This window comes from Zootoca vivipara, chromosome 10, assembly GCF_963506605.1.
Source record: "Zootoca vivipara chromosome 10, rZooViv1.1, whole genome shotgun sequence".
In the NCBI taxonomy this organism is placed as follows: domain Eukaryota; kingdom Metazoa; phylum Chordata; class Lepidosauria; order Squamata; family Lacertidae; genus Zootoca; species Zootoca vivipara.
Window position 1 is genome coordinate 26745208 of NC_083285.1, and position 144179 is coordinate 26889386.

The 144179-nt window shown below is 41.3% G+C and overlaps 2 protein-coding genes across 8 annotated transcripts in view; both read left to right on the top strand.

The window, feature by feature from the left end:
• Positions 1 to 17571, top strand: part of LEMD3 (LEM domain containing 3) — a 21575-nt gene extending 4004 nt beyond the window's left edge. Inside the window, exons 2-13 of the mRNA XM_035126597.2 lie at positions 3857 to 3891; positions 5461 to 5524; positions 7437 to 7504; positions 10725 to 10804; positions 11174 to 11322; positions 12009 to 12110; positions 12927 to 13029; positions 13192 to 13370; positions 13796 to 13877; positions 14487 to 14592; positions 14674 to 14752; positions 14949 to 17571. Coding sequence (XP_034982488.2) covers positions 3857 to 3891; positions 5461 to 5524; positions 7437 to 7504; positions 10725 to 10804; positions 11174 to 11322; positions 12009 to 12110; positions 12927 to 13029; positions 13192 to 13370; positions 13796 to 13877; positions 14487 to 14592; positions 14674 to 14752; positions 14949 to 15112 — 1211 coding nt within the window. The 3' untranslated portion in view covers positions 15113 to 17571. The remainder of the gene's footprint in view (positions 1 to 3856; positions 3892 to 5460; positions 5525 to 7436; positions 7505 to 10724; positions 10805 to 11173; positions 11323 to 12008; positions 12111 to 12926; positions 13030 to 13191; positions 13371 to 13795; positions 13878 to 14486; positions 14593 to 14673; positions 14753 to 14948) is intronic.
• Positions 17572 to 21770: 4199 nt separating this feature from the next.
• On the top strand, positions 21771 to 80578 carry MSRB3 (methionine sulfoxide reductase B3). Of its 7 annotated transcripts, none has more exons than XM_035126598.2 (7): positions 21771 to 22032; positions 35191 to 35334; positions 46727 to 46835; positions 49966 to 50043; positions 55114 to 55142; positions 72216 to 72313; positions 77484 to 80578. In XM_035126598.2, the coding sequence occupies exons 2-7, from the start codon at positions 35223 to 35225 to the stop codon at positions 77646 to 77648; spliced, it is 591 nt and encodes a 196-aa protein (XP_034982489.1). In that variant the 5' UTR covers positions 21771 to 22032; positions 35191 to 35222; the 3' UTR covers positions 77649 to 80578. The 7 variants fall into 7 exon arrangements, with proteins under 7 accessions (XP_034982489.1, XP_034982495.1, XP_034982492.1 ...); XM_035126601.2 differs by lacking the exon at positions 35191 to 35334 and adding an exon at positions 38094 to 38220 and having other exon boundaries at positions 21778 to 22032; XM_035126599.2 differs by lacking the exon at positions 21771 to 22032 and adding an exon at positions 22069 to 22254.
• Positions 80579 to 144179: the final 63601 nt, after the last annotated feature.

Here is a 144179-nt window from a genome sequence, read left to right on the forward strand (position 1 = left end):
CTTCCCATGAAGCAGCTTGGAGCCAAAGTATTCAAGGCTGCCCCAGTCCCATGACACTCCAAACCAAGGAGAGGAAGTTTAGACATGTTTCTAAGCATGTCTAATGGAAGCAAAATGTCCTTTAAAGTGTTGAAATGTGTATAATTCTAGCAAGGCTCAGGTGAGGAGAACAGACAAATGTGTCTTGTCACCAATTTCTAAATGTGTGTAATAACTGTAAGCTTAGGGTTTTTGGGGTATGTGTGTGAAATTGAATGGTTAGAGGTTTTGTGCAGTAGCTTCTGAACAAGTGGATCTTGAAAACTGAAATTTGTATCAAAACTGCATACTTTTTCAGGTGGGCAAGAATGTTTATTTTGTTCCTGAAACTAAGGTGCAACCAACAAAGGTGTGGAGGAGCTGTAGCTCCTGGGTACTGCACATGCTTTTGTACGCAGAATTTCCCAAGTTCAATCCTTGGTATCTCCAGGTGTGACTGGAAAGGCCATATCTGAAATCCTGGAGAGCTTAGTGGTAGTAACCGGGGACAGTGCTAAGCTGGATGGTATAGTGGTGAGACCCAGTCAACGCAGATTCTTGCCCTACAGCTCCCACAGTCCCTGACATTGCTGACAGGCACTAATAGGTATTGAAATCCAACAGCACCTGGAGGGTCACAGGTAGGCCACCCCACCTACTCTGCTGCATTTGCCTACAGAGTGTGGAAATATTGTTGTTGGTACGTAAAGTGGACTTACGCTGCATATAGCAACATGCTCCTCTGTAACACAGCAGCCCTGTGATTCTAAACAATAGCTATATTGAGGTACAACATACATGATCCTCCAAGCAACTTTCTGTTGCTTGATTTTAAAGGTTTATTAAAGGTAAAAGTTGTTGGAAGTGGTTAGAAACCTGACTGCCACTGCAGGCTTTCAAAATAGGGCTGGAATGTTCTTGAGCAGGAAGCTATGTGATGTAATCTTGTTTTCAGGGACTTGGTACAGGGGGGGAAAATGGCTGCCCCAGGCACAAACTTTTTCTTTTTAAAAGCCAACTACCTTGTTACTGCAAGTTGACTAACTTCTTCCCTCACTCACCTCAAAGTCAAATAAGCTTTGTTTCCCCCCAATTATTATTATTTTATTTCATAAAATTTATGCACTGCTTGATTGTAAAAAAACCACACCCTCAAAGTGGTTCACAAAAAAGTAAAACCAGTAGGATTATCAGTAAGAAGAATTAATAACAATTTAAGACTTTCAAAAAGTTAAGATAATAAAGCATATTAAAATTTGCATCAACTTTCTAAGTATCTGGGCAAGCAAATGTTTCCAGCAGGCACTGAAAAGAGTATAGTAAATGCACATGGCATTTGCCTGATATCCATAGGCAGGGAGTTTCAAAGTGTAGGTCAGGCATCCCCAAACTTCGGCCTTCCAGATGTTTTGGACTACAATTCCCATCTTCCCCGACCACTGGTTCTGTTAGCTAGGGATCATGGGAGTTGTAGGCCAAAACATCTGGAGGGCCGCAGTTTGGGGATGCCTGGTGTAGGTGCTACCACTATAAAAGATCAAGTTCTTACAAATGCAAAATGGGTATTATGTGCACCTGTAACAGTGCTGGTTCCGCTGTTTGAAGTGGGTGGGTGGGTGGGTGGGTGGATGTTTGTTTGTTTGTTTGTTTGTTTATAGCATTTATTTATTTATAGCATTTGTACCCCACTCTTCAGTCAAAAAGGCTCCCAGAGTAGCTGAAAAGAAATCAAAACAAGCCATTTCCTACCCGCAGGCTTCCACTCTAATAAAAGGAAGGCATACCCCTGAAAGCTCCCCTTGTCCCAGGCTGGGAAGAAAAATTCAACAACAGTGGTGGTGGTGGTGGTGGTGGTAGTAGGTATTTCTGTCCAACTCTACTTAAAAGCTGGGCAGGCTTTTCTACAACCTGGTCAGATAACAGTAGGACATACCAATAGTGCCTGAAATGAACCGATAGCTGCGCCTGGAATTGTGCCTGAAATGAACCGATAGCTGGTGAACTTAATAGGGGGGTGGGTGTCAAATACTCTCTCAGACTGGTTTCAGACCGTAACCTGGTTGTATGTAGCCAGTGTTAGAAACTCAGATATATAAGATAGATAGCAAATGGCTCCTTTAGCCAGGGTTACAGTCACCAAAATGGAATGTCTCATTGCCATTTTGGGGCCAGATGGCTCGAAAGTCGTATTTTTCAATATGACTTTTTGGTTCCTCAAATTCGTTCCAATTGTGCAGATAAAATTTTAAAGGATGTGTTGTTAGTGTGTGGAAACAGGCAGGATTTAAGGATTCCCAGGAATGTACCTCCAGATAGTGGAGACATTAGGCGCCATCCTGGCGCCCGGACATCTTTACCGGCTTGCAAGTGGCCAATAGCCAAGTGCAAAAAGCGCATGGCGAGTGGCGAATTTTGAATGCTGGTTGCAGCATTTTGCAGCAGCTGAATCTCATATAGACAATTTCTTCACCTGCTATATTATCCTCACAGCATCCTTATGCAGTAGGTTATGCTGAGACGTACAACTATCTCAGTGAATTTCATGGCTCATTGGGGATTCTAACCTAGGTCTCATTGGTCCTGGTCTGACACTGAAACCATTCCATGACATGCTTAAAATATCTTATGTGTACACCTAAACATAATGTTGGATAAGTTTTTCTGCTTTCTTCTCAAATGTAAATGCTTGACTTGATGAGCACTATCAGTGTAGTCAGCAAGAACCGTTCTATTTCTTTTGGCAATACTTAAGTCTTCAATTACTGTTTGAGGATACCAAACAAATTGGGCTGGCTGCTGAATTGTGCTTAGTAGAGCTCTGCTCATGCATTAGAAGGGGGATGGTGAGACCTTTTTTGCCAATTCCCCCTCTTCCTGCAGCCACCTGCGCCTCCTAAAAAAGCTCCTCTGACAGGTTGGGGAACCCTTTGAAGGTAGCATGATGGGTAGCATTGAGGAAGTAGGCATCTGTGAATATTGTCTTCTTGCCCTCTTCCTAGAATAGGAAGTCTCTGCTGAATCTCTGTGCCTTCCATAAGCAGAATAACTGTTTCCATTTGTGGAACAGCCACTCTGTATCCAACTAAAATCTAGTACAGGCGTTGGCAACGGTTTTCCGGCCGTGGGCCGGATCATTCCCACGTGGGCTAGACATGCACAGAAGCGATTTCCGGTGCTGCGCTGTGCATGTCTGGGGGACCGGAAATCGCTTCTGTGCATGGCTGGAAGCCAGAAATCGCTTCTGCGCATGCCCGGAAGCTGAAAACCGTGCCTGCGCAGAAGTGATTTTCAGTGTCTGGGCATGTGCAGACGTGGTTTCTGGCATCTGCGCGTGCACAGATGCCATTTCCAGCACCACTCGGCGAGTCGCCGCAGCGCACTGTGCCAGTTTAGCGCAGTGCATGGGGGGCTTGCTGAGCGGGCGGCTCGGTGACCGGGCGGCTCGTGGGCCGGATAAACGGCCTCCGTGGGCCAGATCTGGCTCATGGGCCGGAGGTTGCCAACCTCTGATCTAGTAAGTTGTTGATAGTCTGCTCAAATTCTGCATTTTACCTGTTTAGGAGCAAGTTTATGCTTTCAGCAGTGACATGCTGTTCTAGCCAAGCAAGTCAGCTGGACAACTTCCCCACTTCTAGGTGAAGTAACACTTTAAAACACAAAATATTATGAATAGCATGATATTGTGCTAGTGCTAGTTGTCACATTTTAATTACTTGATTCCTTTGTAATATGTATAATAATGTGAGCTGCATTTAACCTAGTGGTTTTAATTTTTACAATATTTAAGATATTGGTATTGAAATGGTATTAAGTAAATTTCTTTTTCCCCCTTTAATAGATAAAAATCTTCTCACTGGGATGGTTAATAGAAACGTGAGTATGTTCTTAGTATCTATGTTGAGGGCTTGTCTTTGAGCTGTATCATGTCCTGATAATTTTGATTAAATAGGTTGTCGACAATCTTAAATCTTGGATAATCTTAAAGCAATAGTTTTGTGTCTGCATGCTAGATATCCAATTTACTAAGAATTTGTGTCCTAAGTATTGTTGCTGACTCCGAGAAGTCCAGTTTGTAGGCCTCTTGATTATAAGGCTGTGTTTGAATGACTTGTACACAAACCCTAGAATGATACACTGTAGGAAAAAAAGTTGAATTAGGGGAAATCCTGTTTTGCTAGCTTAAGCACATTAGGTTCTGAAACCATTTACTCTGAAGGCCTTATCATTTCCAACCACTCACCTAGATGTGAGGGCACTCAGTTCCTTGTATTGCTTCGCTTTCAATATCCAGTAGCCTCACAATTTTTGCCAAGGTAGATCAGTCCCTATATGACAAACTACCATCCAAACGTAATACGGTATTTCACATAACTGCCCTCTTCTTTGAGCCAGTATTGGAATAGTGGCAGCTGAGAGAGAGTGACTCATGGGAAAGTAAATTGTCCGTTCCTTTTAATTAGAGCACTGTGCCTCTCCTAGCCCCTGGGTTTCCTTGCTGTTGAGTGGTGTTTCTGAGAATTTAGGATGGTATACTTTTAAGTCTGTGACACTAAGGATGTGAAAGCCCAGGAGGCAAAAACATATTTTTCTCCCATCTTTGAAGAGAACACACACTCCTGTGCAATAGTTTCTCTTTTGGAATGAGTGAAATTTTATTCATTTGGAATGTCTAGTGTGAAAATTTCTATGAAAGGCATTCTGAAGCTTTAGAAACTGATAATTTCTATGTATAACAATGTAGAAATATACAATGCTTGGATCAAAGATGCATTTCTGCTCCTAGGGCATGCTGCCATCTTCATGAAGAACATACATTGCTTTTGTTTCCTACAGCTTTCTTAGTTTGTGCATCTCAGAAGTAGGAAAAATAAGATAATGTCCTTAGATAGCACAGGATGCAACCATTTACAACTCTTTAGTATTTAGCATGCTTAGCATTTTGTAAACTTATATAAGATTGCTCTATGAATTTCATAAGTATGTCGTATTTAGCCTGCTTACCACTTTGCTTGTAGAAAATGAAGCCATGTGTCATATAGCAAAATGTTACATACTAAATAAGTTATACATGTATCATTTATATTGTTTGCATTTTCTATAATTTTGTATTTGTGTTATTGTATTTGTATTTATCTGCTTATTCTTGAGAGTCACCTTGGAAGGCTTTTTGGCTGAAAGGCAGCATATAAATAGTAACATAGAAACATAACACATTTTATATTAAAGCAGCTAAGTAAGTTTTGTTTGATAAGAATGTATCTATTCAATATATTTTCATTTTTTCAAAAATAGGGGGGGGGGACAATTTTGCCCCCACCACTTCAAAAAATTTTTTGGGGGGGGAAATTGTACATCTCTGTGTAGTGCTATCTAGGATATCTGCTATTTCCATTATTTCAGACTTTATTATAATACATCTTAACTGGCTTATTAAATTTCTAGGTAAATGAAACAATTCTTATGAACAGCCTATATAAACTACATGATAAACTGGCACAAATAGCAGGTGAGCATTTAAAGCCAATATTAAACTGTTGGATTTCAAAAGAATGCATGTGTAAAGATTTATAGCAATAAGCAGATTGTGAAGGTACTTTGTGATTGCAGGAATAATAATTATTTCATTCATATTGATATAATAATTATTGTATTGAATCGGTGCTTATATCACAGATAAATTGGTAAAATACCTTAGCTTGACTGTTGAAATATGCTTATAAAACAAGAGAGATTTTAAAACAAGTTCTTAAATATTGCATTAATCAGCAGGGTAACTAATTCCCTCAGAAAAAAGCATAGAAAAAGCTGTGTTCGCCCATTAGGGGAAAATGTAAAAGGTAAGTACAATTATTGGGAGCAGCTAAAACAATATGAAATAGTGAGCCAAGTTTCAGGTTGTCCAGAACTCTTCATCAGGCGGACATTAAAACAAAATTTGACGGGCCAGAGTGGAGTAAGTGAGGTTTGGGGAGCCAATAAAAGCAGGGAGTGGTGTACTTTTTGAAGTCTGCAGTTTATAGCAATCTTGAGCTGGAATACAGGAGTTCCCCAAGGTCCAAGACAGATTGCAGGTTACATTCATTACTGTTGGGGCTAAAAAGCAGAAATGGATGTTACCCTTGTTTTTGAAAATACAAAAATGAGCAGTTTTCCAGTTTTGTGTCGGCCTCTAACTGGATCACATGAGTGACTTACGAGGCAAAGAACAGAAAGGAGGAGGAGTCTTTACATTAGCAAAACTTGCGATTATTTGCATTAGTCCCCCATTCTCTTCAAATGGTAGAAGATTAGCTTTGAGAGACTACTTCAGTTAAATCAATCTTGCATTTGGTTTTGATTTTTCGTCAGAAATAAAGTTAGTAAATAAAAGTCAGCTTGTTGTTGTTGTTTAGTCGTTTAGTCGTGTCCGACTCTTCGTGACCCCACGGACCATAGCACGCCAGGCACTCCTGTCTTGCACTGCCTCCCGCAGTTTGGTCAAACTCATGTTCGACCAACTCATGTTCGAGAACAGTCAGCTTAGTGGTATTCAATTTCTTACCTGTCTCTCACCATGAGGTCCAGGGGAGAGCCTTTACAACAACTTAAAAATACAAGATTGAAAACATTTAAGAGAGTACCTTTGCAATATGCATATCAAAAGGAACAGTACGGAAAACCTATTTTAAGACAGAGAAATTTTAAAAGTGTATATACTGTAATGGTTAAAGTACACAATATCATTGAACTTAAAGATTATTAGACTTCATTCCATATCTGAATAGAATTTGACACTTAAGTTAGTCTTGAGAATAAGCTCTAGTGAAGAAAAACGACTCTGCTTCTGTGTATACATGTATAAGATTGTACTGTCAACTGTTAGTATAGTCATAGGTAAAGGTAAAGGGACCCCTGACCATTAGGTCCAGTCGTGACTGACTCTGGGGTTGCGGCGCTCATCTCGCGTTATTGGCCGAGGGAGCCAACGTACAGCTTCCAGGTCATGTGGCCAGCATGACTAAGCCGCTTCTGGCGAACCAGAGCAGCACACGGAAACACTGTTTACCTTCCCGCTGTAGCGGTACCTATTTATCTACTTGCACTTTGGCGTGCTTTCAAACTGCTAGGTTGGCAGGAGCTGGGATCGAACAACAGGCGCTCACCCGGTCGCCGGGATTCAAACCGCCGACCTTCTGATTGTGGCAAGCCCTAGGCTCTGTGGTTTAACCCACAGCGCCACCCCGCGTCCCAGTAAAGTCATAGAGAGATTTATATACTATTTATCTTATAGGATACTTTTCTATCAAAGCAATATCAAAAATAACTTGCAACATTTCCCCTTATGTATCCGAAGTTAGTATTAATATATCCAAAGTTTATATTATTTAGTCACACAACTGTGAGAAATACATAAAAATAAATACTTTTCATTGTACTAGGAGATCATGAATGTGGCAACTCTATCAAGAAAGGTCTTTCTCTCCAGGAGGCAGATACATATTTAAAAGTAAGTAAATGCTCATAATTTTAAATATTGGAATTAACTTGGTATAAATGTTACATTGACTTTGTGTTAGGTTATTCCTCTTAAAACTTATTTTTGTCAGCAAAACAGAAGCTTCATAGTCTATTAAGGTACACATAATTTTGAAAGAAGCAATGGTAGGTTTCTTAGCATGTGTGATGTAATAGCAAAAAAAATATTGAGTGGGAAAATGTAGGTTGTTTTCCCTTTTGTTTTGTTTTTTGTATGCAGATTGTATACAAACACTAAGTTAAAAAACTGTGCAGGGGTTACATATGTGTATGACCCCTGTTCCGCAGATTGTATACAAACACTAAGTTAAAAAACTGAAGAAGACCAAACCAAAACAGTATGATTACCTTCGATCACTGTCTTGCATGTCGTTATAGTTTATAAAGATAAAAACATATATTTTGCCTGTTGGAATTGGTTGACGTGTTGCCTCTTTTTTTGGTCGACGTGTTGCCTCTTTTTTGGTATTCTGGTAGGAAGCCTGCCTGGTCTGGGTATATTATTTTACTCAAGGTGTTTTTAAGCCTCCATGCCAGTAATTTTGCGAATAATTTATAGTCATTGTTCAGCAGGGATATTGGGCGATAGTTTTTGACATTGGTTAGATCTGAACCTTGCTTGGAAATCAGTGTGATAAAGGCCTCTTCCCATGATTTTGGTATTTGCCCATAACTTTGCAATACGACAAGTTTGTCCTGGGGCTTTTCCATTGTTTTATAACCTCTAAAAAAATTCCTTTGAAATTTCTCTTTCTAGCTGGTCTGCTTCATCTTTTGGAATCTCTTTCAATTTACTTTGGCATAAATAATTTTCTATCTTCTCCCTGTCTTCTGCAGGTGCCTTATATAGTTCATTGTAAAATTTTGTGAATGCCTCTTTTATCTCTTTCGGCTTATTTATTTTGGTTATAACGCTTTGACTTTGTTTTTTCTTTAATTGCCAAGCAAGCCATTTACCTGATTTATTTGCTGTTTCAAAGCTTGTTGTATTTCTGCTTTGGGGATGAAGTACTGTGGTTCAGCTGACGCCTCTAAATTTTTACTTAATATTGTATGCCACCAAGGAAGGAAGTGCACACTACTCAGTTGCCGCTGATTAGGCAAAAAACTTGAGCACCATACCCTGCTGTTGTGGGGAGAGAATTCTGAAGGTATGACACTCGAATACAGGTTTTACAGGCTACCGGAGAGTAGTCATGAGCAGAGAGTAGCAGGGAGCTCACAGATTTTAAATTTGGAGTAGGTATGTTGTGGGGAAGATTCTTCTGTCTTATTTCTTCATATACTCCTTGTTCCTTTTGCTCATCTGTGTGTACCTGTGTCATGAGGGAAGTCCTTTGGGAGTTTGCCAATCTTCTACAAAGGAGATTTTTTTGCAGTTGAGAAGCATGATAGTTTGACTTTCTCTAGCTCTAGACAATATGAAAGCTTTGAGCCTAATCTGATCCGCATGAACATGGCAATATTGCTAGTAGAAACATAAGTGTTGAATTTTGTTGCTCATACGTAAGTATGTGAATGTCATTTTCTGCAATTTGTTATATAAATATTTAGCTGAGAGGAAAGTTGATGTGCTAGAGACTGACAGCCATAGATATTCCCCCCTCCAGTTAATTAACTTCATAAAAACTGGTTCTGCCAGATTTTTTTGTCCAAATTCCTGCATAGCTACTTATTAACTAAATTCTTCTACTCTGAGTACAGGGATTTGCATTGTTGATTATCAGCTTATTTCAATAGCATAGCAACATCTCAGTCCTGGGTTACCTTATTAGACATTTACTAGCAACAAAAATAGTTCTAAGCTAAATTCTCTTTGGCCCTACAGTGGTGATACAATACATTTTTCCGTTGAAATATGCACTGTATCACTGTTGGTTGGTGTATAATATGCAGTCTGGGGCCATTTTAAGACCTGTGTGTTTTGAGGGAATACAGAAACAAGGAAGCTAAGGCCAGGGTGCTTGTGCCACCAACTCTGAAGATACCATCTTCAGATTTCCATTGAGCAATTCAAACACAGAGTGTGGCATTTCTATGTTCTAACATGTTTAAAAATGGATTCAATACTTTGAAGATTAAAAATGGGTAAATGCATTGTCATTCTAGTGCACTGCAATACTTTCGGTAGGATATACATGTAGATTTGCAAGCAGCACATCCCAGTGCAAATGACCTGATTGTGTTGAGAACTGGGGCAATTTTCCTGTTTCTCTCCCCAAGTAGTAGCAGATTGGAAGAGCATTGGTTGCAACCAGGGCCAAAAAAGTGTTCAAAGTATTTTGCAAAAAAACAGTATTTTGCAAAAACCAAACTTTTCAGAAATTAGCAGAGCACTAGTATTAATTTTAAAATGCATATATTTGTAAAAGATATCTGGAGGCTAACCTGTTACCAGTCTAGACATTTTATAGCTTTGTATCCTTGCACTACAATGTAAAATCATCTGTTTGCTGCATTTTATTCTGCTATTAGTTTTTCTGTTCCTCTTTGTGAAATACACATGGCTGCTGCGATTACCGTGTTTGTAATTACCGTGTTGATTCATTGATGTAGTTGATTTGGTAAAAAAGCCAGGAAATATGATTGCATTTTATTGCACAGCTATTATTAGCATTTAAATATTAATAAATGCTGAACACAGAATCAAAATAGGCAGAATGGCTTTTGATCCTATCAGTATGGCAAGGGAATGGAAGGGGCAGGGAGGAAGCACATTTAGAGTCAAAGTCTGGTCGCTTGACAAATGTCAAAAATTTGTTCAGAAGTGAAGAAGCCAGGCCATGTGAGGGCATGGCTGCATCTCAAGCTTCATCAGACAGTGGCCTGGTAAAATTGTCAGAGTGTATTGAATGCTGTTGCTTGGGGTTTGAAAGGGTGGTGCAAGCAAATACTTCGTTTAATTTTCCTGCATTTGATAGACAAGTTCCGACTATAAACCACAGAATTTAATATTGATAAACCAAGCTGAATAAAATGTGGTTGGCTTTGCATGTTCCAGATGTTGAGGAAGTAATTGATGGTTGAGGAAGAATTTATATATAAAAATGTGGTGGTGGTGTTGTTCCTTTTTATTATATTGAAATGCTTTGGATAATATTGTCACATTTTTGTAGCATTTATTTTGGAATTCCTCTTGCAACAACTCCTGCCATTGAACCTTTTGCTTTGTTTTCTTTGTTTCTCTTTAGAGTTTAGGTCCAGAATACGAAGGTGTATCTAATGAATCCCTGCAATGGATTCTAAAGAGTGGAGAAGATGTCGGCATAAAGTAAGTCATTTTATTTTGTAGTCTGCTTTCACACAGAAACTCAGTTCAGACAACCTTTTAAATAATGGTTGGGTATTATGAACAAACGCAGGATCCATACTGCTCCCTGCCTCCCCTCAAAAATTGGTGCACTTGCCCTCCAAAGCTGAATTAGAATTCTACTTCAATATGAGGTTTCTGATTGGCTGAGGGCGGGGATGAATGATAAGCATAGGTTGTTGATTTGGTTGTTGCAACAAAGTATACTTAGTATAAAACGATAAATGGAGGGGAAACCACAGAAGAAAGGGGGCAGGTGTGCATCTGTGACTCATTCATATCTAAGCCATAGCTGTCATAACATCAGTTGGAATATCTCTTTTTAAACAGGTTTGTTGACAACAGCTCTGATGAGGATTCTATAACCAATACAACTAATGTAAAATACCTGGTATCAACTAGGCCACAGATGTCTTTTACATGTCGTTTTCGCCGTGCATTTATTACTGTAACATGTAAATCGTTAATTCTGCTTCTGGGTGAGTTTTTCCCCTGTCAGTTTATTTTAATACTTGTATGTCTCTAGGGAAACTGCGAGAATGATGTTACCAGACAAGTGCTTAAGATTTTGTAATCTACTTCATGGTAGATTAGTCTATGAGAAAGAGGAGAAAATAGGCAACCACTTTCTAAAAAAATTGTGTAGGCAGGACATGTTGTTGGCAACATCAAAATTCTGTAGTGCAAGAAACAGTCTTTATCTTCTCTTCACTTACAATGAGATCTTAGAAAAGTCTGTCCCTTTCTCAAGATAGAAACACTGAAAACTCTACAGGCATTCTCACCTTGTATAAAAATGGTTACTCTTCCCATAGTTGAGTAAAAATTATTCATCAACATTTGGTATAAAGCAGAGGTGGGGAACCTCCGGATATTGCTGGATTGCAGCTTCCATTGTCCCTGGTCATTGACAATGCTGAGGATGATGGGAGTTCTAGTCCAACAACATCTGTAAGGTCATAGGTTATCTGCCCTGGGTAAAAATATTCTTCATAAAAGGTACTAAGGAGTAGATGGAAGTAGTAGATGGATGATGTTCCTCTTTAAATACCTTAAAATGTGTTTTTTTGTGTGTGTAAAATATGTCTCCTACATAAGGACAGCCAGTGATGATTTTTTAAAAATTTGGATTATTCGGCTAAGAAAATCTTTCTATTTGGCACAGGTATAGGAATAGCTTGGGGAGTCTTAAGGTATATGAAATACCGATGGTCTAAGGAAGAGGAAGAGACCAGACAGATGTATGATATGGTTGTAAAAATTATAGGTAAGTTTTAGCTAAATTTGGCAGTGGCTGGGCTCAAACACAATACTAAACTTGGGGTGTGGGTGTGTGAATGAATGTGAGCCGCAGACACGCTCTCATTCTCCTTTCTCTACTTCAACTGCAAGCAGATGAGAACCTCTTGCTTTCATTTTTGGTTAAATTCTACTTCTGAACCCTAAGCAGTGGTTAGCTTAACTATGGTGTGGGTAATAGAATCATAGAATTTGTAGAGTTGAAAGGGACCGTGAAAGTCATCTAGTCTAACCCCCTGTAATGCAGGAATCTCAACACCCAGTTCCCTGAAGCAGGCCAACTCCATTAAAAAGCATGGTTGAAGTTTGTTTTTTCATTATACCATAGTTAAGACTAACTACCATTTGTCTGGGTTCAGAAATCCTGGTAAAATGCTGTTAGTTAAAAATAGAAGTGAAAGCTTCTGGTTTTCTCTTTGAGATGGAGTAGAGGGAAGCAAGGAGCTGATGAACCCGAGGCTTGTGTTCATAATGCTAATCCATAGTCTAGCATTACAGGTGAACTAAGTCAGCATCTCGCCAAATGACCCTGTCAAGTGAATCTTCATCATTTTCAGTTTTGTGTACTGTATTGAGAAATCAAACGCTATTCAAGGATGGAAGATGGAGAATATTTCATACTGGAAGATCTTTGAATAGCTTATTATGCTGTCTTCTCATATATATCTTAAATGTAAGAGGGGCAGTATCTTGAAACATTTTTTCTTTAAATACTGTCATTTGTAAATGTGATTGATTCCAGTTCAGATTTTACAGTATTGTTAACTTGGTGCAATTATTTCAGATGTTTTAAGAAGCCACAATGAAGCATGCCAGGAAAACAAAGACTTGCAGCCATATATGCCTATTCCACATGTACGAGATTCCTTGATTCCACCTCAAAACAGGCATGTACAAGTTGCATTATAGTTAATTATAGTCAGTTTATACTGATGCATCTTCTGTTTTGCCTTCAGTGGAAGAAGTATACAGTAGTACTTACCACACTGATAAACAACTTTGCTTTCATAACTTTTGAAAACTTTTTTTGGGTTTGTTTTTAAATATAGGAAAAAAATGAAAAAAGTATGGAACAGATCTGTTGATTTCCTTGCTGCTAATGAATCTAGAGTTCGCACAGAAACACGAAGAATAGGTGGCGCTGACTTCCTGGTTTGGAGATGGATACAGCCATCTGCATCATGTGATAAAATATTAGTTATACCATCTAAAGTATGGCAAGGGCAAGGTATGTTACTGTTTATTTACACATCCCTTCAGTCTGCATTTACCCTAGCTGAGGTGTGTTACCATTTTAAACGAAGTTTAATACAACTTAATTGTAGTCAGAAAATTGTGCTTTAAACATAACTTTTTTATCATTGCTTCTTGCAACATCTATAGCTATGTATGTTCTTTCTAATACTAGCGTCTTGTACAGTTATAAAAAGTAAACTCTAACCCCTCCTTGGCTTTTGCAATCTGCTTGTCTCAGTGTGCTCTAAAAGTTAGTTTATCAGATTCCTACCATGAAAGCTAGCGGTTGACCCCACACATAATGCACACACATGTATGCTTTTATAACTTGTGTAATCTACAGGAAACTGATTAATATTTGAAATATGTGGACTAGAATCAAATCCTATTTGCTGATTGAACTTTTTTCCTTGGCAGCGTTCCATTTAGATAGAAGAAATTCACCGCCAAATAGTTTGACACCATGCCTAAAAATTCGCAATATGTTTGATCCTGTCATGTAAGTACTTTTTTTAATTCACTGCGAATAGAAAACATTGAGTTTATATTTTGTCCTGACACTACAGATGCAAAAGGAATACAAATTCATTATTACTGTCTCAGCTGGTATAATGACACTGGGCAGCTGGAGAGGCAGAGATAGGAATTAATTTCCTGAATACTGTTTTCATTTTTAACTTCATGTGATGACCCAAGCCACTAGGGCTTTCTCTCTGTTGAGAACCAGCCTTTTACTCTGACTCTTCAACTATTCATAGCCTTATATTTTTAATGCATACTGTATTCATTTCAGAGAAGTTCTGTTCCAAAGAAGTCATTACTTGTAGACCTATAGGCCATATTAGCACGGATTGCTAAACCAGGGGTGGGGAATATTTTGATCCTTGTTGGACAATAATTCCCATAGTCCCTAACCATTTAAGTGATGCTTGCTAGCGTTGGTGGGAACTGGACTCCAACAACATCTAAAGGGCCACAGGTTAACCATCTTGATCTAGAGAAGATATTTATTACTGTGTTTCCTAATAAGATTGTATTGTTATTTTTAAACAACAATCAAAATACTAATAATGATGTGCAAGTTTTGTTTTATGTGTGTGTATTTTAGGGAAATAGGTGACCATTGGCATTTGGCAATTCAAGAAGCGATCTTGGAAAAATGCAGTGATAATGAGGGAATTGTCCATATAGCAGTGGACAAAAATTCACGTGAGGTAAAAAACGATTTAAAGTAGATAGTTAGTATACTCAGTTTCTCGTTTTGATACAAATCAAAGCTTTATTTCTCTCCTCAGGGTTGTGTATATGTCAAGTGTTTATCTCCAGAATATGCTGGAAAGGCTTTTAAAGCATTACATGGATCTTGGTTTGATGGTAAGTTGTTCTGATTTACAGTTAATTTAGCAGGTTGGTAGTTGCCTACACATCGGTCTAAACAACAAGAGTGACTAGCTTCTAGATAAAAGTATTACATGTCAAAGTATTCATCTCAGTTATATGTGCAAATCAGTGTGTAGAATAGTGCTTTAAAAATTCAAAATCTTAATATTCTGAACTTTCTTTACTATAGGAAAACTGGTAACTGTAAAATATTTACGGCTAGATCGATATCATCATCGTTTTCCCCAGGCTGTTGCTTGCAATGCTCCATTGAAGCCATCAAATAAACGCATGAACTCAATGTCACATCTTCGTCTCCGAACAGGCACAACCAACTCTCAGGGAAACTCCTGAGACAGCTTACTGCTACCAGAACTGTTGACTTGCAGCAGGAAAAATTCCTGTCTGGTCCCGTCTTCCACTTTTAGTACTTTTTGTATGTAACATTTTCATTATTCAATGTTCCAGAGGTCTCATTTTTCAGGATTTCTGAGCAATGAGGCAGTAATACTGAACAATTGCTCTATCAAGTGTTTTGGAGCTCAAGCAAACAAACACATTAAGTTTTGCATGACAGATGTTGAATTTATTAAACATTCTCAGATGTGGCTGTATTTTTGCACCAACAAGTGTTTGATAACAGTCTAAAAGCATGGAGATGTACTGTATTTCCATAGTTCCTGTGAAATAATCTTGTGGGTATTTTGTAACACAACCACCTACAGTTTCTGATGGCAAGTAAGTAGAAGTGTTAGTTTCTGTCTGGTTTTTGGCTTCTGTTGCTGTAAAAGCTTCATCTGTGTCAGCCTAAGAATGAGAAAGGAATTAAGTCTTGGTAATTGCTGAGAGAAAACAAACTGAATACAGGTTTACTGGTTTTGTATATAAATGTAGATGCTGGTGGCGGAGGCAGCAAAAGTAATCTTGTTTTGTGAGGATGTCTGCATTAAAGCAGTGAATAAGCTTCCTATTTTATTCATAACCTAATGTTTTATATGTTTTGGCTGTACCATTACATAAAGGCCAAACACCTTGAAGTATTAGATACAAGTTAAATATCTTTTATAGGTTTTATATTAAAATATATGGTTATGATTTTTGTGTGAATGGTCTGATATTGTAACTGTGATAATGGATTCAAAATTATGTGAGCAATAAAGACACAATTGGCAGGTACTCAAACACTTTGTGAAAAGCTGTTATTTATTACAAAGAGAAGCTCTGACAAAATTGACCACTGGGGAATATACTTTCTTATATGGTTTTGCTACCTAGGCATGTGTAAAATTAAACAGATGCACATATTTTTGGAAACAAAAATCTTATTGTTAGAGCTTAGAAGTGCAGAACACTTACAGCAAGAATTTATGTTCAATATTAAATGTGTGCATTGTTTACACCTAAAACTACAAAAATGTTGACCTTTAGTTGAAAATATAAAATAATTGGATTCAGTAATTCCTGTTGAAGCAGCATAATTTGTCAATCCACCTGGATATTGCATAAGTGAAGAGATGGGAAACCAGCCAGTTTAAAATACATTTATTAAAGCCCAGTTTTTATTGTAGATATGGATCTGCAGCATGAACTTGCACAAATGCACGTTTTCTTATGGTTAAGTGAACATGATGCACACTTCTGTAACAGAAAATCCTATTGTGCCTTACCTTTGTGCTTTTTTGTGGGCAACATGTTTAATAATGGTGGACGGTTTCTTATCTTTGAAAAAAACTTGGTCTATGTCCTGGATGCTAATGAACAAGTATATGTAATATAATCAGCCATGCAAAATTCTACTCACCAAGAACAAGTACATATTTTTGACCAGCGAGTAGATTTTGTCAAGTCTGGTAAATTTTTCATGATTTACTATATACATATACAAATATGTACAATATATGTATATGTATTATATGTATATAATCAGATTTTGCTGTATTTGTGCATCATAGTGATTTATTGAGCTGAGTAACCATCTTGTGACCTGTTGCAAGTGTGAATGTAAAATTTAGTTGTGGCAGTTTAAAAGGTTGCCTTTTGATGCAGTCGCATCGTTCTTGCTTCTAAACTATTTGTAAACACACTGTACATTTATTATAGTAATCTGTACTATTATGCAGCTTATTTTACCTTTAAAATGTTGACCAATATTCCTCCCTGCAAGACAGATGGGAATGTGTATAATACCTTGGACATTTGAGAAATATCAGATGTTTGTAATTTGTAATTTGTCCTGTAAAAACACAAAAGCAAAACTAAACTAATTAAAGATTTATTAGGGCTTTTTACACACGTGTCAGTTTTTGTGACATTCTGGGGCTTATGGCAGCTCTTGTATACTGTGACATTCTGGGGCTTATGACAGCTCTTGTATACTTCTTTTTTTGGGGTGGAAGAAGGCATGGAAGAGGGTTCAATATAGACTGCAGCACAAAAAGCCACACTATACCACATTCCCTTAAACAGTGTTTTTCATGCTGCCAGTTTCTGCTAACAGTACTGAAAAATGGAGAGCCTTAGTTTGACACCAACTCCAGGCTAGATACCATTGGTACATAATATGGCTTGCTATCAGAATTCCATAAATATGTGTGCTTATAGAAGGTTGTGAGATAACTACTATATACAAAAATGCAATTGCAAGAGAACCTGTTTGGTTCCAGCCATTCATTTAAATTTTTTTTAATAATATTTTTTATTGAACATTTTTTCAACAAACATACACCAAACATACAAAATACAAAATACAAAAACACATCAAAAACATCAAAATACAAAATACAAAAATATAACAAAAAAAAAATATCATTTCTCATCCATTATAATACTCATTGTCTTCAGGCTTCCCCAATTCCCTACTATCTGGTTTTCATTTTTTTTAAACTTCTATAGCAGTTTCTAAATCATCTTCTTTCCCATCATGCAATCCCTTTAAAACTTCCAAGTTAATTCATCTTCATATCATTTACCCTAATTTCAAACTTTAAATCTTCTATTGTTTCCCTAATGCCTTAACCTCTTTACTTTCCTGGATTTTCAAACTCTAATTATCGAATACATTCCCTATATACATTTTAAATTTCTTCCAGTCCTTTGAAACTTTGTCATTTGTCTGGTCCCGGAGTCTTCCTGTCAATTCTGCTAATTCCATATAGTCCATCATTTTCATTTGCCATTCCTGCTTTGAAGGCAATTCTTCTTTTTTCCAATATTTTGCTAATAAAATCCTAGCGGCTGCGGTGGCATACATAAACAGATTAACATCATCCTTGGGGATTTCTTCCCCAATTATTCCAAGCAAAAAGGCTTCCGGTTTTTTCAAAAATGTGTTCTTAAACATCTTTTTCAATTCATTGTAAATCATTTCCCAGAAGCCTTTTATCTTAGGGCATGTCCACCACATATGGTAGAATGAGCCAACATCCTGTTTACATTTCCAACATTTATTGTCGCTTTTGTGGTACATTTTAGCTAGCTTGACCGGCGTCAGATACCATCTATACATCATTTTCATCAAATTTTCCTTCAACACCGTACAAGCCGTAAATTTCATACCTTTCTTCCACAATTTTTCCCACTCCGACATCATCACATTATGACCCAGATCCTTGGCCCATTCAATCATAACTGATTTTGTTTGCTCATCTTTCAAATGCCATTCTAACAACAAATTATACATTCTGGACAAATTCTTGTGATCTGTCTCTAATAACTCCGTCTCTAATTTCGATTTTTCTGATTGGAATCCTAATTTTTTGTCTAACTTGAATACCTCATTTATCTGCACATCCAGCCATTCATTTAAACCAGGCACCCCCAAACTGCAGCCCTCCAGATGTTTTGGCCTACCACTCCCATGATCCCTAGCTAACAGGCCCAGTGGTTGAGGAAGAAGGGAATTGTAGTCCAAAACATCTGGAGGGCCGAAGTTTGGGGATGCCTGATTTAAACCTTTGTATAGTGAGTGGAAAAGACAACTTTAGAAGATGCTCAACTCCTTGTTTACAAGAAGCAAAATGGAGAAAGTATAGGAACACCACAAAAGGCGTTCATTATTTTAAAGATTCTTCAATATTTTATAAAGACACCAAACTTCCTGCTTTTATCAGTTGCCTTTATGAAAACTCTGTTGGATGAACCTGGAAAGCATAGTACATGCCTACTGCCATTCAGAAACCTTGGTGTACTGCTGCTGGGAGTTTATGCTCCCAGTGTCTCTTGGTGGTGGTCTTTTCTTTTAAAAGCAGTGCTTTTTAATGTGAGCTTTTTCTAGCCTTATGATTCACTCTGCCAAATACACCAAAGCTGAACAGCAGTGAGCCCTTTGAATTCTAAAAGGATTTATGTGTCTTTGTGAAATCTTTTTAAAGTAGTACTTTATTTCTTCCACCAGGTTTTATGAGAGGGGAAACAATGCATTTGTTTATGCTGATGCTTTTGTTTTAAGTCATTTCAGCATCTGAGGGAGTAGACTCTCTAGTCTAGAAGCTCATGTCCCAGAAGGAAGCTGGAAGTTCCTATTTTAATAAGCTGCAGACTAATCCAGTTCTGCCCTTAAAAACCTTTTTATTGTGCCGCCTTGAAGCTTCCTTAGGAATTATCCTTCATAGTGGGTGGGGCTGTAGCTCTAAGGTGTAGGGCACATCCTTTTGTGTGCACAAGGTCCCGCATTCAACCCCCAACATCTCCAGGTAGTGCTGGCAGAGACCCACGTTTAAAACCCTGGAGAACTACTGCTAGTCAGTGTAGTAAATACTGACCAATAGTAAATACCGACCAACCTTAGACTTGGGTCCCCAGCTGTTGGACTGCAAGTCCCATCATGCCTGACCACAGGTCCTGCTGGCTATGGATGATGGGAGTTGTAGTCTTAATGGCTGGTGACCCACATTTGAGAAATACTGAATTCTGATCTTTTTGCTGCACCACTAAATAGCTGCCATGGATTTTGTAGGCTTCAAGCTTTTTTTAAAAAAAAAAAATTGCCAAAATTACTTACTTGGACCTAACAAGGCAAGAGGTCTGATGACTTCTTTCCACCCTGGGTATGGGTGGGATGCTTATCTGTACTACACTTTTACCATGTTCTGGTCTTTTTCTAAATAGCTCTATGAAGAACACTCAACTGTAATAAAAAGTATTTTCATATACGAGGGGCGATCATTAAAAATTTCCCCTGACGTACTTCCCATGGACTAAGACAAACTAAACTTGGCACGGTTATTAGTCCATCTCTACATAGCTACCAGGAAGAGTCACACACTTCTCCCATCGCTTTATGCAGCTGTGGAGACCCCGTCTGTAGAAGCCGGCAGGTTGCGTCAGAAGCCTCAACTTTGCCTCAGAAATCAGCATTTCATTGTCTGGAAAAAGCTTGCCCTTCAAAAAATAACTTCATGGTTGGAAAGAGTTGGAAGTTCGATGGTGTGGGGTCAGGAGAATAAGGGGGGTGAGGAAGTATTTCATAGGCACCGGACTGTGCTGAGCAACATGCGAGTTGTGAATCAGGGTGTTATCCTGCAGGAGGCAGACACCTTTGGTCAGCATACCACGCCTCTCGATTTTGATGGCCTTTCGTAATTTCTACAGCAGTGAAGCGTAGTATGTCCCGGTAATTGTGGTAACCTTTGCCAGGAAATCCATCATCACTACTCCACGCTGGTCCCAAAAGACAGCATGACCTTGCCCGCTGATGGTTGGACGCATGCCTTCTTTGGAGGTGATGAAGTAGGGTGCTTCCATTGTTTGGACTGGGATTTAGTCTCTGGGTCATAACGATGGACCCATGTTTCCTCCTGAGCAATTAGTCTGGCGAAGAAGTCGTCATGGTTTTCATGACACATGGCCAGAAGAGCCCATGAGCATGTGACTCGATCCTGCTTCTGGAAAGGTGTCAGCAGCTGGGGAACCCACTGTGCGGGCACCTTTCCCATGTGAAATGGTCATGGATGATTTTTTTCCTACAGAGACCACACTGATCTTGATGTCTGCAGCTAGTTGCCGAACAGTTATGTGGCGATCCTCCAAAATGGCGGCCTCCACTTGCTGGATGGTGCCTTCATCATTGACGGACTGTGGTCATCCAGGAATGGGAGCCGTTCCACCAAAGTCCAACCACACTTGAACTGACAATGCCCATGCTTGATTATGTCATACGATGGAGCATCCTCCCCATAAGTCCCTTTCATCTCATTGGACGTCTCCCGTGGTGTGCGCCCTTTCAAGTACAGGAACCTGATGGCTGCTCTGCTTCAACTGGTTCCATTATCAGATGTTATGCCACATTAGCACCCATAACAGAGAAACTGTTAGGGGTCAGAGCTACAAATTACCAAGTTACCCACGTGCAATTTCATCCTCCTATGATAACCGGAAGTGGGTCAGGGGAAATCTTTAATGAGCGACCCTCATATTAAAAAAAGTACTCTGACCTACCTACCTTATGCCTCATAGGAGATGCTGAAGAAAGGCAAATGGAAAGGTTAATGTAGCTAGCGCCTGAGTTTGCTTCCACCCCCACCTCCTTCCCAGTTCCTTCTCCTTTTGCATCGTGTCTTTTAGGCTGTGATCCTGATGAGGGGTGTGTGTGTGTGCGGATTGCTTTTTTTTACAGATTTCTCAGCAAGCCCGTCTTACTTGTTTTGGACTTGGAGAAGCTGGCTGGAGGAGAAAAAAAAAGCCAATCAAATAAAGCGCCCTGTTTGCAGCAGAGCTCTCAAAAGGCACACGGCCAAATTCCTGCTGGAAGCAGAGCGATAGGGACCCATCATCACCCGGGGACTTGATTCTGCTGGGCGTCAGGAGTTCGCCTCCCCGGGAGGGGGGGGCGGAGTGACGTTCACCCCGGGGTGCCTTCCTTTCTCTCTTTACAGAGAGTAAACCACAACGCAGTAAAACCACAGCCCCTGTTTATCCGTAAGGCAGGGGAGTTGCTCGGCTGACCCCCTCGGCCGGCTTCTCCACGGCTCGCACTCTCTATGCTCATATTTGGAGATGCCTGGGCAGCCGGTGCCCAGGAATTTCCCGTCATGCCTCTCCGAGAGGCGGCTGGGCCTGTCATTTCGCCGGGCCGTAGGCGGGCAGCGTAGCTGAGAGGGAGGGGGGAGACGGTGCCTTCAGCCCCGGCTACTGCTGCTGCTGCTGCTGCTTCTCCTCCTCCTCCTTGTTCTTCCCGCGTTTACTTTCCGCCTCTCCGCCCTCCATGCGCGCGGAGTTTCCCTCTCTGCTGCTGCTCAACTTGTCTTGCCTTGTGGCGGCCGCTGCGCTGGTGGCAGGTAAGGGAGACGCCGTCGCCCGTCATTGCTGCAGACCGGGCAGCCTGCCCTGCCTGCCTGCCTCCGTTAGGGTTTCTAGAGCTTTCCAACCCGGCCCCGCTTCCTCGCCCCACCCCACAGAACCTTAAAAGTCTAGGGAAAGGAGGCTGTTTCATCCCTTCCTGAAACTCAGGCGTGTCTACTCGGAAGTAAGACCCCGCTGAGTTCAGTGGCGGTCTCCAGGTAAGTGGGCACAGCAAGAAGCACTCCTAGCCTAGGAGTCCTAACTCACAAGGGCTGAGGTCCCTTCGCCTCCCTTCCCCCCATAAAATAATATTTGAGGTCCCCCCCCCAAAAGTTGATAGGCATTGTCATTCAAATGGTTCATGTGCACCGTGAATTGTTATCGATTTTGTGACGGACGGGGCTTACACCCCCCCCCCCAATATTTTGATCAAGTTGGCACCCCAACTCCTAGACTGCAGCCCACTTAACCTGGGAGCAAGTGCCGTAGAAACTAATGGAATTTTCCCTTGAGTTAAAACAACAACAATCAATGCACACAAATGTCTTCGGAGTGGACACTGTGCTTATCTAAAAGGAAAAGCCTTTACTTTTTGTCTCAGGGGGTTAAGAAGGTCATCTTAGTAATTGTGGCCATAAAACCAAGGGCTGGTAATGATTTCTGGGTTAAATATAGAGTAAGGATGTATGGAAAGGTTGCCCTGCTTGGAGGATCGTAGGAAGGCCCTTCTCACCTAGTATAATGTTTCCAATGGCGGGTAGCCACATCACAGCCTCTGGAAGCTCCCGACAGGAGCATGACGTACAACAAATCTGCATGTTGCCTATGTGCAGTTAGCCAACTTTAGCATCAGGATTTAAAGATCTTGTGGTGTGGTGTCCTCTTAAGATAGCGGCGTGTGTTGAACCAGCCCCAGCTGCATTTAGGGACCCTGCTCCTCATTCTGCTAAGTGGGACCCTGCACTTCTGTCGCAAAGTCCTGCCTGGACGGCAGCACTGCTTATGTGGCAACAAAGGCCAAAAGTGTACTATACTTTATTTGGTTTGCTTTTGGCACCTGCAGTAAGCTGGAGGGTAATGGGAGGGGGGAACCCTCACTCTCATAGTACAGGGTTGCCTCTAGATCCTCTTTGTAAGGATCCTGTACTGAAGGAATTTATATTTGTTTTCCCGTTTTGGGTGGGCAGGGGGATCATGTAATAATTCCCAAAGCAAATAGTGTTCTAAAGCGGAAGTTATTTAATGGTCCAAAGTGAGCTTATGACTCGTGAATAGAAATAAAGCTGTTGGCAATTTTCTGGACTCTTGAGAATGTATGTCCTAACTGGCCATGGAATGTTGGAATGCTAGATATAAATCACATCCTATTGTGGGCTTGGAAAATAGTTTACTCTTTGTTTTAATGCTGTGGAACCATGATGCACAGGTGAAATCATTTCAATCTCTGTACACAAAGTACAAAATAGATACAGAGGACCAGGAGGAGCTCCTTTTTTGAATTCATAAATGAGGCTTAATACTTTACACACAGAACTATGCACATATAAATGAATCCTTGCAACAACAACAACAAAAAAGCAGACAAGCAACCTTTCATTAGCTAATTACTTTAAAGGTTTTGGGATTTCACATTGTAAAACTTCCCTTTCTAGTTGCTGATATTGAATCCTCTCACAAAAAATAATAGCATGACCTAGAACAGAAAGAGGAAGACTAAGATACACAATATTTTAGAGTTAGCAAAGTTAACAGACAAACTGTGTGAAAAGGACAATAGTGGTTTTGAAAAAGAATGGGAACCCTTTACAATATATTTGCAGAAACAAAAAAAATGGACTCGTTGGCAGGATTTAAATAAACATTTACCATTTTATTTATAGAGAACAAGAAGTGTAACAATATGATAACATTATATACAAACAGCAGAAAGTATCATTTGATGTAATAAACCAGAAATGGAAGCTGAGGAAAGTCAAAAGGGAGAGGGAAAAATTGGAAAATGAATGTTTTGTAATGATATTGGATATTTGTTACAAGAAAAGAAAATCAATATTTTTTTTTAAAAAAGATACACAATATATTAACATTTAGGTCTTTCCCCAAAGTTTATTGTAAGATGGAAGCAATGATTTAAATTAGTGCTGTGAAAAAGTATTCTTGGAATAAGATCAGAAAGATGCTTTATTATACATTGAGAGACACTTTTTTGTTGTTCTTCTCCCAGAATCTTGGGCAGGCTTTCAAAGCTGCAAGGTAGTCCAACAGATATTGTTTCCTAGTGTCCTGCTACCACCTTTGCCTAGTCAGCTGGAATTTGGGGGAAGTACTCTGTTTTCTGAACAGTGTTGACAATTCAGGGATTCCCTCATGCCTATCAGCTAAGCCATGTCAAGGAATCCCAATTCCTTTGGATGATGTCACTGGAAATACGGTAGTTCCCTGCTTATGGAATGCCTCCCTGGTGAGATGCATCTGTCCTACTCATTATTAACTTTCAGGAGGAATTTTAAAACATTCCTGTTTATGCAGGCATTTGATTGCAGTAATATACTTGGCAACCTTGAAATTATTAGCTCTGACAATAAGTGACTTTCATTTTTAAAAATGTTTTTAATTTCTTAAAAGTTATAATTCCTATTCAGTTTTTGAATGCTGATTTATTATTTCTTACTCTTAAATACATCCCAGTGTTCCTTCAATGCACATTGGAATTAGTAGTAGCATACTGCTCACAGGATTACATAGATAGAATGATGTGTGCCTTCCCCATATTCTAGCTCAGGGTGGCCCAACTTTTCATCCCAAGTGGGCAGCAAGAGTGCTTTTACACAGAACCCGCAGGTTTCACACTTCCTTTTCATGCAGGGATGGGAGTGGGGAGCAAGGTCAAAGTTTGATGCCCCCCCCACCAGCCCTTGCGCTGCCTTTGCAAAGCCAGCTAAGCAAGGAGGTATGAAGCTCTGGCAGGATCCTTGAGCCCTTCTACCTCTTTCCCAAAGCTGGGGAAAGTGCTAACTAGGCTTTCAGAAGGAGGCAGGAGGACTCTAGGGCCCTAAATTCCTCCTTCCCAAAACCCAATGCCTTGCAATGCTTACCTTGCTTGGAGAAGTATACATCTGTAAGGTGACAGTTGCCTAGAATAAATTAGGAGAGGAATGAAGTTTTTGTATATCAGTAGAATATAAACAGGTGATGAATACAAACATGTAGTGTACCAATAGAGTATCAGGAACTTGGTAGCTCAGCCAACCCCAGTGGGATTACGGTACTTTCACCACCCAAGCAAAGAAAACGGGGGATGCACCTTTAGGGCCCATTGGCAGCAGCATCTCTACCTGCTCCACAACTGATGCCACATTTGACCTTAGGTGTGGGGCAGGTGAGCGTGGGTTTTGGGAAATGGCCTCTCAGACCAAACTGGGACCAGTGGCAACCTATGAAAACATAATTAAAGATTTGAAAAAGCTAGGTGAAGTAGACTCTATGCCATAAAAGCTTATGCCACAATTCACTAACAAATGAACGGTGCTGCACGACTTCTTGTTAATATTGTATGTCTCTCTTATCCATCTTAACTATTAGTTTCCCCAGGATACAATACCTGTCTGCTTTTATAAGAGGAAAAGGTTTGCACTGGGCTTTTTATTCTGAACTGACAAAAGACCTCAAATACTCTTATTGATATTTCCCTTGAGTTGAAGGTTAGAGAAATGGTGAATTGGAGTAGACAGCTTCAGTATCTGCTGTTTTAGTATTTGTTGTAGCATAGTCACACCTAAATATCAGAATGTAAATCCTTACAGCCAAAGAGTGCCACCAAATGCAGTGCTTAAATTTTTCGTTAGAAGTTAATGGTAGCCATTCATTTATGGAAAAAAACTCCTGCTCTGGTGCATTTGGGGGCACCAGTGGTGCAGGGACTGTCTATTTTAGGCATAGGCAAACTTGGCCCTCAAGATGTTTTGGGACTACAACTCCCATCATCCCTAGCTAACAGGACCAGTGGTTAGGGATGATGGGAGTTGTAGTCCCAAAACATCTTGAGGGCCGAGTTTGCCTATGCCTGGTCTATTTACTGCCCCTGGTTATCCAGGACTGTTCATATCAGCAACACCCTTTGATTCTGTTATAAACTGTTCATCTTCAATCTTTCAAATGTTGCTTTCCATCTTAATATCATGGTTATTTACAGTTATGTAAGTTTTATAAATTGGTTAAACTTAAAAATCAGGTTTAGCTGAATTAGGGGAAATGTTTGTGTGGGAGTGTTTAAATTGGCTTTATTCTAATCTTGTTTAAGATGGCAAGGAATCAGATTAAACTAAGCCAACTAAGGCGATTTTAAAGGAGAATAGGTGTCTCCACTAACTGGATTTTCACCTATTTAATTAAATAAGATTTCAAAAAGATTTTTGTTCAAACTAGACCAGAATCATTCCTTTAAACAGAGAATTGGCTCATGCATCAAGTGTTTAAAAGCAGAACAGCAGTACAGCAGAAAATAGATCTTGCCTGGCAATGTAGCAGCCTCCTCTGGCACGTACTGTACAGAGTTTACCAAGGCACTAGTTTAATCTACTGCATCCAAAAATGCTTAACTGAGCACCTGTGCCATCTGTAGCCCTCCACTGGATGGAAGACCCTGGAACATGGGCCCTGGAACTTTGACTATAACATCAGTTTTCAGGGATAAGAAGAGACTAATATAATTACCCCCATGAATGTATATCTTTTTTGTGCCCATTTCTGTGGATTGCCTTCTAATTATAGATCCATTCTCTGTTACAGAGGTGGTGATCCATTTTCAGTCTGAGGGCCATATTTCCTCATGGGCAGCCTTATGGGCAGCCACATACCAGTGGTGGGCAGGGCCCAGAGTCAACAAGTCTACTCTTCTACTGGATTCTACTCTTACTTTTGTCCAGTAGGCTATATTACAGCTACCTAAAAGTCAGACATTTCAACACCCTGACCCACCACCCTCAGCAACTCTCTTCATCCAAACAAGCAAGAAGTATTTTTATCACAGTTCAAGAACACATTCCAGCCAGGCGAAAACACCTGATGAGGGTGCAGAGCAGGACCAGTAATAGGAATCGCCTGGGGAGAATCTTCAGGAAATACAAAGGTCCATAGAGGGCCACATTTGTATCCCAGGCTGGTTATTCCCCATCTGAGCTCTATTACAACACCAGAATGTGCTCACTACACTTTCTTGGGCATCATCCTTGATCTTTGAAAATTTCCTACACTAAATCCTACTCTTGTCCAGGAGCCAAATGCCTTATCAACAGAATGCCTATGGATGCCTATGCATTGCCTGACCTCATTTCATGAGTCACCATAGCCCTGCTTGACCATCTAGTGCAGGCATCCCCAAACTGCGGCCCTCCAGATGTTTTGGCCTACAACTCCCATGATCCCTAGCTAACAGGACCAGTGGTCAGGGAAGATGGGAATTGTAGTCCAAAACATCTGGAGGGCCGAAGTTTGGGGATGCCTGGTCTAGTGTGTATTACCCTTTGCATACTACATATGACTCTGGCACCTATATTCATTTTCCATACTGTCTACTGGATGAGTTGGTCTTTTTATATATTCTGCCAAGAATATGGAATGCTCCCTTTTCCTATCTAACAGCAGCTATAAGCAGATGGGGTGTAGTTTCTGGGAAACACAAGGAAGTAAGTGTTCCACTGTTGTCTTATTACTTGCACATTGAGTCTAGGGGATTCCCCAGGATGGTTTTAGACTTGCCTTTTGCAAGAGCTTTAAATTGGTGTTTATTTTCCTTTATAGAGAACTACTGTGCTCATATTTTCTTGCAAGGAAAACGCAGCTATGCTAAATCCTCAGATCAATAGCTGTGCAAGTGTGCACTGTCATTCGGTTGTTCCACTGACATCAGCTGGACTTTTGTAATGAGTTATTACAAAGCAGAATTTACTTTTCTGTCCTTGTCATCAATATGGCCCTTTTAAAAACCCAGCAATTTCAAATAAAAGTGAGGAACTAGTAAGACACCCCCAACAATTCCAGTCCTGTACTAATATTATAAAAAAATATAATTACCATTTGAATCTGGCAGTTGTGTCAAGTGCTTGTATATCTATTTACTACAAGCACTCAAATAATAAAAAATTAGATGATAATAATGATAATGATAAATGATAGTATTTGATTAATGCCTATACATGAGTGAGGTGTTAGGAGGTTTGCATTCTCCCTGTCTGGAATGCATTAATAAAAATGACACTTCATGATATGTTGTGTTCTTTGGTGATTGGGCTGGGCTACAGAGCCCACAGAAAACTGAGAATTTGGGAATCAGTTTTGTGCTTCTATCATAAATGGAATGCCTGAATATTCATGGGAAGCAGGGAAAGGGTTTAAAAGAAGACTCAGTAATTCAATTTATGTTCCCAGTATTTTCTTCTTCTTCTTAAATGCACAGTTGTGCTGCTTTTTTCCTCCTCCTAACTTCAGACTTGGCTGGAGTTTAGTCATTATGTAGGACAACGGAGCCTATGAAATCAATAATTCAGCTTTAATAATAGCCCACAAAAACTTCCATGACATAAGGGGAAGAGTTTTTCTCTCTCATGGTCACAGGCTGAACTTTTGTGACACATAGTGAAAACCATTAGAAGGTAAAAACAAATGTTGTTTTTTATACAGTACTTGAGTTCAGTGAACAGTTTAAATCTCACTGTGGCATACATTTTTACTTTTAATATCTGATGAAAATGGTATTTTATACATTATTAAAGAAAATGAGAAAACCATGATTGCTACCAAAATGACTTTGGAGTTACTGGCTTAAGTGTGTAAACTGTGAGAGACCAAGTTCTTTATGTAATTTTCACTCTAGTTGTGGACTTTGCTAGGTGCCCTGAGGCAAACTGTTATCTCTTAGGCTCTGCAGTAAGAGGGTAATATTACTGACTACCTGTAAGGAAGGGTTGTTGTAAGGGTTATTAAGATCACATGTACATAAAGCACTCTGAATGAACTCCAAAGAGCTATATAAATGCTAAGTGTTAGCATCATCTAGATTTTTAATGCAGTAATTTAACATAGATGTGGCTGCTGCTTATGGTTCTGCACCTACAATTCTGATGGTTTAAAAATGTTTTCTTTGTGTGGGTATTTTATGGGCTATTGACTCCCAATATGTTGTATCAGCAATTTCATTGACATTAAGAATTTACTGCAGCTTTGAGTGACTGTCAGTTCTCTGCTGTGCTAATGGCTTGTTAAGAAAGACATCTAACAACTTAGAACTGAACACATGCCATTTCTATTCGAAGAAGCAATTATGTATGCTGACACAGCATATGCTATTGAAAGAGCCGTTCTTACATGTTGTTCCAGCTAACTGTGTATTTCATCTTCTACAGTAACTACTAAATGTTCAGGTGGACTTAACTGCATGTAATGTATAAGTAATGGGGGGGGGGAACCCTGCTTGGTGATATTTTGTCCCCCCCCCCCACATTTAATGCAGCCACCTACTTTAAAGCAAGTTCTTCAGGTTTAACCCTTCCATCAATTTGTTGACAAAATGTATGAATAAGGTATGACATGATAGGTTCAGCCAAAACTGACTTAGGAGGTGGAACCCTATTAACATAAAGGTCCGTAAGTGGGATTACTGCAAATTGAGTTCCCCCCATGTTTCTCCATTGCAGACATTCCATTACAGTCTCTCAGCATTCTGGCATATCCCCTAATACTGATTTGAGTCTTCCTCTCCTTGTGCTAATGTAGCCAAAACCATATAAGCTACATACAAGAGGGAAGTATCTGCAGACTCAGGGTATCCCAAAGTACTTACAAGTACTAAAAGCCTCCTGCTGAAACAAGCCTAAAGGACAGGGGTCAGCAAACTTTTTCAGCAGGGGGCCGGTCCACTGTCCCTCAGACCTTGTGGGGGGCCGGACGATATTTTGAAAAAAAATGAACGAATTCCTATGCCCCACAAATAACCCAGAGATGCATTTTAAATAAAAGGACACATTCTACTCGTGTAAAAACACCAGGCAGGCTCCACAAATAACCCAGAGATGCATTTTAAATAAAAGGACACATTCTACTCATGTAAAAACATGCTGATTCCTGGACTCTCCGCAGGCCGGATTTAGAAGGCGATTGGGCCACATCCGGCCCCCGGGCCTTAGTTTGGGAACCCCTACTAAAGGAGAACAACAAAGAAAGCAAGTATCAACAGGCTTGATACTTATACTAATTTCAAAAAAACAAGTTATATAGAGGTTATTGTGGCGCAATTACATTGTTGTTTCTGTTTTTAAATGAATTATTTTATTTTATATTTATTCTGGGCTTCCCTGAATAAGCTATGTTTGGTGTACCTAGTTTTCCCCCATTTAATAATCTCAGCAACCCTGCAGGGCAGGTTAGATAGAGTGTGTGTTACTGACCTTATCTAACCTAATGAATTTCATGGCTGAGTGAGGATTTGAACCTGGGTCTTCCTAGTTCGCCCCTTTACCTGTGTTAACCATACCAATCCTTCCTGCTCCTGGTCCTCAAATAAGGCTGACAATCTCACCTGCACCTTGCTTCCTTGCCAGGATCCCCCTTCTGCCCGTTGTCGCAAAATGTCCCTGTCTTGTTTGTTTGTTATTTATTGTTACGGTTCTCAACCAGCATACACATATATACATAAAACAATCCAAAATACAATCTAAAATATAAGCAATAAATATAAACTTCAACTATTATAAAAATTATTAGATAAAGGAAGGTATCACTACTTGGGAGGGTACAGCAAATGGTAGCACTGGATCATCTTTGGCTCTGTCCTGAAGTTTTATGGGCACTACTAACTAGGGACCCAGGTGGCGCTGTGGGTTAAACCACAGAGTCTAGGGCTTGCTGATCAGAAGGTCGGCGGTTCGAAGCCCTGCAGCGGGGTGAGCTCCCATTGCTCGGTCCCAGCTCCTGCCCACCTAGCAGTTCAAAAGCACATCAAAGTGCAAGTAGATAAATAGGGACCACTCAGGCGGGAAGGTAAATGGCGTTTCCATGCGCTGCTCTGGTTCGCCAGAAGCAGCTTTGTCATGTTGGCCACATGACCCGGAAGCTGTCTGCGGACAAACGCCGGCTCCCTCGGCCTATAGAGCGAGATGAGCGCCGCAACCCCAGAGTCGGACACGGCTGGACCTGATGGTCAGGGGCCCCTTTACCTTTACCTTTAACTTTAACTAGGTCAGCTCAGATTTTTATGGCTCTAGCACAGAACGTGGCTACCTTTGCTGTCACATTAGAGTTAGCATCTGAAAGAAGCCACTCTATATAGAAATTGTCCGAGTGCCCAGGAAGCTCAGCCAGCGTTGTGTGGATGAGCTCGCCTCACACCTCCTTGTAGTAGCTGCATCGCAGGAGTATGTGGCCAAACAAATAACAAACAATGTTCCTATCAATAACTCAACCAGTTTTGTTCCTCTGAAGAGTTGCTGCCTGCTCCCCATTGGTGGCCTAAGAGTCTGCTCCCACATGAGTCTGCCCACCTACTATGTCTTTTGTCTGAGACCATGCTCAGTGTTCCATTGCCATTGGAAAGCTGGTTAGTGCCACAGGGCTTTTTGGGGGGAAGCTCAGTTGGCCGCCTCTCATTGCTTTTCTGAAGTTCTGTTAATGCCTTTCCCCCTTACTGTTCTGAGCTATATGTTGCTTCTCCCTCTTTTTTCAAATGATTATATGGGTGGCGGTATGGTCTAAACCACTGAGCCTAGGGCTTGCCGATCGGAAGGTCGGCGGTTCAAATCCCCGCGACGGGATGAGCTCCCGTTGCTCGGTCCCAGCTCCTGCCCACCTAGCAGTTCGAAAGCATGTCAAAGTGCAAGTAGCTAAATAGGTGGGGAGGTAAATGGCGTTTCCATGCGCTGCTCTGGTTTCACCAGAAGCAGCTTAGTCATGCTGGCCACATGACCTGGAGAAACTGTCTGCGGACAAACGGCGGCTCCCTCGGCCAGTAAAGCGAGATGAGTGCCGCTACCCCAGAGTCATTTGTGACTGGACTTAACGATCAGGGGTCCTTCACCTTTTCTATGTGTTGATTTGATTAAATTATGTTTTTAACTTGTGATTGTGAGCTACCTTAGGGACTCCACGCGGAGCCCCATGTGGATAAATTATTTTATATTCCATGCACCTCCCTGTCAAATTGACTGTTTACTCAAGGGAAATTGTGAGAATAATAGGCGCTTTCATCACTGTAGACTTCACTTCTGCTATGCAGCTGCGATACACCAAGGCAAGATAGTGAGCCATCTGTCTTCTTTCACCTGCCACCCCATACTTTAGTCAATCAATGCCTGATTCTTGGGTTTTATGCAGGATCCACACTTTGATGCCTTAGTACAGGGGTGTCAAACTCAAATTCATCGGGGGCCGCATCAGCAGTTTGGTCACCCTCAAAGGGCCGGTTGTATCTGTGGGACTATGTGTCCACTCTTTATTATCACAAATTATTGTCACTGCATTCAATTATTACTGTTTTTTTGTAATAATGTAAGTAATAACTAGCTCTGAAAGCAGAAACATAGTCAGAATAATGGCAAGTAGATATTCAAATGTACAATTATTGTACAATTTATTGAAACATGATTTTTGGTAACTGCACTGGGTGGTGGAGGCTCGCTAGGGTTTCATGCAGGAGCTTTGCAGAGCTACTGGTACCTGGAGATGCTGGGGTCCTTCTGCATGCAGGACAGATGTTCTGCCAGTGAGCCACCACCCTTCACCAAAGGCACTGGCTGAGGTTGACTCACTGGAGCTGCTCTCCTGGTTCCAGGGTTTAAGGGCCAGAAGTATAAAGCAGCATCCTATGTTTATGAGGAGAGGGAGAGGGAGGGGAGGGGAGGGAGGGAGGAAGGAAGGAAGGAAGGAAGGAAAGAGGGAGTGGGAGGGAGAGAGAGAGGAAGGAAGGAAGGAAAGAGGGGAGAGAAAGAAGAGTAGGAAATAAGGAAGGGAATAAAGAAGGAAAGAAAAAGAAAGAAAGAGGGAGAGAAGATGGAAAGGGAGAAAGAAGGAAGGAAGTAGAGAGGGAAAGAAAGAATAAGAATGAGGGGGAGGAAGAAAGATGGGAAGGACGGAAGGAAGGAAGGAAGAAAGGAAGGAAGGAAGGAAGAAAAGAGGGAGTGGGAGGGAGAGAGGAAGGAAGGAAAGAGGGGAGAGAAAGAAGAGTAGGAAATAAGGAAGGGAATAAAGAAGGAAAGAAAAAGAAAGAGGGAGAGAAGACGGAAAGGGAGAAAGAAGGAAGGAAGTAGAGAGGGAAAGAAAGAATAAGAACGAGAGAGAGGAAGGAAGAAAGGGAAGGGGGGGTCGCCGCCTTGATTCAGTGCCAGAAAAGAGCGCGAAGGGACCCAGGGGCAAAAAGCATTTCCCGTGCAGCGTGAGGCAGCGGGTGTCCGTTTTAGCAGACGTGCGTAAAGCCTCAGAGTTGCACGTTCATGAGGCTGAGCCGCGGCAGGAGGAGGAGGAGGTGAGGCAGGAGGAGGAGGAGGCGGCTTGTCGGGTCGGTGCCCGGCAGCACCGTACGGAGAGTGCCGAGCCTCTGGGACGCAGCAGTGCTCTGTAGCACTTTGAATCCTCCTCCTCCTCCACGCGGCGCTGCTGGGTGCTTTGTCTGTGCTTCAGCAGCAGCAGCCGTTTCCAGGCGCCGAGCCGTGGCAGGAGGAGGAGGATTCAAAGTGCTACAGAGCACTGCTGCGTCGCAGAGGCTCAGGACTCTCCGTGCGGCGCTGCTGGGCGCTGACCCAGCAAGCTGCCTCCTCCTTCTCCTGCTGTGGCTCGGGGAGCGCTCCACGCAGCGCTGCTCCGGCCGCCTTTCTACCCCCCCAGGCCCCAGCTGTTTGTTGGCGCTTTGTCGGCGCGGTGCTTCAGCAGCAAGGTCCCGCTGGCTGGGGTGCTTGGCGGGCCACATGACGAGGTCTGGCGGGCCGGATTTGGCCCGCGGGCCTTGAGTTTGACACCCGTGCCTTAGTATCTGTGGATTTTTGTCAAGGGTATTTTAAACTTGTGGTATTACCCACTCCCCTGTTTGATGAAAGGTTGTTCCAAGTGTCTTGCAAAGCCTACTTTTTATTATTAAGATGGTTTGAGCATACTTATAACACCAATCCTGGCTCAACTGCCATTTAGTTCTAGGTCCAATTCAAAGTGCCTGTTTTGACACATAAAGCCTTAAACGGCTCAAGACAGTACCTCAAAAACTGACTCTCCCCATATGAACTGATCCCAACCTTGTGATCATCACCTGAGGCCCTTCTTTATATGCCTCCTTCTCGAGAGGTCTGAGGGTGGCAGCGTGAGAAAAGGCCTTTTCTGCGGTGGCTCCCTACTTGTGGAATGTTCTTCCCAGGGAGGCTTGCCTGGCGCCTTCATTCTGTATCTTTAGGCGCCATGCAAAAACTTTCATCTTCGCCTAGGCCTTTGGCTAATTAAACAATATATGGCATTTTAAGCTACATATGTGGGTGGAGTATTGTTTTTGTTTGTTACTATGTTATGTATTTTTGTGCTTTTATATTGCAAACTGCCCTGTGGTCCTCAGATGACGGGAGGTATAGAAATTCAATGAATGAATGAAATATGTTGTGAGATGCTTAAGCACACTCTTTTTCTAAGCATATTTGGGCCTCTCCCCCTTTACCTCTTATTAGCTGGATGACAGTAAGTGTCAGACTCCTGAGATGAGGCAATCCTTTCTGAATTTTCAGTGAAATACCAAATTGCATGTGTTCACTGTGTGTACTGTTATAGAGAACAGATGGACTTATTTAGTCTAGAGCGTTTAATTGCTTCTTGAGTGTGAGCCAACCTGCACTTTTCTTCCTAATTTATATTAATCTTTTTAACTTTCAAAAGTTCTATCATCTGGTTTAAGCAACAACACAAGCCATTCCTTTCGCTCACACTTTTTGCTGTGCTAACCACAAGGTGGTGCTCTGCTCCTTAGCTAGCACAGAGAACAGCATTAATCATAAATCACTAAGCGAAAGCATGCTAGAGGCCTCCCTACTCCTGGGGCACCCAGTTTTTTTTCTTTTTTTAATGGTAGAATACATCTTTGTTCTTTGCCTGACCTGAAGAGTGACATCACTGCCTTTCTTCCTGTTGCACTGTAGCTGCTTGACTCACAGTCTTTGACACAAGCCAGATGGCTGCAATTGGTAGGCGCACAGGCTGCCTGGTACTACAGTTGATGAAACAGAATAGGAAGACGTTTTATGATCAGCTGCGGGAGCACAATAAGACTCCAGCTTTGCTAGGTAATTACGTTTTCACTGCACACTTTTATTCCTCATGGTGAAGGTTGCTTGGGGGAAAAGATTACATTTTTTATTTGTGTGTTTGGAATGCATATACCTTTGATCTTTTATTAGTCAGTAGTCTGCTCCAGAGGAATGTTGGTTGGGTTTTTTTAAAAAAAGAAGAAGAAAGGAAACAAAAAGCAGTTCTGCAGTCACTCGTGAAAATGACATGTTTATTTATGTTTAATGGTTCTCTCAGGCGGTACTTACATTCTCACTCTTCCTCCCCACCTCTCCATTTAGGAACTCACAAATGTTTCTTTCCCATAGCTTTCTAAGTCAGCGTTCAGCCATGTTAATTCAAGCAGGGGTTTTATTGTTATTATTGCTGGAGGTACTTCAAACTGATTTAGTAATACATATATTGATGCTTCTTATGTAAAGGGACTGGAAGAAGCAACATGCAACTTCCCCTTTGCTTGACATAGGGGAAGTAGAAACAATCATCCTTCTTGTATACAGTCATACCTTGGGTTACAGCCGCTTCAGGTTGTATCTTTTCGGGTTGCGCTCTGCTCCGAACCCGGAAGTACCGGAACGGGTTACTTCTGGGTTTCGGCACATGCACATGCGCAGAAGTGCTAGATCGCACTTTGCGCATGTGCAGAAGCGCTGAATTGTGACCCGCGCATGCGCAGACGTGGGTTTTGCGAATGCTGTGGGTTGTGAACGTGCCTCCTGCACGGATCACGTTCGCAACCCGAGCATCCACTGTATGTTTAGGGTGGCTGCATATCCTACTTTAGAGGACAGCCCTCTGAAGAAGTGGTCAAAATCCAATTTTAAGGGACAGCAAGGGGCCTCTCAGTTAGTACATGGAGAGCAGACTGCAGGCACTCCAGGTCACCCGGTCACTGTAACAAGCTGTATTTCGTTTAAGCTAGGAGATGCCTCTAAATTTGCACCCTAGAAAATTTCACACGAATAACATATCCTCTTCTATCCACACCTTTGGTGAGGTGTAACTGGGTAACCTACATATATTTGCATGCCTTTTACATTGCATAACTAATGTGCACATGCACACAATGCAAATGGAAAGGATTGGATCCCAAGGTTTGTGTGAATAGAAGGCCGTTCATGCAGCAGATCTTTCCCGTCTCATCCAGACCCTGTGCTCCTTGAAAAGCATCTCTGGAGCATAGACTGTAGTGTGGGGTGGCAGCTACTGCTGTGGGGAAAGGGAATCAATGACAATTGGGAAGATTACATGTTGCATGAGTGTGGTTCTGCTTTCACAAGGTGCCTTCGCTTGCATAACTTTTAGATTCAATCTCATGTTTTTCAGAACTTTAAGAGAGAGCAAAGAAGCTATAACTATTACCCACCAGGGCCTTCCTCCTACTCTTTCGATGTTTGCACACAGGTTTCTAGGCTGTTGGTGTGCCCTGGTTTAGTGTACCCATGATGCCCACAAGCCAAATGAAAATGGTGTCAATTTCCATGTTGATCCTGTTTGGCCAAATTACACATCAGGGAATTAGCATGGCGGCCATAGATGGTATTTTACAAATACAGTGGTGCCTCGCTTAACAAACGCCCCGTAAGACAAAAATTTCGCTTAAAGAAAGGATTTTTCTAGCGGAGGTTGCCTCGCTAGACAAATTTGTTTTACGAAAAATTCGTCTGGCGAATCGCGGTTTCCCATAGGAGTGCATTGAAATTCAATTAATGCGTTCCTATGGGCATTTTTTTTTTAAAAAAAATATTTCAATGCATTCCTATGGGATTCGCTAGACAAATTTTTCGTTATAAGAATAGACCCGTGGAACGAATTAAATTCGTCTAGTGAGGCACCACTGTAAGGAATTGTCCAGGTTCTTGTACAAACATCTGCGAAACTCTGCAGCCCTTTCTACTGCTTCCTGCAACTTTAGTTTACCTTCAGATTACAGGCGGATGAAGTTGTCGTCACGATGCAAAATTAGTGCAGCTAATAAAATGTTTTATTATACAAAGTGTGCAATCTATTGCAAACGTCTGGATATTCAAATGAACGGGAATAGCAGAAGAGAATAGATGCAGCCTTGTACAATCTGTTTTATTGCAGCCTGTCAACTAGAAGTTTCTGATGGATCTTTTTGGTTCGCATTGCAGAAACTTAGGAAAAGATTCTGTTTATTTCATAGGGTAACTGCACTTTGCCAACTCTTGTAACAAATTTCCAGTCCCCTCAGATTAATTTTCCTCTCTGCATTCTCTTGCTCTTTGACCAAAGGCCTCAGTGCAGTGTTCATGGGGTTACGCCATTTAAATATGTTGACAGGGAAATTGTTAAAAGTACTCAACAGTTTCAAAGTGCCTATTATTTGTGTAACACTATCTGCCCCATTATTTTGAAGGGACCTGGAACATTCATGTAATCTCATAATAAGTGAAAAAAGAAAAGTTCTGTGTTTTACTTTCTGAATTTTTCATGAGATCATTTTCCAATCATCCATGAATTCCCATTTTTTGTTGTCTTGTATTTTAGCAAGGAGCATCATTGCCTGGTGCAGTCAGTGTGTTTGCTTATTATGTTATCAATCATGCTAATGTAATCAAGCATAAAAGCCTGATGGCAAGGAATTAGATAAAATTACTTATAAATGTGTATTTGGAATGTTAGTATTTTCCTTTCATTTTAAAAAAAACATAACCATCAGTTTTGCTGTGAATGTATCTAACATTTTTGATGTTTTAATTTTATTTTCATCTTTTTTTTCTCCCTTACTCAGCTCTTGCCCCTGTTCTTTGCCTCTGGTTGTGTTGGTGAGGATATTACAGTGATGTCTGCATTCAACCTACTGCATTTGGTGACAAAGAGCCAGCCAGTGGCCCTGCGAGCCTGTGGGCTTCCCTCAGGTTGAATGGGTGCTACTTGTTGTGGTCATTGCATATGGAGGTCCCTCTTAGTGACGTGGGTGCCTCTGCTACAGTAAATACTATGCCATGCTTTGCTAAACTGCTGGCTATCTAAAACGTCTGAAGCTGAAAGTATTTGTTTAAGAGACACCATGCTTTACAGCTATGTTGAAAAATTATCTGAGAAATGTTGAATGTCTTGGAGGCCCCTACATGACACAATTTCTTTAGATTTGACAACGTTTATCAGTTCTCAAAGAAAAAAAAAACCCCAATATACAGTACTGTAATCGTCCTGTAAATAATACATTAAATACTCCCCTAACCTAGCAATATTTAAGCAATACAGTGGTACCTTGGAAGCTGAACGGAATCCGTTCCGGAATTCAGTTCAACTTCCAAAATGTTTGGAAACCAAAGCACGGCTTCTGATTGGCTGCAGGAAGCTCCTGCAGCCAATCGGAAGCCCCATCGGACGTTCGGGTTCCAAAGAACATTCGCAAACCGGAGCACTCACTTCCGGGATTGCGGCATTTGGGAGCCAAAACGTCCGAGTACCAAGGCGTTCGGAATCCAAGGTACGACTGTATTTACAAATACTAGTTACAGGTAGGTAGCCGTGTTGGTCTGCTGTAGTCGAAACAAAATAAAAAGATTCCTTCCAGTAGCATCTTAGAGACCAACTAAGTTTGTCATTGGTATGAGCTTTCGTGTGCATGCACACTTCTCAGGATACACAAGAAGTGTGCATGCACACGAAAACTCATACCAATGACAAACTTAGTTGGTCTCTAAGGTGCAACTGGAAAGAATTTTTTATTTTGTATTTACAAATGTTATCCATCTGCAGAATAAGGAAGACAATTTTCTGTGATTGTCCCTCCCCACAGCAACCTCTTAATTCTACCCAACATCCACCCGGGCCCTGGGGGAATGAAGACCCTCCAGAGCAGATCTTGGGGAGGGGGAACCCAAAAACCGGACGTGAGAGTAGCGGCCCTTGCCCAAAGGTGTTTCCTGCCAATCATAGGGGAAGAGAATTGAAATTGACTCAGTAAGTGTCATAGTTTCCACCTCAAAACACTAGCACCTACATTCCAGTCTAGATGTACTTAAAAGGTAAAGGGACCCCTGACCATTAGGTCCAGTCATGTCCTACTCTGGGGTTGTGGTGCTCATCTCGCATTATTGGCCGAGGGAGCAGGCGTACAGCTTTCCAGGTCATATGGCCAGCATGACAAAGCCGCTTCTGGCGAACCAGAGCAGCACACGGAAATGCCATTTACCTTCCCGCTTGGAGCGGTACCTATTTATGTACTTGCACTTTGACATGCTTTCGAACTGCTAGGTTGGCAGGAGCTGGGACAGAGCAACAGGAGCTCACCCCGTCACGGGGATTCAAACCACCGACCTTCTGATCGGCAAGCCCTAGGCTCTGTGGTTTAACCCACAGCGCCACCCGCGTCCCATGGTGACATTAGTATACATTAATGAAGGAGAATGGAATTAGTAATACGGCGCATATAGTCATTGCCTTCTGTATTAGAAATGGTCAGATTTTTTTTGTTCACCTTTTTACAACAGATTTGCACTTTAAGATAGCTTATGAATATCTTCAGAGCAATCTGCTTCCCCTCTCACCCAATACTCTCCCTTCTTCCAAGCCTATCACAGTTTATGCCCTCTTATTGGTCTCTTCCTAATACTGCTATTCATCTGGAATACATCTTGTTTTTCCTTTGGAAATATTAGAAGTTATATGTTTATATAATTGAGGTGGTTTTTTTAATGCACAAAATTGGGCTTATTTAGAAACGACTTGGTTTTAAATTATTACTGTACATGTTCTGTAGAGATTTCATCCTAAAAGATAATTGCTCCAGATTGCCAGTAGATGGCACTAATTATGTATTCTTTCAAATATTTTAAATAGAATTACCCCCCTCCAAACAAGAAATCTTTCACATGCAGACTTAATCTTGTTTGAAAAGCAATTCTAATCTAGAAAATATATCAGTAGTGTTCTACTTGACAGTTGAATAATCTAACAATATTTGAGAATTCATTACACTTTTGTGTCCCATCCATAGCTGCCAAGTTTTCCCTTTTCTCACGAGGAAGCCTATTCAGCCTAAGGGAATTTCCCTTAAAAAAAGGGATAACTTGGCAGCTATGGTCCCATCCTTTTCTGTGGATATGCAGATAAATTTTGTTTTATAAAAACTTTAATGTAAATTTGTAAGGATAAAATCAAACCTTTCTTCATATGTATTTATACAAAACATTGAAATATATTTTCTGTAGCAGAGCACCATATTTATATAGGGGGAAACTGACTTTGCTTTGCTGTGAGTTTGCATTTTATAAGCTCATTCATCTCTTTTTCTCATTCACACTTTATGTTGCTTGCATCACCTTTTGCATGTAGTAGAAAGCTATTCTTCTTGCTCTTATAAGTCTAGAAAAGTAGAATTACATGTATCATTTTAGTTACATTAATTGTTAAGATGTCTGAAAGACATGGATGCTTCTTAACACTAAAGTTTTTAAATACTGTGCAGTGTTTAATTGCTAGAATATTTAAATACCATTTATAAAATATTTTCTAAGTTCACAGTGGAAATTACAATACAGGTATTGGGCATATCATGTTATTTTTTGTATGTTTTTAATGTTGAATTTTGTTTTGCTTTAATTGACTTTAATAATAATTATGCAGTTTTAATGTGAAAATGAACTCTTGCAAAGTCGTTAAGTTGCTTGTTGAGACTACTTTAATGATAATGGGAAATACAAAATTCAGCCACATCTGTCAAGCACTAAATATGTTTTGAGTATAATACCTATCAAAAAGGAAGATGCAAAACTGTTCAAATCTAGTGGGTGTTTTTTTTTAATACAAAAGTCCTTTAGCAGATAGATGTTTTAAAAAACCCTAGTAAGATGTATAGTGAACCTATTTGCCTCAACTTGAGTGTCACAGTTTTAAACACAGAGTTCAAATTGTTGTTTAATCTTAAACTAATTTCAGTCTTTTCCTTGCTGTGAGTTTGTTTACTGTGACCACAACCTGAGAGCTGAACTTGTTCCTGTCCTAGTTATTTAAAGTAGTTTCTTTTACACATTTTAAAGAGTTCTAGACAATTGTTCCATTAAAAACAACATCCAAACTAGGAGATGAAGGGCCCTTTACTGTTTGAGGTCATCAATGAGGTGTTTCAGAGATGCTAAAGTACAGTCTTATATCTTCTGATCTAAAAACCCCCCTTCAATTAGTCCTTCTTGAAGATGGGTCACTGAGTAAGCAATGGTCCAGTTCCAGGAACACATGGTTATATCTGTACCAGTTCAATATTTGGTCAGGAGAAAACATTAAAACTGTGCTTTTGACCTTGATTGTTTGTCTTCTGGTGTCTATGTTTGGGAGCTGGATATGGGTGAACCATCTGAAATTAACTCTTGACACTATAGAAGTTGTAATGTTCGGGAGGTGTTATAATATAGAGCATGTTGGCATTCACATCATTGTTCAGAGTGTCAGCAATGTACATCCTTTGGTCACTTAAAGGTAAAGGTACCCCTGACCATTAGGTCCAGTCGCAGACGACTCTGGGGTTTCGTGCTCATCTCGCTCTCTAGACCAAGGGAGCTGGCGTTTGTCCGCAGACAGCTTCCGGGTCATGACTAAGCCGCTTCTGGTGAACCAGAGCAGTGCACAGAAACACCGTTTACCTTCCCACTGGAGCAGTACCTATTTATCTACTTGCACTTGACGTGCTTTTGAACTGCTTGGTGGGCAGGAGCTGGGACCGAACAACAGGAGCTCACCCTGTTGCGGGGATTCGAACTGCCAACCTTCTGATCAGCAAGCCCTAGGCTCTGTGGTTTAGACCACAGCGCCACCTGCGGCTTGCAGTATTTGGTGTGCTCCTATATTGCTCTTCATTGAGCCCATATATTCAGGTTGCAGTGGGTAGGCATGTACGTTGTGGCCCTCTTTCAGAGATGACCTCATAGCCATCATGCATAGCTTCATAATCCTGACATGATCCACCAAAAGGCACTTTGTGTGGCGCTACCATTGGTAGTGGTTCAGAAGCTGTAGCTGGTGCAAAGCATTTGACCTATCTTACGTTATGTACTGTGACCAACAGCACTCCAGTGCCCGCACTGGCTTCCTGCTGCCTCCCAGACTCGATTTCAGGTGCTGTTGATTATTCCAACAGAACTAAATGATCTTGTCAAAACACACCCCACTGTTTTATTATATCACGACCTTTTTAATTTGAACAGTTCAGTTAAGTATGTACAAAGTCACGATTGACTTTGCAGAGAAGTGTTCTCAGGTGTGGACATTCTTTCCCAGGAACTTTGGCAAAACCCAAGTTTCTACACCTACTTGAAAGTCTAACCTAAATTCACGTGTCACTGTGTCTTTTTACTCTTCGCAGGTGGCGGGTCCTCAAATCGCAAGACCCCAACACAGCTTACAAAGAAGGAAACAGAGAGCAAAACACGATATAGCAATAAAGTGACATCAGATACTGTATATATAAATACAGAAAAATACATTAAAAAGTTTTAGAATGCCAGGGCTTCCCTAACGTTTCATTCTAGAGTAGACGTACTCAGGATTTGCTGGAATTTTATTTTTGCATTTGTTTGTATTTTTTTTAAAGTTGTAACTAGTTTTGAGTGATGGAGAGGTAGTGTATACATATTTGAAATAAGTGTGATTTAAAAACAAATAAACCCACTCTTTGAAGGCTAGCTGTTCCTCCTCAGTCCCCCCCCCCCAAAAAAAAGAAACACCCCACTGGAATATTGGTAAAAAAAATTAGTGAATACTAGAACAGTAAAAATCAATAGAAAAATAATGTGAAGGTTGTACTGTACTGAAATTAATAAAGAATCGATCTATAAAATGTAAGTATGGTAACAATAATAAATTCCTAAGATATTTTGTAATTAGTTACATTTTATAAAAACGATACAAATACCCTCTGAAATGATATAATGGATGAATGCAAAGATGAAGTGCAATCCTTCATATTTTAATTCTTATGAACAAATAAAAGAAGACCTTTTTTGTTCAGCCAGGGACTGGTAGCCAGGGACAAATTGAGATAAGACAAGAAGGGTTTGTAAAAAAAATATATTTGACTTTGGAGCTTTGTTCTACCATTGCTACCTATTATGAACCTCCAGAGATGGAAGTGGGCCACATAAAATAGTCTTTTTGTAGCCCTGGATTTAGATTGTAAGCTATGATAACTTAAATTAAAAAATTAAGAGATTTTATAGGGCAACGTTGCCTTGTCTGTGGGTTTTTAACGTTGATCCCCAAACAGGTCAAAAGAGTGTTGCATGCATGAGTAATGTAGGTTCTTATTTTGCTTTTAGGTAAACTTCTGAAAGACTTATTAGTGCAAGAAAACAGCAGAGCCTGTGAATGTAAACCTCCACCACTTGGCTTCTTAAAAAAATCAACATAATATTGTAAAGCACAAACCTCACTCACAGTTTGGGAACAATATTTATATTTAAGGTTGAGAAGCCAGGATGTAGGAAAATCTTGCTAATTTGTAAGGTGACCTTTAAGAGCACAAAATCCAAATAATTTGTCGCTTATGAAACAGGACATTCCTGCAAAATTTGGGTGAGTACTTACATAGTGAATCTTGTAGGACAAAGAAATCTGGAATAAAGTCTTTATCCTCCACCAAAATAAGATTTAAACCAACAATGCGGGTAACAACAGTGGTCTTTCAAAGCCTCCTGTTAAAATGAGGGCTCTGTAGCAGTTAATGAGAGAGCTCAAAGTAGAAAACTTGAGTTTTTAAAAGAATGGCTAGATCAAAAGTAATTTCTAATCTGTGAGATAAAAGTTTCTTTCTGGTACCTTGCAAGTTAATAACAAAGCTTGTAATGTCTACTATTTACTCCAATCAAATACTTTTAAATGTTCTTCTTTCTGCCTGCAAAGGGATAATCAGTAGTGACCAGAAGTGTGTAATTTCCATATATTTATGGAAATAGAATAAAGGGGAGGAAAAAAAGAAACATCTTTGCTTAAATTATTTGAAAGCATCTGTGCTTTAAGCTACTTTTTATGAACACTTTTTAGTAATGACTGAAGGTAAAAAAGCAGAAAACATCCAATGTTAGGAAATTGCAATCCAATACCATGTAATTTAAACCTGCCGTTTCTTCTCTTGTACTAAATGACATACAGATGGATAACTCTGGTCACTCTACTTTGAGAACACAATTGCTTTCTTTATGAGCATATATCTATTACTAACAAACTTTTGTCAAGACTGTTTATTTCTAATCAAGCATAACTCCTTCAGTAATTAGAAAAACTCATTTTGAAAAACATTAGTTTTTCAGACCCATGCTACCTGTAGACACTTCAAAAGTTTTGATTTTCCTAAAACACCTGTATGGCTTTTGAATATAATTCTAAATACATGTATTTGTAGCCTAACTTCAGTAGTATATGGCCAAAACCGAAAGTTTTTTATTGGTTATTTAATGCCTCCCCTCCCCACCTGCCCATCCAACAACTGGATCCTTTAAAATATATATTTTGTGGTGATTTTGCCTTGTCAAACAAGCCCATATTCATTCTGTTAAAAATAATTAAGTTAGATAATTAAATATATTTTGAAAATGTTGACATCTCTATGGTAGCTTTTGTTATGTGAATGGTGCCACAGACCCCCTAGGTGTGCTTCGTGGACCCCCAATTTGGAATCACTGGTCTAGTGCTATGTGAGCAAGCATGAATGAGCAATACATGTGCAAACCTTGGGCACATGTATTTCCCTGCCTTCTTCCAGGAGAATAATTTCAGAATCTTTCACTTCTGCCTTTCGTTTGTTGAAACCATGGCTTCAAGTTGGCTTGTGTCAGACAAACTATACTTAATATTAACCACAGTTTGTTGGCTCTGACAGAACAACAAAGTGAGGTGTAGCAAAAGTCAGAGATTCCAAGTTCCTCCTCCTAGTAAAGAAGTGCATAGGGGGAGGCAAAGGAATGCACAAGGGTTCATTCATGTTGTGCTAAACTGTGGTTTTGAGTAATGTCCAAACACAGCCAATGGCTCTTTCAAATTCTCCCAAATCCTTCCCTATCCTGCTGCTTTCGATAACCTGGTTTTTGTCATTGAACATAGATCGTTTTATTTTGCTTAATCATTTTAATGAGTCGGAATACTGTTAATAAATCACACCACTGCCACAAAATGTATAACCACTTCGAGGTTTTATTACAACCAAGGGGTGCATAAATCCTGTTAAATAAATAACAACATATTCTGTAAGTCAAGGGTCGCCAAGCTGGCATCCATGGCTTCAGGAGCACTCTTGAGGTCTTCCCCGGAATCTGCAGTGCCCCTGAGCTGACCCACTCTCTGCCCTCTTGGTGATGAATTGGTCACCTTTTTATCTTTTGAAAAGTACACAGAGTGGAAAGAGGAGGTGGTTCAAAGAGTGGTCCTTTTTCACTCTTTCAGCTTTATGTGCTTTTCAAGGTTCAGATTAATTTTACTGGATCTAATGGACTGACTAAAAGTCTTTTTCAAGCAGAATATTTTAATTTCCAGTACAATATACAGAACAAACAATAAAGTAGCAGCCATGCTACTCCATGTAGCAATAATTTCCAGATTAATACATTCATTCTAAGAGAGATTTCTTTATTTCTCTCAACAGTCGTAGGTAATACTTTCCAATGCCATTAATATTTTGGATGCTGCTAAGACTCAAGAGGAAGTAATCATTAGCAACCCCCAGAGAAAGTATTTTGAGCTTGCAACAGATTTTACCAAAATCAAATTGATGATGCAGGAAGGCTTATCTGTTTCTTATCAGATGCAGGTAATCCTTTAAAATATGATTCATTTAGATCTAAAATGCAAATTATGGTTTCCAACTGAAGTGCTGTCAGCTACTCTCTTTGATGCAAAGTAAAATTTTAAACAAAGAAACATTTGTTTTTAAATTAACATTAGCTAATCACAAAACCTTCAAGTTTCACTGAATTGTGTTTAAACATCATATGCCCATTACCTTTATATCTACAGTTTCTTGCAAATACAAAGGCTGTGCTCCTAAGCATATTTACTGGGAAGTTTCATTATGTTTAGGCTAAGGTTGTCGCCTTTCTGTGAATGATTGTGTGAATGTAGAAGCTTGCTGATGTGACCTTTCTGCATTCAGAAGGCTTTGGCTGTATCACATGATCACTGTTCGAATGGAGTCACACACACACACACACACACACACACACACCCTTTGTGAACAGCAGACTTTTTATTATTATTATTTTTAAAAAGTTGGATTTGAAGAAGCCACCAGCTGAGGCACTCTAATATATTAAAAGCTGATCTGGTCACTGGGAAAGTAAACGCAGAAGCTGTGTTTGGGCTAGAAGCCAAAGCAATGGTTCAGGATTTCAACTAAAAAGACCCCTTCTCCTGTATCCTCTCCTTTTGCAGGGTCACGTAGGGATAAAAAGAACTGTAAGGTGGTCTTCTCCCAGCAAGAACTGCGGAAGCGGCTGACACCTTTGCAATACCATGTTACTCAGGAGAAAGGGACTGAGAGGTAAGGTGGTGACCATGTGGTCAGTGAGAAATACAGGCCGCTTCTCCTTCAATCTGCTGCTGTTTTCTCCTCAGCTGACAGTTTCAAGAAATTTAGCACTTGTTTACTAACTTATACAAATTAACACCACCAAACCAGGCAGGGATTTGCAGCGGGGAGGGCAAGGTCACGGATATAAAATGAACGCTATTCTGTCCCTTAGCTTCTTCTTGGAGTCTGTTTTCAGTTTACTACAAAATGTGTGGAAGTAATGGCAGTTAAGAGAGTCTTTTGTTGTTGTTATTGTTGTTTTTGGGAGGAGACACCACAATAAGCAGAACCATAAGGGAAATAGCCCTGTGCCATTTAAAGGTGAAGTTTTGAAGGTGGTCACTATGTGTATAGACAGTTTGGCTGGGTCTCCGCGAGTGTAAGAAGGTAGCATATTTTCATTCCTTTCCTTTTCCACTTTCTGTATTGAAGCACATGTGGAGAAAGTATTTATTGGCTCATTTGTGGCTGGAATGTCAAATATTTTCAGTAACTGCCCTCACATGACTTTAGACCTTGAAAGCAAGCTCTAAATCCTGGAGAAGGGTGTGGGGGCGGGGAAACAAGAGAGCTAATTCCTAAGGCTCTTGCCGTGAATATAATTTATCTCAGCTGATTTCTAGAATGAGGAGGAGGCGGTGGTCACCTCGGTCAATGTCTAACCATTTTCTGCATGAAGGTTCGGTCCCCATTTGGCACAGCTGCATATTCCACTCTGGGTGGCTCTCAACAGAATACTAAAAATACGATAAAAGATCAAACATTAAAAACCTCCCTAAACAGGGCTGCTTTCAGCTGTCTTCTAAAAGTCAGATAGTTGTTTATTTCCTTGACATTTGGTGGGAGGGCGTTCCACAGGGTGGGTGCCACTACCGAGAAGGCCCTCTGCCTGGTTCCCTGTAACCTCACTTTTCGCAGTGAGGGAACCGCCAGAAGGCCCTCGGAGCTGGACCTAAGTGTCCAGGCTGAACGATGGAGGTGGAGACGCTCCTTCAGGTATACTGGGTCGAGGCCATTTAGGGCTTCAAAGGTCAGCACCAAAACTTTGAATTGTGCTCAGAAACGTAACGGGAGTCAATGTAGGTCTTTCAGGACTGGTGTTATATGCAATCTTTCATTCCATTCCCATTTCCAAAAAACCCTCCTTTGCCACATGTGGGGTCCTGTTTAATTTGCAACAGTCTTCCTGTCGGAGTCGCCTTTTTACTAGACTTTCTGAATGGGGATCACTGGCACTAGGTTGTCTGTACCCCCACAACAAACTGGTGATGGTGCTTTTCTCCACCTCAGGAGGGCTTCCAGGCAAGTCGTTTACTGTTGTGTAGAAGATTAGCAAAAATGATTTAGTGCGCACAAGCAACCAGGGTTTAGGTCATTTTTTAAAATCCTGTTTATAAAAAAATATATTGGACCCCCATAAAAAGGGTGAAAAGATAATAAAAACAAGCTGCAGAGCACATAGACTTTTTGTTGGAACAGCACAGCTGAATTGTATTAGATGAATGACCTCCTAGCCTTTAAGATTGTTAACTTAGAAAAATATTCCCTTAAAGCAGTAATATTCCTTTTCAAATGAAAATATAGAGCTCACACAGCTTGAAATCATGGGCCAGTTTTCTTCTCCTCCTTTTCTGTTTGATTCTCTTGGTAGTCCTGCCCAATCTTCCACAAAGATCTTGCACTACTGCATAGTTTAATGCGAAAGATCAAGACTATGATATGGAAATGTTGTTAAGATGTTTAGTATTGAGATTTATTTTAAAATTACCATAATGTTCAGGTGCAAAAAAAGAGAAAAGGGCTTGATCGAAAACATCTAGTTACTTGTAAGCAATTCTGTACTAGGACATCTGAACAATAGTTTCTTTTCATAAACAGGACACATTTATGTTGCTGTTCAGATTTTAATATGGACCTTTTTTTGTTTCTGAAGAAAGAACAATAATTTGCAAACCATGAAGTACCATTTACATTGGAATATACCGTATTGGCCTGAAATCCCCCCCCCCCCAATTCCGACAGTGAAAAATTAAAGTGCGGCTTACATTTGTAACCTTACAAAAATAGGCTTTTACAATATTGCTGCTGAAACAGACATATGGTAAAATGGAACGGGTGTGAGTGCCTGCAGAATTTTAAGGGAATTGCTTATATCAGGTATTGTCTTTTCTTTCTCCCTCTCCCCCCCATTAATTTTAAAGGTGTGGCTTATTTGCAGGTGCGGCTTATATTTGGGCCAATATGGTATAAGAGTCGAACATAACAATTTCATTGTTAATGCAATGAGAGTTCCCTGTTTGGGTGTCATAATTTTGTTTGATATGCCTTTTGTTGTAATGTTAATGAAATGAAGTTCTAACAAAAATTCTTTCAAAGTATTAACTCTATAATGCAACTGCAAGCTATCACTCTACTTTGGAACACATTTTTAAAATAAAAGCCTGACTAGCTTTTCAGATACCTTTTAATTGCATAACTTTCTAAAGAAATGCCTGAAGTAACTGATATTAAGAGTTTGAAGTCTTGTTTTTTTCTGTCATATTTTACTCCAACAAGACCTATTTATCCTAAATAGAACCCAATAAGGCAAACATCTATGCACAAAGTATTTTTTCCAATGTGTTCCCATTGAGATCCCAGGATGAATTTTGTGGGTAGATCTTAGAAATATTAAATAATCAATACTGTACAATTTTTTGAAAATATTTAATCATATTTTAATCACTTTTTAAAAAATTAAATTTTGTAACTTAAATTTAAAATTTAAAGTAAATCCATCTTGTGGCATATCATATTAAAGCCCATATTAAAGTTTGGAAGAGATTGGTGGTTTTAGTTCTGATGTTTCTCAATGCTGGGCTGAGCTTTTAAGGTTTTAGCGTAGTCCAACAAGGCCAAAATTGTCATTATTTTGAAATTTCAAACCCTCATAATTTGAAAAAGGGATGAAATTAAAAGCTAAAATTTTAGATTTAAACTTCGTTTTCATCGTTCAACAAGTGTACAAAATATTAAGAAAATAACATGACGTTTAAAAAGTTGGACAACTTGATATGGAATAATCTGTTTGCTAAAGTACTATGTTGCTGTTTTGTTCTAGTGCCTTTGAAGGAGAATACACACATCACAAAGCTCATGGAATATACAAATGTGTTGTTTGTGGAACTCCTTTGTTCAAGTGAGTAAATTAAACATAGTCACAAAATAATGGTGGCTCTGGTTTTTTGAGTGTTACATATGTACTATAGAGGTGGATGTTAAGGTACTGGTCTTGTAATTCATACTGATCTCACTATGGCTGATGGGAGTTGTAGTCCACAATGTGTGGAGGGCACCAGGCTGGGAAAAGCTGTTCTGAACAGAACCAGCATAACTGAACTCCTTGTTGATGGAGAATCTCAAGGGCTACATCAAAACTCAACTGTACCCCATGTAAGTAAGACTCACCTTAAATTCATAGTACTAGTTACAGGTAGGTAGCCATGTTGGTCTGACGCAGTCAAAACAAAATTAAGAAATCATTCCAGTAGCACCTTAGAGACCAGGGCAGTCTCGAGCAGGTCGGGCGCCCTGCGCTGAGGGGCAGAGATCGCTCCGGCGCCCTCGCAGCGCACAGCATGGCTTCCGCGCAGCTTGGCCATGCAGCGCCCCGCCTACCGGCCCGGCGCCCCACCCCACCGGGACTCTATCTAGAGCCGGCCCTGTTAGAGACCAACTAAGTTTGTCATAGGTATGAGCTTTCGTGTGCATGCTCATACCTATGACAAACTTCGTTGGTCTCTAAGGTGCTACTGGAAGGATTTTTTTATCTTAAATTCATACTGCATCAAGATTCACGCAGAGCAAATAAGCAGTGCACACATTGTAAAGGAAACAAAAATACTGGACTTTATGTGAGCATAGACTAAAGGACGCTATAAAAAGCATCAGTTCAGGGGTTTGCCGATTCCTTACCATCATAAACAAGAATTTAAACCGAAGATGTAAGTTCATAGTCTAGCATTCAGCACATTTCTCCACACAGAGTCAGGGTCATCATTATAACCTCTGCTATATTTGAAGAACCATCACATTTGTAAAATATGGGTAATAGAATTTGGCTTCCTTCTCATCCCCTGAAATCCATGTTTCTGAGAGTTGCTGTTAATTTTTTGTTCTTTGCACCATTGTAGTCTGTAACTATGTCATCATGACCTGTGAACCAGTTATTTTTGCCAGGAAAGGGAGAATGGTTCTTCAGCACTAAGATTAACAAACTTCACCTTTAATAGATCTGATTTATGCTGCTTCATTACCATGTGGCACGTAAGGTCAAGGAACACATGAATTTTGCTGTGCAGATGAAAGACCTGAGGTTTCTTGATACAAGTTTAAAATAGAATTCTACCCTTATCAGCAAGGAACCAGTGAAACTCAATCTCACTCTTCATTTAATTTGATCATTCCAGCAACTTGAAAAACTACAAGGTATTTAATTGTGACCACCACCACTTTTGTATAATGAAATGTAGCATAGTCTTAAAATTATTGCCCAGAGAAATCTAGCTTTACATTTGCAAAAATGCAACTGAGAGTCATTTCGCTTAGGAAATTTACCCACATCTGAACATCTAAAGTGGGGTGGGGACATTATCAAAGAAATTGTGAAGTAAATTCACCTCATTGGCTTTCACTGTAATCTTCCTACAGGTAGTTGTGTTGGGAGTCCCTGTTACAATTTTAAAAAATGCTTTGTTTCCTAATGAATTGTTTTATAGAAACTTACTGAAAGAGCCCTTTTCTTGCAGAAAGAGCCCTTTGCCTGTTTTGTAGCTGGTGGAATGGGGGAATTGCAGGACCTGAGGTGCAGAGTGGGCCATACCCCTGCCTGATATAGGAGGGGAAAGTTTGATTTTATAGTATAAACTGTTTTTTATCTTTTATCTTATACCATCGCAAACTGCTTAGAGACTATTGTAGCTGAATAGTACATAAATTGTTTAAACACACACATGCAAACATACAGAGTGGGAAGCCTGACTACTTAAACCATCCATGCCCTGAGGATCACACATTTAGGGGTTTCTTCTGCACCTCATTTGATGTGTCATTGTAGGGCTTGTTTTTCACCTTTTCCAGGGCAGTGGGCTGGAGTGGAGGCATGTGGTAGATGTCTAATTTAGCTAATTCTATTTTCGTTTTGTCACAACTTGGCCACTAGACTAGTGGTGAAGGAAGAGCCAGTTATAAGTAGGACAGAAGAAATGTAACAGGATTTGGTAAGGGAATTTAGCAAAGCTAGGACAGGGGTGGCAGTGTCTATTTAATACTTAACTGGTTTACAAAATAACAATTATATATGAAAAATTGTGGCACAGTGCAATGCAATATTAAACAGAACTGCAATGCAGTGCAGTAAAACAATAAGTTTAACTCCGTTCACCAATCCTGCCTACCTGTCAACCCCTCTTCCCTTTGTTGTTTAGTCGTGTCCGACTCTTTGTGACCCCATGGACCAGAGCACGCCAGGCACTCCTGTCTTGCACTGCCTCCCGCAGTTTGGTCAAACTCATGTTCGTAGCTTCAAGAACACTGTCCAACCATCTCGTCCTCTGTCGTCCCCTTCTCCTAGTGCCCTCCATCTTTCCCAACATCAGGGTCTTTTCCAAGGAGTCTTCTCTTCTCATGAGTTGGCCAAAGTATTGGAGCCTCAGCTTCAGGATCTGTCCTTCCAGTGAGCACTCAGGGCTGATTTCCTTCAGAATGGATAGGTTTGATCTTCTTGCAGTCCATGGGACTCTTACGAGTCTCCTCCAGCACCATAATTCAAAAGCATCAATTCTTCAGTGATCAATTCTTCCCTTTACATCTGACCAAACCCCTCTCCCTTCATCCTTCATCTATCCCCTCAAAGTTTCCCTATGCATTTGATAAGAGTGGGCAGAATCCAGTTGCCTTTTGTCTGCTCCCTACCACCTTGCCCACATGCTACCCCCTGTACAGGAGCTGCTTGCCATCAGGGGTAACAACTTGAACAAAATATTTTTTTTGGGGGGGGAGGTAAGCCCTGCCCCGGATAATCGATCACATGATGCGGTGCATGCACACCATTTGAATGGCAATGCCCATTAATTTTGGGGTCACTGGCCCCCTCAAATATTTTATGGAGGGCAAAGACCCCTCAGCCCCTAGGTGTTGGCTCCAATACCTGCCACCAACCACCTCTCCCCACTGGCAGCCACCGGCTTTCTTTTGTTTGAAGGGTAGAGGTATATACTAGCTTTCACAGCAGGATCAGCCCCTGAAACTCTGCCTATGGTATCTGCCTATAATGGCTCTATTAAGTTGTCAGTCCTCATGTTTCAAGCGTGACAGCACTAGGTAGGCATATTTGTTTAGGAAATATCTGATACACAAATGGGAAATGATGTAGCCTGATTTGAATCAAAATTGCCCTGCTTGTGGAAGAGCTTACAAAACGAATTCTGAGGGGCTTGTACAGGAAAATGTCCTGTGGATTGTGCCCAAAAAAAACAAAGGTTGGCAGTAAGATTGCTGTCAGAATTCTTTTTTTTTAAAAAAAATACACTATTTATACCCTCAGTGTAATGTGTGAAATTTATGGCCATATAGCAGGCTCACTGAGTTCTGTATACCCACTCCCCGTTCGTGGCCTTGAGCAGGCCATACACTCTTTACTGGAAGGGTGTTCACTTGTAGTGGCGATTAATGCTTCTTTTGATTCATGCTGCTGGTACACTGTTCAGTACTATTAGAATATATTTTTGGCTAAAAAATCTTTGCTTCTTTTCCCACCCTTTGAACATATTGAGGGTTTCTTAGTGGAACAAAGCAACCATTTTCCATATATATGTACTGCCCTTCCCCCCCCTTGGCTTTTCTGACTCTTTCCATCGCCATCTAACGACTTATTCCAGTTAACTTGAAGTTATGGGTCTAAAAAATTAAATTTATAGTGCTTTGCACTAATTTGTTTGGGTGGGGGATTTTTTTATGTTTAACACAGAACAGTTTGCAATTGTTGCTTTAGTTGTTAAAAGACCTGTATAACTCTCCAAAGCACACCAATGTCTTCTTGGGGATTCAAGGGATCTGAAATTTCCTACGTGGCTTGGGTGCACTTCCCTATATTCTTTAGGGCAGAGGCAGGAAATCTGTGGCCCCTCCAGGTTGTGGGTCTTCCATCAGCCCCAACCAGCACGGCTTGTGGTCAGGGATGTTGGGGGTTGTAGTTCAACAATGTCTGTAGGTCAATAGATTTTCCATCTCCGCCTTAATAAATAACAGGCTTTAGGAAGATTCCTACCAATCAGCTCTTGTAACTTGCTGTGGCAGGGTGTGTGTGCGCGCACATATGTGTATAAACACACACGCGCGCACACACACACACACACACACCACTGATGGTTAATTTGTGATATAATTCTGGCTAGAGTATGCCCACTAATTGGTTTGAGAGTTAGATCTAGACAATGCTTCTTATAGCTGTTTCTTCGGATAGGACTAGTCATAGGGTTAATTCTGCTTGACAGCACTTCAGCAGCATCTTGAAAGCAATTACCCAACTTGCGTTTTCCCACAGCTGAATTGAGAGCTTCAAAGGCTTCTGAGTTTAGAACTATCATTAAGCTATATCTGAAACATGATGTTCCCACAAAGGCTAATTTCCCCTCTCTTCCCCACTCCTCCCCCTCATTATTAAATCTACAGCCCACTGAGTTCTTTTATGGTATGCTAAACACATAAGATACCATGTAATAAACAGCCAAAATTGGTAGTATAGAATGGGCATGGTAATTGTATGTTTTGTGTGTACTAGTCTCTTGTTCTCTGAGATTTCCAGCCTTCTCTGTTCTTAAGGGAAACAACCATTTATTTGCTGAGGGGACAGATTAACATACACATTGATTAAAACCGTCTTATGATGCTTTCCAAAGAAACAAATCTGACAAGTGTGATGATAGAGGATAAATGACATGGTGTTTGTAATTCTGACAATGTATTTCTTCTATTTTTAACTTTATGGAGAGGGGTTGTGGGGCTTTTTTTTTTTGCTCCTTGTGTTCTGTGATTATTAATCACTAATGTAAAAATACACTGAGAATATGTTTAGGAACAAATGTGTTTACAGATGAGGTGCATTGTTATATAAGTTTGCTATTTGTACTTCGGTCATGGGTTTCTCATGACATGAACAGTTCTTTCTCATTAAAGGATTCCCCCCCCCCCTTCTCTTTCTCTATTTTAGATCAGAAACAAAGTTTGACTCCAATTCAGGTATGTTTAGGTTTACATTTTTATGTTGACTGTACACTGTTTTCATGTTGTTCCCCAAAGAGTAATTTATCAGTTCAAGTGCAGTCTTAACTTTAAACAGTCTGGAACAAGCCAATCTTTTGAATAATCTCAGGTTTCAGATTGCCTTAAACAGCGCTATTATTGTGAATGGCAGAGCTTTTATTCCTTTCATACCTTCAAGTCTATTTAATTTTACTCTTTTATGTTAAAATGATTGCAAGGAAACCATGTCAGTTCTGCATTAGGTTTTGAATGATATAGCAGGCTGAGAGAAGTGGACTTTGGGAATATTGACTGTTTTAAAAGGATATTTTTCTTCCTGGAGGACAAAGCTATTTCACGGGCATGAAGTCTGAGCAGCCAATACATCAGGAAACAGGTTATTTGTCACCAAATTTTCATGACATGTCCATGTATACTTGCATGCCAGACAAGGCTATAGATTTCTCTCTAGGTGGTTAATTTAAATGTCTGTTTCTTTTAGATATATAAGAAATATTGATGTCATAGGCTCTAAAAAGCAGAGCATTCCAAAAGTTAATTTAAATTGGGCAGGAGAAAGTATGCATTCTAGCAAACAGGCTGACTTTCTTAAATCGAGGTTGGTGTTGGAAGAATCTGAGTTGCATTTCCTTCAACACAGTTTAATGGTAAAATCTTCTTTCCTGCTGAGAAGTTGAAGTGGCTTCCCTATAATTAAAGCTCTCTGAATTCTTTGACAGAGGATTTCCATTTAGATTTTTCAGTGATTGTGTTTAGCCTTACTACCTACCGTATGAGAATTATGGGAAGGATCCCTAGATCTGTGGAGATCTGAATCTTCAGCCATCACAAGAACTCTGGAATTCTGGAATATGGCTGTAGACCAGGGACAGGCATAGGGAAACTCGGCCCTCCAGATGTTTTGGGACTACAACTCCCATCATCCCTGACCACTGGTCCTGTTAGCTAAGGATGATAGGAGTTGTAGTCCCAAAACATCTGGAGGGCCGAGTTTGCCTATGCCTGACCAGGGATGTGGAAGAAGTCATGGCCCTCTTCCAGGGATGTGGAAGAAGTCATGGCCCTCTTATTCAATAAGATATTGAATAAGCCAGAGAGAGAGACAGAGACAGAGAGACAGAGAGACAGAGAGACAGAGAGACAGAGAGAGAGAGAGAGAGAGAGAGATGCATATTATTGACCTCAGAATTGTGGGAATATCCTAGCAGGTTTTCTCAACTCCAGGATAGAATATGCCAATTTTGATGAATAAGTCTACTTGTTTTACTGTTTTCTTGGTCTGCTATTACAATTTCTAGCTCATTTAATTAAAGAGGTTCATTTCTTGAATACTGTTTCTGTTGCTCTGCTTCTGCACACTAGTGTAGAGCACACATTTTCTCCTTCCTTGGACAATTCCCTCTGTTGGAGAGGAAATGTATTTGGGGAAAAACATTTATAAGGCACAAATAGCTTGATAATTTCTGTGATATTTTTTGTGTCTGGTGAAAATAACATGAAGAATTACACAGATTTATTTCCTTGTAATAAAAGTGGAGTCTGGTATGCAGTTATGAAAGGACCAATTTATTAATTTCAACTACAAAATCTGGAAACCTCGTACAGGGCTGAAAGACTGAGGAAAACATTGTCTATGCAACATGGATTTGAACTGAACATTTAACTTCAAAGTGAAACAAAAATTTAAATTAATGTTTGATATTCATCATGTAAATGGCTATAACATCTGTACAGAAATGCACATTCTTCACTTTGATGGCCAGAAGTTTATTTACTTTAGTAACACTGTAATCTTTTGCTGAAAGAAATTATCCACTCATTGTAGATACTCCTGTGTAAGAAAGCAATTATATTATTTTCTATTTTGAAACTTAGTGTCATAGAATAAACTGATGAATAGAATAAAATGTTGCACTATACTTTTAACTTTAAAGAGGTAAGAAATTGGACTAATCGGCATTTCATAAATAGCTGATTGAAGGGAAAGAGATACTTCTATGGAAATACAGTGGTACCTCTAGTTACAAACTTAATTTGTTCCGGAGGTCCATTCTTAACCTGAAACTGTTCTTAACTAGAGGCGTGCTTTTGCTAATGGTGTACGCGCAGAAGCATGCCTTCGGGGAGCGAATGCCTTCATTTACGAACGCCTCCGTGGAACAGATTGTGTTCGTAACCTGAGGTTCCACTGTACACAGCTCTCCCAGATTTGGAGATACTGCAAGCTCATCTCTAATTTGTTTTTGTGGAATTTGTGAAAGGACCTCAGCAGCTATGGGGGAGTTGCAGTTAAGGAGATGCTGGTAATGTTCTTTCCAGTTCAATGCAATAGCTTCTTTATCTTTTAGAAGTGTAGTACTGTCTGTTGAGTGTAGGGGGCATATGCCATGATTTATTGGCCCATATATGGTCTTTGTGGCTTTAAAGAAACTCTGTGCATCATGAGTGTCGGCTAAGTACTGGATCTATTGAACTTTTTTTTTTTTTAATCCGCCAGGTGTTCTTTAGTTCTCTGGTTCTTCTTTGAACCTCAGTCTTAGCATTGGGATAGGTTTTTTTTCTTAGTGGTGCATTTTCTATCTCTTTGCCAGATCTGAAAGGCCTTCCTTTTCTTGTCAGTAATGCGTTCAATCTCACTATTGAATCTCATCAAATCAGTTCCGGTGTTTCTTGGTTTGGTAACCATTAGTTTGTTCACAGACTGCAATAATGGATGTTTATAGCTTGGTCCAGTGTTCCTCGATGTTATCAGGGAACTCCAAAAGCAGGTGGTCCTTACGAGTCATTTGGAGGCAATCCTGCTTAATAGGATTTGAAGGGCTCGAGTGTTCATTTTGCGCCTTGGTTTCCTCCCTTGAAGCCTGCGTTGAGGTATAATCTTGATAGCTATCGTGGAACGTACCGTATTAGTCGGTGATCTGTCCAGCAGTTGTTGGCAATCGTCATAGCTCTGGTAAGGAGCACATTATGGCAATCTTCAGCTCAATTACATAGTTTAAGAGGTGCCAGTGGTTTGAGCGAGGGTGCTTCCATAATATATGCAGAAGTATGCTCAAGTGGGTTCAGTGGGACTTACTGCAAAGTAAGTGTCCATAGGACTGCATTTTTGTTGTGGCATAAGTGCTTGTGAACTTGAGTCCACTTGGAATTAACCTACATATGGGTGCAAAGGCCAGGAACTATACAGCATAGAAAGAGGCTTGTGGTATTTCTGTGCAGAGTGTATTTTTATGCAAGATAAGAACAAAGTAACCCATTCACAACAGCAGTGCTTGGAACTGTTTCCATAATATTGTTGTGAATAGATCACTCTGTTCTTAACTTGTACATGTTTGGGCTCTACATAGAAATATGACTTATCTATAGTTATCCTTTGCATTTTTCTGTACCTGAAACCTTATGTCTGAATCCCAGACATGACTACTTAGCCCTATTGTGTCCAGCGAGGCTTACTCTCAGACACATTGATCACACTGGCTACAACCCTCCTGCTTCACAATGTGGGTGCTTTTTTATACTCTCTTGTGTGACTGCAAAATTAATTTCCATACCTTTTTATGAAAAAGCAGGATCTTGTTCTGAGATCTGAGAGCTCAGGGTGGAATATATGGATAAAATCAACAATATAATAGCCCAACCATCGCTTTATTGTTAGAACTAATAATGTCAGTTCTGGGATGCAGATGGGAATCTACCTTTAAACAAAAATGTGGCATGGATTGATAGGTTTCTTGAGATCCCCAGCCCTTTCATGTATTTTTAGATAATAGGGATATGTGGCATAAGGTGTGGAAATATGAATCTTCAAGGCCTGTTTTGATTCTCGCATCTGGACAGGCTTGCAAGGTGTTTTGAAGGCCTTCTGTGAGATCTTTGCCTTGCTGGTGTTTGGAAATCAGGCATTTCCCCTGAAACAGATTGTCTTGATGGCTTCTCACCCTCTCCCCTGCAGAGATGTGGACTGTGTGTTACCTCTTCAGTAGTTTTATAGAGGGAATCCTACTGAGTGCACCTGGCATTTATGGACAATTACATCAGGGGCATGTGCAAGCCTTTTGGTATGCTTGAGTTTTTCAAGGGATGGAAGCGCATCACTCCTTTTTCGTTTGTAGAGGAGCTTGTGCCTAAGAAATGAAACCCTTTCCCATAGTGGAAACAAGTGTGCAAAAGAACTGAAGCCCAAGAAGAGAACCTTGAAAGATGGGCACCAACTTTGTGAGCATGTGAACAAAGACAAAAGTTTAGAAGTTGGTTACATGTGGCTGGCATGGAGATGTTCAAGAGATGGTACTGGGGCCAGGCCACTTAGTTCCTTCTGAGCCCCCTGTAGGACAGAGTTCTCTTGGGTGAAGGCTTATAAAGAAGAAACTTGAACACTAACAAATCACAAGTTCCTTTGGAGCCCTTGCAAGTGGGTACAGAGTAAGTAAACTGAGGTTGTGAGCAAAATACAAAAATTGAGAACACCAAAAACTGAACTGAACATCAATTCTAATTGGAGATTCCTCTAAAAGTGTGTGTGAGAGACTGACTGCTGTTGTAATTGGGGGTGGGGATGGGGAGCACTGTTCTCTGGTGCTTCTTTTGCCTTTTAAGGATACCTATTTATCTTTATAGGTGGCGCTGTGGGTTAAACCACAGAGCCTAGGGCTTGCCGATCAGAAGGTCGGTAGTTTGAATCCCTGTGACGGGGTGAGCTCCTGTTGTTCGGTCCCTGCTCCTGCCAACCTAGCAGTTTGAAAGCACGTCAAAGTGCAAGTAGATAAATAGGTACCACTCCGGCGGGAAGGTAAATGGCGTTTCCGTATGCCGCTCTGGTTTGCCAGAAGTGGCTTAGTCATGCTGGCCACATGACCCAGAAGCTGTACGCTGGCTCCCTTGGCCAGTAACACGAGATGAGAGCCACAACCTCAGAGTCGTCCGCAACTGGACCTAATGGTCAGGAGTCCCTTTACCTTTTTATGATCCGCTTCCTTAGTTGTAAATAATGCAAACATTACAAAGGCACTAGAGCTCTGCAGCTGGACTTCTGGATTCTGCACACAGGTCTGATGCTGTCTCACCTTATATGTTGTTTCTTTATATTGGAAAACCTTATTTAATGAGTAAAGGAAGTGAAGATAATGGACGGTGATGGGTGAAATCTAAAGACCTTTTGGTAACTGTGATGTGTTTAACTGTGGTTTGAATTAAACAGTGTTCTTCCAGCTGCTGATATTCACAACATTTCTGACAGTTACTATACATCACACATTCTCATGTCTATTTAATCTAAACATTACTGTTTTAAGGAGAGTCCAAAACTAAACCACAGTGCCGGAAACAAAGTAACAGTCTAGCACCACCACCCTTAACACATTTATTTGCAAGCAATTCACACTGATTTCATTGGAACCCATTTCCAGGTAATTGAGCTCAGAATCTCAGCCTAATGTGATATGGACTATGCTCAGTATAACCTAGTTCTCATTCAGGTAGTAAACCTGTGCATGGGGTCTCCCACTTGAGGCAGCAGGTGGAGGCTCATATGGCCAAATGCTGCTGCATAAAAACTTAACTCGGTGGTCAGGAGCCCTTTGAGCCAGAAACCTTTGAGCTGAGAGACGTAGGGACAGCTCACTTGGAGCCAGATTCTCCTGGTGCAATGCCAAGGGTTTCATTTTCTCTAGTGCTTGCTTGCCCACATATGAAATGCACCAGGCAGGAGTTGAAAGAGGGGCTTTAAATCCTCTTCTAAAGCTCTTCAGTCTTCAGGAAGGGGGCAGAGCCTGGGACGGGGTGGTAGTCAGGCCCAGGAATAAGGATCCCTTGGAGCTAAGAACATGTTGGAACTAGTCATGTGCTCTGTGCGATCTGTCCAGAGTACTGAAGGACTCGCTGCAGATTTTCCTTTCCTTTCGGTTTAAGGATTATTAATCTTGACATGTAGACCCTGACTGGTTTTTTTTGGCCTGCTTTTCATTTCTCCTCCAGACGGTTCTGTTGGACTGCTTCCTGCCAACTCTTCCCAGTCTTGGCAGGCTTGGATCACTCCTTAACATCTAGCATTTTTTTGTTCTGAGAATCATGTAAACCCTCACCCTGGCTGCAGTCAGAAGTAGCCCAGCAGACATATAGGTTTACTACTTAAGTGAGAGCTAAACTTTACTAAGGAAAAGTCTGGAGACAGTTTTCTAAATGATGGTGTTTTAAATTATTCCAAGTGAATAAAGCTAGATGTGATTTTGAGGATCCATGTTTCTCAGCTCTTTAAATTTATTTTAAAAGTAGCCCTTGAAGCAACACCATGGACCAAGTGGTTTCCCCCCCTATTTTCCTGCTCTGAATTTGGCCCATTACATTGTGGAAAACAGTACAGGAGAAAATACTTTTTACTCTGCCCTTAAGCAGCATGGCTCTGCTGATCTGGAGGGGAGGACATGAACCAACAGATTCACATTACAAGGATGGGGATTCCTGCTAAACACTGGGAATAACTTTCTGATGGCAAGAGCCATTTGACAGTGGAGCAGCCTCCCTCAGAAGGTGGCAAACTCTCCTTTGTTGGAGGTTTTTAAGCAGAGGTTGTATGGCCATCTGTCAGGGATTCTTTGGCTGTGACCCTTGGTGTAAAATCCAACTCTACAGTTCTATAACTTTGGGGATCCCATGACAACTTACTAAAGAAAGTTTAAAAGACAAAAAAAATCTACTCATGGGTTTCTAGTGTCTCATACAGCTGGCCCTGAGTTTCTAATCTTGAGATCCACCATCAAATTAATTAAGATTCAGAAGAACATATGGAAACTCACAATTTAAATATCCAAAGTTTTGTGAGGGGATTAGAAAGCAAGCACATTCCTAGATGATATAGAAGCATATTTCTATCACATTTGTACACTACTTAAGTGTCCTTGTCTTTTTGTTTGTGAGCAGTATGGGATTAATTTTGTGTTGGCTTCAGAAGCCATACAGTAGCCAAAGAAAAGTCTATGATATGACACTTCTAACCTTTGAGTACATGGCTTCTGCTCTCCTGGATTTCTGAGCAAGCGTGCGAGTGCCAACTTCATCTTTAATTATTGCAAATAATTGCATCGTTCTGTTTATAGCACAGGCGCTATGCAGCAGCTACTGCATGGCACCCAGGTTATCTGATTCCACCATTTGTGTGATCTTTTTCTGTGCATGGATCAATGAGTAGTTTCTCAGGCAGTCTTGCCACTGTTTTAGGCTGTAATGTTAATCCCATTTACCTGGGAGTAAATCCCATTGAATTCAATTGGATTTACTTCTAAGCAGGCATGATTTGGATTCCACTGTTAGTTGTCACATTTTATTGGCAGTTGGAATATACAGTTATTATATTTTGTGTTGTAGCCCAGCCTGGGATCAAGAACAGATGAAGGGTGAGACAGAAAGGGAAGCAATGACAACAATAATTTATAATTAATTGGACCCAGGACATCTTCCCTATATTTCAGTTATCCTACCAGTTTTACCACCATCACAAATAAACTCCCTGAATCAAAAAGCTACCAAGGGTGGAAGTTTCCTTGTGAAAGAGATAAAAGCCAGTGAAAATTGGCTCAGATTGGTTTGATTTCCTGCTGTATTTCAGTTCTTGCTCCCTTGCACCAAATTCATCAACCTCCTTTCCTAGCGACAATAGCTCATTAGATTAGTTGAGTATTCATGGAGATTTTCATCTTCTGAGTCATACAACTCTTTTATTCCCTAAAGAATTTCTTGTGTAAGAAAGGAATTTCATGTCTTTGTAGTTTTAGCTGTTTTGCTGAAGCAGTTTCTGAAGTTTTCTTGTAATACCTGGGGAGCCAGGTCACAGATTTACTCCCGTTTCTCAAGAAAATTGATCCCTTTTGGTGCCTCTCCCATGGTGGTTTTATTCAGATATTTTCTTAATCTTTTTAACCTCTTCCTTTCAATAACATCTTCACTTGGCTGCTTAGCATGTTTCCCAGAAGCTAGATGCGCATATTTTAGTTTAATTATTTGAATGAACCAAAGTCATTTACTATTAGTATGTGGCTTCCAGGCTTGTCCCATCAGGTTTCCATCACTCACTTGTTATATAAGAGAAAGCTAAAGTTACAACTATATTGGCCCATTTAGCAATTGGTGAAGAATGCTTTTATGCCCATTATGCACACACTTTTTCTCTTTCATGACATTTTTCAGGGAGGGGGGGAGCAGATAAAATTCAGATAGGTCGGAATACCAGAATTTTAGTGTGTTTTTCTTTGCAAGGCTGAGTGATTTGAGGATGATACTTCTTGACATGTGAGTTCCGGAAATGTATGGAGTGATTGTAATGTGAGCAACACTGGCTTATGCAAGGAATTTTTCATGGATGTATATCTCCGGTTGTATGAGGTGGCTGCACTTAGCTGTTATTAGTTATCAGTTGTGTGATATATTTGAACATCCTTGAGTTTGAGATGATCATGCTACAGGTAACAATATTTCCAGATGTACTTTTAACCCTCTGTTGAAAGTGCCGATAGAAAAATGTACTGTATCAATCTGGTTTGGGCTCAAATATACCCCAAGAAAGCAAAAAAAAAAATTAAAATAACTGAGGGAAGATATTAAGCATGATACCATATGCAAGAATGATAGTATGCCTTTGCTGAAAAATGTCTTTTTCCAACAAAACAAAAGGTGGGGAAATCATTGGGTCAACTGTACAGTATCTCACCTACAAGAACAGAGTGTGATCCCATGGGTTATCAAAAACATATTATACCCTTAACATACATATAACATAACAGTTACATAACTATAACAGTGCAATAATCATGACTGGTAAATTACTTGTAAGAAAAATAACAAAGCTCACAGACCTTTTAACCAACCAGACTGTTCAAGTCACTTATACACAATTACCACACTTCACAACTGCATGAGTAGGAGATACAAAATGGGTTGCATGAAGCACATCATTGTGGCCATTTTCTGTCACAGAGATGGTATACTGACTGATGGTATACTGGTGAATGGGTTAACAGTTGTTTTATTCTGTTCAGAAACCTGAAGACCTCTAATACATAACCCAGTGCAAATGCTGGCAATCAGCTGATTGTCCAGGCTTGCAGAGCGCTATGTATCATTGTGATGTCAGGTGACTGACCGTTGTGTGGCCTGCCCACCTGTCAAACCTGACCTGTTTTAGAGATAAGGATCCCTCCCGCTGGCCAGCTAGACCCACTTTCACACCCCTGTTTTACACAGATCATTTTGTGCAAAGGAAAAGGCCTTTCCCCCTACTCCCATTCCAATACTTGGATGAAAGGCTGCTTTTTACTCTTAAAGAGCAGGCAGACTGTATTATCTCTGATCTTGAAATGTCTCTCCTACTGGGGTTTTTTATTTTTTTACAAGCAAAGGAATTTTATCTCCTGATCAAATTAGGAGATAAAGCTGTAGGTGCTGGCAGGCCACTTCCTGCAGCTTGCTGGGCCAGATCCAGCCGCCCCTGGCCTGAAACCTTCCACATTGTACATACCTGTATTCTCAGTAGATATTTGCAGGGCCCAGAGAACTTTAGGGAACAACTTCTCCCATATAAATCCTTCGTACAATAAGATCATTAGATGGGGCCCTAGTCAGAATTCATCAGAAGTTTGGGCCTGGTGTATACATACATGCAGCGAAATACAGTGGTTGATGCTGCAAGGTCGCGTTATTTCAGATGGCAGATAGAAGTTCACATTACTTTTTAGAGCTCCTCTATATTAAAGAACCCCCTCAAGTAGAAAGCTAGCATGGCAATCAAAATATTAGGCTAGAATATTTCTCCCTCGTAAGCTATTCTTCAATTGTAGGGAGTTTCCTATGTGGAACAACATCAAGAGGTGTATCTGCCGCCTTGGTACATGCCATTCTTCCACTGCAAATCTAGGCTTAGCCACAGGTAGTGGTAATAAGGATCAGAGTATCCTTGTGGTGGCTGCTTCATCTCTGAGCAATTCCCTCTGAAAAAAGAAAACAGTGAAAGCTGTGTTGTTTGGGGTGGCTTACTATATCAGGAGTACTGTATTTTGTGCATGCGGCTGCTACATGTTCTATTTGTTTTTAATTGATACTGCCTATCTTTTATGTGTATATGTGTGTGTATTTAAACAGCTGAAATTTAAGTTATTTTATACGGCTTTGATCATAGCTGTCAAGTTTTCCCTTTTCTCGTGAGGAAGCCTATTCAGCATAAGGGAATTTCCCTTAAAAAAGGAGAGAACTTGACAGCTATGGCTTTGATGGATCTGCTTTCAGAACGAAAGGCAGGTTAAATTTGTTGTTGTTTTTTAAAAAAAATCCATATGGAATTTTCATTCTTCTCTTTACACTTTTTTACAGATTCCTCTTTAAGTATCCTCTTACAAGAGACTAATGTTACTTGAATCAGCTACATACAAGCTGAAATGTTTGAATTTGGGAACAGTATTACATGCAAGTCCAGTGTTAATTTCTTATTTTTCATGGTTAATTTTTTTTTTAAAAAAATCAGCTGAACTAAAAGGGTAGTTAAAAACAACTTCAGTTGCAACAGATAATGTTCCATTTCTTGAAGCTGCAGTTTAGTGGTGCTCTATCTTTAAAAACCTACATTGGCCTGGATAAATTGATTTTCTTTCGCTATCAGCAGGTGGAGACAGGAACATGGACAATGAACATCAGTCTTTTTATAGCATGCTTGCTAGCTTTCATTTAAAAATGTAGGCAGTTGCCACCAGATGGAAGCAGCTCCATGCTAGCTATTTTGAGATTTTCTAAAGCTTCCAGATTATGCTACATAAATTGCTCCTTTACCTAAATTCTGCTAAGCCCTTCATGTGAATACAAGTTGTTTATTTGAACAGGTTCATCATGGGAATGGGTAACTAGCATTGTATGTGATAATTCACTTTTGGAATCCTTTCTCTGATGTGATACTGGGTCCATTAGTACATAACTCAGTAGAAACCCTCCTGTACATTTTAATTTCCTTCACTCCTTCAGGGTAAGAACAGAAAATTGGATAAAATTTTAAAAAGCTTCATGGTGTTTCATGTTTGACAATGGAAAAGTAACTGGGGGAAGAGATGTTCCTCCTTGCTTTGACTTCTAGAAGTAATCCAACTGCCTTAGAGAAAGTTATACAATCTTCTTGAATAGTTAGTACAGAAAATTTCTCAATTATTTTTTACACTATTATCATGTGAGGTGGGTTTTTCTTAGTTCCCTCATGATAGCCATCTTCCGTATAGCAAGTAGCTGAAAATGACTCATTTTCTTCATTTATAATTAATGTGGTTGACTTCCATAGTCAATCTTGACTACAGATGTCATCATCTACCAGGGCCGCGTCTAGGTGGAGTCCCGGTGGTGCGGGGTGGTAGGGCGCCGGGCCGGCAGGCGGGGCGCTGCGCGGCAAAGCCGCACGGAAGCCGTGTTACACACTGCGAGGGCGGGGGCGCCGGAGCGATCTCCGCACCTCAGCGCCAGGGCGCCCGACCTGCTCAAGACTGCCCTGTCATCTACTATTCTCCCTTGTTAATTTTTGGGAACCACATATTCTGAACTGTTAAGCAAAAACACTAGGGGTGCCATGTGACCGGAATTTCCTGGACATAGCCAGGATTTGGTCGTTTGAAACAGTGTCCAGGCTTAAATGTCTGGGAAAATCTAGACGTATGGCAACTTTCACCTTTTGAAATATGGCAACACTTAATTGTTAGTTAATTGTTATTAAGGGTGTTAGTGGTAGTGTGATTAGCAGGCAACATTGTCCATGGTATAGACACTCACTACTTTTGTTTCTTTATCATCTCTCATCACCGCACTGAAGAATTTGTTGGGGTAACTGTTCTTACTCAGTTTGCATGTTTCTGTCTCTGATGCTTAGAATTCAATTTGAGGTTGCAAAGCTGTGCACATGTGCTTGAAATAATTCCCATGGAACTCCCTGGGAATGCCTTCTGAATAAACACGTAATGGGCCACTTGGCCTAGGACCCAGCTAACACAGAGTACGTATACCTCATACTCAGCCCCTTCCCCCTAGCTACCACCAGACAAGGAGTCAAATATTTCCACAAGGCTTCCCCTTATCAATCAGTTTCCAAATATCACTCTGATTTCTGTAACTAGCAAGTTCTATAGCTTCTACGTGTTATATATTCCTGTTACATGAGGAATGCAAAAAGAAAAGTAGCTGCTTCTTTAAAATTCCACAGGGTTTCCTGGGACAAAAGGCATTGGAAATCATGGTCATCTCTGCTAAATTAGAGGACAGTTGGAGAGTAAAGAACAAAGCATTTGAGAAGCTACATTTTTTGAGTTAGATGGGTTTCAAGTGATGAATCCCATGTATTCTAAACGCTTTACCTTTGAATCAGTATGGGTAAGAAGTGCTTGACTTTGGCTACTGCATACACCTAGTGGCTGTGCAGTGTGATGGCAACATTCAAAAGAATATAAGGTTGCATTTATGTGAATGAGAAATTTACTTACAAAATTCGGTTTGTCATTGATTTAATTTAAATGATAGGATTTCATGTTTCACATGTGTTGCGTTGATAGGGTAGTGTAGACTAAGACTTAAATATCTGCAGAGAGTCCTATACAGTAGATGGTGTTTTAATATGGTCAATATTAACTATAGAAGCTGCTGCAGTTTTATAGCATCCTGGAGCTAGTGAGTAATTCGTAAACAAAAAACAAAAAAAAAACATGGGCAGCATGACAGGTTTTGTTTTGTTTTTCAGTTGAACTGTTTTTTGGGATAGTAACAAAAATATTATTCAGCACTGAATGTTTTTGGATTGAGGTTACCAGGTCACCAGTAAATTTTTAAAAACTATTTCATACATTTTTAAATGGCACTCAAAATTACAGCTTAGGGTTATACTTCTACATAGTGCCATTGGGATCCTTTGATATTTAAGATCTACAACTGACTTACATTTTAAGTTCTATTTTCAAAAATCTTCCCTGTGATTTAAAGTAACACAAGAGATCAAACAGAAGTGGATGAGGCGAAAATAATGCTTTCGCTGAAATGAAGCAGGTTCACCCTAAGCTGTAAAGTATGTAATTAATGGTAGAAACTTCACTGGCAAGATATTCCCTCCCAACAACATGATTAGTGCATTTGTATAATAAATAGAAGTTAATATATTGGGGTGAACATAATTTTACTGTCACCAATTCTGATACATTTTGAAGACTGGCAGATTCTGGTAGAGTTTATTAAATATATTATAATTGTGATAGTATTGTACATATTGATGTGTTTAATCTCTGAAAAGAATCAGAGTATATTTTCATTCTCCAAGGGTGTCTAAATTGCTCTTGTCAATCTCACTTTTCTGAGGAAACCACATGTAAAATCTTGCAGTTTTAAGTCCCTTTTAAAACAAGTGTTATCCTACTGAGAACTGAGGCAAAGAAATGAATCCTGACAAACTATTTTTGTTAGATCTCTTAGCACATTCATCAGAAAGGAAAGTGAAGAAAGAAATATAATCCCTACAGTTTTTATTTCCTTATTATTGAAACGAGAGAGAGAGAGAGAGAGAGAGAGAGAGAGAGAGAGAGAGAGAGAGAGAGAGAGAGAGAGAGAATGGGATTTCCTCATAAAGTTTGAGATTCAGAAATGTAGCTAAAATTTATGCAGGTTGTCCCCCCTCCCATAAGTACAATTCCCAATTTTGCCTCCTTGTGCTGCTTCCAATGTTGTCAATTCATCTCCAGACATAAACTACCTTCATGTTCTTAGTCTGAAACCTCTAAAGGCGATTACTTGGCAGCATATTTTCCAGTGGTAGCCATTGACAGTGCTGTTGCTGGAGAGATTAAGAACCTTGTTAGATCAGAGCAAAGGCGTGTCTAGCCCACCATCCTATTTCCTGCAGTGATCAACCAAATGCCTTTGAGGAGCCAGCAAAGAGGACAGGGACTGATGGATCACCTTTTTCTGTTTGATGCCAGACAGTTCCAACCCATTTTTTAATTTTTTTTTAAAGCTATTCAAAAAAGTCATGAACTTATGGTCTTTGAGGATCCCACGGAGGAGGCAACAGTTTGGTGCTCTCACTTGTGTTAGGTGATATTCACTTCATGACTTGTGCCACTTATCCAGCACGCTTCTTCAGCAAACCATGAGTCATCTCAGAGATGAGCAGGCAAGCAAGCCGTGGTTTGTTTCTCCCAAAGCTAATTTTGTTCTCTAGCTACTCTTGACTTGTGTTTTTGTAGCCTGACAAACAGTTGTGGCCAGGTGGTAAAACAAACCATTTTTAAGCAAGGCTGTTGGGTTTGGACATAATGCCAAACCATAGTTTAAAAAAGCTATGGTTCATAAGACAACCATATCATGGTTTGTTGCCATATGGATGGGGTAATATATATTTTCTTTATGCCTTTGCAGGGGACAAAAGTAAGAGGCTGCAAGTAAGGGGAATGAGTAACTGATTATCATTATCAGAACTGGAAAGAAACCCATCCATCTTCTAGTTTTTTTGAACAATATAACTTTCCCCATAAGACAGAGATTGCTCTAGTCTTTTCATTTCAGCCTTTGAAGTTTGCCTCTTGTTGTGTCATGAAGGATGTTCTCTCTGAGGATTCTTCATCACTGAACTAGCCTTCCTCCCCAAATGATAAAGGCATTCTTCTTCCAAAGTCCTGTTGTCAGTTTATAGCAATAAAGTACTGGTCCAAACCAGAAGCAATTATTACGGATACTTTATCCTCTTGGAAGATGTGAATGTTTGTGGAAGATTATGTTCTCTGGCTCCTTTCCATTGGCTTGGCAGGAATAGAGGAATCTCTAGAGTTTATGTTTCAAGATGTTTTGTGTTGTCCAGTCATTTTGGTCTGCATCTTCTTCAGAGAGCCTAGATGACCATGCTCTTCTTATTGTGATGTAATTGGTAGATACTCTTAGGCTATGATCGTGTTTTACGTAGCTGGGTAAGAATGAGGCACAATCTTTCCATTAGTTTCTACACATGGGCTATATTGACTCCCCAGTGAGATTTTCTGGTCTTAGAACACTCTGCATGGAAGTGGCTGGAAGATATGAAACTTAATTTAGTGTGTTTCTTCATTCAAGTTTTTTTTATGAGTCCTTTTAAAATACACTCTTCTTTCAGTTTTTCATCTTGTTTTAACTTGGTTTCAATTACATCTGAAACAGATTGTATTCAACCTATGTTGAGATCTTTTGATGATTTTTGCACCACCATTTTTCTTTAAAATATTTTTTTAAAATTAAGCACATCTTGCAAAATACTTGTCTCTGAAAGCCCCCCCCCCCGTCTTTTGTATGGCATAATTTCATGAAGTCATTAGCTGCATGCTTTCAGGAAATAGTGGAGACTGGATAAGAGATTTTGATTACTGTAACATTTTTCTAATGTAATATGATTGCAGGCTCTGCTGAGTGTGTGTGTGTGTGTGTGTGTGTGTGTGTGTGTGATAGAGAGAGAGAGAGATTGGATTATATCTTTCAAAAAAAGTCATCTCATTTGCCCAAGGCCTTCTACTTCCTCAATAGAACTTCTCTTCCCTCTCCTCTCCTTGTGTGCCCCCCGGCCCCTCAATCTTCAGAAAGGGAAACCCAGAATCGATTGAGGGAGCATGGGTGGAGGAGAGAGAAAAAAAGATCCATTGAGCAAGCAAAAGTCCTTGTGTGAATAGGACAACCTTGGTGGATACAACCCTAAAGGCTGATCCACACGTCCTCTTTCCCCCCTGCCTAGAAAGCACAGGTCCAAGTGGTTTTCCGCTTGTCCCGTGCTCTCTAGGCACAGGTCTGAGCAGTTTTCAGTTTTCAGTCCCCCCCACTGCTTTCCCCTGGAAAAGCTGCTCTTTAGCGCTGATTCAGAGCAAACGTCAATCTATGGAAAGCCCAATTGACATTTGCTCCAGTTCAGCGGTAAATAGTGTTTTTTCCCTGGGGGAAGTGGGAGGACAAGCAGAAGTCTGGCTGATCCCTCAGTCTTTGCTGCCTTGACAGCAATCAACTACTTTAGAAAACAAGGAAGATTGCTGACTTCCCACTCTGCTTGGAAGTACCAGTTGGAAACTGCACTAGATCAATTCTTCATCTGATTCATTGGACTTCGGATGAACTTTATATCCTGCGACTATTTGGAAATAGTAGGTCTTTGCTTAGTATAACTGTAATCTGCTCAAATTTAATTTGTCCTCCTCAGTGTTCTTATTGACCGTGAGTTGCTTTTATAGTAGGGATGGGGAAACAGTGGCCCTTCATGTCTTGTTGAACTCCAATTCCCATCAGGACCAGGCAACATGACCAATACCCAGGGATGATAAGAACTGCAATCCAACAACATCTGGAGGGCAGAAGGTCCCCAGTCCTGTTTCAAAGCATTAACCTTCGTGTGACACAATAGCAATAGGTAGAGGTGGCTGTAGAGATTCTCTGATACAAGAGCCAAGTGTTTCTTTCTGGGGTAATGCTGGTCTTACACATTTTCATACCAGAAAGAAAATGTCAGAATGGTACACCTTACTATCACCCACTGCTTTTAAAAGTGGAAGAGGTCTTTAAACAAACAAACCAAGGAAAATTATGCCCTTCTGGAATTTGCTTGCAACTTATTAATTTAGCTCCATGATAAAGGCACCTGTTAACTTCCTATTTCCGGTTTACGTTTTTCAAGAAATTAAAAAATTTCTTGAATTTGGGGAATGCTCTACTGCAGCCTTCCCCAACTTCCAGAAGTTTTGGACTATATTTCCCATTGTTCCATACTTTCCAGACTAATATTTGGAGAAAACTGTTCTATTGGACAGAGTGTATTAGTACACGGTTGTAGATTTGCACATTTTCAGGTTGCATAGGATTCTGTAGGCAAAAAAGAAGTGTGTATTTGCAACCTGGAAACTTGCTGCTTTACCTTGCCAGCCAACGGACATTATCATCTAGGGCTTGTTAGATCACTGACATTCCTATTTGCGATTGAAACTTTCAAAATCCTATCTGATGCAAAAATTATCACAGGTTGTTGCTGCTATTGTTCATCCTTTTGTTTTTTTTCAGGTTGGCCTTCATTCTATGATGTGATGGCTTCTGACAGAATTACATTCACTGATGACTACTCCTACGGGATGCACAGGGTTGAGACAAGCTGCAGTCAGGTCAGTTCAGAAACAAATAGGTCATTCTCATGTTAAAAGGTTGCCGAAACCGTAGTGTGTGTAGTTTCTTTACATCTGAAGTTCTGCAAAATTCTTAGTTGCCAAAAAGACTCATTAGGGTTGCATGATGAGCCACAGGCATGACAGCTGGTGGATAAAAACGAAAGTCAAAGTGCTAATGAGAATCTGTGTTGTTATCTAGGTTAAACATTATTTAACAGAGCATGTATAAATGACATCAGAGGGCTGTAGCCTACAGAAAAGGTCTTCCAGGAAGGCATCTCTTCAAAGTTCACCTCTGAACTCTGTTCTCTTAAGCCTAAATGCAGATAGTCTAGAGACGAACATTGAATTGACTCTATATCTGCAGATTCCATCACAGAGCATTTGCTGAGGATCACTAGTGACAATATTCAGGGTATCTTTCCGGCCACCTCTACGTCCCATCTGCCCACATAAGCAAGTGAATAATAATACCAGACACTTGTCAGTTTCCCATTATCTTTCTCATTCTGACTCCTTTCATTCTTTGTCATCAACAGCCTTCTGTGACCTTAATGGCTCAGTCCTAACTAACTTACCAGGGGAGAAGGGTTGTTGACCTGGCAGTTAGTGGAGGAAATGCTTGGCTAACCTGCAGCTAGTTTCTTCCACCGAGAATGCACCAACTTTAATCAGAACTTAAAGTCTGATCTCCTGCTTTTTTTGCTTTAGACCAACTGGGATCTGGAAGAAAACTAGTATAAATGAGCTCTCTGAATAAGCAAGGGGCCAACATATTGTGTGGCCACTTTCAATTACTCTTTCCAGGAGGGTTTTTTGGGAAGAACTTTCAATCTGCTGCAAAACAGTGTTCAGTAGGTTAGTGCCCAGCTATATCTAGATTGAAATGTTATCTGAGATCAAAGCCATAGCTGTACAGTATTTGTATTCAGTGGTATACTGCACTTAAACAGGTACACTTTTAATCATATTTGTATTAATGTCACCTTATAATTAGATGTTTGCCTGTTTCTGGGATTTGTATTTTCCTTTCACTGCAAACAAGGCCCGAGGCAGCTCACAATAATATCAAGTAGTAAATTATACTAAAACTTTAACAACAAAAAGCCCTTTAGTGATAGCATATATTTATTGAAGATCTCTGGAATTTCTGGTGTTGTTCTGAATTTGCTATTTTTATTTTATTCTCTGTTTCTGGTTTTATGCTGTGTTACGTTTTATGGGTCTGTTATATTATTTGCATATATGGCTTGCAGCTTTTATTGTAAGCCACCCAGAGAACTTTTTTTTAAATGGAGATGGGGGGCTTGAAATACAACAAATAAGTAAATAAATAAAATACAGTATTAAAACAACAACCAGTGAATAAAAGCAGCATACCAGTATACCAGTATATGTGGTTTGTGTCCTCCCCATAGTCATTACCACACCATACAATGCATCCATTATTTAGTCATTTATTCCCATCTCCGTGAGTCTAACAATATGAATCATACATCCAGCTGCAAAATGCTATTGTTTTATTACAAATCAGAATTGCATTGGGAGTTTACTTGGTTAAAGCGGAGAGCAAAATTCTTTTATTTTTTCCCCCCCTTTTAGGGGTGGGGAGCAGAATCCAGCAGGTGAAAAAATTAAGTACACTTCCCATAAACATTTTAACACCTGTTTTGCTCCTGTGTGAACATCTTCCTTTGGAATGCCATTGATTTAGGATACAAATAAGTGCTTTGGAAGAAAACTGCCTTCCTATAAAACAAAGGCATCCTAAATACTGTCTGTGAAACAGCTTTCATGGTTTTGTTAGAAATACATCACTGTGGAAATATGAGAAAAGTCAAATATTTGTGACAAGAAAATGTTAATTGCAGGTGCACTTAGGGAGTAATGTGAAATTGGTTGCACATTCTTCCTTCCTTTCCTATTCAAGGACTATTTCCCTTGGAGACCTCTGCAGCTATTACATTGTACCTGTAGAAGCCAATAACACTGTTTAATCACAAAAAAATGAGTTGCACATTGATGTGCTGTGACTAAATCACTGGCAACGGTCTGCACAGGTCTTTCTTTATCTCATAGTAATGGGATTATTGTGTGTATAGCCAGGAACTCTGAGATGTGAAATACGTTATCAGTTGGCAGACAGCTAATTTACATGTCCAGACTGGCATGTAGACAACATGGTTTGAGAACTGAATTCAGAATATGGCACAGATGTCATGTGCTTGTCTTACCAAACCAGGGTTCGGCTCATGTCTGGCAGCTTAGCAGTGGCGCAGTAAGTGTGGGGCCATTTGCACACTACACACTCATTGAGATGGTCACACAAATACATGCGCCGAATTCTCTGCAGTTCCAGATCCACTCAGCCCATGTCTACAGCATGCCACTAGGGCTGTATGAATTGAGCAGTGACACAGTTATCGCTCCTATCAGTCAGTCCAGTTTGCAACCTCTCTATTTTCCTGCTTATGGTAAAGGCTGATTTTTTTTTTGCAAACTCTCAGTATGGTAGTCAACTAAAGTTTACCCAGGGTAGACCTATTGAAATGACAGAACATGGCTAACTTAACTCCATTAATAGCAGTGGGTCTGCTCTGAGTAAAACTTAGTTGAATAGCACCCTGCAGCCCATTTTACATCAATTAACCGCCACCACGGTGCAGACCTAAAGTTGCAGCTGCATGGAGAGCTGTATGTATGAGCCCACTGCCCCACCCACACAGCTTCTCTTGAACATAGTGGTGCATTGGGGTCTGTGGTTTGTGTGTGTGTGTGTGTGTGTGTGTGTGTGTGTGTGTGTGTGTGTGTGTAGTGTAGTGTCCTGTGTTCCATGATCACCCCTGGGAAGCTGCATGATCTGGTCCTCCCTCCCTCCATGCAGCTGTGACTACAAGACCTCTCTTTGCATACGAGATTTTAGCAAGTATGAACTGAGCCTTCAGTGGAATTCCAGTGTGAAAACTCTTTTAGGTGTGGTCTGCAAATGCAATTGATATAAGATTGACCAATACTATGAGGCATTGCATTTCCGGGTTGATCAAGCTGATCAAGTTGAAGCTGGCTGATGCAAAGAGTTATTTGGAAAAACTTTTTTTTTTTTGAAGAGGGAAAACTAAATTGGTCTGGCATCCAATTGCTGCTTTACTTCTTTCACATCGGAGTGTCAGAAGAAAATTATGGTCATAAACCAGGGGTCACCAAACTTTTTCAGCAGGGGGCCGGTCCACTGTCCCTCAGACCTTGTGGGGGGCCAGACTATATTTTGAAAAAATATATGAATGAATTCCTATGCCCCACAAATAACCCAGAGATGCATTTTAAATAAAAGGACACATTCCACTCATGTAAAAACATGCTGATTCCCGGACCATCCGTGGGCCGGATTGAAAAGGCGATTGGGCCGCATCCAGCCCCCGGGCCTTAGTTTGGGGACCCCTGTCATAAACTTTCTGCAAGGAAATGTACGGGTAGTAGACTGAAACCACGCTTCATACATGTGTATATGCCTACCATTCCAGAAATTCCCTTCTGTTGTGATTCTTGCTTTGTTTCTTTATTCCTGATTGATCACTTGCTTGCCCTGGAATCATCCTGTGGTATCTTCAGTATTTTAAGTTTGCTTCACAGTGTCATGTTACTGGAGTTCAAAGGCCCTGGAGGGAAAATGACTCAGATAACAACACCTGGGAACTCTCTTCTAAGAATTTGCTTACAGATGTACAAGGTGTTCCCCCCAACATGAGTCACAGAAGCATTAACAAGTATTTGTAACCTGAAAGTTACATGTTTGATTAGCCAAATTCTTTTTGCCTAGCATGTGTACATAATTCTTTGGATTCTTCTTCCATGACCTGAGCTGATTTCAAAAGCTGTTCAAAAAGTTTTGCTACAAGGAAAAAATAAAGCCCGTGCAAACTTGCTCCTTTCTGGCCTTGTAGGCTCCTTCTTGCACCCACCTTAAATTCAGTTGCCAGTCTTTTTTTTTAAAAAAAATGTTTAAACAATTTTATTATGAAGAATTCAAATCATTAAACACATTTGCATGCATGCACGCGCACACGCGATCACCCACCCTTCAATATTATGTGAATTCAATTAAAATTAAACACATAATTCAGTATGGGTAGGTAGCCGTGTTGGTCTGAGTCGAAGCAAAATAAAAAAAAATTCCTTCAGTAGCACCTTAAAGTTTATATTTTGGTATGAGCTTTCGTGTGCATGCACACTTCTTCAGATACACTTTGGATTATCTGAAGAAGTGTGTATCTGAAGTGTGTATCTGAAGAAGTGTGCATGCACACGAAAGCTCATACCAAAATATAAACTTAGTTGGTCTTTAAGGTGCTACTGAAGGAATTTTTTTTTATAATTCAGTATGTTCAGTCTTAAACACCAATCATCAAAATCTTTCCACCTTTGATTTTTTAAAAAGATTATGGCCAATACTGATGCATTTACTTGAACAATGCAAAATGGGCAGACCACCTCAGTTTTGTCTGGATTGAGCTTCAGTTTGTTGGCTCTCATCCAATCAATTACTGAGGCAAAACAATGGTCCACCACATTGACTGCCTCACCTGCAGATGTAAAAGAGAAGCAGAGCAGTGTGTCATCAGCATATTGTGGACAATTTACTCCAAAACTCTGAATGACGCCACCCAGCAGTTTCATGTAGATGTTAACTTGATTGGCCTTATAAAGGTATTGCCATAATAAATATTTTGGATTTTCTTTTTCTTTTTAAAGACTGTTTAGTCAGAATATGTCGTTCAGGCCTCAACCTGCCTTTTGGCATGTTCAGGTTTTGATACCACAACTTAGCATCCGTACTTCACATGCTTTGGTGACTCTAAGCCTGCCTCATAAGCACATTCTCTTTTTAGATGTTGGCATCGAACTGTGCATGTCTGAAGTCCATTTGTAGAAACCAGACTTCTCTTGGATGACAGCTTGTATTTTCACATTACTAGCAACTGGGGGAAAAGGCAGTGGTTGACCCTCAAATACTTTACCCCCTGATTAAATTTAAACTTCAAAATGAAGCCCGTATCTGTGACTCTCAAAGAGAAGGCCGTATACTATTACAGGTTGTTCTTTTTAAAAGTGTTTTCATTATACTTATTGATACTTACTAATGAATACAAATTATGCTCTTCTATTTCAGTGTGGTGCTCACCTTGGACATATTTTTGACGATGGGCCTCGTCCATCTGGCAAACGATACTGCATAAATTCAGCTTCGTTGTCTTTTGAGTCTGCAGACAAGAACCATGCTGGAGAAGGAAGCATTAGCGCAACTTCTGCCCAACCAGACAAGACAGAGCTGTAGAAGGAAGATAGTTTCTCACAAAGCTTATTTTCCTAGATGACTCGTAAAGAATGTTATTCTAAATTGCCTTCTACCTTATATGTTAAAAAAAACCTTTTAGGGATATTCTGCACTATCAGTTTTTTGTGTGTATCAAAATGAGGCCTTGTGTGTGCCAATGTATTTTTGTTATATAATCACACTTAAATAATTGTCAGCTTACATGCAGTGGGGAACCTCATAACAAAAGGGTATTTAGCACTATAGGTTATTAATCTCCACTTAGTGCTTTGTTAAAATAGGTTTGAACAATATCCCTCCTTTTTTCTGAGGGAGCAGGCTGTAGTTCATTCATTGCAGAACTTTAGTCTATATATAGCAGTCTCCTAATATCCCGTTACTTCAATGATTTTGTTCTGATTTACATGACATGTGTACTCAACCATCTTTCCATTTGACACATTACCCAACCTCCATTATGGAAGTGTGTGTTAGTTATAGAATGGTGGGTCATATCCAGGCTGTCCTTTTGCTGAGATTAATACCAGATCCAACATCCCTACTTATAGTTAAGAAACTAGTGTTTCGCAATTGTCTACCCTCTCCACTCCCAGTGTTGGTGGGAGAGAATGAGTATGTTTGTGATGGGGCCAACTGGAGTGGATAGCAGGCCTTTGCCACTGAGTCTATTCCTTCAAGTTGCGATGAGTATTTAAATGAATGTGGATGGAAACCTGTTTGTTTTAACCAGTAGCAAGCAGCACTTTTACAGGCCTGGTCTATCAGCCAGAAGTGGGTGAAAGCGAATAGTAGGTCACTTGTTTTACTATGTCCCTAATGAGGGTCCTGCAAAAACAAAACATCAGCTAGCCAAAGAGGATTCACAGTGTAGCATGAACTAGTTGTTTTGTGGGTCGTGCCTTGGAGCATGCAGTAATGTTGCTAATTACTGCTCCACTTTCAGGTTTTGTCCTGGGAGAGTGAATACCTCATTGAAGAGGTACAAACTTCCCTACAATTCCCCCTTACAATGTTTGGACAAGCATTGGAAGGGATGCAGTTCCCTTTCTTTCAAGCAGTTTCAATGTGCAATTATAAGCACCAAGTGGCTGTGCCTTCTCATGTGCAAATTTACAGCAGCTTACTATTTTCCAGCTTGTATTGTATGTGTGCTCAGTCTTATTTTCTGAGCACATGCATGTACAGGAAATGCACAAGGTCGACAACCAAAACATTAAGAAATGCAGCAAGAAATCGACATGTCCATGAAGACTGAAGAGTTTTAAATGGAAACTTGTCCCAAGGCCTTTAGTGAGATCAGATTAGACATTTTTGAAGCCTTCTAAGGATATGACGATCTACTTTGTGCTGAAACTTCCTTTTTTACACTGCAAGAGAACTGTCTATAAGTAGTGTGTGTGTGTGTGTGTGTGTGTGTGTGTGTGTGTGTGTGTGTGTATATGGTTGAAGCAGAGAATTTTCTAAACTCGATACAAGTACTGTACTGTTTAAGATACAGTGGTGCCTCGCTAGACGAATTTAATTCGTTCCACGGGTTTTTTCTTATAATGAAAAATTCGTCTAGCGAATCCCATAGGAATGCATTGAATTTTTTTTTAATTTTTTTTTTGCCCATAGGAATGCATTAATTGAATTTCAATGCATTCCTATGGGAAACCGCGATTCGCTAGACGAATTTTTCGTAAAACGAATTCGTCTAGCGAGGCAAGCTCCGCTCGAAATAACCTTTCATTAAGCGGAAATTTCGTTAAGCAGGGCATTCGTTAAGCGAGGCACCACTGTAATTTTGTTGTAGAATATACAATTTCAATATCAATAGCAAACATACTACCTGACATATCTAACACCGAAGCCCTGTACAATAGGTTAAAATTACTACCTTTATAGCCTTATAGCTCAAAAGCGAGAAAAAAGCTCGTTTGCTACTATAATTGAACAATAGACAGATGTAGAACTTCAGAATGCAACCATATGCATAAGAGAACAATTACTCCTGTTATCATCACTGTTCATGTATGCAAGTATGTACTTTCCAGTTTGTGCAGTCCTTCCTTTATAATGGCAGAGAATTTTCTAGGCTTCATGTCATTCTTTTGCTTATTTCCCTCCCCCAAAGGGCTGTTCTTATTCCTTGCCTTTGTTGGAAGAGAAGTGAGTTTTCTCCTGTCACATTTTCTGCCATAAATCTCTAATATGCAACATTTGTAAAAATGTGGAACCTACATGCATTTTGCTTTTCAGATCTCTGCTGTAGTTAAGGGTTATCGAGTTTCAGCATATTTCTGTCTTGCATTAAAGAAATATATTACTAAAACTTCAATGAGCAATAATGCTAGCTGTCCATCGGTAGATTTATATTTGCAGGATATGGAATGCAATGAACTGAATCAATATGGCTAGGTGTATGTGATCTGTAAGAGTGGAACACTGTTAACAGAAGAAAGCCATTGTTCTTTCTCTGTATGGAACACTGGGCAACGTTTTTCACTGTTAATGCTAGTAGGGGATACAAGTATGACTGGTATTGCAAAACTCAAATGCAGGTCATCTTGTTAATGTCCTTGGCAGAGGATCTCAGAAGGAGAGCACAATAAATAAGCAGGGAGCCCATTGCTCAGACTTCATTCTTTGTATTGTATGGGTGTGTGCATCTACTGAACGCAAATTATATAAGAACAGAGAACTGTATTTTATAGTATCCAATCTATATTATATAGAGATTTGCAGAGCTTAATATATAAATATCAAAAGATACTTGGGGAAAAAAGAGAAAAATAAAAGTATTTTATTCATTTTGGGGGGAAACTGAACTTTTCCTCAGAATTATGGTTCACTTTTGAGATAATAGTGTTGGATTTTTCAACGAAGGGTATCTTTTAATATATTTCTTGTATGCTGGGTACATAATAAAGTTAATTTATATAAATAAATGCCTCTGTTTTTAATGGTTATGTTATTGTGCCTGCAGCTGCCTTGTGTCCCAGCCCCTCTCCTCACCTGTCAGAAGCGGTGACACATCAACATTTGAGCTCCAGCATCCTTTCTAAGATGAATAGGTGGAGCAAAGGGATAAAGCACACCCAAATTCCCTGCATGCGGTATGACCCTGGGAAAATATTTTCAAGGATTCAGATATGACTTAGGGGAGGGAGCATTGACAGAAGTACTCAGCCTCCACCTTAAAAAAAGACAGAAAGAAAGACAAAGGTCTTAGCTTTTCATGTACCTTATTGTGTTCTTTGGGTCTGTTTCATAAAGATAGCACATTGCTTACTAAAAGGAAGTCTTGCCAAATAAGTTCTAAACTACAGCTGAATAATTTGGCTGGAGATGTTTTTGTGTGGATTGGTGTCTAGGGAAACAGATTCGGAATGCCCTATTGTTTGCAGATAAGCTCAGTTTGATAAATCAGCGACACAAAAATTGGGTGAGAAGGGAGCTTTTGTGGTGGTCTCAACTCAGCTGTCATGTTGACATTCCCTGAGAACTGCTGGTGCATCCATTAAGTTGTTAGTTGTCAAATATTAGGAGGACTATCTAGGGGCATCAAGGGGAGGTGGGGGCAACCGATGATGGGAATGCCAAGAGGCGGTCTCGCTTTTGTATTGTGGTACAACTTCTTAGTAACAGTTCTTGCACAGGAGACCTTGGAGCATGCTTGCCTCTATTGACAAGAATCTTTATACAACCCTTTGTGCTGCGTAAAAGGTGTTTAAAAAGGACACAATTGCATTTTCCTATGATGAGAAACTCTGCAGCTATGCACAGCAGATAGAGTTGTATCCAACTATGTTATACCCAGAGTATACCCATTGAAATTCATAGACCTAGGTTAGTAATGTCCATTATTTTCAAAGGATCTGCTCCTAGTGGAACTACCATTGGATACAACTCAAAGAGGGGTATTCAACTATTGTGTCCTGTGTCAGCACACTGATTTCCATTTGCAAAATGGGATCCCCCTCTTCTTCTCCCCCCCCAACATGCCCTGCAATCTACCCAAATCTGCTCCACGGGGTTGGTGAAGCCCCTAGAACAAATGATAAGGGGATGGGAGGGGGATTTCCATTATACAAGGAGAAATCCTTGTACTGGCAGAATGAGAGACAGCACTATGATGGACGATTCCACCCATAGAGTATGTACTTGCTATATTTGTGGGAAGCAACCATGTAAATTTCTGAATGCACAATCCAATAATTCTGCCTGGGGATTTTAAAGGAGATGCATTTGAGGTTGATCAACAGCATGAAACCTTGGTTGTTACCTGACTAGTTTTCAGAAGCAACAAGCTTTTTTTTTAATCTTATAAAATAAAATCTCTTCTGCCTATTTTTCCAAAGAGGATACTTTTTATCATGGATTTTTTTTAAAAAAAACCAAAACGGGCCTTTGGATAATGCCCCTGTGCCGCCCCCCCCCCACTTCATTGGAATTGTAGAAGTGATAAAGTGGAGTTTATTGACTCATATTGTTACAAGCACGAAGGTCTACTATAAATTGCTCTCCCTAAAGAACACCCAGGTTCCTTTGTTCCTGCAAGAAAGATTAAAGCTTAAAAGCCCACTTTCAAAATAGCCTTGTTTACATTGCTCAGGTGAGGCTCTTTTGGCCATAAGGTCACAAGATGCCAGACCCTGTTTACATTTTAAAATGACGGCAGGCATGGCGGGCGTTGTCAGATCACTGCATCCAAACAAACAGGATGTCCTAAACCAAACAGTGACCTGGCCAAAGGGCAGTTTTGTCCATCCCAACTGATACTCTGGGCAAGATAGGGAGCAATTCCAACTACTGAATGACGTACATAGAATGTGAAAAATAATTGGTATTTTCAGCCCATGAGAGTGATGTGGAGCAACAGTGTGTATTTGCCTGTTGGGAGACATTTTACAACCATGGTCAATTACTGAAAGTTAGGTTGAGCATAAAAGGCTGGTGAGTTTCCCCTAGTGATAAAACGCCAGAAAGAAGTAATATATCATTGCACTATATGCCATAAAAATAGGAGTCACTATGGCTGCAATCCTACACATATATATCGGGGCCTAAGTCCTATTAACTCAATGTGGCTTGCTTCTAAGTAGAAATGCCCAGGATTGCACTTTATAAGATAATAACAACTTAGGCTGTTTCCCCTATTTGGTTTGCTTTTCTATGTAAAAAATATTTAGGACCTTTCCAGCGGATCAATTCAAACCACACCACAAGCTCAGTTGCTGATTCTTTTTGCTGTGGATCCAGATGTCTTCCTCCAGAAAGCACTCCTACCGGGGTGAGTGGGAAGAGGAGAACATTGATCCCCCCCCCAGTAGTACCTATTTTCAAGCATGCTAAACATGCAAATGGTGGAAGGCGTGACCATTGGGCAGGATGCGTGGCCAGCCAACAGAACAACATGGCCCGTCTCAGGAAAGGAGGGTGGTATTGCTCTCAGGCATAATCCCAATGTCCTTTGAATGCATATGGTGTGCTGTCTAACCCGCCCCCGTGTGATGGAACTTTATAGGAACTAGCTTTTATAGTCATTTAACATATGCTTGTTCCAGAGAACACCACTGTTCCTTATTATCTTTTGTGATGGATACATACTGGTTGCTAAACTCCCAGCATCACCACCCTTTTTGTGGTAAGATGCAGCTGTACCTCTTGCCTGTAGGGAATCTAGGCATTGCTTTTTTAAAAAGCTTGTGGTTGGGTTTTATGTTTCCTTTATTCTTTAGGTCAGGTCGTTTGTTTCCAGGAGAAATGTATCGCAGTCTGGATGAGTAAAGTTGACCAGCTTTCCATGTGGGAAAGGTTGCCCATTTCTCAGTGTGTGCTTGTTTGCAGCAATCAGGCAGCTCGCACCTGGTTTTCAGCTTTTTCTGTGGTTGCTATTGCTCTGCAACTAGTTTCATTGAAGAACCAGTATGGAACATTGCTCTCCCAGTGAGAGAGGGAGAACAGGACCCATACTGGGGTCAGAATCTAAGGGGAATAAAAGTGGTCAAAAGTGGTAACTCTGGTGGTTGGCATTGTGTAGCAGTTAGAGAATTGGGGGGGCAGCAGGGGGGGGAGAAAGAAGTGTGGCTGTTAGGTTGTGACAGAGTGGGAGTGGGGTGAGAAGTAATAATGGATATTATTTTCTGACTGGCTAAGGATGGACCGAAACTGGATTGCTTTATGGAACTTGCTGAACCGTCTGGGAGATTCCGAGACCAGGGGAGGGGGGAGGGCAGAATTAGACGTAAGTGTTTAAATATTATTTGGATAGAAGAAGTAATGTTTAAAATTATGGACATTTTTGGGAATTAGTTCTAGGCTAAGGGGCGAAATTGAAGATAGATATTGAGAAATTAATTAAAGGTTTTGAATATTTGATGATTATAGGTTAAGAATAATTATCATAGGCTAGGAATATTTGAGGGGCAATGAAGAGGAAATTGTTTATGAAATAGAGGAAGATGAAAATGTATAAGTGTTAGAAAATGGCTTAAGATATAATGTGAAAATTGCTAAGGATGGATTAAAAATGGACCCAGTGGAGGGGAGGAATCGAGGAAGTCTATATAACAATGTTAATTAATAAGAAATATAGTTGTTATTGTTATTTTTTTCTTCTCTTTGGTTTTTGTCTTTTTGGGTTTTTTGTCTTTTGTATTTTTTCATTCTTATAAATTGAATAACGGTTATTAAAAAAAAAGAACTGTAAATTCAGAAACACTCTCATTATTAAAATGTGAAAGCATTCCAGCTTGCCAGATGGAACAACCCTCCCCCCTTTCCTTGCATGCTGTTCTGGGGGTTCTCTCACCCCACCCCCACTGCTGCCAATGGCAAGTGAAAGGGAGCAGGGACATGCATAGAGTTACAGCGCCTTCTGTGGCTGTAGAGACCGATATAGGAGAGACATGTTTTGTTGCAGGTAGGGCAGATGAAGACATCTCTCTCCAAGCATTGTGATTGTTTTCAGTCAAGCTGAAGGCTTGGGAAAGCAACAGGGAGAAAGTAGGGGTCAAAGAGAGTAGGGATGAAACACAGCCCTCTTTCACATCGTTCTTTATAGGGAAGGCGGCCAAGGATGACCTGTCATACTGGACAGTGCCGAAAAGCTCCATTGAGCTAGTGGAAGTCCTTGCATGGGCTTCTGTTAGTGGGACTTCTCCCTTGAATCTGGCCCTATGCCTTTAAATCACATCCTTTCCCTCAAAGAATTCTGGGCACTGCAGTTTCCCCCTCACAGAGTTGCAATTCCCAGCAACTCTTAACAAACTACAGCGCCCACAATACCTTAAGGGAATGAATATGCTTCAAATGAGCTTTCAAGGGCTGGTGTGTACACACAGCCTAAATTAATTGCACTTAGTTCCTACTGAAATCAATGTGAAAAGTTAGCCACGGCTTTAAGTCTCATTGATCCAGATCCAACCCATTTGCTGCCGGTTATGTCAGAAACACAGTGTTAAAGGTAAGACATAGACATTTCTTTCCAAAATGCACCATGCTTCCCTTTGTAATATATAATCACAATATGTTTACCATTACGCAGAGAAAACTCTGAATGTTACTGCACTCCACTCAGGAATCAAACAGCTTGTTTTTATCAGGGTCAGTAGAGCAAGGAGCCAACTACAAGAGGCTTGTAAAAGACCAAATCTGGGATTGTTTACAAGGTAATACATTGAGATCCCCTAGAATCAGCTGGGGGAATCGCTGCCTTGAAAGGCTAGACATGAGGTAAGAACACACTTTTTGAGGAATAGGGTAACTTAGGCCTTTATATTGCCTCCAAGCTGCAAAATGTTTTTCAGCTCAAGATAGTATTATTACTTCAGAACCTCTGAGGGAAATTGCCAGCTTTATTTAAAGATATGCATGAAGAATTGTACTGTGAAATATTTCATTTTGGCTGTTTTCAAAGCTAATTCCAAAGAACTAAAATGTCAGCCGCAAAGATGTACAACATTTTTTCAAGAAGCCTGGACCAATGTTTTCATAAAAAAAATAGTCCGTCCTTCATAACCACTGTTATTGAAAAGACCTCCCAAGGTTGCATAGACATACTTCAAATATTTTCTGAAATTCAATCTAATGTAATTTATACATTAGGACTCATTCATAATCTTGTATTAAAAACCTGTGCAATTTTCATGAAATATATCTGCTGTTTAATCATGAATGCTGATTTTTGAACCACAGTGCTCTTTTTTTTCTTAACACCCTTCCAACAGGTCTTTAAAAAAACCCCAAGAAGAAATAACAGTTTAAATTTTAAATAAACATTTCTGGAAAAATAACGTCCTTAAAAAGAGGCTGTAATCTTAATTTAGTGCTCTTTTGAATGTGCCACAGAGTCTTTGGTTATGTGAGTACATTAAAAACCTCTTGTGTTATGGACTGCAGGCGCACAAATCCATTTGTAAAGGATCTGCAAAATAGGATAGAAATTATATGATGTTATGTAGACAAGAATTAATCTTAACAAGTACATGATCTAAAAATCAAAAAATTATTTAAAATATCAGTACATTATCCTTTACTGAAGTTATTTGAGCTTTGAAAGAAATTAAGCCCATTTTCCTCAGTATTTACACTCTGGGCAGCTTCCATCATAAAAGAACAACAGCAACACAACAGAACTGCACACATTTAAAACTTCCCTATACAGGGCTGACTTCAGATATCTTGTGGAAGTCAGAAAGTTGTTTATTTCCTTCACATCTAATGGAAGGGCGTTCCATAGGGTGGGTTTCTTCTTCTTCTTTGCCAATCACTGGTAGCCGAGTAAGATGGTCTTCCATAAACACAGTCCATAAGTGACTGTGGAGGCCAATTCTGGATCCACACATTCTTCCACAGTAGGGACATAGGTTTCTGGGCGGGAGTTGATCATGGTGAGGGTTTGCCAAGTGTGCCTGCCTCTTACCACGTTTCTCCCTTTTGTCCTGAGTTTGAGCATCTTCAAAACCCATGACAGCTTTGGTAAAGGCTGTTGTATAGAGTGGGCATGCTAGCTAAGAAAGTCCTCTGCCTGGTTCCCTGTAACTTCACGTCTTGCAATGAGGGAACAGCCAGAAGGCCCACGGAACTGAACCTCAGTGTCTGGGCTGAATGGTGGAGGTGGAGATGGTCCTTCAGGTATACAAGGCTGAAGCCATTAAGGGTTTTGAAGGTCCACATGTTTCCACAATACAGTGGTGCCTCGCTTAACAAATGCCCTGTAAGACGAAATTTTCGCTTAACGAAAGGATTTTTCTAGCGGAGGTTGCCTCGCTAGATGAATTCGTTTTACGAAAAATTCGTCTAGCGAATCACGGTTTCCCATAGGAATGCATTGAAATTCAATTAATGCGTCCCTATGGGCAAGAAATAAAAAATTCAATGCATTCCTATGGGATTCGCTAGACGAACTTTTCGTTATAAGAATTGACCCGTGGAACGAATTAAATTAGTCTAGTGAGGCACCACTGTACTCCAAACTTTTAATTAAGACCATAATGTGCCACCCAGTTAACATCTGGATCTAGAAAATGATATTTTTCAGGTGGATCTGGCTTAGGTCACAATTATTTTCTCCTTGACATTGCTGGGTTTCTAGATGGAAGTGGCTGTTCTGAAGAAGTGTGCATGCACACGAAAGCTCATACCAAAATAAAAACTTAGTTGGTCTTTAAGGTGCTACTGAAGGATTTTTTTTATTTTGCTGTTACTCTAATTATCTAATCCCAGCAAGCTGCTATTTGCTCATTTGTCTTAGTGTGAAATTCCCTACTTGGCATAAATCCAGATCTGAGAAGCTGAAAAGTACCATATTTTTCCCTCCATAAGATGCACTTTTTTTCCTCATAAAAAGTAAGGAGAAATGTCTGTGTGTCTTATGGAGCGAATGTGTGGTCCCTGGAGCCGAATTGCCCAGGGGCAAAAAGCAGATCCTGCTTTAAAAAAAAAATAGAAAGAGCTAAAGGCTAACAAGAGGGAAAGAGGGGTGTTGAAAAGAAGCCAATCCATGGTCCATCAACAGAGAAAGTTGAGTAGACACAGAGTTTCTCCTTCTCAATCTTGATTGCTACACCTGAGTTGGCTTCAGCTGAGCAGCCATGCTGTGGAGACTTGATGAAGCAGGTGGTCCTCATTTGCCTTGAGCCTAATCAAGCTGAGTGACCACAACCTCCACTCAGACCTAATGAGTCCAGTGATCTCCACCTGGCCCAGTACTGAGCTGGGCTGCCTCAATCTCCTGCCCTGCACTTCCTGACACCTCAGAGCCCACCATGTCTGGGAAGATGTGGGCATGTCTGGTCCTGGTGCCTTCCCTGGGCTCCTGTGAACTATCAGCTGCCCCTTTGATGTCCTCTGATGTCCTGTGAGTACCTCCTAAGTCCCCAACCTCCCCTTCCCCATCTTCAGCTTGTTGCTGCACCCCTCTCCAGAATCCTCTTTCCCTTCCTCTGTGCTCTGTATGGGCATGAATCTGAGTGCATGATTTTGCACTTGCAACAAATTGCTTGATGGAATATGACTATATTGTTGTTTTATAGCTTGCTGTTATTTGGTAAAGTGAACAATGTGAATAGAGTTCCCTTTGTTTCATCCTTTGAAATGCCCCTTGGCAACAACTGGTATATATAAGAACCTTTCTTTTCTTTTCTTTTTTCTTTTTTTGCTCTTTGCTTCTTTTGGAACACCGTACCGGCACTTTATGCTATTATTTCATTCTGGTTGAGTCTTTAAAGAGTGCAATTAAAACCAAGGATTGGGGTTTGAGTGGTGAACAGTTTGTCAATTGGCCATTTAAATCATAATTTTTTAAAAACAACAACAACAGGTCTATGTTTTATTAACATAAAATTGCTGGAACTGCAGTATGAAGACAAAAGTGACAGGAGAATTTACATAACTGGGATTGCAGTTATTGTGCAGAACTATTTTAATCCTTAATGTTATTTGATTCCAGAGTGGGGGCAATGTACAAATCATTTCATGCTATGTTCATGTTATGCCAAGGGCAGACTTAAGCGATTGCCATAAGTCAAGAATAGTGTTTTTTGTTTTGTTTTTTTACTCAAAGGTTGCCATTCATACAACTCTCCTTGTAGACAATTAAATGGAGTAAACTATGTGCAGTGTGAGTCCCATATGTATCCTACAGCAGCAGCTGGGAGCTGCTGGAGGGGCAGATTTCTGAGATGTTTCCCACCCTTTCTGGCTAGTTACAGGAAAAGGTTTGGGGATGGATGGATAATGCACGGCTGAGTTTTTTAAAATTTTGTTTTATAATTTTTTTGTGATGGCTTGGAGTAGGCTAATGAATTAGTAGTTATTTAATTAAAACATCTATATCTCTCATTTTGCACCAAAAGCACTTCAAAGCTACTAACATTAAAACCAAAGGAAACCAGGGCTCTGTACACACACTACATTTGAAAGCTGATTTGAAGCCTGCATTCCTTCCCAAAGAATCATGAGAATTGTAGATTGTTAAAAGTTCTGAGAATTGTAAACAGTTCCCAGGATTTTGTGGGGATGGGGGTGGTTTGAATATGCTTTGAAATAGGCAGTGTGGCCTCCTGACGGCCAGACAGAAAGTCACAAACTCTATGTAGTTTGCTAAAGGTGCTTGGAATTGTCTGGTAATACAAGTCTTAGTGATGTGTCTCCCAATCTTTCAAGGAATTTGAAGTAAAGAAAGTGAATAGGCAGAAAGTCTGTAGATTTGGGAGGGCCCATCAGAAGTTTTGGAATATTCTAGGTCAGGCATCCCCAAACTGCGGCCCTCCAGATGTTTTGGCCTACAACTCCCATGATCCCTAGCTAAGAGGACCAGTTGTCAGGGATTATGGGAATTGTAGTCCAAAACATCTGGAGGGCCGAAGTTTGGGGATGCCTGTTCTAGGTCACTAGGTCTACCTGGAGGACAGAAGAAGTTCTGATGTTTCCCATGATGATTTCCTCTTTTTTTGACATTATCAGATGCCAAATTCTTCTTTTTTAAAAGTCTCTCTTGGGGTGTGTTTGCCCCTGCTTTGCCGGTGTCCTAAACATGCACTTAGTCTGCTTTTTGGGTAGTCCAGCACTGCCTGCAGATCTTTAGAAGTTTAGGGCTGAGATGGCCTGTGCTGGCTGTGGATGATAGGAGTTACAGCTTCCCAAAATCTGGAGGGCACTACGTTGGCAAAGGCTGTTCCAGGTTGTCAGAGCCTCTTTGTTTTCATCACCAATTCTGCTATTTTCACCTTGCTTCTGCAGCAGCAGCAGCAGCAGCAGCATTACTCGAAACAAGCTCTGCCATCCAAAACCCCCGGCTGTGCTTCCAAAGTTTCACCTAATAAAAAGTGAGGCCAGGGCAAGCATTACACATTCAAGAGCTTTACATTTAGTCCTCAGATTTCATGTAGGTTCAACTTTGAGATTCCGCCCTACCAGTGAGTTTGGAAAGGGTGGCCTTAAGATGTTCACACACACACACACACACACACTTAAAATGTGCATGTTTGGCAGCTGACTCCTGTGACCTCGTTTTCTTCTCTTGCAAGGGACTAGCTAAAAGAAGACAACACAAGCCTTAGCCCTTGCTCTTTCAAAGATGATCAATAGGTTTCTTTTTTTTTATGTTGCAGCTTAGGGTCCAGCTAAGTGAAGCAGGAAAAGTTCCTGCATGGTCATAGTCTACATTAAACACTAGCTTTATGGCAGAGCGTTTTTCTTTTTCTTTTTTGACTAGGCTGCTTTCAATCAAATTCTTTCTGCAGAGGCCAGCCTCAAGTATAGCTCGGAGCATGGAACAATGAACACTAGTACACACTTGTGTAGAGTGTTCTGAGCAAGGGATATAAATCACCAAATGTCATGTTCATACCTGACCATGCCAGCACTGTATTTACTTTACACTTCTGGAATCTGGGCTTGATGTTTCCTCAGCAATGGCTGGCTTGTGCTGGAGAATCAAAGGACCAAGTCACTTGGGGCAGTGTTTTTAACTGTTTTTATCAATGAATAGCTTTATTCCAGCTGGCAGATATTTGAACTGATTCAAGCAATCAAGCATGCAGTACATTGCAAGAGGAGGAAAAGGGTTTCTCTCTCATCTGACAGACTGCCCTACAACTGGGGAGAAGGGGTTGCCTTATATGGAGGCAAATAAATGTTCTGTCTAGTCCAGGACTGTCAAACCTGAATGGCCCATGCAAACGTATTTCCGAGCCCTAGTTCATGAGTATGCTTAATTGGAATTGCCAGAGATTCCGCAGAGGGGTTCTATAATAGTATCAAGTCACACACATAACTAGATTCTGAGCTCTGGCATATTTTCACACAAATCGGCTTGCGTTCCCGTGTGCGGAATTTGAAAGCAAAGATGACATACACCTTGGCACTTCCCTGGCCACATCTTGGCACTTCCCTGGAGCTGAGAAATATGTATCAACAAGTCCTCGGGAAAATTAAGGCTAATAAACCAGAACAGGTGGGGAAAAGAACCAGTGAGAAAGGAGCAGGAGGCTGTAAGTTTTCAGAGGTGGTTTTGTTTATTGGTTTTAGCACGAGTAGCTCCATGGGGTTCAGGTGATCATCACTGTGGACGACATCATCTGCCATGTTGGTGCCATTCTGCGTCCACACTTGAATTGGCTGGCTTGTTTTTCCTTCCTGTTTGTGGTGGTAGTGGGGACTTCAAAGGCTGCCACAAGAAAAAAAAAACATGAGGAGAGAGCTGTGCTTCTCCTGTTCCTGGGGAGGAGCAGCCCGGATGGAAAGTTTCCAGAAGAACACTGTCATAACCAGACAGGTTTTACAATTAACAAAAGGAATGAGGTGAGAAGAGCACTGGAGGATTCCAACCCCCCCCTTCTTTCTGCAAATGCATTCACAGTGGGTGGCTTCATTTAACAAGGGGAGGGGGGCTTGTGGGGGGGGGGCTGGGAAGCTATCGAGTGTCTTTGCTACCAGTATATCACAGTTTAAAGCTAACAGCATTATGTTCTTGCTTTGTATACTGTAGCTCCCAAACAGTCACCCGCAGAATGAAAGGGCCCTGTCTTCCATCAAAGTGTATTTAAAGTTCAGTGTACAGTCATAAGCAAAACACTGGGAGATATGCCTTTACACCTATGGGGCGCACGCACACACACACACACAGCCTATCTTTGCATTCCTCTCACACCATTCATTGCCTGTCTTCTCCATTTACGACCGCGTCAATTGCCTTTCCGCATGAAGACAAAAACATTTGCAAGTTAAGACTCTCCTCTCGAAATCCTTTGAAGGCCTCAGGAGATGCAGTGTTTCTTCAGACAGCAAGATGGGGAGCCTGGTTCACATCATAGCCAATATCTTTCTAGGCAAATCCTGTTAGCTTTGCTGTGAGGTAACTGGATACACATTCTGCGGGACAGGGGCAGGCAAATCAAGAGAGGAAATGGCATCGATGATAGATTTCAATCACTGGCAGGCCCAATGCCAGCAGTTGGCCAGTTCAAGCACTGGTCATGGGTCCCAGAAGCTCAGAAAGGCCCCTCATTGGCCTTACCAGGACCCTAGACAGCCATTTTGCCAGGCCAGAGTGCTGCTTGTGAATAATGGGAACCAAGCTGGTGTTTCATCCTTGGTACTGGTGGTCTCCTGTCACCTTCATTTACCCAAAATGTAAAATTCCAGGTACCTCTGGTTATGAACTTAATTCGTTCCAGAGGTCCATTCTTAACCTGAAACTGTTCTTAACTTGAGGTACCACTTTAGCTAATGGGCCCTATGCAATTTCTGTTCTCATCCTGAGGTAAAGTTCTTAACCCAAGGTACTATTTCTGGGTTAGCGGAGTCTGTAACCCGAAGTGTTTGTAAACCAAGGTGTTTGTAACCTGAGGTACCACTGTATCTATGAAAGAAAATGTCCTTGAAAGTGAAGGAGGAAGTTTTACGTATGGAACATACCCCCATGTTCATTAACCTGTGTTTCTAATACCCCTTAACCACCCACTCTGAATATTCCCTCATCATTCTCTTGAACCCCCCCCCCAATTGTTGCTTCCAAATTCTGCCAACTCTGCAGGACCTTTTTAAAACCGGGAGTAGATCCTGAATCAATTCTTTAAATATATACCGTAGGGAGAAATAACAATGTGTGCAGAATAAAGCCATGATAACCTCCTTAACTTGTTTCACTGAAATGTCTTGAATTGTGAAATGAAATAACTCAGTGTGCTTTCCCCACCGTGTTTGCCAGATGCAGACTTTTTAACAGCCCTGTAAGCAGGTGTGAACCTGTGTCAAGGGTTATAATAGAATTAAAGTCACTTCCACTGAGATTAAAGTGTTGATGTGGTGAAGACTGAAGTGTAAACAGCAGACTTGGCTCTTTCGGCATCTTGCTGCAAATGTGTGGCTTGACTAGGGTTGCAGGACAGAAATGAAAAAGTGCCCTTAAATTGGATGTGAAAGTTGAGAGGAAGCTAGTAAAAGGGAGCGAGCAGCTTTAGAAAGGGTGGTAGGAGCTTAGCTGGTTCAGAATTCTACATCATAAAAATGCTGTGATATAATGTATGTGCCAGACCAGAACTGAGTTATAATTTGTTTGCATTAAGCAATTGCTTCCCCATCCCCTTTCCTTATTGCAAGGGAGATCCAATACTGGGTGTGGGTGTGAGAGAGTTTGTTGCTCGAAAGCTCCAAATCAGTTTTAACCGGGCAAGCCGAATTTGCCTGGATGTGATGGAATCTCTTTTGAAAACAGCTACGGTTTGGAAGCACCTGCCAAGGCCTCAGAATTTAGTTACGGTGTTTAACTCTTCCACTGCATTCTCTTGATTTACATTGTCTCCTCTTTTGCAAATTGCTGTTAGTCCCTCAGCAGGGGGTGGGTGGGTGGGAATGCAGGCATAATCCAGGTAGTGTCCCCACCCACCCCCACTGTGGGCCTTAGAGCAGCTTTGGGGAATATAGGGAAATGGTTGGTAAGAAGAGGAGTTCTGCTGGATCAAGCCAATGGCCCATCTAGTCTAGTTTCCTACTCTCACTGTAGCCAACCAAATGCCTATGGGAAACCAACATGCAGGTCTTGAGCGCAACATCACTCCTCCCTCCTCCGGTTTCCAGCAAATGGAATTCCAAAGCATACTGCCTCCAGCATAGCTATCAGGATTTGTAAGCCTTGATTACTAATGCTAGAAATGGGCTAGTACACTGCTATTGAAATAAGATAACCCTCCCCCTGTCCAAACACAACTGTTGCTCCTTTTACATGGGAGATTGGAACACAGTTTTCCTGCATCGTGGAATATTATTTGGCCTGCAGGCTACAGAACACCAGGGAATCAGGGCAAACAGTTTTTGAGAACTGGCACTGAGGAGCAAAATTATGTGTGTGTGAATAACCAATAGATAAGATTAAAAAAAACGGAATACATAAAACACAATTAAATACATTAAGTATACAATTAAATGTAGAGTTTAAAACAATGTAAAATATTTTTAAAAAATTAAAATATAAAACGACTATATTAAAATGGTTAAAAAAAACCAAGGTAGGATGTTAATAATTTTGAAATTAAGACAATAGGGTCTTCTCGGTAGTGGCGTCTGCCCTGTGGAACACCCTCCCAGTTGATGTCAAGGACATAAACAGCTATATGACTTTTAGAAGACATCTGAAGGCAGCCCTGTTTAGGGAAATTTTTGATGTTTGATGATTTATCGTGTTTTTAATCTGTTGGGAGTCACCCAGAGTGGCTGGGGAAACCCAGGCAGATGGGCAGGGTATAAATAATAAATTATTGTTGTTGTTGTTATCATTGCTGCCACACAAAAACCTGCTACCTTGGCAGGAATATCAGGAAACTGGTCAGCCAAAAGATAATGGTATAAAACTCTTCAGATCTTCCTGGTATATTTTGTAAAACTGGATTAATAAAATGGCGGTGGATATCAAAGTAGAAGGAACAATACAATAAGACATGCCCCACAGTTTCTATTTTCTCTGCTTTACAAGGGCATAAGCATATGGTACCGGTACCTTGTTGTATGTGCAAAATAAGCAGAGTTAGGTCCAGTCGTGACCGACTCTGGGGTTGCGGCACCCATCTTGCATTATTGGCCGAGGGAGCCGGCGTACAGCTTCCAGGTCATGTGGCCAGCATGACAAAGCCGCTTCTGGCGAACCAGAGCAGCACACAGAAACACTGTTTACCTTCCCGCTGTAGCGGCACCTATTTATCTACTTGCACTTTGACGTGCTTTCAAACAGCTAGGTGGGCAGGAGCTGGGACCGAGCAACGGGAGCTCACCCCATCACGGGGGTTTGAACCTCCGACCTTCTGATCGGCAAGCCCTAGGCTCAGTGGTTTAACCCACAGCACCACCCACATCCCATAAGCAGAGTGGTTACCTTTGCTTAATTTGCACCTTCCCTTTGGATTCCAGCCCTTATGTTTGGGTTGCTTTCTTTCTGATTGGCATAACTATCGGCTCTGTTCTCTAACCCGATGACTGGTAACCCACACAAGAGAGCAAGGTAGTGCCTTGCAGGTAAAGCTGGAGCTAAGAGAAACAAACACCACACAAGAGGGGGCGTTGTTGAAATACCCACAGAACTCGTAGAAAGAAACAAGTAAAAAAAACCTCTAGCTCCAGACAACCCTCTACAATCATTTCATGAAGAAGAGGAAAAGAGGAGGGAAGCCAAATACCTGTGGGGTTAAAAAGAGGCGGAGGGGAATACCCTGCAGTTAACACAGCAAGTGTGTCGCTTGAGACTGTAATCTTTCCACTTCTGTAGCGAGGGCGATGGAAGGAGGTGGCCGCCCCAACCTGAGAGAATCACTCAATCAGCAGAAACAACTTAATTTCTTTGTCTCCTGCTGGGAGGGTGCTGCCTGGGAATTATATAAGGCTGAAAGGCGAAAAGAGAAGAGAAGGAAAAAAAATAAGTGACAAGGCAATTTCACTTGCTTTATTTAAAATGTAGTCTCATGGTGTTAAGCTACAGGACTTTGAAATACACTCACATTCATTGTGCCAGGTAGCTTCTGGCTAGGGATGCCAGAAAATTCTGACGAAAATGGAAAAGGAGGAAGAAATTGCTGCACTTTGTATGTTTGTCTGTGGTCAAGAACAGAAACCAGTCAAGCGGATATGATGGGTATTCACTGTTGGATGGTTGTGCCATACATTGTTTTAACGTTTCCTTTACACCGAAATGAATGTAAGTTATGTACTGTAGGTTACGTAACCTGCATTAACATGGAGGACAGAGATACAAACAATATAAAATTTGGCAGAAACTGAACTGCAATGGAACGGAGACAGGGCTGATTTTGCTTCCTTCTTACACCCCTACTTCTCGTACTGCATTGCATACTCTGAAAAAGGCTAAGTTCACAACACTCAGGAAATGAGGTTTCTATCCTGGAATGTGGATTTTATTGCAGCAAAATACCACCAAATGTGGAGAAAGGAGTGTCTCTCGATCCCATCACAGGGACTTACAGATGTGGAAGGGTATATATATATATATATACACACACACACACACACACACACATACATACACATACATACACATATTCAATGCAACTATCTTGATACCAGGATAAATGTTTTGCATTGACTTGACACCGTTATGGCCCCATCACTACAGAATTTCTGTTTATGGACCCAGTTCCACCAGAAAGCTCAGTGGGAGGCCTTGGGCATGTGGCTCCTTCAGCCTAAACTGCCTTTGTATGAATCAAATGTCCAGGAGTGACAAGACAGAAAGGACTCTCTTGATTCCCGGGAATTTACAGAGAATCTGCACATAAATCCATGTAGCTAGCCTCAACCCCATCTTTTTATTATTGTGAAAAGTTACAAAACATATAAAATCACCGTCACCTTAAAAAAACAACACCCAACAACAACAGCTGAAGCATTAAAAAAAACATCTAGAGATAAACATGCAGCAGCCGAGAAGTGTTCTTGTAGGATCCTAATATTCAGGGCTCTCTACCAAATGCACTATACTTTTAACAACAGCCACTTCAAAGCACTCTTTTATGAACTAAATATTTCACACAGCCTTCTGATTTGTGCACAATCAGAAGGCAGATCTGGCAGAAACTAGCCTTTGTGCTGTCAGTAACCTGGTCAGCTCAGCCTTCACTTGAATGGCCCCTGGACTGCACAGACATCTCTCCCGGGCACATGTGACAAATATGAGATTGACTGTGTACCTGAGCTGCTGAGCCAATTACCCCACAATTGTAAGGAACTGATCTTATCTTCTGATGATTTGGACTGCAGTTGGATTTTATTTGGGGTGAGCCATTGGAAAAGGAGAGCTGGGCTTCTTCTATCAACTCCTGGTGTGCATGAAAGAGGAAATTTTGTCAGGTGAAACTTCTGATGAAGGGAGATGCTGAGAAATGCCAGAGCTTTGTCAGAATCTATGCTTCTGGTCATCCTAACCTGAATCAATGGCTCCTGTTTTTCCTGCCTGCCTGGGACTGCCAACAAAGGCAGTTCTGAAGCTGGTGGTAGTCTGCTGCCATAATCTTGGTCAGCCACAAGGCACGAAGCAGACCAGGGCCAACTCCAAGGTTGAGGGCCCTCTCTCTGGTGGTTCACTTCCACTGGTGAGCTCTACAAGTGAGCAGCAGTGCTCCAACCAGCACCAAGTTTTTGGGTCCAGCTGCCATTTTCAGTCCCCACAGTGTTGCTGTTGTAGGACTGTAGACTTACACTGAAACATGTGGTGGTCACATGGTATGGGTTGTTTTTGCCTACTGTGGGGGGGGGGGCTGCCAGTTCAGTTCTCTCCATTTCTCATTTCCCCAATCTTAAATCCAGTTCTCCCCATTTCTGGAGCAACTGGCAATCATGATAATTTTTTTTAAAAGTGTTCATGAAAATTCTTCAGCATTTTCATGCAAATTTCTCCTAAACACTTTTTTTTGTATGCGGTTTTGAGTAATGTACACATTTTCCTCCAGAATTAATGCAATTTCTTCTACTATAATGAATCTACAAGTTTTATTTACACTAATTTATTCATTTTTGTGCACATTCCCCCATAATATATGCATTTCTGTAAACATTGGTTGGTTGGAGAACTGCATTGCAAAATTCAGAGAAGTGTGAATTTCTAAGGGTGGCTGTGTCTTGCTTCTTGCATTGTTTTGTAAAGTGAAGATTTGATAGATTTGGCTTTAAATGTGAACTGAATCAAATCCCCATCCCTATCCTGCTATGAAGTTTGTAAGGGTATGTCTCTTTCTGTTGTGCTGGGGGGGACACTGTAGAAGAATAGTTGGTTAATCTCAACTATTAGCTGTACAAATAGACATGAAGAAGATCAAACCAAAGAGCTTACGCTGGAGTTGCTGTTCATTCTAAGATACTTAACTTTCTGCAGACTTGGTTTAGAGAAGGAGTTGTCAGAATGTAATTGTTTCCCAATTTGATCCATGAACAAGAGTCTAGATTTCCAGTGGATCTTGGTCACCGGTTCAGCTCTTGGAAAAGTTAAGTGGAAGACTCATTCCCATGTGATTGTTTAAATTCATTCACTGTAGTGAGCAGGAAATACTATGTCAGAGATGGCTCCAGAGCAGGTCCAGGAATGCGCAGGTTTTCCTGCAGTTGCAAAGACGGTGTGTTGCTGCGGACGTATTAGCGTTCTTCCCACAATCTTTCTGGCTCTTGCCAGTGATGTACAAAAACACTTTTCATAGCACTGCAGGGGCAACCACATGCCCCATCTCCATCGCAGGTCCTCTCTGGCCATTGCTATGTCATCACAACTTGTACTGTTGAGCAGTTCCTGATCCTGTTCACCGCACGGCCAGTCTAGCGCTACGGAAGCCTGAGCACTTAAGAATATGTTCTTCCATGGCGAATATGAGGTTACCATAACAACATATTGTTTGTGAAATATTTACAGTGGTAGTGGGCTGTTCTTTGTTTTAATTTTCTTATTTCCTGATCATTGTAGACCAGGTTGCAAGTAGGAATTGATCCCTTAGGGGCACATATACTGGCTTTTACTATCTGGCAGAAACCAGGATGTTTTCCTTAGAAGCAGCAGATCTCTTTGATTTCATGTGGTTGCACATTTCTAAAATACACCAAACCTGGAAGAAGTAATAGACTCACAATGTGTACAGCTCATGAATTGCTGTGATCGTATCCATTACCAAAGCCACCTGAAGTCTGGTCAGAAAATGTGCAGTCTGAGCCAAAGGAAAGCTTTTTGCAGACCATTTGCTCTCTCTCTTTTTGGGTTACATGATAGGAAGCTTTTTTCAAAGTCTGCCTGTGCTCTGTTTTCTCAAATCCTCTCCCTATTTAATCATGAAGGAATGCTTCTCAAAAGAAGCCAGGTCATAAGTGCTCAATAAATCAATCCAGATACACCCCTAATGAGTGGCAAATTAAACAGCATTTGTTTTAAGTTCAGAGGTCCTCCCGGGAGATTCCTTCTTAGTTGCAAGCAACATTTCTCAGTTGCAGGTATGGGGAAGATGGGAATTCTGGAATGCTGAGCCTGGGTTTCAGCTCACTAGATAATGTCGCATTTTTTCACCCAGCTGGGGCTACTAAAAAGAAGATCCATGTTACCACCGGCCTATTTACTGAGGAATTTGTGCAGATTCAGGTTAGCTTCTTTATAGCCCTCCTTCCCCCACCTCCCAGCATATTAAGCCTCTGTCGTAATCAGGGCCCTCTATCACCCTACTGGTTTGCTTGGGCATATTTTACACTTATAGGCAGTGCTTTTTTTCCTAGAAAAATAAGTGCCGGTACTCACGATGAAGTTGTTACGGTAAGGGCCACACTTTTCAACAACAAAAAGGTGCTGGAACTGTGTGTCCTTGAGTACCCCCTGAAAAGAAGCACTGCGTATAGGACATTTTGTCCTATAAATCATGTACCGGTATTTACATGGTATTTGCATCCGTGCATGTTCATGGAATAAAAATTGTAACTGTAAGGGCTTCTTAATGTGCATTTAACAGAGCGATCTGGGGGAAAACAACACCTGAATTCTATATTAAAACAAAACATTTGAGTATCAGACTTTCCTACATTTTAATAGCGCTTTGTTACGTAAACGTCACTAGTAATGGGTTGGTATCATTGCAATCTCAGCTGATCTAAAAGATTTTCAGGTAGTCCTCTGCAAAACCTTTTGTTCCTGAGTGTATTTTGTTTGAGAAGTTGTGCTGTCAACTGTGATTTGTTCTAGGAACTGCAATTCCCGGGGTGCAAGAAATTAAAGAGCATGTATATGGCACCATCAGCACGCACACACCAACATTCAGAGCTGAGAAAAAGCTCGGTCCCATTCAACACCCACTGAGAAAGCTTCTAATTACTGAACTGATTCCAGACTGAGAGCACTTTACCGGAACTAGATCCTTATCCACTAGGATCCTAGTATTTGCCCCAGCATAGATACCCAACTGCAATGGGTCCTAGACCATGTCTGTGGAGCCCCTTGTGTTTTTACGTTGCAAATTGCCCTGCGATTCTCGGATGAAGGGTGGTATCAAAATTTAACAGATAATATGATCCCAGTTTTACCCTACCCCTTCCGTTTATCTTGCTATTTGCAGCTATGTTTACCCAGTGCTGTTGATTACACTTTCTTGCTGACTACTCATTCAAGCGGCTGAACTCACATTGCCGTCTTACAAAAAAGAAATATGAAGCAAATAAGAGAACTGACAACCCAATCAATAGAAAGCGAAAGTTGCAGGAAATAAAAGTGAATGCCTCACCAGCTAAAACAATGCCCAACACTTTAACTTTCCTTTTGCTGCAAGCTTACATAGATTCAGGGATTATTCCACGTTCAAAGCAGCCTGCCTCATGGAAGGCATGGCAGAAGCCAGCAATTTTGCACCCTGGACCAGCAGTGAGTTGAGAGAATTCCACATTACTCAGTCTTCTAATATGCATTTGTCCCCAGCTAGCAGCTTGGTGGCAGTAACTAGAGCCAGGTTTGGAAAAACTTCACATTTTTCCCCCTCAAGAAAATGTTAGTAGTAGCCAGGACATTGAGCTGTGTTTGTTTTGGAGCATGTGGACCACACGGATAATCTGGGAAATGATGGCAACTGAAAATGGGGAAATGAAAAACTGCAGCTGCAACTGCAGAGCTTTTTGCAAGACCCAGAATAACTGACACTTTCTAATCTTTAAAGCCAAACAGCCGGGGTGTGGTCACTTACATACAGCCCCGGAAAAGGGAGGAAATGTATCACTGCAAAAAAACGCAAGAGAGGGTAGTGATTTGCATAAAATGCACCTATGCTAATTTATATGTATAGACATAACTGCTATAATTTAGCATGAAATAAAATATGTCTCATCGCAAGTGAAAGAGTGTGATCTGTTCAGTCTGCTAAGAAAGAAAGAAAGAAAAGAAAAAGAAAATGTTTTACATTCCACAGATTTTAGGCATCAGCTTTATATAATTACCTAATGTCATATTTTACATTAAATTGATACATCATATTAATGACTGGTAGGCAAGACCTCACCTTTGGAACAGGCAGACCATCCTTTAAGTCTAGTTGTCTTAACACAATCTAAAGTAATACAAATTGTGATCTAGAGGGGGCCCTTCCCTGCAAGATTGTTAAGTCCCAGGTCTAAAAGTACCCAAACACAGGCCTCCCCACCCTCCAAGCTGGAACTCCATTCCAGCACCTCTTTTTGTGGAAAAATAGCAGTGTCTAAACATAATCCTGGGCAAAGATGGAGAGTTGGTTCGGTGTGGGTAACCTTTGGCCCTGTAGATATTGCTCAACCACAGTTCCCATCAGCCCCAGCAAGCACAGCCTACGGCCATGGGATAATGGACATTGCTATTCAATAACATCTGAAGGGCCAAAAGTTCCTCACACCTGACCCTAGTACACTGCTCTCCATCTTTGCCCAGGAATGTGTTTGGGTACAAGTCAAAGAAACAAGTTTCCATTCATTCATTTATTTTTCATGGCTTTTCTCTTCAGTAGTGAGAACTGCAAAGCCTATGACAGGACATACATGAGTCTCCACATATGCCTATCACTGCTTCCCATCATGGCCGTATATGGCAGATAAAAGCCAAGAAGTTGGATCAGTAGTGGAGCCTGAGAGATTATACGAGATAGATCGAAACACCCAAAGAATGTACTGTGAGTCACTTTACTACAATGAACGCCTAAAAAGTAATAATCATTTGGCACTTGTTTAGAAGAGTTGGCAGGAATTATTATTATTTTTAATTCCCATGTCTTGTGTTTGTCTTGCTTTGAGAAAGAAGCATTACATATCTTATCTGTGGAGGAGTTACTTGTAAACCTCAGTAGATGGGCACTCAAAACTTTTATTGTTGAAAGGGGGTATTATAAAAGAAGATCAAGGATTTTTATTTTTATTTAGTCATGTGTCCACACCAGTTCCATACTGGGAGATGAAACACATACCTCGGGGATTACAGAATCAGAAAGCACCTTTTATAAGGAAAGCCAGCTGAGTGAATCATTTTAAGGGGGGGGGAGTGTTGACATGCTAAACAAGTGCTTTCTTGATAGAGTGCTGTTGTTAATTATAGAAGGATTCCACGAGAATAGAGACAAGTTAAGGCTCATAGTGTTGTTATAGGGCAAATTGTTAAAAAGAGAATAATAGAAGTCACTAAAGTTCATTGACCTTAACTGAATTTAAAGGAAGCATTAAAATACCTTGGCTGTACCCCATCCTCCATCTACTCTGAGTAATCCACAGATCCAGTTTTGTTCTGTCATATCTTTGACTCTAAATTCTACTCTTGGCATTATTCAAGCAATTCCATGCCAGCTAAGTTGTCTCTGATATGATTCCTTACTTCAGCCACAACCCACACTAACCAATTGCTTCAGAGTAGATCTACTGAAATCCAACCTACCGTCATGTAATCTTGCTGAGGACAAACGTGATTTTCTATCGTCCAGAATCATCACACTATTTAGGATTTGTCTGTAATTTTGTTCTCCTGTTAGACGTCAGACCGCAAGTGTGTGTGTGTGTGTGTTTTAAACCCAACAACAATGCACTGTCTTGGATTTAGCAATGGGTACTGAAATATCTTATAGCTTGAAATTGTAAAGAGAATGGTTTGTTTCTCATTGGAGGAAGGAGAGAACCTTTGGATCCAACTCAGTGCCTTGAAAATGGATTTTCAATAGTACCCGATACTTTATAAACTAAAGTTAACTATGATGGAATCTGCACACATATTAAAAACGTTCTGAAAAGGCTTTTTTTTTTAAAAAAAAGGTGTTTTTAAAAATACATTGAATTTTCCATAAGGCTCACCACCACCATCTAGCGTCACATGATATATTGCACTTAAAACACACTTAAAGCGTTTTATTTGCAGCTGTATAGCTGAGTCCTGAGTAATCATGATAATAATCTTTGTTGGTGATTTCCCTTTCTGGAACTCTGACAAAATTAAAAGCTTTTGGAAACCAATTCTTTATTACTGTATTTTAATGTCTCTTTCATTTTTACATCAGTTATTTCAATCCCCGTTTAATTTTTACGGTGATTAGTTTTGTTTGTATAGTGCTCTGTTCTTTGTTTTTACAAGTTGTGCCAGGGTCTAAATTGTTCTCCATGCGGCCTATCTTGTTTTATGTGTGTAGTTGTATATTTTTTATTTGTTTATGTTTTATTCTATTTTGCCTGGAGGCTTTTGCATGAACCAACTAAACAATATAATAAATAGCATTATATAGAGCGGATCACAGGATATAGAATGCTAGAGGGTCCCTTGTGAATTTCCTACCTGACAAAGTGGGCCCTGACCCACAAAGGTTTATACTATAATAAATTGTGTGTTCTTGTTTTCTTCAGATGCCACATGACTCTTTGGGCTTTCAGTAGGATGAGCAACTCACCCAATATTCGACTCAAAGAAGATAGCACTTTTAAGGGTGTTCATTTTGGATGCTTTGAAAAGCTTGTGTTTTTTTGCAAATGTCCAACTGAAGGCTCACAAAGGTTTCAATGCCTCTCTTAGCGTGCCACCTTCATCCCAGCAACTGAATAATGCAAATGGCCCATCTAGTCCAGCATCTTGTTCTCACAGAGGCCAATCAGACGCTAGGGCAAGCCCCCACAGGGATGACCTGAGTGCAACAGCCCTCTCTCCTCACTAGTGATTCCGGGCAACTGGGAAACAGAGGCATGCTGCCTCACTTCCTGGTGGAACATCTTCTCAAGCCATGGACTGGACTGGGAGCACCTGCTGCTGCCACAATTTGTTTCTTTTCCATGCCCCAAAGTGAATGCCTGGGCCTTAGGGAAAGGGAAGGTAGTGACGGTGCTTGTAATTATTGACGTAAACAGCGTTCCACTCACCTTGACAGGGCTCACTAGCCTTTGACCAGGGACACTTAATTTTTAAGAACTTTGGAGTCCCAGGTGTGGCTAATCTGTTACTATACAGCTGAAGGCCACCTGACTAACCAGGGCTGACCCAAATGCTGCCGCAAATATTCATTCCCACGTCTACCTGTGTGGTATCTTTGCTCAATGCATCATTCCTGTCTGCAGTTTAAAAAAGAAAGAGGCCCTCTCCATGCATTTTCTTACACCGTATTGCATGTCTATGTAATGAGATCACTACTGACCCAACAGAAACATTGCTCCAGTTTGCAAAGACCTGAATAGCACAGGGCCGTACTGTATAATCAAGTTGTCTTTAAGAACCTGAGAAGTGGTGGCTAATTCCTGTAGCCTCATTTGAGAAGAGCAATCGATGGGGCCACCCAAACTGAACTGGAACGCAGTGAAACCGTTCCAGGCCCATTCCTTCAGCAGGGCACAGGCCAGATTTCAAATTCTGCTCAAGTGACAGCTGTCAGCTCCGCAGACCAATTAGGCTATAAGTGCCTCCAGTTACAAGGAAGGTTTTGGCTGACTATACAGCCTGGCATCAATTTCCATGGGCTCACAGCCCAGGCTTTTGCCTTTTTATTTCAATGACAAGGCCTTCAAAGGTCCTTGTGTTTTTAAACTGTTGTTGTCATCACTCTAGGATACGGTATTCTGCATCTTGGCACAGTGTGCTAACACAGCTGGGCTTCTCTACAAAAGGAAGGGAGGAAAAAACCTGAGATACTTACCACATGGCCAACTGGCAGTGGCCAAATATGCTGGATGACAGTTTGGAAATGGAACAATAAGCCATATCTGTATGTTTCTACTCTGTGTGCAAACAACAATGTGTAATCTTGGAAAGCCAGTTGCTGAATGAATAAATAAGGTGACAAAATGTCAGATGCCAAGCCCCTTTCTATTCTTAAAATAAATAAACCCTTCCCACACTCAGGTTCTGGCCCAAGACATTTTGCTGCCTGACGGTGAAGGACAAGATGGCTCCCCCATTCCACTTACAGAAACCAAACTGTCACTCCTGGGGCCCCAGCACTGCCTCAAGCAGCCTGTTCCCTTGCCTAATGGTAGGGCTGTTCTCACTGAACTCTCTTGAGTAAAGCAGTGTAACGAGGGAACCACTTTATTGGTGTTTGCTAGCAAGCCCTGCCAAAGAATTTAGAGAAATATAAATTTTTAAGCATAAGGCTAGGTTGGATACAGGAACATTGTATTGCATGCATGTCATTTGACATCTCGCTTGAATTTGCTGCTCTGTTACCAATTTGCTACTGAGTTAAGTGTAAAGTTTAATTAATTTATTTTTTTTGACTGATAAGGCCCTTAAACAACTTGGGACCTGGTTACCTGAGAGGGTGCCTTCTGCATTTCTAAGTGAAACCTGCCCATTCATTGATGTGTCACACTATGGCCACTGGTATGACTGAAATTTAGGGTTGTTGGCATATCGGTCAGAAAACCATAGCATAACAGGTATCTCTGTGTGAAAGGAATGTTAGAAAACAGAACAGAAGTGCTAGCATTATGACCACATACCTTCAGAGTGTCTTGATTTTTCCAAGGGCAGTCCTGGAATTATGAAAGCCACCTCAGCTTCTGATTTGATCCTGGAATATCCCTGTTTGCCCTCCCCCCCCCCCCCAGCGCTTGTCCTGAGCGACGACAATGGGCGCTGTGAAGGAGCATCCCGTTGCCTCTCCATGGCTGCCACTGGCAGTCACCTCCCTTGGGCAGCTTGTAGTGGTTACTAGAGAGCAGGTGAGGAGGAGGAGAGGCTGCCACTGCTGCGGCCCAGCCCCATGTAATTTGCTGGCTCTGAGGGGCACAGCTGCCCTGGGTGGAAAGAAAGGAGGAGTGGAGCGAAAAACGTCTTTATTTTATTTTTCATTTTAAAAATGCTTTGTGTGTCTGATCTTGTCCCTTGGTAAAAATTGGTGTGTTTTTTTCTTTTTGTAAATCTACCAAATAGTAAAACAAAATAATATCGGTATTAAGGGGTTTTCGCAGGATGGTGGAGGGAGTGTGTGCTGTGTCCCATTGGTGTGGTGGTGCTAACACTTGCCCTTCTTCTGATAGGAAGTGCTCTGGGGGGCACAGAAAAATTGGGGGTCTGACTTCCGGCGCTGCCGCCATGGCGAACAGTGGCTCCCATGATAGCGGATGCCAGCTATGCAGCTAATTAAGGATAATATGAGAGTAATTATTCTTACAAACCCGCTCCCCCAAGGTTGGGGGGGGGAGAGCTTTCACTCACAGATCGTCCGATAACTGCTGCTTGCTCCGATGGAATGCAAGAGCAGGGACGCTGAGTCCATAGCACTGCACATATCGGAAATTCTCCAACGCGGTTGCCTTGAGCAGAGGTACATCCATTTTTTAAGATGGATCTGAATTTGGACTTAAGAAACAGGCGTGTTCTGGATGAAGGAGACACGATAACCTGCTAAATGAATCAGCCACTGAGTGCCAAGGTTTTGATCTGGAGAGGATTTTTGTTGTAACTGGATTGCTATGTAAGTGAAGGGGAGCCTTTGTTCTCTTTTTACATTATATTTGCTGTCTTACGATTCAGCAAGCCTTCACTGAAGAAAAAGAATTAATTACTAATGGAATGAAATTGTTAATGGATTACAACTATATATGGAATGCAAGAGGGATTCAACAAGAACTTTATAATTTTCTTTATGGAGTATTCGAAATAATAGACTGTGTGAAATACTGTGCTGATTTGTGACATTACCTTCTAAAGAGGGCTGTAACTCTGATTTATTATAGTTTTGGCGAGACACCAGCTTGTTAGAAGATCAGAAAGGATCAAAGAAGGCAAATGCTGTAAGTCTGCCAGGAGTCACGGCCAGACACTGGAATACTTTCGGTTTAGAAAAAGCAAAATGGAGAAGCTGTGGCACAATGATAATTGAGTCCTTGAAGGAGGGGTAATGCTGAAGAGGACTGATTGATTACAACATGAAGGAAAGGATGAATGTAAACAAATATTTCACACAGAAAGCTACAGGATATAAATTCCCTTTGCAAGTTAATGGATGTGGATTTCTAAATACCAACGAAAGTCATCACACCAGTGGCTGTTAAAATAAAGGATTAAGATCGGAATTGTTGTATTTGGACTAATTAAGAGAATTGAAGCAGGACCAAGGAATAACATCAACTCCTGATAACCAGAACACGGGAAGTCATCCAAAAATGTTTAATTCGGAACTGAATAAATAGCTCTTTTGATTGTATTATGATTTGGCATTGTATTAATGTAGCCTCATTGGACAACTAATGAAAAATTAATAAAAAATATTTATAAAAAAGAAAAGAAAAATGAGGGATCAAGGAGGGAGAGTGAGAAATGTCCCTATATTCATCTGTGGAATGTTGGAGCGTATGCACCCAGAGAGTCTTCACCCATTGGGACTTAAGGCAACGTAGGGAACCTACATTGTTGAAGTACAGACTTTGTTGAAGTACAGTTTTGCATCGCCCCTGGTCCTTGGTCATGCTTCTTGGAGCTGATGTGAGCTGCAGTTCCACAACATCTGGAAGGCCAAAGGTTCCCCACGCCTGGATTTAAGGGGGTTGCTTCTAGATCAAATGAATAATTTGAGGCTCAGCATTTCTCTTTCTAAAAATTGCACAGTGCATGGGGGAAATCATCTAAATCCAGATAACAAAGTTGGTGGGGAGGGAATTCAATAGTTCCATGTGGGTGCCATAATCTTGGGGAGTCAAGATTGGGGAAATCTCTGCATGGCACCATCAGTGGCCTGTCCATACAACTATGCTAATCTGTGCATGTGGTGAGCAGCTTGCAGTGGTTCTGGCCCCCACCTTGCAAATTCCCAGCAGTCTCCTATCTGAGCACTGAAACATGAGAGCTAGTCTTAAGAACTCGAAATCAGTACTTTTAATTTTAGTCTGGCCACCTATGCCTCATAAAGAATGTATTATGTATGATTCAAAAGCTTGTAATTTTAGTTAAGCAACTGGCATTTGTCCATGGAAGGATATCATCTGAACTTATTTTATGGCTATAATTTTTTCCATACATGAATCATAGGCTGATATCCTTACTGGAAGGAAATACATGACTGTAGCAATTATCATACCTTTAGCCTTTTGTGGATTTTCTGTGATCTGTGTGCTGTATGTGTAAATGGAAGACTACAGCCAGCCATGCAGCTTGCCAATTTGAATTCTGGTGAACAAACCAATCCTGAGCTCCCATATGACTTTCGGGCTGTGGTGAGATGGGGGGGGGGGGCTGTCATGAAAGTGCATGGCTTTCTCTCGTGCTCTGAACAGTTCCTGAAGTGCCAGTCAATGACTTTGTAAGCCTTTCTCACTTTCTTGACAAATGGTTTTGAGTAATGAGAACAAATTTCTTGACTTCATAGATCTGTGGGCCAGGGCAATGCATTTTGGGTAACTTAAGATGGCAGACAGCCACCATAGGTGGGAGCCAATCACAGCTCCCATTCAGAAGCTCCATCGCTGAAGTGTGTCCAGAGACCTGGTGGTAGCAGGTGGCCACCAGCATTGCGGCCATCACAAGCAGATTTGGGCCCTGTCCTGGTTCAGGTGGCATTAGAAGGATGGGCGAACATCACAGCCAAAGTGCCAAGGGCCTCCTTGTCTTGAAGGCAGACAGTTTCGAAGCAAATGAATACAGCCAGCATAGAAACCTCTTTGACTATGTGTAACCAGAATTCTCAGGCAATGGCTTCTAGAGTGAGAACAGGGAGATTTCAAATCGACTGAGTAGGGTGTCATCTTTGAAATGTTGGTGGATAGAAATCTAGCACTAAAACCAGCTGCCCCTTATCCTAATGGCAGTGCTCAGATAAAGCTTGTCACACTTTGTTAGCCAAGTTTGATGGATTAGCAGAAAACAAACAGCCTGCTTTGTTGCCTGATGTCTGAAAAGGAGAGATACGGGAGGCCACTGAAGGTCTCCCATCTTCTGATCACTTGTTTCCTCTTAGACGTGGTGAAAAAATGTTCTGATGACTGAATGAAAAAAGGAAACAATTGAAGCAGGAATTAGGTCTTCATCACATAACATAACTGTTACCAGCAGGCAGTTTGAAATAATCTTGATTTTTATCACTGGACTCTACAGCATTCTTTCTGTGTGCATGTAATCACCATATCCTGCATTTAGTAGTTAACATATGCTTTCACATATTTGTCCCTATATGTGTGTGTGTGAAAGGCTTATGTATGCACTTGGCTAGACAGAGAGCTCTAGGTACATCTCTGGCCTAGTCCGAACAGCCAGGGCTTGGTGTTATATATACAGGGGCGTACCCAGGATCAAAACTAGGGGGGGGCAAGGGGCGGGGCCAAGGCACGGGAGGGGAGGGGCCACAAAGTGGGAATGTGGGCGGGGCTACAGAGCCCAGGTGAAATCAAAATAAACCTGAAGCGACGGCGGCGAAGGGGAGAAAACCAGCGGCCGCCTAGAGGAGAAGAGGGAAGTCTGGGGGTGGGCGGGGGGGGGGGGAGAGAAGGGAACCAGGCTTGGATCGGGGCCTCCGCGGAGGTCTGGAGCAAAGCCCCGGCCTCCGCGAAGCTATCCGAGGCTCCGTTGCTGCAGCGGTCTCAGGCGCTGAACGACTCCCGACGTTCGGGAGACCTTTGAGCACAGCCGCGCTGTGCGCATGCGCCCTGCACGGCGGCCGCCGGAGTCCACAGCCGCGCTGTGCGCATGCGCCCCGCTTTGCGCATGCGCAAAGGTCTCCCGAACGTCGGGAGCGTCAGCCCTTGCCCCCTCCCACACAGCGCGGCTGTGTGGACTCCGCACGGCTCGGGCGCAAGAGACTGCTGCGGGCGCCGAACTCGCGCTCCGCTGGGCTGTCCTCCGCCTCTGCCCACCAGCCCCGCCGGCAGCGCCACTCTTGCCCGCAGCTGCCCGACCGGCCCTGCCTCTAGAGTAGGGCAGCGGCCCCTCCCTGCCCCGCGGTGGGTACGCCCTTGTATATATAGCAAGTTCTGGGCAACCTTTTTCAGGGGCCGCATGTCAGTGATGTGCAGGAGCAAAGGCAAAAGTAGGAGAAGAAATAGGTACAAATTTTAGCTTTAATTCCTACACAGTTCTCTCTTCTGCATCCAGGCAAGCAAAAAGCATTAACAAGAGTTCAGAGACACATTTCAGCCAGGGAGGGTGCAAAACAGGGGCATGGCTTAGGGAGAAGGGATACTGCCAGCTCTGCGGCAGACTGCTGGAGAAATGTTTAGAAAGAAAAATAAACACACAATCCACAGTTTTTGTGGATCTAATAGTGCCCGAGAACCAATTCAATTGCCAACTCATTGATACTGTATAGAAAGGACCGTGCTTTTCTTGCATTTGGGGAATTAATATAAAGAAAGAGGTTGCTTAAAGTTGTCTCCATGTCGACATCTCCCTGAGTGCAGAAAGCTAAAACATCAGGGATATGCTGCTTTCTTGCAGGAGAATGATAAGAGTGGGGATACAGTCCCATGAGAGAATTGCACCAGGGGCTTCAAGTGCGAACCTGCCCAACAAGCAGTCTCAAACAGCTAGCACTACTAGTTGATGCAAAACTGCTGCAATTACGTATACAAGGATAACTGGAACATATCTCTCACACTCAGCTGACGATACCTGCTGTATCACTGTGTATCTAGACAATAAATAATGTCTTATTCTCAGTGGAACAAATGTTCAGGATTGTGTCAATGGCAAGATTCTGGGAGAGTCAGCAATTGAAGAAAAGCTTTTACTTTCCCTGTTAACAGTTACATAAGAGAGAGAAGGGTATTCCGAGATGCAAGGGAACGAAGCATCTGCCTGTAAGCCTTTGATAACTCTGTTCCTCTAGGACATTGTCAAGGAGTGAAGTCAACATCAGTTGTGAGGAAGTAATCCTAGTACGGGGGAGAGGATCTGCTGTCCATATGTGCCTGCAGGTGACTGAGGGACAACACCTGAGCCTTTGGCTTAGCTCTACAAAAAAAGAGAGTTCACCCAGGTGGAGTCAGCAGGGAAGAACAGGCAAGTGTGTGAGATGAAGATCTGACATCCCAATGTAGGATGACTAAGCCTAAAGCACAGGACAGATAATGAGAGAGAGAGAGAGAGAGAAAATAGGGAAATTGTCTTTGGGGCTTAGATGCAATGCAGCACAGACTATTCACGGCCATAGGCTACACAATGCAGCACAATCCTAGTCAGGTTTACCTAGAAGCAGATCCCACTGAATTTGATCATGCTTACTCCCCCAGTAAGTATGTACAAGATTGCAGCCTAAGGCGCACACATGTGAACACCATTCCATTTTCCTTTTGTGTTGTATCTATAAGCAGTGGCATAGCACAGGTTGCCAGTGCCCGGGGCCACGCAGAGGGTGGGGGTGGGAGGGAAGGAAACAGACTACGCATGCACATTCAACTGCCTCAAATGGTGTCCACGTAACCCAAGAGATCACAGCTGCAGAGATAAGAAAAGTAGAGTCGTTCCGTTGTTTAGAGAGGTCACTTCCTGATTTTCATGGAGAAGCCATTTTCAGCAAAGCCCAGTGAATGAAGCACACAGCTGTACTGGGGCAGCACCGGGTGTTTAAATTTTGCACCCCTAATAATTTTGCGTCCGGGGCAACAGCCCCTGTGCTCCCCACCCCATGCTATGCCACTGTCTATAAGATTGTGAACCTACAGGCAGGGATTGTTTTTAACCTTTCCACAGTTTATAGTATTTTACACCCTTTATAAATGAATAACAACAACAGAAATAAAGAGCAGTGGAAACACATCCATAGGAGGCAACTAATCAAAGGGAAGCTACACTGGCCCATCAATACTGATGCGCGCTGCTGCTTTTTTTAGCGTGGTGGGGATCTTGATCCAGCATAACATTCCTATATATCCCCACCCTCCTGAATCATTTGTGCAAGGCTGATATAACTAGGTAAAGGTAAAGGGACCCCTGACCATTAGGTCCAGTCGTGACCGACTCTGGGGTTGCGCGCTCATCTCGCATTATTGGCCGAGGGAGCCGGCATATAGCTTCCAGGTCATGTGGCCAGCATGACAAAGCCGCTTCTGGCAAACCAGAGCAGCACATGGAAACGCTGTTTACCTTCCCGCTGTAGCGGTTCCTATTTATCTACTTGCATTTTGACGTGCTTTTGAACTGCTAGGTTGGCAGGAGCTGGGACCAAGCAACGGGAGCTCACCCTGTCACAGGGATTTGAACTGCCGACCTTCTGATCAGCAAGCCCTAGGCTCAGTAGTTTAGCCCACAGCGCCACCTGGGCATTGTGCTTCCATTGTATTAGCTACTGCTATTCAAGGGGAAAATACAGGGATTTGTCAGGGCCTACAGCTGTGATAATTTTGGAAATTTCTCCCTCCCTTTATGGACCCCTACATTTGCTTTTGCTTTCTTTCTGTTGATGTAAACTCATCTTTGGAAAAAGATTTTGCCCCCCCCCCCCATAGACAGGCTCTTCTAAGAGTTTAGCACGATTGCCTCCATTTCCGTCACAACCAATATTTTTGAATCACGTGAATCTGCAAAGTTCTGAGATCTGAGTAGAAACCCAAGAAATGGAAGAAGAGTATTAAAGGATTGCAGACCTTCATGTCGCTGCCCATACAGGTGTTCACCTCATGTACTCTTGCACTGCGCATACTTTGGAAAACTCTTTCATATTGTAGGGCCTCTGTGATGTAGATCAGGTACTTCTCGCTACAGACTGGATTCATTTTAGCCTTCTGCAATCTCTTTCTTCCAGAATGATCCCAGACTTCTTCTTTCTTTTGAAGAACAAAACCATTTACAAATTATATCTGTAGAAATCCTCACACGAACACCCATGATTATGGAAAGGTTATTCCAAATGTAGACCTCATAGGTCTATTCCCAAATGAAATTGTGCTTGGCCCACCCCCATTTGTTTTATATCAGATTATTTTAAAAAATTATTTACATTTATCAGTAACATAACAAGGTATAGTAACAGATGTCAAATAAAAGGGATATCTAGAACTAGAACATTCCAAAATCAAACATAATAAATTAATATCACAAGGCTCCAAGTAACACAAATGGGTTTACATTATCCTGTATCTTATTATTACAATACATTATTAAAAGACTCCATTTCTTGATAAATACATTATCTTATTGTCTTTCCTCTCTGGTTCTCACAGTGTATATAAACTCAAGCATAGGCACACTGTGTCCAGGTCACTGCCCTTCCTCTAACCTGCATCATAGGGTTATGTGGGGGGGGGGAATCAGCAGTGGTGCATGATGGGATTGAGCAACAGTGGGCAGCCTCTCACCAGCCACGCTGTATTTCCTGGTACAAGATGGTGGCAAGGTCAGTGGAGCTCTGGGATGGTGGTGTCTGTGACCCACAGGCTGCCCCCCACCCACCCCATGCTGCAACAACAACAAAAAGTGGGTGAGGCCAGAGAGATAATATCAGCAGGGCTTTCTATAAACATTGTACAGAAAGGTACGTTCCAGGCATGCAATAATGTGAGGTTTTGACACCCACAACACTCTATCCTCTACCCAGGCAGGCAAGAGGCAAGGTCAAGGCTCAGGGAGAGATTCCAGTTGAACAAATGTACTTGAGGAGCAAAAACAGTGAGGAGGGTGGCCTGAGGAAGGTTACAAGGGCTACATAATGAGTCCTCTAGAGCTACATCTGGCCCCCAGGCCTGAGGAGCCCCACCCCTGAGCTGAGACATGCATGACTGGCCCATCCCAAGTCCATTTGGAGTAGTTTAGTCATTAAAATGACACCATTTATAAGCACTATCCAAAATGTATGTGCCAGTAATTCATGGATGTCAACCATGGCCACCTCTGTGATCTTTGATGTATCCAATGGCATATCGACAAACATTATGTTACTCTTTTATTAACTTGGATCGTGAGAGATACCTGCATGTAAACATTAACAATGAAGCAGATGGTGTACAATTCCATTCTGCTTTAAAAGAGGAATGATATAAAACCATCTCAATAGAAAGCAAAAATGTTTCCTCTCCACACAGCATTTCCTAAATAATGTGTTTCATTGTCCTTTTTGCCTCCATGAAATTAGACATATTCAAGGACATGCTAACTGAAACACAATGATGGCACAAAGGCATATTCGATTTTAAAACCTGTTTCATATTCCAGAATGTTGCAACTATGAAGAACAGAAAACCTCAGGTATCCTTCCTTTCAAACCCTACAGTATGTTATAGTTCAAGCTAGGGTCATAGCCCTGCAGGAACACCTGCAGAAAGCGCGACACTCACATTGATGTCACAAGTCCCATTATCATACATGTTCAACTTTAACCCTTTTCGTTTTCTTTTTTCAAAGTCTATCTCTAGCCCTTTTCCTGCTATAGTTTTCTATCCAATTGCCTGCTCCCACCTTCTGGTGGCAATGCCTGACAGTGATAACATCTTTCACCCTTAGCACGTAAATTCTTTAATAAATAAGGTAAAAGGTAAAGGGACCCCTGACCATTAGGTCCAGTCGTGACCGACTCTGGGGTTGTGCGCTCATCTTGCATTATTGGCCGAGGGAGCCGGCGTATAGCTTCCAGGTCATGTGGCCAGCATGACAAAGCCGCTTCTGGCAAACCAGAGCAGCACATGGAAACGCCGTTTACCTTCCCGCTGTAGCGGTTCCTATTTATCTACTTGCATTTTGACGTGCTTTCGAACTGCTAGGTTGGCAGGAGCTGGGACCAAGCAACGGGAGCTCACCCCGTCACAGGGATTCGAATCGCCGACCTTCTGATCAGCAAGCCCTAGGCTCAGTGGTTTAACCACAGCGCCACCTGGGTCTCTTTAATAAAAAACATGCCCAAATAATGTTTTCTTGAGTTTAGGTCTCTGGACTTTTGGCAGATTTTGCTCCCCTTCCTAGCTGATGTTTGTGGCTGATTTTTTCCTCCTCTTCTTGTGGCTCTGGAACTCATTCCACATAGGGCCCCTTCATATAACCCAATTCCACATGGATTCCACCATCTGTGATTCCAATTTTTGTTTTAATCTCTGCATGCATGGGAGATGGTGCTCAGAATCCACGCTTTAGATTGCTTCCTGATTCACGGCTGTTACCAGCCCGCACTCAATCTTATTTATTTATATACGTACTTATTTACTTCATTAGGTTTTAACTGAATTTCTAAAGCCTTTCTCCTTGCAAGGCCTCTTTATCTTTGTCAGCTGACCAATAGGTAAAGGCACCTATGCAATCACTTTGTTGCACTAGTTCCTCAAGATTACAAATGAGGGCCATCTGTAGTCCCAAGTATTTGCCAAGATGAAAAGAAGGCTTAACTTAATGTACTCTGGCAGAGTAATAGGAAAACATCAATCAAAGGGTGACATGTTAGTTCATAGGCACCAATAGGCTCATGTTTGTGGCTGAGCACATTAAGTGGATCTGCTCCTTTACCGACAAGTCCATTACTTAAGGATGAGCATTCAAAATTATGAATACAAGGCACTTTTAAGTGCGACTTCATAAAGAGTTTGAAAATGCTGTTCGTGGCATGAATCTCAGTTCTTCCTCAGTTTCCTTCAGGTTTCTTATTAAAATGAGCTTCAGAGTTGAAACTGGGGTCAGTTGGACAGTAATTTTAGCTAAAACAGATGGAGTGCCTGTGGTTGCTTCTAAAATGATGGTTTTTTATCAGTGTCTGAGATACAAGATATTTCCTACAGAGTATTAGGGTTATGTTGTGGGCTGCCTGTGAGAGCTGCATTTTTAACTAGAGGCAGACAACACTTTTATATTTTTCTCTATTGCCGAAAGCCAGACCCAGGCCAGATGGGAATTGTAGGCCCTATTTCAACAATATTTGCCAAAGGGTCCATACTCTTCAGCTCTCCTACTTTGAACGGAACATCCTGGAATTACAGAAGCAATCCCGGCTTCTGATTGGATCCCAGGATATCCCATTTTGGCTCCTGTGAGAGCATGACTCAAAAAAACCAACAACCCCATGTTGGGGGGGGGGTTGTCATGCTCTTTTGCAAGCCACCTGGCTCCTGCGAGAGCACAGCTCCAAAAGATGTATGCCCCGACTTCCCACTGTGGCATGTTGGAAAGTATGGAATCCCCCTTTGCCTCTACCAGGGGGACTCTGAGTAGTCCCCGTCAAAATTGTAGACCCATCCCAATTGGCGAACCATGGTCTCCCCCTTCTGTTCTGGCCTGCTGAAAGCTAATTATGTAGTTAAATTATTTTGTTGCTGTATGGGCATGAATGGATAGGAATTGTGTACATGCCTCTATGGATGCTCGTGAAGCAATCTTTCTGTGAGTAATGTTTTTTTCAGGCCCAATTCTTATGCTGAACTGAGTAGTTTCTTCACTGATCAGGATTCCATTCATTCATAGCCAGTGCAACACAAGGGCTGCTGCAATTCCTGCTCAGGACCATGGAAATTGATGAAGTTTACTACACAAGAGCAAACGGGGTATAAACAGGTCCATCTTTCCTTTCCCAGTCAGGCCAATGAAGGCAGAGAAACAGCACTTCTTTTATTATTGCCAGAAGTCCAGAAAATGTTGATGATGGGGTCCAGTTGCAATCTAATGGAGCCTGTCCATGGCCAACTATCACAATGAAAACAAAGTCTTGGCCCCTCTAAACCTATACTTCACTTTTATAGCTTATCCATGCCCAGCAGAGAATCAGAAAGAAAGCCATCCTTGTTGCCTGGGAATGTTTTCAGCTGTGGTTACCGCATGCTGAAAACCATTCTTGAAAGTCATTTTCAGGCAAAGCACTGCAATTCTTGAAAGTCATTTGCAAGGCGATGTACTTCTCTGCTAGCTGTTTTATGAGAACTAGCACCATGGCATACCAAGTAACTGTGGGCTGGGTCTTGGTACTGCAGGAGTGAGGTCTTTGCTTAATTGTGTTGGCATGGGAAAGACCCTCCTACAGTCTCCACCTTCCATTGGTACCAGAGCGAGTGCTTTTTTAAATAGTTGATTGCAGTGTGCGGCAGGTGCTTTTTGCAGAAATTGCAGTGGCGTATGTGTATAAAGGGACCCAGGTGGTGCTGTGGTTAAACCACTGAGCCTAGGGCTTGCTGATCAGAAGGTTGGCGGTTCGAATCCCTGTGACGGGGTGAGCTCCCGTTGCTTGGTCCCAGCTCCTGCCAATCTAGCAGTTCGAAAGCACGTCAAAATGCAAGTAGATAAATAGGAACCGCTACAGCGGGAAGGTAAACGGCGTTTCCATGTGCTGCTCTGATTTGCCAGAAGCGGCTTTGTCATGCTGGCCACATGACCTGGAAGCTGTACGCCAGCTCCCTCGGCCAATAATGCGAGATGAGCGCGCAACCCCAGAGTCGGTCACGACTGGACCTAATGATCAGGGGTCCCTTTACCTTTTACCTTATGTGTATACAATCTCCCTTCTCTGTGTGCTGTCTTGATAAAATTTCACCCAGGCTTACTATTAAATAATCAATTCAAAAGTGACAAAATTAGCACCCCACAGGATCTGAGCAGTAGTATGAACCTTGATCTCCAGTCTACACAATTTGCCACATCACAGTGCCCCCCATGTAAGTGTTGACCTGACTGTGAATGCCACCTTATGAGAAAATAAACACCTGAGATATATAAAAAAATTCTTTCAGTAGCACCTTAAAGACCAACTAAGTTTTTATTTTGGTATGAGCTTTCGTGTGCATGCACACTTCTTCAGATACAGTGAAATGGAAGTTTCCAGGCACTTATGTAGAGAAGGGGTGGGGAGGGGTGGGGATGGGGAGGGGGGATCACTCAGAAGGGTGGTGGAAATGGGTGATTGACTGACTGATAGCTGTTGATGACCGCAAACGACTGCAAATGGTTTTGCATGAAAAAGCAAGGGTTGAGATGGCTGAAGATCGCTTATCATGTATAATGAGATAAGAACCCGATATCTCTGTTCAAACCAGGTCCCTCCATGGTTTTGAGCTTGGTGATAACCAAAAAACCATGGAGGGACCTGGTTTGAACAGAGATATCGGGTTCTTATCTCATTATACATGATAAGCGATCTTCAGCCATCTCAACCCTTGCTTTTTCATGCAAAACCATTTGCAGTCGTTTGCGGTCATCAACAGCTATCAGTCAGTCAATCACCCATTTCCACCACCCTTCTGAGTGATCCCCCCTCCCCATCCCCACCCCTCCCCACCCCTTCTCTACATAAGTGCCTGGAAACTTCCATTTCACTGTATCTGAAGAAGTGTGCATGCACACGAAAGCTCATACCAAAATAAAAACTTAGTTGGTCTTTAAGGTGCTACTGAAAGAATTTTTTTATTTTACTTCGATCCAGACCAACACGGCTACCTACCTGTAACCAGAACCTGAGATATATTTCACACAAAATGTGCACCCTCCCCTCCCCACCGGCAGATATGGCGATTATATTGGTATAAAGATACGGGCATAAAGCGAGCCTTAGTCCTGAAGAAAGCTAAAATGTATTTTTCTTAAAGATAGTTATGACCATTATGGCAGACCTTCTCTGCCCAAGCAGAAGTTACAGGTCACTGCAAAACTTTCTTTTGGCTACCTGCTGAAAATATTAAAAGCTGGACAAACATACATTCATTTCTATGAATAGGGAAAAAGAGGACCACATAATGGAAGTAGGGAGGGGAGAATCTGTCTGGTTTGGTTTCACATTTTCCTTTGCATTCAATTCTCCATATTCCCACATCAGTTTGCATTATTTTACGGTAAAAAGTCCTCCTGAAAATTCACCAGCATTTTTGTGAAAATTTATCCAAATGTGCACATTTTTGCAGAGCAATTTCACCTAGTATAACACATTTTTGTATGTTACTTTGCTAATGTGTGCCTTTGTATGCATCCATTACCCTGCTATATGCATTTTTGTACTTGGTACTTGGCTGGAGAGTTGTGTTGCAAAATTCGGAGAAGTGCAAATTTCAAGGGATGGCCAAGTTATGCTTCACATATTGTTTCAGAAAGTGCAAATGACCTAGGTTCATCTTTATAGGTGAGGGGAATCAAATTTATTTAATCTAGAAGTAAATGTTTCCAAAACACAAATGAGGAATTCTTAATAATATTGCCATAACTGAGAGCTGTTATTTGATAAAGAGAAACCATGGCGCTTTATTGTTGTGATTTTCAGCCTTAGGAACAAACAGCATTCCAGCTCTTAGACAAAAGGAACAATTGCAGCACAGTCTGAAGAAGTGGACCCAGAATGTGCTAGGGAGGAAGAAACTTGTCTCTAGATTACATAGATCTATAGGGAAACAGTTGGGAGTTAAAGTGTAATTTAATGGCCCATCAAAACACCCACTTTTGTTCGTTTGTTACAAAACAGCATTTTATTATTTCTGGAAGCTAGTCTCTAAAGTAAGCTTCAGCTTTAATAATGGAAGTAAGTCAACTTGTTTGGGGGTGTTATGAAAGCTAAATGTCAGAAAATAAGTAATTCTGCCTCCTGCGGTTTCTATATTCCAGGGACAAGGAGCAGATGTGGTGATGAAAAGCCACAAGTTATTCTGAATATAATGTATGAAATGTCTCTACAATATTTTTTTTTTGGGTGGGGTGGGGTGGAGACCCACACATAAAAAGCTTGACATAGGATGCCTGGGATAAGCTGGATATCATGTTGCTTTACTGGCTACTATTTGGTTCAATGGGCTCCCTGAACTGCGCTTATGATGTTGATAAACTAGGAGTGGTATTGAGGTCATCCAGACTTACTGATCTGGGTGAGTTATATGGATGTACTGGCCGTCTGAACAGCTCTGTACCTCCTCTATCATCCGTCCACTATTTGAAGGGCCTCTCAGTTTAAAAAGAAAAGAATCATAGGAACGGAGAGGAGTTGCTCTTCAGCAATTAGCACCAGACTGAGCAGGCACATGGCTTACTTCTGCGCAATCTTCCCTACTTTGGTGTGATGTGTTGCATTTCAATTTATAGTAAGTATTTCTAAATGTGTGTGTTTATATAGATACATGCACATAAATTCCCCAAAGAGAACAGCAAAACATGGAATGGCTGTTTACAAGATGGTTGACGTAATGAATATGCATCTTCACATAACAGTTTCACTGTTTGTAATTGTGCTTGCACTTGGTTGACAGTTTCCTGTCATAGGATATTTCCAAAGTAGAAGAAGAAAAAGCCATACAGTGGTACCTCTACTTACGAATTTAATGTGTTCCAAACACACATTTGTAAGTAGAAAAAAATTGTAAGTCGAATCCCATAGGAATGCATTGGGAGAAAAAATTTGTAAGTAGAAAAAATCCTATCTAAACCGCATCCAAGATGGTGGATGGAGCTCCATTCGTAAGTAGAAACATTCGTAAGTAGAGTTATTCGTAAGTAGAGGTACCACTGTATAGCTAAGATATAGCAGAATGCCGTTTCTGAAATGTGTTCCACATTCAGAAATGGTAATTGACTTTGTCATCTCTTGTCCACTTTTTTGGCAAGGCATAAGTGGCTGCCCTAAAACTGATACATGTGAAAAGACATGTGCTGGGTTGCATGCCCTGGAAACGGATGCTCTGAAATTGGCCTGGTGCCAGGAAGCCATTGCTGTTGTGGTGCAACCATTTGCTCATGACGGCTCAGATGTCAAGTCAACACCAAGGAGGTATCTCAGTTAGGATTGCTTGTCCTCTTTGTCCTTTGACAAAACTATCTGGGGGAAATGCCTGCTGATCTTTACTGACTGTTCCACCAGTGCTGTAGCTGAATAGTTGGCATCTAGTGACCTGATTGCTCTCAAAGGCCATTTGTGGCTTAGCAAGCCCACGCTTTTATGTTTCCCCTTTAGCCATCTAAAGTTGCATGGTTGCATTGAGAAGGAGACAAACGTCAGCTGAGTGCATCATAAATAATTTTGTGAAGGACTACGCTTTGTGCCAGTGGAGGCAAATTTATTCTCTAGTACCATTTCAGCTTTAGAGTGTAATTCAGCAAAGATGCTTCCAGGGACAAGTGACCTGACAAATCTAGAGTATGTCCAACTAGGGATTGAATCATCCTGTTCCTGTGGACCAAGCCAGCTCAATCCCTTGTATTTGCTTCAACACAGATACCTCTTGCCCTGTTGCTGTGTCCAAGTCTGAAGTTTAGAAGATTTAGTCATCTCCTGTTTATTTGGATCCATTTTAATCTTTGTTTCCTACTGGAAATGAACCGTGCACACTATACTTGTTCAAAAATCTGTCTTACTCTTAATAGGTGGTTGTACTGTATTGGGAAGGAATGGTCACCTTTTATTCTAACAATGACTCCTTTCCCCAATGAACTGTAGTGGGATAGAGAGAAAGAGTGCAGGCAAAAGAAAGGAACTGTTAGAGAACCCTAGAGTACAATTTAGCACAAGGACCCCCATGTATTTTAATCCAGTCTGCATTCCTGCAGCTGGCAACTGCCTACCCAACGTTCTACAGCTGCTGTGGATTAGCATTTAAACTACTAGTATTACTTTTGATGGCAGATTGTTCTTTCACAGAAGGTGGCACGATAGAGTCCCGTGTAAGTGAAGCAAGTCTACAGTACTGACCATGGTTGAAGGCATATTGGTATTATCATGTCAGATACTACCTTAGGTTTTGAGACAGCTGTCATTTTGCAATAATGTTGTTTGCATGCATGTTGCCCTTTTTTTCCTTTAAGAGTTTAAGATTTTCCTTGTTGTTCTGCTTCTCGAATTGCTTCTACACTCACACTGTGCTCTGGAATTGCCATCATTTGTTGACTCGCTTTTCTCCGGACAATGCCACCAGCCCGTTGCATATTAATGTTTCCTGTGCTTTTCTCCTAAATTATTTCAACCCTGATTTGCGGTGATGTGTTTTCTAATTAGATTGGATTTTAATTTAGAGATCCCTCTCCGGAAGGAAAATTGTGTTCAAGGCTCACAATATGCGTAACAGCAATACCGGAAGGTAACAGTAAGAATACATTTCTAACATATCAGCTTTTCAATAAAATCTCAGTAACCATTAAAAGCAGTGTTTTTTTCAAAAAAAAAAAAAGTTTAGGGGTTTTGACTCAAGAAAATCACCATATTTCAATAAGTGAAAATCTGAACACAAAAGTTATTTTTTTTATTTTTTTGCCCATATTTGCCCGAAACTAGACTTCCGACATGGATTGCCATTCATCTGGATTTTCCCAGACATTTCAGCCCAGACACTGTTTCCGACTGCCATATTCGGGCAATGTCCAGGGAATTCCAGGCATATGGCAACCCTAGAAACATCATAGTGGGCTCCTGTTCATGAGAAAGTGGATAAAATGGCAAATTATTATTCTAAAAGTATGTTTGAGAACCACTGTCTTAGCTGATAGTAGTGTAATCACTGGGCAGTGAAGAGACAGACTTTTTTTTTTTAAAAGTAACTTGCTCCAGGGCTATTTAGAGCTTTGCATATACCATAAGTGGTAAACCCTAAAATGGGCTTGGTGGCTAATAGGCACCCAGTACAGATTTCTCATTTCTCTCTGGAGAACTGTATTGCAAAATTCATAGAATTTCAAATTTTGAAGGATGGCTGTGTTTTGGTTTTAGAAAATGTGAATCAGACCGGTCTGCCATTAAATGCAAACTGAATTTCAATTTCTCCTCCATCCAAGTGAAATAGCAATTCAGAATGAGAAGGTTCTGTTGGGGAATATTGCATTTTCCTGCGTTTGGTCTACAAATCCTGCAATATCATAGTCAGTTAAGGTGGGGGTGGGGTGGGGGTTAAGAGGCTCACCTGGCCCAGGCCCAACAGGCTGTTATTTCAAATCTTTCACTCCCCAGTACATGATTCCCCATCACACAAACGGTGAGCACTTCAGTGAGGAAAACTGTGTCTGCTCTCCAGGAGAAAGGCAAAGTTCTCAGTTCAACTATTGTTATGGGAGAAATATCCACTGAAGCACTTTTAAGGTATCAAATGGGGAACACTTGGAAAAGCAGAGCTTGATTAAAGACAGCTAACATCAATTCAGGAAAGGGAGATCATGCCTAACTAATTTGTTGGAATTTTTTTGTCAGGAAATTACTGCCACGGTAAAGTAAAGGGAAGGATATTGTGCACTCAGTTTTTCAGAAGGCATTTGCAAAATTCTCCACTGTTGGTTAAAATATCTAAGGTCTGAAGTCATAGAGTAGCAGGACAATGGGCATATTGGCTCAAAAACTTGCAAAGAAAAAAGAGGAGGAAAGGTTGCATTGTGTATGAATGCTGGTTATTTTCAAGAGAAGGAAAGTGCATATTGAATCTGAAGACAGATTTCCAAGGATCTGGAGAGAGACAAGTGTGCTATAAGGCCAAGCAGTGCATGATTTCAAGAGATCATGGCCAGCTCTTCTGCTTTTAGATAGTCAAAGAGATATATGTCTTTTTTCCCCCAAATAAATTTATTCAATTTTCCAATTTAACAAAATTCAAAGAGATATATGTCAAAGGAGTGCAGGGGACTGCAAATCTGAGTGGTGCAATGGTGTTAGACAAGTCACTTGTATTTTCCCCCTGGAGGGCTAGCAGTAGGTTTGGGGGGAGGGGAAATTAGATCTGGAGAAGAGTATAGGTTCAAACATAAGTGCTGCTAAACTACTGAGAGAGTCACTCAGATGTTTCCTACGTAGCATGGTATGACCAGATTACCTATGTGAATATCCAGGAAGAACCTTCAAATGTATTTGATTAATTTGAAATGTTCAGTTATGTCACTTCATGAATTTCTTCCTTCAAGCATTATAACACTAGTGGTCAATCTTCTTCTTTGATCAGCTAGACATATCTGAAACCTAAACAAAGAAGCAAATTATTATTCCAGGGTGAAATAATGATTGTTGTCTGCGTCACTATGGTTTTCCATTCACATACATTCTTTTCTTACCTTGCCCAGGGTCACTTTCCTTTATCTGTTATTTCTTTTATTAGGAATATTGTAGTAGTAGTAGTAGTAGTAGTATTTATTATTATAGTGGACCCTCGGGTTAGCTTTGGGTAATGTAATTTTCGGGTTGCGATCGTGGCAAACCCGGAAGTGTATTCTTCCAGGTTTCGCCACATGCGCAGAAGCGGCTTCTCATGTTGCGGACTTTTTGGGCTACGTAAGGACCCCCGGAATGAATTATGCTCTTATCTGGAGGGTCCACTGTATTATAAAATATTATATCTATATCTATATCAGTGGATAGATATCAGGGGCCATTTAAGTTTTAAGTTACTTAAGTTTTTAAGTTTTCTTGATTATTGTTGTGTTTTTGCATACCACTTAGGTTTTTTTAATATTAAGTGGTTTAAAATGTTTTAAAAGGGTTACTCCAAGGTAAAAAGATGCAGCTCCATTGAAAGAGTTATCAGGATCTATAAAGGTCTTTCAAATTAGCTGTGATAATTCTTAATAAGCCATTATATCCAGCAATTTAGACAATTACTTTACAAAATAACCCTGGGCTGTGGAGGGGAACTCAAGTGTATTGCAAGTGCATGAAAAACGTGTAGACTAGAGAGTTATCTCCCCCACTCCACACTCACCTGGTCCCTGGCTGCAGAGGTATGCTGCTGAAGGTGAAGAGGAAACTCAGATTTGGATGCTGTCATACACCTCTGCTGTGTGAAATGTCTTGTTTCGGCCTTCTTCACTCTGCAGTGTTTATTAAACAGTAATTAAAAGGACATTATTTTGAACCTTGGTGGGACACGGGTGGCACTGTGGTCTAAACCACTGAGCCTAGGGCTTGCCAATCGGAAGGTCAGCGGTTCGAATCCCCGCGACGGGGTGAGCTCCTGTCGCTCTGTCCCAGCTCCTGCCAACCTAGCAGTCAAAAGCACATCAAAGTGCAAGTAGATAAATAGGTACCGCTCCGGCAGGAAGGTAAACGGCATTTCTGTGTGCTGCTCTGGTTCACCCTCGGCCTATAAAACGAGATGAGCGCCGCAGCCCCAGAGTCATCTGTGACTGGACCTAACGGTCAGGGGTCCCTTTACCTTTACCTTTATTTTGAACCTTATTTAAGAAAGCACAACAAGGTTTTTTCCCGCTGGAACTCACCAGAACCCTGTTCCAGCACCTCTCAAGTGGGCGCCGTTGCCATTATAAGAGAACAAGGGAGGTGTTTGTGGTGGGGTCCGGCACCTCTTTTTTCTAGAAGAATAGCACGGCACCACAATATTCCCCCATCACCTGTTTCAGTGTTGAAATCCAAAATAAAATATTCCAATGAGCTTCTAACCTGTTAGCCATTCATTCATTTCCCATTTACAGGGAGATCACTATTCTGCCACACTGCAGAGATCATTAATAAACACCAGGCTGATTAGAATAAAATAAAATAATCCCAACCCCCTCATTCACCCCCTCATTCCCCCCCCAGTCCCCATCCCCCAGTGCTTCAGGAAGGTGAAAAGGGGAGAATGGTTTGTTTTCTGAACCTTAACTGTAGCCTCTGTTCTTATCAGGTTAATTAGGCTGTGGTAATGTCTGGCTGAATATCCTGCCCAGAGGTGATTTCAAAATGGCAAATGTCATGCATCCCCCCCGCGCCCCCCATTTGCTTAATGCTGGGATGTCAGCTTTTCTATATAAATCAGAACAATTTCTTTTGCCTCTGTGACATAGGTATTTCTGTAACAAGGATTCTTAGATAAATAATCAAGCTGCTACTGAGAACAAGGTAAATGTAATCTCTCTCTCTCTCTCTCTCTCTCTCTCTCTCTCTCACACACACACACACACACACACACACACACACACACACACAAGTCCAGGAGCTTTATTATCGCACTGGCAGTGGAAAAGCCCTTTGGTTGGGGGCCAGGGTTTAGGATGTTACCCACGTGCTTCTACTTCCACTGAGCTCTAACGGCGGAAGTTTCCCTGGCACATTTTCAAAACAAATATTGGAAAGTGGACAGAGTAACACATTCCACTCTGGAACATTTTGAGCCTTTTTAATTGCACAGTGGCTCCCAATTGAAGAAAATGAGTAACAGGACTCCACAATACCCAAATATAATCCACTGAGGCTTGGCAATGTCTTAACTAGATTAAAGGCAGGTGTCCTACCAGAGAGAGTCTGGGGTGCTGTTGGAGGTGGCAACACATAATTCTTCAGGACAGAAAGACTTCTGCTAGGGTTAAATATTTTAGGGGCTGATAGCCAAGAAGATGACCATTAGGCAGAGCGAGACAGCCACCTCAGCAGGCAGCTATATCTAGGGTTCTTATAGGTGAAATATGCAAGAAGAGGTGAACAGTCTGAAACAAGGAGACCTCAGAAATGTCTGGAAATTGAGGCAAGGTTGGAGATTGGGGTGGCGTGCAACAGTATACATGGTTTTTTGATAATTCAGACATTATCATATAGCAGGCATCATTTTAGGAGAGTACTTTCCCCATAAAACCGATAGAAGGACTTGGGAAAGCTGCACATGGGAAACGTTATTTAAAAGGGGGTTTAAAATGATGTTTCCCACGTGCAGCTTTCCCAAGTCCTTGCATTTAAAAGGATTGTTTGTTTTTAATATAATCTGTGCTACTTGATTAATTGCCCATCCCTGGTTCCCGCCCTCCCCCCAGGTTCTGAACAACAAGCAAGCATCTTAAATCTCCACACGGCTGCGCTACTACCTGTGACTGACTGTTCATTGTATTCACTACTCCGTTCTGGCAGGCGCATGGTGTGTTAGAATTACAATATGTGATTATAAAGAATGAAGTGCTCCCATTGGATCAGCCTCTCAAAACAGCGCACACTTGTCAAGCTCCTTCCCTCGCAGCGATATGAGACCTGACAGTTTGTTGCTTGAAATAAGGGCACTTTGTGAAGGCAGGTCGCTGGAAACGGAGAATGTTCATTTCCCACATCTGGGTACCTAAAATAATGTATCTGTTTACTGCGTTCGTCTACTGCCTTCCTCCGGGGAGCACAGGGTGGCATTCATAAATGGAGATGCATTGAAAAAGGTCCAAGGGGTGATATAGGTGACGGTGCTCCACGCGGTTGAGATTGCAAATGCACTGTGAAACATGTGCAACAGCATGTCTCAGAACATCCTTGCAACATCTAGCCATGAATTACCTGTAATTAATTATCTGTGGGAAACCGCAGGAAAACACACAAACATTGCAGAGCCTCAACCTAGAGGGCATTAGTATATCAGCATTGCTGAGCTTCAATGAATGAAGGCCTTCTGAGCATTCCATCCTCAAATCTCTAGAACTGTCACTTTGGAAACCAGCATCATTTTTATCAGAGCAGCTGAGGTGTATGAATCTTCCACGTAGCAACTACCTGACTATTCTCAGTTCAGTTTCTTTCTCCTGGACACATGGTTTCCATAGTAGGAGGAGTGTGTCTCCTTTACTTTTCCTTCATATCCTGACATTTCCTTTGATCCAGCTCACATGAAACAAATAATCCGGAGCTCATTAGTTTTTTTTGGGGGGGGGTTGGTCTTATTCAGTCCCTAAAGACATTGTTTATTTAAAGTACTGCAAAGCTAATCAAAACTGATCATCAAATATAATGCAAATAAATGCATCTCTTTCCTTAAGAGCAAGCCCGTTGTTCAGAAAGTGTCCCCCCCCCCCCCGTGCTTACAAGTATTTGTTATTCTACCATTAAAGGGATCGTGGAAGGGGCGCTTGGTTTTTACAAGGCAGTAATCTGGGTTTGTGAATGAGCAAGCCATGAGGCCAGAGAGAGACAGAGTCATTTATTCCCTTTGGGGAAAGTGGATTATTCCTGCTGGAAAATGTGACACCCCTTCCATTAACCCCTAAACCTTATAGTAGAAGGCAGACAATAACACTTGCATTTTCTGTGCAAATAGAGCATTCCTCCTTGCCATGGCAAGTTGAGGGATATTTTCCTGTTCCACCTGCACTACTTTGAATGCATCCTGAGGAAACTCTCATCAAGGTCCGCTAAGGACTTTTGCAAGCAGTCTCTCTCTGCCCTTGACTCTTCTCCATGGCTGATTTAGCAAAATGTTCCACAGAATCAATCTAAACTTTCCTTTCTCCTCCTGGTGTGTCTGTTGCTGCCTAAAGCCGAGCTCAGCTGTCAACTCAGGGCCTGACTAGATCAGACCACCCAAGTTACCAACAAGCTCTCTGAGCTGCTCAGGACTGAAACTTGACAGTTGGATGTGGTGCAAAGGATGATATCATCATTAGAAGCAGGGAGGCTTAGCTGGCAATCTTGGCAACATCAGAAATCACATACAAGATTACTTGTCGTATTGTGTGTGCGTGTGAAATCTTCCAGGTGAATACTTCAGAGATGAGGATATTACATCATAAGATTTCTGAGGTCCTTTTGCAGTCATACAGTCCAAATCTTGGTATGTACTTTCTAAGCCTTCCCATTATTGCTAGGTCTGTTCATGGCTACAGTAAAGGTGTACTAAAGGTAAAGGGACCCCTGACCATTAGGTCCAGTCATGACCAACTCTGGGGTTGCGGTGCTCATCTCGCGTTATTGGCTGAGGGAGCCGGCATACAGCTTCCAGGTCATGTGGCCAGCATGACAAAGCCGCTTCTGGCGAACCAGAGCAGCACACGGAAACACCGTTTACCTTCCCGCTGTAGCAGTACCTATTTATCTACTTGCACTTTGACGTGCTTTCAAACTGCTAGGTTGGCAGGAGCTGGGACCGAGCAACGGGAGCTCACCCCATCGCAGGGATTCGAACCGGCGACCTTCTGATCAGCAAGCCCTAGGCTCTGTGGTTTAACCCACAGCGCCACATGTGTCCCTAAAGGAGTACTAGTCAGCAATTAATATGCGAAGCTTTTGAGTGACCTTTGGTTCAAGGCAATTTGCCATCATTTGGCATACCAATATTCCAAAGTGCTTCCAGTAATGGGCCACCCCAGCTAGCATGGTCAGTGGTCAGAGATGTTTTAAGTGGAGGTATCTGTGCTTGAACCCGGAACCATATGAATAGAAAGCTTGTGTTGTGGCATGAATAAACAATAAGGCTCTTATATCTTATACCTGTCAGATTCATGACATTCATTTATATATGCTCTCCCTTACAATCACACTTAACTATATTCCATCTCTCCACCCACCGCAACATCATGTGTGACTGGGCCCATCATTCCTTATTGTCTTCATCTCACCCTGTTAAAATGATCAAATACAGCATAGAATGAAAGTCCAAAAATGCAAATGGTGGAAAATGTCTGATTTGGGACAAAAGGCAAAATTGTGGAAATGGGTTTTCTGAGATTGATGCTATGTGATACACAAGTTTGTTTCCCTAAGAGAGATGTGGGGAACCTTTGGCCCTCCAGATGTTACTGAATTACAACTCCCACCATCCCTGGCCAATGGCCATGTTTGCAGTTGCAGTTCAGCAACATCTGGAGGGCCAATGGTTTCCCCCTTCTTTAAGGCATGAAGTGATAGTTGCTACAAACAGGAAACACTTGTATTCTAAACTATAATTCATGTCTTCATCACCCAGGCATTTCACTCACCTCTAAGTATCTTCTTGATGACTCCTGTTTTTCTGTTATCAGTCACTGTAAATATATACCGAGTAAGCAAATGTAAGATGGAAGGTGAAAATGAGGATTCTTGGATAAAACTTGTCAACCTGAGACCTCCAAGACATGGCTATGGACAGCCAACTGCCATAGTGTGTGCTGTCACATATGTAGGTTTTATTTATATACTGTATATAAAAACCTAGCTGTGCAATGTGTTTCTGAAATGGTCGAGTGCCCTTCCCAGAGACATGGGATAGTTGCTGTAGCTTGGGCAGGAAAAAATGGTGCCCTGAGAAAGAAGTCACTATTCTCAGATATACATACCTTGTCATATGTGAATCTGAGCTCCTCTAGAATAGATTAAGAAGGAGAGGAAACCTACCATTCTGGATTTGGGTGGATATTTCTGGTGTAAGTACCGGTATAATACCCCTCACAGCATTACAAATCCCAGAAGGTTTTGACAAATGACAGTGCTCAGAATTCTTTGAAGGGAGAATGTACTATGGAATGTGCTTTAAAGGTGCAGTGTGTGCGTGCGCAGCCATAAAACACCCTCCCTGCCTCTTTTTGTCAGTAAGGGATGCTAACTACATGCTTTTAATGATTTTGTACAGTGTGAGAAAAGTTGTTGTTTTCCCCTCTTTCCCCTGGCCTCTTAACTTGCTTTCCCATTGTTAGCAAGTTGGTTTATCCTGTGTTAAAATCACAAATCAAAAGCAAAACTAAAGGGTGAGTGAAGTTCAATGAAAAATACTAATAAAAGCCTTTCATGGTTCACGTGCTCAGCCTGAACTATGTCATGGGGGGGGGGGAAGGCTGACACTCCCCTCCCCAGCCCAACAGCTTGAATGTAAATTTAGCTTGTGAAAGAGCAGGTCTGAACTATCCCCTGGCCATTTATAGTATGCAAGGTTTTATGCGAATGTTTACTCTCCTGTTCAATAAAAGAGCGAGGGCTTACAATGCTCAGAGGAGAAAAGGGATGCCTATTTTTCCCACCTCATGCCAAGTTCTGCTTTAAGGAAGCATTCTCGCCCATCCGTAAGGTGATGGTAAGGTATTGTGCTTCCTGAAAGAGATGAACAGGATTTCCAAAGCCTAGAGATGAATGTTATAAAAGAAGGAAATGCTGACAAGCAGAGGTGGCCCATTTGTAAGCCTGTAGTTCTAAAGCTCTTACAGTATAGGCTTTGTTCAGGCTGAGGTAAATGAAAACAAATGCTACCTGCTTTACTGCCAGTTGATTAAATCTGTACTTTTTCTCCACCCCACCTTCCTTTTTCATGTGTGTGTGTGTGTGTGTGCGCGCGAAGAGAGAGAGAGAGAGAGAGAGAGAGAGAGAGAGAGAGAGAGAGACTTTTCAGATGGGAACGCATAAAAGGAGCAGTAAAGTCTGGATGAATTAAAAAATAAATATATAGATGAACTGACTAGAGAAGAATTTTAAAAAGAAGTTGAACTTCCTATTTATATTCTAGGCCTAGACCAGGCATCCCCAAACTTTGGCCCTTCCAGATGTTCTGGACTACAATTTCCATCATTCCTGACCACTGGTCCTGTTAGCTAGGGATCATGGGAGTTGTAGGCCAAAACATCTGGAGGGCCGCAGTTTGGGGATGCCTGGCCTAGACCATAGCTCAAATTACAGGAAGTTGGGAAGGCTTTTTGTCATGGTTTCCCTAGCTGCTGTTTTAGAAGGCTTGAGATGGTTCATGATTTGTCCTCTATTGAAGGGCCCTAGAGCCACTTCCATCTCTCCACCTGGTCCCTCCGTGGAAATGCACCTGGTCTCCGGCTCTGCTTTGCTTTGTTTACTTGGGCATCCATTTCATGTCCTCTTCTTCTAATATGACTCAACTCCTCTATATATTTAACAACATCTGCTGCCTGTGGGATGGGGGAATCTGTCAGTTTGGGTTTCTCTCGGTTGCTGATCTTCCCAGTCTTAAATCCAGCTCCCCAAAGTTCTGCATCAGGTTGTGATCCCCCTCCAACCCCACTCTTTTAAGTCCTTGTGAAAATTCCTCAGCATTTTAATGCAATTTTCTTCCAATACACACACCTTTGTATGCATTTTTGCCTAATATACACATTTTTGCAGAGCAGTTTCCTCTTGTATGTTGCATTTTGTGTGTTACTTCGTGGATATGTGCATTTTTATGGACACTTTACTTGGTTGGAGAACTGCGCTTCCAAATTTAGAGAATTCCGAACGATGGCCGTGTTTCGGTTCTCGTATTGCTTCGGAAAGGGTCTACTTTAAATGCAAACTGAATCCAACCTCTCTCCCATCTCTACGTCTGCCACATCAAAAGTCCCAGCAGCCTTAAAGTACGGCTGAGGAATATCTCTTGGTAATTGGAACAGCTTTGTTAACTGCTTCAAAACTTACATTTGGAGCAGTGTCTGGATCCAAAACAGTCCTGGCTCCAAGCTGAGCACATTCTTGAACGCCAACAGGTGAATGACTGGGAGAATATTGTGGGGGAGTACAACTCCAGCGGTCAGCAGGAAATGCAGAGAAGGGTCAGATTCTGCCTCTTTGGGCAGGAATGTGGAGACAGACAGCTGCAAAGAGTGTAGTGAAATATATATTGTAAGAAAATAAATGGAGTAACAGAGCTGGGGTGTGTGGCTTTTGAGAACCAATGGGCAGGGCTGAGATTGGTGAGGGTCAAGCAAGGGGTGGGGCTTGTGGGTTTCATTACAAGCCTCTCTACCTTTCCCTCCATGAACTGAGCACTGAGCTTTGAAGTCAGGAGCCATTAGACTTTGGAGATCAAAAGCGTAAAGCCTGCCTGACAATACCGTTGTCTTTTAAAACATGCTTTCAAGGTTTAAATCCACTCACAGGGAACTTTTTACTTTCTTTTTTTCCCTTTTTTCTAAAAAAGAAGAATTAAAAATCGCACCCATAAACAAAGGGCTTTACTTTTCAGCATTTCCCGGAGTACCTTCTATTTTCTGCTGGAAGTAATTATAAAAGGCCAGGCTGGACTATATTAACATAATGAAGAGTGAAGTTTTCACTGTGTTCCCATTTAATCATCACCTCACAACTTTACATTGTAATGTCTGACCTTAGGATATCCTCTTCCATGATCACATTAAGAATAATTAAAAGGAAACAGGAAGGTCCACGAGTGATATGGTTTCCTCAGAGGATCAGTGGCTATTGGCTTAATGGATTCTGAATTTCGCAGATAAAGAGCAGCGGCAGTAGCTTGCCCCTTAGCCAGATGTAGCCATTGCTCACACAATGCATTTTCTTGCTAATTAGCAGAATTGTCTTAAATAATGAGGTATTCCTCTCTCTTTTTTGCGTTACGTTAATATAATCCTGCCACACATTTCGACCAGAGAGAGAGCACCACCACGTATAGCTAAACCCCAAGCAAAATCCCTCTGAGTGCACAGAGAAGACATTTTAAAAATAGAGCTGGACCATGCATTTGAAAACTGTACTTGACTCTTGAGCATTTCGACTGTGGTTCAAAGCCTAGACTTGAAGTTAACTGCAGAAGTCATTAAGCTGACCGTATATGGCAAATTTCTGGATGTCATTTGTATAGCAAGAAGTTCAATGTTGCTGAATGAATTGCGTGGATGGAAAGGGTGGGAGGAAAAGACAGGGGGAGAGGAGCAGACCAGCCGGGCAGTCATAATATGAAAATTGCAACATTTCCAGGGGGCAGGAGAAAAGGAATTATAATGGATGAAAATAGGAGATGAATTATTAAATAGAATCCTTTCATCAGAGTCTGATGTTAAAACTCACATATTAAGGGTCATGGAAGTTAGTGGGAGGGGGGTGGAATCACAATCATTATGTACTTTATTCAGGATCAAACCTGGTGGGAAATCTAGAGTATTGCCTTAAAACAGTTCCAAATGTTAGAAATGTATTGTTCCGTACAAAACTGTTCACTTTTAAGTTCACATGCATAAAATCATTTTCATATGTGCACTGGTTTCTGTGTGGATGAGGACACACATTATGGAAAAGGTGGGGGGGAAGAGTTTCCTCTTCGATGGCCTCAGTGTTTTGGCTTTAGATGAAAAAGCATATAGAGCACAATCCGGGGAAAGTTAACCACTTTTGAGCCCCGTTGGTTTCAACTGGGGAACTTAATGTGTTTTTGCAAGGCCCCTCTCTTTCTCTTATTAAAAAGTAAAAGGATTTTAGAAGATCTCATCGCTGGTTGGGGCATGTCCATGTTAAAGTAGTTCTCATGGGAATTTTGCAGCAATGATGTTGTTTTGGCAAAGTTGTGTATTAACAATACTGTAGCAATAAAAGGGCAAAATTTGCACATCTGGCATTGAGTTTATCTACAGACTAGGTCTGTTAGTGGACAGTAACTAGCTTGTTTTGCTCAATTTCGGTAGGACTCTGAAATTATTGTCTCTGAAATACTGCCACCACCCCTTCTTCTTCCCTTTATCATAATCTACTTCCTGTTCATGGGATATAGGCATTTGAAAGTACAGCGCATCAAAGTTCTTTCTGGAATCTACAGCACCACTGAGGTTAATGGATCCACTGTGGGTGTTAGTAAAAGCAGAGGAAGTGAAGAAGGTGAGGTGACTTTGCAATGAATTGGAGCTACAGATGGATGGAAAGTGCTCAGGGGAACATTGTGGTTTTGACATATTCACAGCACTCCAGGTGCCTCTGTTGGCTGGGCAAAAAGGCCTTGCACAAATGCACCAGCAGCGATTAAGTTACCGTATGTTGTATAAATCCCATGCACATTAAATCAAGAAGCTGGGAAATGTTTTGCTAGAAGACTTTTGGGGAAAGGGATATGCCTGCTTCTTTCAGCATTCTGCTGATTATGTGGAAATCTGCCCTAGTGCTCACTAAATGATGATGATACTATTTATACCCCGTCCATCTGACTGGGTTGACACAGCCAATCTGGGTGGCTTCCACAGAATAAAATCACAACAGTGCATCAAATATTTAAAACTTCCTGGTAAGAGGGCTGCCTTCAGATGTCTTCGGAAAGTTGTGTAGTTGTTTATCTGTTCGACATCTGATGGGAAGGTGTTCCACAGGGCGGGTGCCACTATTGAGAAGGCCCTCATATATAGCCACTCAATCAATGACCATCATGCCAACCATCAACTAAAAGTTGGGAGATATGCCTACATTGTTCATAAACTCCTTTGCCCAGGTGATCAAAGAGTTTCAAGTACATTATTCTTACTCACCATAAAGCAGTGGTTGGGGAAGCTCTGGCCCACAAGCCCAATTCAGCCCAGCAGTTCTCATTAGGCTTGTGAAGTCACGTTGGCCAAGCTGTGGCCCCTTGTCTTGACATCAGGTGTGGCATATATGGTGCCAGGTGTGAGGCAGGTAAAGCCATGGCTGGAAAGAACAGTGCTTTGTAGGCACTGCAGACCAGCTCATCAGCAGCACCCACCAGACCCCACACTCAACACTGTGCAAACACCAACTATTGACCACTTGTAAGGTGCTGTTTGCCTTGGAAGGTAGGCAAATATTACTGCATTGTTCTGTATTGTTGCATTGTAATGTATACTGCAGAAAGGGGGCCAAAATGCCTAAGACCACTCAGTGAGTTTGTGGCAAGAGTGAAGCTTAAATCATAGGACATCCAGCTCATATCTGAACCCTCTCCTGCACCAGCTCTGAGCCCTGTTTCTAAAGCCATGTTTACATTATAGTAACAGCTGTGTTTAGCAGATACATGACAGAGCAGACCAATCTGTAAAGCTAAACTTGAATCTTAAAGTGAGGATGCGCATGTTTTTTTTTTGGGGGGGGGTCACTTCAAAGGAGGACAAAAATGATTAAAATAGACACAGCCATTTGTTTAAACTATGGCTCTCTCCAGAAAAGCCTGCGTAATGTAAACTAGCCTGGCAAGGTCTGAGCAGCTGTTCCATGTAGTTTTATCCATGACCTCCGTTGTGTAAAGAGGGTGGAGAAAAAGCAGGTCATAACAGGGCATTATACCTTTAAATAAATTATTATAACTTATAAGGGTTTTTCTTTTTCTTTTTTTAAAAAAATAGCCATTAAGGTGTAATAACTCAGTATTGTGATTCACCTGTTGTAGATTTGGTGCCATTATTCTCTTGTATTGGCTGAAACAGCTGAAAGGCATTTATGGTTGTTTTTATTGCAGAAATGATTAAATATCAATAAGAACAGGGGATTTGTTTTATAGGTTTATTGCCTCATCACAAACGATCCTGTGGAGTGTCCCAAGAGTATAAAATACAGTATAACAATAAAAAAACAGACAAAACATGCCAGAAACACCATCTGCCACCCCACCTCCAACATACGTAGTCAGCTGGCAGCAGGATGGTCCGTGATCCACCTGGCATCAGGATTGGATTGATCCTGAGCACAGAAAAGTACCCTGGATGCAGGCTATACAGGAGTGTGTACAAAGCCTAATTTTCACTCTCTCTTCTTCTAAATGTCAGTGAGTTCTGATAGACAATGTCTTCTTCCATCTGCTTTTGTGACTATGGATTATTGCTGTTCTTTATGGCTCTGTAGAGCTCTCATTCAATTCCCATCAAGGGAATCTTCTGGAGGGAGGCCTTCACCACCAAATCTGAAATGCATCCCAGCCATCTACCCTTTCTTTCTTTCTGAAAATATTTTGCTTGGAGCGATGTTACATTTCTCGCAGATAACAAGTTGAGTATTTTGTCTAGAGGAAATGCAATTATTAAATATTATTGGTTGTTAATATTAGTGCACTAATTGCAGGGTGTGTGTGTGAGAGAGAGAGGGTGGGGGGGGGAATTTCTATCCATCAGTCAGTCAAGTAGTCTAAACAATTTATCTGGAAGTCTTCCAGATTTTCTCCGTCAATGATCAAAGCCCTTATTTGGAAGACAGCCCAATACTACAATCTTAAGCATACTTACTAGGTAGTAAAGTCGCTCTGAACTCAGTGGGACTTGCTCTGGTTAGGGCCAACATGCACATGCAAAATTAGGCTGGACTCAATCTGTGTGGTATTCCCTGCTTACAAAGACAGGCACATGTCTGAAGTGGTTGAACACTTCTAATTTTGATAATACGGTTAATGAGACTTCGTGAGCATAAAAAAAGGAGCTGATTTATCCCCACCAGACATGGATCCATCAGTGCAGTGGTCCACACAAAGAAAAGGAAAAAAAGTCCAGGGATAAAACTGCCTTTATACCAATTATGGAATTCTGTGTCTCTGGTTCTTTAGTGCCTAGGGAATTTCCAAGAAAGAGGGGCAAGGGACTGCAATAGACCGAGAAGTGCAATGCCAACTTCCCTAGAGTTCCCTAATTGCAACTCAGAAAATTGTAGCCCGGATATGGGGCCAGTATCAGATTTATGGAGGTTATCCATGTTGGAGTAATGCAACAATTTTTGAGATAAATGACCTGAACCAGTTGGGGACAGAAAGGCAACATATTCTTCCCTAGCATCCTCTTTTAGTAACTGCTTGTTGGTAAAGCAGGTTACTTCCCTTCAGGCTTTTACTTGCTTCCTGCTTGTTTTCTGAGTTTAGTCCGTTCAAGGCACTATCGGGATGAGCTAGCATGTGCTAGTGTTAACTTGGCCACATGTAAAATCTAAACTTAGAACTGACTTTCATCTCTGGTGGTCCCTCCGTCCTTATGCGTCCTGCAATGCAACACATGAGAATTGAGCCTACAAAATAATAAACTTTGCTTAATGTATTTTCTATTATTTGTTTGCTGGCGGTATTAGACAACACTGGATATTTAATGAGTATGCGTTCTGATTTGTTTGTGGGAATTGCAACTGAAATGCCACACTTCCACATCATCTTTCTATATAGCAAAAAGTCCAGTGTTTGGGGGAAATTGTTTGGTTGCTGTTTTTGTTTTTTGTGCAACCTGAATTTGCCAGGATGTGATTGAATCCCATGCCAGAAACTCCCAAAAAGAGCAACTGTCTGGAAGCACGTTCAGAATGACTTCCATCCTGGTGCTCACCAGAACTGCTTCTCTTCATTCATGAACTCATAAAACCCTTTAGTTCCCATCATCATTGCAGCCACCCTATTCCCCCTCCCCCTTTTAATGAAGGTAAACTATTATTCTCAGTATCCAGTAGTTGGTTTTATAGAGGTAGGGTTTGGTTTCTCCTCCTTCCAAGTGGCCGGCTCATAGAAAGTCAGAACTCAGAAAAACTCTGGCATATCTTCAGTGTGCACAAAATGTCCTAGTTTAGCAAACCTTACAAATGCTGCAGCTTCATACGGTAGTTACATTTATTATTAGCTGTTATATATTTCAACGTTATTATCAACCAGACACCCCGAGTAAGGTCATTTTTGTTTCCCTCTTTGAAAAATCCCCCCCATAAAATCTCAATATGCCTTCCGTTCTCCAAGGCATGGATCTCTTCACAAGTGTGCTCATCCTTTACATATAACGCTACTGTTCCTTTCTTCTTATTTATTCTTTTAAATAGGTTATACCCATCAATTTCTACATTTCGTTCATGAGTCTCACCCCACCAGGTTTCAGTAATGCCTATTAAGTCATATTTGTCATCTTGTATTAACAGCTCAAGTTCTTCTTGATTATTTCCCATACTCTGTGCATTAGTGTAGAGACATCTGAAACTATGAGTCATTCCTCTGCATACTGATGCCTCCATCCCCCTCTGAAGGGAGTCACTGGCTACCATCACATGTTTCTTCCTCCTCTGGTTGTCAAGAATCATCCTGTACACTGCACTGTGCACTGTACCTTCTACTTCCACCTTACTGCAATTCTGAGGTCTACAACTGCTGTTCTTGAATTGGTGTCCAAGGCGAGGGCTTGGAATGGATTTTGCAATTCCAGGGGCACAGCATGGCTCCTGACAGTCCTGCTTTCTTGTGTCGCCTTCCTCCAGTGGTTTGTCTCCTGCACTGGGTGATCTCCCTCCTCTCTAGGGGCACCCCACCTGCATCTCTGTTGCAGGAGACATTCTGATCTAGCGAGAATTTCCTAATCTTGCCCAAGTGTGGATAGGCAGGCCTCAAGTTGCTGAACATTCTCTCCCAGCAAGGCAACCAGTTTGCACTTGTTGCTGGTGCAGAAGACAAACATGGCACATGTGTGGCAAGACACTACAGCAGCTACCTCACCATCCATTTCTCTTGGTCCTACATACACTGTGACACAGCACTCTGAGTTCCCCCCGAAGGTTGAAAGTTTATTTTGTCCCATAACCATGCTAGCTTCTTGATTTAGAAAAATAAAATCACTCTGGATAAGGAGGCAAATCAAATGAAGAAATCTTTGCTGCACCAGATATCCTGCAGTTTGCCAGACATCAACCTATCTATCTATATATTATAGAAGTACCAATGTGTTATTCTTGCAAGCAAACCCAAAGATTACTGCAATTCCTTAGGGTTTAATCTCTGCCTTTTTTTTTGTTCCTCTGATTGGTTGAAAACTCTAGCAGGTCAACCAAACTCTTTGAAGAATGAAGGGTCCCGTTACAGGGTGAGCCCCACTGAATTTGTGAATGAATGAAAAGTTAATTGAGGAAAAGGGTAGAGCATATTTCAGTCACAGTTAATTTAAACAATGCTGATAAGCAAGTAGCTGGAAACAGTATGCTACCAAAGTCGGGTTCTCTGATAGCATCAGTATCTTTTGTTTTCATTTTTTATTAGGGTAATTTTAAAGGTCAGTGTTTGTCATAAACACTTTATTATCTAAACCTCTGCTAAGCTGAGCTGCAACAATGTTGATATAAAATACATTATCTGACTGTTTATCTGTGGTGTGGTTGATGCATTCATGAAAACCATGTTAAAATGTAGTAAATAATGTTGTTTTTATATTATCTGTGTTGAATGCAGAACTGATTAACATTTCCTTTTTCATAAAAATTGGCAGCTTCATTTGAAAGCATTTGAAACAGACATATGCTTCATTTTGGGACATTTATTGAAAGGCTTTTTTTTAAACCACACACAAACACACATTTCAGGGTACAGTGGGGAGGAAATAAGGCTCATTTTATGACAAAATTATTCATGGGGCTTCAGGAAAATAAATATTCTGGTTTCAGGATAATGCAAACGGGATTCATATAATGGCAAGTGAGTAGGTTTAGTATGAATTATGGTGTCAGACCAGATACTGTATTTACCTTCCTATTGCGATTATATCCTGGAGTTCATTATAATGTTTCAGAAATTTCAGTAATCTTACATTCCAATCCACTGCTTGTTTACTCAGTTCAAGACATGAGCAATCCCTTACTTGTCTGTAGGCATTTAACAGAAAAATTGGTATAGAGAAGTGTAGCCTTAGTCATATTCCCTGCTCTCATATACAGTAAGTGTGCATAGGATCTCACCCTGAACATTGCAACAATAATTTATAAGCATCTTAAACACAGAAGGTGACCAGGGTTGTGTAAACACCATATATTTAAAGCACCCTGCCCCCCAAAATCATGGGAACTGTAATTTACCTCTCCCAGAGCTGCAATTCTCAGCACCCTTCCCAGGATTATCATGGTAGGGGGTGTGGGGGTGTTTTAAATTTCCTTGAAGTGAATGGTGTGTACACAGCCAATTTTATTTATTTAGAAGCAGAGCCTGCAGTGATGCCACAGCAGCCACAGTAGCATAGCAAGATATTTCTACTTGGATCACTAGTTTGCTTGTGTGCATTAAATATTGCTACCCATTGAACTTGTTCACTGCTTATACATTTTGGACCAGCCCTGAATATAGGGTGTGATGGTCACATGTTGGACCCTGTTGGCGCATTGTGCCTCCCTCCCTAAGCTGAGCAGAAGCTTCCCAGGCTTTGGGAAGGAGGTGCCAGACTTGAATTTACTGGGAATATTTAGGGGAGTAGCCTAGTCCCCCTAGTCCACTAACCACACAGCTCTGCCTGTACTGATGATCTCCTCCCCAATCAGAGCCGTCTTTCCCATACGGCTTAGTGGTTCATTGTGCCAGGGCGCTGGCCTCTCAGGGGCGCCCCAGCGAGTGGGGGAGCTGCGCAGCTTTGCGGCGGCCTCCCCTTTCCCTGCACGCCTGCCAGCTGTGCCCCATCAACCATATGGCTGGCAGGCGTGCAGCTTCCTTCCCAAGCCTCCTCGGGAGGAGAGCGATCCTAAGCCTCTACAGAAATGGCCAGGGGAGGTAGCGAGGGAACCCGGAAGGCGAGGCGGAGGTGGGGAGGGTGAGAAGGACAAGGGACGTGCCAAAATGCGTCGCCCCCGCATGCTGGGGGAGAGGGGTACCTGGAGAAGAAGCGGCCCCTTTCTCACAGTGGGAGGCGGCGAAGGCAGCCAGGGAAGCAGACCCTGGAATAGGCGTGATGGGATCTCCCGACTTTCTTTCTTTTTTTTTTAACTTTGAAGCAGCCACAGGGGAAGCGTAGAATCATAGAAGTCCGACTTCAATCACAGAATTGTAGAGTTGGGAAGGGGTACCAAGGGTTATCTAGTCCAACCCACTGCAATGATAGGGGATTCTATTAGCAGTGTTTACGGAGGGATTTTTTTTTAAAAAAAGCATGTGAGTATGCATTTAAATCCTGCTCCCCACATGGTCCGTTTCCTTCCTCTTTGTAGCCCCAGGCACTTGTTTCCTGTTTTCTTTTCCGGAGCAGAGATAAGTATGGTGTCAGTTCCCTTAAAAAACTCTGGGGAACTCTGGGGAACCTTTCCTTTAAAAAGATCAACAACTTTGGGGTTCCCCCCCTAAAAAGGTTAACAACTCTGGGCAACCTTGGGTGGGCGCCGGACGGATCTTTGCATCCTGGCGCCACATATGCTTAAGACGACCCTGTCCCCAATCCCAATCCAAACGTGGTGGCCATGGATCAGTGATGTAGCAAATGCTTTGCCTATTGGAAGTCACAGGTTAATCAGGAGTCCAGCATCTCCAGAAAGGTATGGCAAAGACTCCTCTGTCTGCAAATTCTGGAATGACACTGCCAGGCCACGCAGGAAACCCAGGGTTTGGAAAGCCGACTGTTACCAGCCACAGTTTAAATTCCAGTCCTCTGTTTTAGCTGGTGATGGTGGACTTGGACTATATCTGCTGCTGAAATTGCCAGGCTTAAATTAGTTTAACTCCCCTGTCATAATTGGTTTGTGTAAATCACTTTCTACCATCCATTCAGGGCTGCAATCCATGAGCCCTTTGAAGTCTTGCTGATACGATTAGAATTATTCTGGAGGAAATGGGTTGTGGATTGCAGTCTCTGCCTGCTACAGTTTTGTTAGTTTTTTTTAAACCCACCTTCCCAATTCATTGTAAATTTAAAGGGGTTTTCTACGCATTCAGTAACAACGCAGTGGTAAGGAGTTGATGCCTCCTATGTTAGTGTCCCTCTTTATTTTATATCATTCTTTTCCTCCTTCTGTATTAAGAATTCTCTGTTTCCCCCCGCCAGTTTCTATATCTATCTATGTATCATATTTCCGGGCCACCTTTCTGAGCAATATCCATCCTAGGTGGCATGCACAATTAAAATTAGAAAATACCAACAACACAACAGTCATAATATCAAATCCCCCCCTACAAGAGAAAAGCCAATAAAAATTATCAACCAGACAATTAAAACACTTTTCACAGTAATAACAAACCACAATCCATATAGTGAAACATCAACCATGCACAGGCCAGTCAGAAGAGGCATATCTTTAGGGCATTTTGAAAATGTTGAAAACATGGGAGTCTGCCATAAAAGCCAATTCAAAATGCAAGCTGAGGCTTAAGGCTCCCAGTTCTGGTCCAAGGAGACCACTTTTTCCTCCACCTCATCGCTTAAGCATGGGATGAGGATGAGGATAAAGGAGAGCCTTTAAGCAGCCCAAAGGTACAGCTCCTATAATGCGTCTTCTCCCACGTCAGGTTTCCCAGAACAGAGATGCACCAGCTTGATACAACAGCATGGAAATTTCTCTTTGTTGTTTAGAGGTAATCAGAGCAGGGTTCTCCTGCTTTGCCCTCCTTGCATTGAACAGGATGTATATGGTAGCCATTGACCTGAGCCTCTATTTATGCTGCAAGAGAGCTACATGAGGAAACAAGATTGGCCTCCCTAAGGGTGTTTTAAGTTATCAATCTCGCATGACAAGCCAGAGCATTACATGCATTCTGTGGTTGTGATATACAAGGCACGGCTCTTGATTAAATCAGTAAGGACACTTGGTAAACACACTTCTCATGTCCAGAATTAATTTTTTTTGGGGGGTGTGTGTACTGGCCTAATCCTAAAAACAGAACAAACTCTTTTACTTGGGAGGGTTTTAAAAATAGCAGCAGATCTTTTTTCCAAATTTAAGTAGAAGAGGTGCTTTTTGTTGTTTTTCAGGAAAGCGAGTGCCAAGGTTCAGAGCAGAATGTGTTAGCACATTAACAGATGGCAAACAAAGCTGTTTGTTTTTTAGTCAAGTACTGTTTGTAGAGGGATAATAATTGGTAAATAGTGGCTTTTTTCTGTTTTCAGGGATAGGATGGTGACTGGAGGGAGGGAGGGAATGGGGGTTATTAAAACAACTCCAAGCCCCAAACTCAAAATTGAAAACTGCTGCTTGTTTTCTAGGGAGCAGATACGTTCCTACGGATTTCAGCACTTTTAAGAGTGGAGAAAGCTGTAAAAGAAAGGAAAATAACAACTTAATGGCCCCGCTTAGTACAAACAACCTTGTGGTTTGCTCTCTCTTTTTCTTGCAAGAGAAGCTTTGTGGCTTCTGGATCTCTGGAGTTGTCACAGCTCTCCCCCCACCTCACCCCCCTAAAGGAGAAAGGAAGTGTTTCATCTTGGGAGAAACAAGGTTGATTTTGTACACTCCTGTTTCCCCTCCTCTGCCTCTCCTCTGCCTGATCAATGCGGGTGGGCGCAGAGCAGGCTCCCACAAGGCCCCTCCTTCCCTACTCAGCCACCAGATCGCATGCCCTGAGCCAGTTTCCTCTGTTGCTGTACTCTGGGAGGAAACTGACCACTTTTAAATGGCTGAGGCCATCTCTCCACTCTGGTTGCCGTAAAGCCCAGCTATTAGGCTGCCCTCCTCAGCACATGTGGTAAGGCAAAAGGCTCTCCCAGGAGGGTCAGCGTAACTTTGTACCCACCAGCATATCGGGAAACATTTTGATCGATTTTATTGTAAAAGATCTTTATTGCCCCACCTTCCCATTGGACTTTTAGGTGGTTTACAAAAATGTTTCAAAAAAAGATAATTTTTAAAAGCAAATATTTAAATACAATACAGATGGCACAAAACAGCAGCAATAAAAGTATGTATTTGTTTAAAAGCATTTCTAAATACCCTTAATGTATCAAAATCTCTTAGCTGCTACATAAACATAATTAAAAACTATCTATCTATCTATCTATCTATCTATCTATCTATCTATCTATCTAATAACAAAAAAGTCCATTCTTTTTATTTTTGGTTAGAAATGAGCACTGGTATTCATCTTTTGGTAAAAGTGCTATGAGTGACAGCACACAGACAAAAAGAGGTGATGATACTCTGTACCACTGCTCACCCCCTCAAAAAACGCACTGAAAACTGTATCATAAAAAACAACAAAATAACATTACTACTACCGGTATAAACACAGATAAAAAAAAGGAAG

What these genes read in the sequence shown, in the direction of transcription:
- MSRB3 (XM_035126598.2), top strand. Translation starts at nt 35,223, where the DNA reads ATGGCTGCAATTGGTAGGCGCACAGGCTGCCTGGTACTACAGTTGATG. An exon ending in CAGGAGAAAGGGACTGAGAG is followed by an intron (nt 46,836 to 49,965) that starts GTAAGGTGGTGA and finishes GTTTTGTTCTAG; the next exon opens with TGCCTTTGAAGGAGAATACA. An exon ending in AAAGTTTGACTCCAATTCAG is followed by an intron (nt 55,143 to 72,215) that starts GTATGTTTAGGT and finishes GTTTTTTTTCAG; the next exon opens with GTTGGCCTTCATTCTATGAT.